General features: G+C 37.7%; 6 protein-coding genes across 6 annotated transcripts; 2 read left to right on the forward strand and 4 right to left on the reverse strand.

The window, feature by feature from the left end:
* The first annotated feature begins 14,467 nt into the window (after positions 1-14,467).
* LOC141445616 (uncharacterized) lies at positions 14,468-23,738 on the forward strand. The gene is made up of 3 exons (XM_074111466.1): positions 14,468-15,352; positions 15,465-15,658; positions 23,020-23,738. The coding sequence occupies exons 1-3, from the start codon at positions 15,258-15,260 to the stop codon at positions 23,037-23,039; spliced, it is 309 nt and encodes a 102-aa protein (XP_073967567.1). The 5' UTR covers positions 14,468-15,257; the 3' UTR covers positions 23,040-23,738.
* LOC141445613 (esterase B1-like) lies at positions 15,655-18,359 on the reverse strand. The gene is made up of 3 exons (XM_074111463.1): positions 18,135-18,359; positions 16,482-17,737; positions 15,655-16,297 (listed from the first exon to the last, which is right to left on the reverse strand). The coding sequence occupies exons 1-3, from the start codon at positions 18,345-18,347 to the stop codon at positions 16,033-16,035; spliced, it is 1,734 nt and encodes a 577-aa protein (XP_073967564.1). The 5' UTR covers positions 18,348-18,359; the 3' UTR covers positions 15,655-16,032.
* Positions 23,739-23,856: 118 nt separating the features above from the next.
* LOC141445401 (esterase B1-like) lies at positions 23,857-42,848 on the reverse strand. The gene is made up of 4 exons (XM_074111243.1): positions 42,577-42,848; positions 24,387-25,642; positions 23,989-24,199; positions 23,857-23,874 (listed from the first exon to the last, which is right to left on the reverse strand). The coding sequence occupies exons 1-4, from the start codon at positions 42,760-42,762 to the stop codon at positions 23,857-23,859; spliced, it is 1,671 nt and encodes a 556-aa protein (XP_073967344.1). The 5' UTR covers positions 42,763-42,848.
* Positions 42,849-58,783: 15,935 nt separating this feature from the next.
* On the reverse strand, positions 58,784-70,495 carry LOC141445614 (solute carrier family 22 member 1-like). The gene is made up of 8 exons (XM_074111464.1): positions 69,949-70,495; positions 69,178-69,374; positions 65,485-65,614; positions 64,484-64,584; positions 62,871-63,022; positions 61,845-62,453; positions 60,743-60,924; positions 58,784-59,084 (listed from the first exon to the last, which is right to left on the reverse strand). Exons 2-8 carry the CDS (start codon positions 69,345-69,347, stop codon positions 58,851-58,853), a joined length of 1,578 nt encoding a protein of 525 aa, XP_073967565.1. The 5' UTR covers positions 69,348-69,374; positions 69,949-70,495; the 3' UTR covers positions 58,784-58,850.
* A 99-nt stretch (positions 70,496-70,594) lies between these two features.
* Positions 70,595-84,848, reverse strand: LOC141445615 (solute carrier family 22 member 1-like). Its single transcript, XM_074111465.1, has 7 exons — positions 84,322-84,848; positions 82,722-82,848; positions 80,642-80,742; positions 74,313-74,464; positions 73,008-73,616; positions 71,865-72,046; positions 70,595-70,829 (listed from the first exon to the last, which is right to left on the reverse strand). Exons 1-7 carry the CDS (start codon positions 84,480-84,482, stop codon positions 70,635-70,637), a joined length of 1,527 nt encoding a protein of 508 aa, XP_073967566.1. The 5' UTR covers positions 84,483-84,848; the 3' UTR covers positions 70,595-70,634.
* A 25,900-nt stretch (positions 84,849-110,748) lies between these two features.
* LOC141445402 (carboxylic ester hydrolase-like) lies at positions 110,749-116,410 on the forward strand. The gene is given in 5 exon segments (XM_074111244.1): positions 110,749-110,781; positions 114,736-114,912; positions 114,914-115,438; positions 115,440-115,478; positions 116,144-116,410. Coding segments are annotated over 5 exon segments (954 nt in total). The 3' UTR covers positions 116,324-116,410.
* The last annotated feature ends 1,311 nt before the right edge of the window (positions 116,411-117,721 follow it).

The following is a 117,721-nucleotide window of genomic DNA, read 5'->3' on the forward strand; positions in this document are numbered from 1 at the left end:
GTGCGGATAATTTTATTTAATCATTATTTATTTCACTCTTCACTTAATTGTATAAATTCTGGACGCTTTAAGATTTCCCCCGTACTCCGAAAAAATACCTATATGTCCGAAAATCCGGATGTATGCAACCCTAGCTCCAACCGTGTTACTAAAGAAATTTTATCTCGATTAACTATTCACTTTAATAAATGGGCGCTGGTTATTGAACTGAAAAATTATAGACGGTTGATTGCTAGAGATTCTTTAGAAGGCTAAGTTTCTCTTTGTATATGTATCTCAACGTTTGTCATTGTGTTTGTTTTCTCTATTTTAAACCTCGTAAGTATGATCAATGCATGACAACTCTGAAACGGACGGACCGATTTTAATGCGTTTTGCACGTGAAAGCATGGTTCTTGGCTATATAATTAAAATTAGTTCACAAAATTTTCTGAACAACAACAAACAGGGCAAGTTAAATAAAAGCTTGTATAAATCCTTAAAAACTTAAAAACATTAAGGGGCTGTTTCACCATCCATTGATTAGTGTTAACTGACGGTTAAATGTCATGCCGTCTCCGTCTATTCGAACCAAGTAAATAGACGTTAACATAATCAATGGATGGTGAAACAGCCCCTAAATGGGTTTTAGTGAAATTAACCCAACCTTACATAATATTAAGATACATTACACAAGATGTTATTAACTTATTTAAAAAAAAAACTCGCAGTTTTCGTTGAAACTCCAGAAGCAAAAACGGTATATTCATTCACTAATTTCGAGTGTCATTCCCAAGCTTCTAGTTAACTTCGTCCCGCTCTAGCCGCGCGGGCGCGTGTGCTTGAGCGGACGGCCGCGTATGAACGTGCAGATTCCAACGTCATGAGTTGACGTTTGCCCGCGACAGGTAATTTTCCTCCCACCGCACACAGCGGCCAAGAGCGAGTCGTTTTCTACGCGGGTTCTGACCACGGAAGAATAAAAGTTCTGACCTTATTAAACTACGAAGTACAACATTCGAACTTCGATCTTGCCGTCTCGCTGACGCAAATGGCCAATCAACTTTTTTACCGACACTAATCTGTCCGCGACATTTTTCAAATGATTGCAGATTTTGTAACTAAACATGTTTTCTGTAATCAATAGATGGTGTACATGAAACATGCCTCCTACGTAAGTTCAACCTATTAAACCGTGAAATATCTTGTTGGAAGTACGATTTTACGCCAAGACATTTGGTAACGAGAGACGCCAAAGTGTCGTAAATAGTTGATTGCCCAAATATTATTAACACTAGATCGAGGGGATGTCGATTTTCGTAGAAGCCCCTCTGTACAAAGAAGTGTTTACTTAATTAACTTATAACACCTTGAATAGGCAATAGGGTAAATGGAGCATGCAAAATATCTGTGAAGTCCTACCAGCTAGCCCTAGAAACAGTCGTATCAGATACGAGTAATAGTATCCAATCATTTGACAAAAAACGTTTCAACAAACATTCATTTAACAAAACAACGTTTCGCAACTTTTGTTCACAAAACTAATCGTTTTATAAAACCACATTTCACAAAATGATCATGTCACAAACTCTTTGTTTGACAAACCATCATTTAGAACAAATAAATTTTTGGTTAACTATTCACTTATTATTTCCGTCATTTCACAAACAAAGTTTCGCAAACTAATTACTTCACAACCACTTCATATCACAAACTGCCTTTTTCACAAAAGGTCATTTCATAAATACCCTTTTTAAAAAAAAAAAAACTTGTCATTTATAAAGACATCATAATGATAAATCATCATTTATAAAAAAAAAACCATTATTATATATGCTTATTATATATTATTATATGCAGCCAAAGTTTAGCGTAGAATATAATTTAATTGGTGGAGCATTTATAGAGTTTTTTGAAATACCTTACGTATCTGTCTCTTTCTATTTTTTTTTTTATTTCTAAATTGGATTTGGCACTTCGCAAACATCCCACTGGTTCTAAGAGCCTTGTGCCCAGCAGCAGTGGGACGCACATAGGCCGAGATGCGAATTTGTACGCTTTTTTCTCCGTAAGTTGCATTGTAAAACATAAACTGCCAGCTATTTTCTAGGTAATTTACCAGCTATTTTCAATTTTGAATATTTTATAATCGCATTCTGGACAAAAAACATTAACTTTATTTCTTAATTTAATCTGTGTATTTTTTTAGCGGCAGTACAAAAGTTATTTATATACTATACTCAGCAGCACAATATTTGGCCCACTACATACAACATAACCTGTATAGCATAATACATAATTTGATGGCCATATCTTTTGCCGCTCAGTATATAATTCATTCACTCGAAGGTTGAATAGTAGAGGTCCCTTAAAGGGATAAGTTCGCCTTTGTACAATAACATACATACATAATAGTAGATTATTGTCGTGGCCTGCCGAGACTAATATAAAGCCTTTTTTTAAAAATGGTGACGGAAAAAAAAGACGAAATAAGAATAAACCTCTTCTCAACAAAATGTATAATGACATTTAATTTTATTCCAATACAATTTTTACCACTATTTTAGACTATCGCGGTCATTTCATTATTAATTTTATGAATTAAATTCGGGGGTTTCGGGTTTCGAGCTGCTCTAAAATCAAGGTATGCGGAACAAAACCCGAATTTAAATCATAAAATAAAATGTTTCATGCGTCCCGCCTTTTTTTCATGATAAAAAACAGTAGGTGTATTTTTCCACCGAAAACACCAAAAGCTGTTTCAGATCCAATAAAAAAGTGTGGAGTTCCTACAAAATAACTGATAGCAGCCATTTGAGTTGGCTGTATACGACTTGTGCCAACATTTCCATGGCCGTCTTCACTTTTTAAAAAGTTTGAGTCTCGACAATAATAAATTATTGTCGATCTAGCGCGCCTGCAATCTTTTTAACTTTTTAATTTCTCGCTGACCAAAAACTACGCACTTAGCCTTCTGATATGTAAGGAATAATGTTGAGTTTTACAGACATTTTTGAGAAAGGTTCTTCTCTCGTCCCTACAGAACCATAATAAGGATGAAATATAATGACATGTAGTCGGACAGGAGGAAAGGTAAAAAAATGCTATCAACATTATATTACATTGTGATGAAGTTCGCGAGTTCTTTTACTCTATAAACTCGACGGAATATTGTCCCGGAGGAAAATAAAAATATAGAAAGGGGAAGATTGCTGGAAAGAGAAACGTGGGCAGACGAAGACACTTGGGGCTGAAAAATTTACAAGACTGGTTCAACTGCAGTACCAGTTCCTTGCTTGGAGCGGCGGCCTCCAAAATCAGAAGCGCCATGATGGGACCTACGATAGGAGAGGAATGGGAAGAAGAAAACAAATAACTATTGATAACATCTCCCTAGCCAGACAGCAGCTAACTGTCACATCATGAAATAAACTCAACAAGTAAGAACAAGTTGGGACAAGAAATAATTTCCGCCACGTGTGCCTTGCCGTGACTGCCTTGACATTCTCGATATTTTGTAAAGATTACGCATGAAATTGAAGCTTTTAGTATTAAAAGGAAATTAAAGTGTCCAATTATTTTTGGACAGGCGTGTTTGATACAGGAGGCTTTTACGTAATTCGAAAATTAAACCGTCCGTCTCACTCGTTAAATAGTACCGGGTGGGCTCTGTAACAGGAGCAAAAATTGTGTATGGCAGTGGGGCGTGTATAGCCCGTGGTGATGATGAAGTACCTACCTAGTTAACCATTCAAAACGTCTGAGCGGACAAAGTTCCGTTGTAACACGAAACATAATAATATCTTCTATCTGATTGTGTGGTTAATTGACAAGATTTCATATTTCTAAGACTATAATTTGATTCGTTCTCTGTATTCTGTTTGGAAAGAGAAAAACGCTGATATTTTTAAAATTTCGCTACAACTATTAATTAATTAATAAAAAAAATTTAAGACGGTCTTATTCTAAAAGGGCATAACTCCAAAACTACGACACAATAGATCCATTACTTTTGTCTCTTAAAAAGATCACGTAAATCTGACGTAGACGTTGCATAGAGACAATATCAAAATTATGACAGCTCCTTTTTCTGGTGATAAAGCCAAAGGAAACATATCTATTCTGTGGTAGTGTTGGCAAATTCAGACATATTTTTTCAATTTTTTTGTTTTTTAATATGGAGAAATCAATTATAATAAATATTTTCCCATGTTCAGGAGGCAAAACCCTTTCGATTCCTGTAGTAATTAACAGATGTTAAAAAAATGAAATCTTGTCAATTGTTGTGTCACAACGGAAAACTTTCGCAGACACTAATAAAATTAAGCGTTAAAATGAAAAAAAAAATGAACTCCCTTAAAGCATATGAAGGGTCCACGGTAAGAACATGCCTAGTCACCTTTTTTTTTAAATTGAGATTTTAATTGAATTGTGAGACTTACCACAGAATTAAATAATCTGAAAACAATATAAAATCAATTTTTTATCTTTTAAATAAATGTTAACCATAGTAATTGTTCGTGATGACTAACTTTCAAACCGCTATAACTCAAAAAGTTGCTTATGTGACTAGACACGTTCTTTCCGTGGACCCTTCATATTGAATCACTATAAAATTCATAGAACTGTATACTCTATGCGTTAAGAGGATATTTCTTCTATGTTATCAGTGCATGTGCAATTTTTAACAGTCTGGAGGGCCGTAAATTATATTAACGCGTACGGCGATAAATGTCAGCGGCAGCAAACGGCGCCGCCGGGAGTCGGCGTCAGCTGCGCGGCTGTGACGCGGGGCAGGGCGGCAGCGACGCGGCCAGCGTATTAAAGCGCGTTTCTACAGATCTAAGAATCCGAAGACGCAATGACTCGAAGGCTGTACCAGTGTAAGTTTCGATCGCGTTCGCGTTAAAATCTCAATTTGTATGGAAACACTAACATCGCAAACGTTCCGCTAGAGGCGCTGTTCGTGCCATACAAATTGAGATTTTAACGCGAACGCGATCGAGACGTATTTTGTAACCGAAAACTTACACTAAGGGTACCTACTGGTGTGAATGGTAGCGATGTGCTCTAGTTAAATAACGTGTATGTTGTATGGACTAGTAGAGCGATATTTGTAAGCGGTAGCAAACGGTGCTGCGGGAGTCTTAGCGTCAGATGCAAGCAGGAGCGGCAGCGACGCGGTTAAAGTGTTTTTTTTCGTTTTTAATAGAGACGGGGATTTTGGAAGCGGGCGAGGAGCGGCAGTCACATTGTTTTTGTTTTAAACTGCTTTTTTTTTTGACGCGCGGGATGGACCGGCAGCGACGCGGTTAAACGTGGTTAAAAAAAAACGCGTTTCTATAGGAGACGTGGGAATTTGAAGACGCGACAAATCGATTCACATTGCAAGTGTGTCAGCTGCCGGGTGGCTATGAGGCGAGACAGGGGCGGCAGCGACGCGGTTACCGTGTTAAAACGCGTCTCTACAGACGAGATGAAATCCGAAGGCTGGGTGTGAATGGTTGTGATGTGATCAAGTTAAACAACGTGTACGTTGTATGGGCTAGTTGAGCGAATATTGCCGGGTGGCTGTGACGCAGGGCAGGAGCGGCAGCGATACGGTTATCAGTTGTCAAATGACCGTGGTATCAGGCATAAGCTGCAGCGATGTGATAATTTTGTCAGCTATGAACGTCCCCTTCGTCATATATCTACATATAACTGTACTAAGAAAAGTAAACCGCACTGATGGTTGCTTTTGTTTTGTGCTAACTGTATCTCTACTACTTACTTATTTACTGTTATCTGTCTGTATGCGGAAAAATTTAGCGACTTTGACAATTAAATAAATAATCACACTAAAAATGAGCGTTTTGTCTCATCCAACTATTTTCGATCCATTTTACTGAGTAAATGATGTAAATTAAATTAATAAACTCCTCAGTGCAAATTTAAATTCAACGAATGTAAATTTTACAGTGTTTGAACTCTATATGTATAAATAAATGTCAGCAGCAACATACTGGGCCGCCGGGAGATTGTGTCAACTGTAATGTAGGGATTGGTGCAAAATATTAGCGCCAGCGATTTAGTCGCTTCGAGCGTTTTACCAAGAAATGGTGAACGTGGTTGTGGTTTCGAGTACGTTAAGGGGCTTCTAAACGGGCTACATTTTCACTGCAATTTGTGCGGACATTATTTGCATCTTGCTTTTGCGTACGGTGTCAAAAAAGGACGGCTGTGTGTTATCGGCCACAAATTGCAGTAAAATATGGCACGTTTAGAAGCCCTTTAGACTACTTAGCCTCAGGGTTCATGTTTCAGTATGATTATGTGTGAAAGATAAGTTTGGCTGCTGCTAACTCATCTAATTCTGCGGTATTAACACAGAATTCTACTATTACGAGTATTTATCTTTATATTAAATTGTACATGTGGTTTTGATGATATCATTATATTAATATTTTATTATTCTTGTAACCGTATCAAATTAAGCTAATTGTTGAGAAATATTCCTCTACGAGTCGGTAAAACACATACAAGGTATACTTAAAGCTCTGCAACATTAATTGCAATATTCTTTTTTTTTTTTTCACATCACTGCCCTATTATCGATCTGTTAAACGCAAAGATGTGCAATGCCATGCGCTTTTCTGAATTAAAGTCAAGTTTCTTGCGGAGTTCTTCTCAAAAAAGGTTTTTCCGAACAGTTGGTACTCGTAAAAGGCTTGATATTCAATAGTGCTTGTCATAACCAGCCTAATTTTAATTGTTTCCATTCACATGACATGCTTAGAATTTTATTTTTTATAATTATTACTAATCATATGACTTTTGACGATTTCAATACAAATTCTTTAACTGACATTTATGTAAATTATAATGTAATGATGTATTGAATGAATAAATTAACTTAACTAAACTAAACATAACCTAAATAAAAAATGCTGGCTTAATGTCAAAGTTTTGACTTTGGTGTGAAGAATAAATTGAAACAGCTTTCCGCTCGTACGTTACGCCGCGTCCAAAAACGTGCACTATCGAAAATTCGGTTCATTAAAAATGTACCGAACTATCGTCGACGTATCGAAATTCCGTCCCTGGGCTGTACTGGACGCAGCATTATACAAAATGCAATATAATATTTACTATCCTAAGAATTGAGGGAACTAATTTATTTAGGGGCTGTTCACCATCCAGTGATTAGCGTTAACCGACGGTTAAATGTGATGCCGTCGCCGTCTATTCGAACAAAAACAAATAGAGACGGCATCACACCTAACCGCCAGTTAACACTAATGAATGGATGGTGAAACAGCCCCTTAGTATTCAGTATTTAATGAATTGCAACATTTCTTACAGTACAACGATCTTTACGAAGCTGGTACCTACTATAGGTGAATAGGGTAAAAAAAAATTGGACACAGTGACATTACAGATTAAGTACATAAATTAAGTTTCACACAGGAACAATTCCATCGTACCTACTTGATTTTGCAGAAAAGTAGCGGATCACTTTTTTACTTTGTCGTTTTAACACATTTGTCAAATTTTGTATGTGTTAAGTGCGTTGCTGTAAAACGACAAACTACAAAAGTATGCAGCTATTTTGGATGCTCACCGTACCAAATTTCAAGTGAATCCAACGACTGGAAGTGGGTCAAAATGCAGATAAACAGGGCAAGGTAAAAACAAGATGGTAATAAATAAATTAATTAAAAAAATAATAAACCCCACTACGGAAAAAAAGCGCTCTAAAAAGTATGAAACGAATGTTCAAGAACTATACAAAATTTGCTCCACCGCGACTAAAATGAACCTCTTCAAAGTGACGCCCGATTCAATCAAGCAAGGATATATATATTCTTAATCTAAAATTCTTATATGTACACATTGCAGACTTCGAGGAGAGCCTTGGTTGCATGCCACTATTAAATGAATTGCTAAGTAAGCAATCCTTAAGGTAAAGTTGGCTGTATATAAGAATTTCGGACAAGAATATTTTCTTGCTTGTATGAATCAGGCTTTACCTTGCGGAGGTTCATTGTGGTCGAGGCGAAGCAAATTAATTTTGTACTATATTATTATTATAGTTCTTGAAAAAACATTTTTTTTCTTCATACTCTTCATAGCTGGTTTTTTTTTCCTAGTCAGATTTATGTTTTTTAAACTCAATTTATAATGAGCTTTACGGTGAAGGAACACATCGTGAGAAAACTTAAATATTCCTGCGAAGAAATTAAAGTGTGGTGAAGTGCCAAATGGGCCCGTGTAGGAACTACACAGCTCAAGCGCTTTCAGTGTGAGAGGAGGCGTGTGCCCTGCCGTGGGATATAGGTAAATAGACCGAGATGATGATAGAGAAAGTATTTCTACATAATACATAAATAATTATTTTTAATTTAATTTTAGAGATAATTATTAATTCTTAATTTCATTATTTTCTTGGCGAACAGACTTTACTACCATCCCAATCTATATACGTCCCACTGCTGGCTACAGGCCTCCTCTCAGAACAAGAGGGCTTGGACCATAGTTCGCACGCGGGCCCAGTACGGATCGGGAACTTCACACGCACCATTGAATCTGATGTTTTCGTTCACCGTAAAACTCGTGGTAAATTTGAAATGTAATTCCGCACATGAATTTCGATAAACTCAGAGGTGCGAGCCGGGGTTTGAACCTACGACTCTCTGCTTGAGAGGCGATAGGTCAAACCAATAGGCCACCACGGCTTTACTAATTACGCAATTACTGAACTCACGCGCAGGTCGCGATAGCGCGGATGACGCTGCAGCTAAACGTCTGCTGGTGCAAATTTAGTGCACGCATCGATGCGGTTCGGCTAGAGCCACAGCTCCAGCGGAAACAAAAATAACCCTAACCAAGAAAGAGTTGGAAACCCCCGACTTTGTCACTTCAAAGTGCAATAATCTCAAAAACGGCTAAACCGATTTTGATGAAACTTATCTAAGAACAATCGCTAGAAAACCTGCTTTCAAATTAAAAAAACCGCATTCAAACCGGTCTACCCGTTAAGAGCTACAGCCACAGACAGACATACAGACACGTGCAGTCAAATTTATAAACCCCTTTTTTTTGCGTCGGGGGTTAAAAAACACTGCTATTTTACTGATGATGATATTTCTGGAAAAACGCTTGTTACCGAGTTTTAGCCCGAGCAAAGCTCGGTCGCCCAGGTACTATCTTTAAAAAGTTGTAGAACAAAAGTAATTCAGTAATGCAAGTAGTATCGAACCTTGCGTTTAAAGCCCTTTGGTCATGGCATTCTGTTATAAGTTAGTATTATTCTATCTATTATATTAAGGTAAACGCCGAGTGCTCGATACTCTAATCCAATAGACGATACCCTGCTTCATCTCTAGTATTGCTAATGACTATAGGGCCCGGAATTTTGCGTCGCGGCTATTGACGGATTGTAGGGAAGAGCATCGCTTTTTATCGATGTTATCGATAAGTATTATTTATTTATGTTATAAATTTAACACATAATGTAAAATATATTTTTCTTGGATATTATATAAAAGACTTTAGTATATTAGGTAAGAACTAGGAATACAAAATAATATTTTATCTTTTTTTATCAAAGGTAGGCAAACAAGCTACTTAATGTTAATGGTCTCAGAGGGATGTTTTCGCAATATAAAATACAAAGGTATTCGTAATTGTATGATTCAATAAAGCAATTTAAATGGATTAAACTTTCCGTTATTTTGAACTTTTTTTATCACTGACCGCTGAAAAATACGTATCATCGGAAAGTTTGAGGTTTATTCATAAAAAAAATAACTAAAAAAAGACTAGATTTATTTATTTATGTGTGAATAACACGAATATTTGTTCTCGGGTCTTGGATGTTTAATATGTATTTAAGTATGTATTTATCTATATAAGTATGTTTATCCGTTGCCTAGTATCCATAGTACAAGCTTTGCTTAGTTCGGGACTAGGTCAATTGGTGTCAAGTGTCCCATGATATTTATTATTTATTTGTTTATTGATAAAAAGCGGTGCTCTCTCCCTGCTATCTATCTATAGCATTGGGGCGGTGACGAGCTAGTACGTTTACCTTATATAAGCTCAATATTTATTGTACGAGCCTTCATCTTTAACATTACTCTCATATTTTGATTTTCTGTCCGCAACACTGCCCGCTGCCGACCTGGCGCCCGCGGGCACCACAGCACGCGCCACTATCAGTCCCCTTGCGCCCGCTTTGTTTGCATTCTTGATTAAAAACAGATAAATGGGTCGCACGCAACCCAGGCGGTGAGTTTTGATTAAAATTTGATGCCAATGTATAAAGTAAAGTCTTCTCGTCCAATATTCCGCAGTGCCTGAAGACTAGAGTCTTCGACCAGTGTGTGTTGCCAGTTGCCAGTGATGACTTATGGCGCTGAGACGTGTTCCTTGCCTGTTGGCCTTTTAGAGAGGCTCAGAGTCACGCAACAAGCTATGGAGTGGAGTTTCTTTACGCGATAGAATCCGGAATACGGAAATTCGTCGAAGAACTAAAGTCACCGACATAGCTGGAAAAATATGCAAGTTGAAGTGGCATGGGCGCCACATCGCTCGAAGAACAGGTAACCGTTGGGGAGAAAAGTCCTCGATGGCGACCACGAACCGGAAGACTAATCGTTGGCAGGCCTCCCACCAGGTGGACTGACGACATCGAGAGAGTTTCGGGAAACCGGTGGATGCAAGTGGCGAGTTGTCGTTCATTGTGGCGTTCTAAGGGGGAGGCCTTTGTTCAGCAGTGGACGTCATCCGGCTGATGATGATGATGATAATAAAGTACTTCCCTTACCCTCGGTTGTACTCGTACCAAGTGAATCCTGACCCACTGTGGATCTTCGTAGAAAAAGTCATAGTGACATCGCAGATATAAGGGAATTTATTATGATACTCACTCAAACTCAAACTCAAACTCACAACATTTATTGACAAGAAAAACACACTACAGTACTTACTGGTACTTACTTACTGTGAGAACTTTCTACGGTGGGTCATGAATCAAATGGTTCAAAAGTATATACGTAACTAATTGTCTAAAAATCGAAAATTATAAATAACCGAAAAACGTAACCTTCTGGTAGTTGGGTAAAAAGTGGAATTATGTCCTAACTAGACTTTGCCCGCGGCTTCGCCCGCGTGGAGTTCGGTTATCGCGCGCTGTTCCCTCGGGAGATGAAATCGTATTTTAATGAAATCCTACTAATATTATAATGCGAAAGTTTGTAAATCTGTTTGTTTGTTTGTTACCTCTTCACGTCCGAACCGCTGAACCGATTTAGATAAAATTCGGTATACAGATACTTTGAGTCCCAGAAAAGGGTTTAGGATAGTTTTTATCCCGGAAAATTGCATAGTTACCGCGGGATAGCGATAAACTAATTAATTCAACGCGGACGGAGTTGCGGACAACAGCTAGTTTTTTTTTAAATAGCCTATAATAGTGTCCCACTGCTGGGCAAAGGCCTCCCCTTTCTCCTTCCACTCGTCTCTGGCTTCGGCAAAATGTTGCCAGTCCGGCTGGAATCGCTCCAAATCGTCCCGCCACCTTCTTTTAGGCCTACCCCTGCGCCGGTGCCCGTCGCTTGGAACCCGGCAGACATGTCCTGCCCAGTCCCACTTGAGTTTGGCGCTTTATGTCCCCACATCAACAATTCGGGTTTTAAAACGCAGTTCAGTGTTCCTTATTCTATCGGCTCTTCGAACACCTAAGCTAACAGCTAGTACTTATTGTTATAGAAAAACCCCACCGTCTAATTGTTTCATAAGAAATTTAATTAAATCGATCACTGATTACAGAATTCAATTCGCGTCAGCTTCATCGGAAATTCATAAGTCGAGGAAAGTATGCTCTAACTCGATTGCCTTGATTGGCTTCCGGTAATTTAGCACTCGTAATAAGCCTTTGTTCTGAGAGGACGCGACGCGTCCATTTATCTTTCTGTACTCAACTCATGCATCGTTTATTTTTGTTATTGTAGTGGTCACGTAGTTTTAAGTTAGTATATAAAACATATTAGTCCAGATGTTCAGCTATCTATATACCGAATTTCATGACTGTAAGCCCAGCGGTTATTAGTTGAAGATTTTCCCTATCCCGTGGGAATATCGGGATAAAAGTAGCTTATGTGTTATTCCAGACGTCCAGTAACCTACATACCAAATTTCATGACTCTAAGCCCAGCGGTTGTTATTTCAAGATGTTATCCCTATCCCGTGGGAATATCGGGAAAAAGTATCCTATGTTTTAATCCAGGTTAAAAACTAACTTTTTGCCAAATTTCATCCAAATCCGACCAGCCGTTTCAGCGTGAAGAAGTAACACACATACTCACTCACTCACAAACTTTCACATTTATAGGATATACTAACTAAAAATTACGTCCTCACTACGTTATAACCGCGAAATTAAAGGGTAGTAAAGGCCCTGATAAATACTATAAGTAATGTTGTATTCAACAATTTCGTTTTTTTTATCTCGCTTTGTTTATTTTTTATTATTAACACACAATACGAGATATACCTACAATAAATAACAAATACAGCATTACAAAAAAACAAAGAAAAAAATAACTAAAACTAACCTATCCTAAACAAAAAAACCTATATTTACAAATACCAGGGGTATTGCAGGTGTTTATGGGCGGTAGTGATCTCTTACCATCAGGAGACCCATTTGCTCGTTTGCCAACCAGTGAAATAAAAAAAAAATATCTCCCAAATCGCTGCTATTTGGCTGGGTGCCCATAATGATAAGGCTGGCTGCGTAAATAAATAAATAAATTAGCACGTAATGTATCATATACATATATCATGGGACTATTACTTATTGAACACCCAAACAATCTCGAGTTTAGTAGTCAGGTTTTCTGCCGTTCTAGCTTTTGTTTTCAGTTTTTTTTTGTAGTGAGTTTTCTGTACCTACAGTTCCCAATAGATTTCTGGGTCCATGAAGCGAAGTAAGTAATATTGTTCAGTTCACAGTTATAAAATTTTAAACAACATTTTCACTCAATACTTACACCAAAAGGGTTATTTTTGTCAGCACGGTGTAATCTCCATCTTCTGCCCTCATTCGTCTTATGCTTCTAAAGCCAGTAAGTATTCACCACGAGGTCGGGCCCATCATCTTCTAGCTCATGAACTCTTGGAACTGCTGCAACATTGTTAAAATTAAAATGCTGAAAGTGAATGTCCAGCGAAGTAACATGTTGAATAAAATGAAGAATATAAATGACCAAATAGTTTGAATCTGGTAAAATTTTAATTTTGATGCCGTAATAATTATATTCAAGATAGATTACCTATTCTAATCACAATTGGATGTAGGTGAAGTATCGCTAGATGATTTATAACACTAATAACACTTTACCTACTTGACCTTTTTTTTGATTACTTGGCCATAAAATTTAAGTAGCTGCCATTGAAAACTTAAAATTATTATTATTATTAGTATTTTTTTTTTTATTCGACTGGATGGCAAACGAGCAAGTGGGTCTCCTGATGGTAAGAGATCACCATCGCCCATAAACATCTGCAAAGCCAGGGGTATTGCAGATGCGTTGCCAACCAAGAGGCCTAAGATGGAATACCTCAGGTGCCAGTAATTTCACCGGCTGTCTTACTCTCCACGCCGAAACACAACAGTGCAAGCACTGCTGCTTCACAGCAGGATTAGCGAGCAAGATGGTGGTAGCAATCCGGGCGGACCTTGCACAAGGTCCTACCACCTGCAAAAAAAATAAAAAAATTGTACAACGTTTATGACAAAAATATAACTTTAGAGCAGAAACGTCGAGTTTTACTGCTATGAAGTTTGCACAGGTCTTTCAAGGCTGCAAACTTGCATACCTATACACTATTGGCAATGATTTTAATAATATTGTTAAAAAATCAGAAGTATAGGTAGCCCTTACTTGCATTTTTACCGATTTCTGGTCTACTATTTGACCCGCCTATACAGTCAGATGTATGTAACATCATTGACATAAAAGAAAGAATAAGAAAGGCAATAAAATAATAAGTAAGTGACCTTTCATACATTTTTAGTTCCATTCTTATTGATAAACGCTAAATAGCGATAATAAACGAAATCGTTACGTTATCTGCGACATTAATGATAATAGGTTAAGAATAATTCTAAATTACGACACTATATTTTTTAGAGACTATAATATTTGTAGATGTTGATTGGCAAGTCATGCAAAACAAAGCATGAGAAAAAAAGAAAATGCGCGCCAAAATTACAATTCGCATCATTCGCTATCTTCTATTATTTGTTAAATACGCTTATTGTTACCAGTAAATCTCTAAGTTCATACTGCAACATAGTGAAGATTTTTTTGGCTTGATCATGGTTACAATACTAAACAAATAGTGACTTTTAATAGTAGTAAAAGTACTGTAAGGACCAGTATATTTTGAATTGAATCATCTGATCAAATCATTGTTATCGTATTGATATTTTAATTAGTCGATAATAATAATCATCGGCCACTGAAACGGCGTAGTAATCTAATCTGTATCAAAATGTTTTCGTGCAGTGTCTTGTTAATTTGAAAAGAGTTGTTGCAAAAGTAAATAGTTGGCAGGATGTAACATCGGGTCCTGTTGTGGATTCTAATGTCGGATACCTTAGAGGATTAAAGGCAGACGACGGAGACTACTCTATGTTAAAGGGCATACCGTACGCTGATGTTGATAGAAACAACGTTTTTGGTGTAAATGATTTGGTATTTAAAATTTTACATGTAGTTACAGTTGGGTAGAACACCATGATACAATAATTTCTTAAAAAAAACACTTTATTTTATGTAAAAAAAAATTAGTTGCTTTGAAATAAACAGATACTTACTTAGTTCGTTAAATGTGCTGCTAAATAAGTTAATTAGTTGAGTTTCTTGCCGGATTCTTCGCAATAGAGGTTTTCCGAACCGGTGGTAGTTTTTATTTGTCATTCATAGGTACTTGTTATAGCCTAAATTGAAAATACAAACTGAAATATAGATGCACAGAAGAACCAGAAAAATAAGACCAGCACTGGGAATCGAACCCAGGTCCTTGGTATTCCGTACCGCGTGCTATACCGCTACACCACTGCTGGTCAACGGTACAGACACGAATTTCCCCTATGCACCTCATATCTCAGCTTGTTTGTTTCTTATTTAGCCACTTAAGCAGTGACGCTAGCGACATCTATACCGTAGCCCTCATCGAGAAACTTTTGGCACTCCATTGGAACCAACCGCTCACCCGGACAGGAGATGTCGTTACTAAGCAACAAAATCTCTGAGTTTCTTGAAGATAAGCTTATTACAGATAGGATGACTGAGCTATGGACTAACTTTGTTAAATATGGGTACGTAGGAACAAATTTTTTCCACAAACTTTACCAAGTTTTCCATAATTCTCAATTCTCGTTATCTGTTACTCGTTTCTGTGTTGTTAATTATCTCTTTAATACGTTTCAGGAATCCAACACCAACGGTAACGCAACTTGTTCCAGTACATTGGCCCACTGTAACCCGGGATAGGTGGCACTATGTAGAACTCGACACGATGCTTCGAGTCTCTAGTAGACCATATTTCATGACCGCATGGCGTTTCTTAATCTCTTTTATAAGGAGAAGGAACGCTACCAAAAAGGCTACAAACTCGCAACGTCGTAAGTAGATATGTCAAGTTCATTCTTTTATTAATATTACTTGTTACTCGATATTTATTAGTGTAAGTAGTGTTACATCATTTTAAAGTATAAGTAGTGTTTTTAAGTATAGTAGTGTTTAGATAGTTTAAGTAGCTGTGTTACATAATTTAAAGATTAGCATAAATATCCACTCAAAGGTTGACTGGTAAAGATCCCTTAAAGGGATAAGTGCGCCTTTGTACATTGTACCTCGTTTGTCAAATGCATTCGTTTACTTTGTACAATAAAGTTTTTCGTTTGGTTGCGTTTCAATCAATCTAAATCTGTAAACTATACAATAAATCGTTTATAGAACTACCGATTTGCTTCTTATTATTATTTATTTAAAGTAATCACAGAAAATATTTTAAAGCAAGCAACAAAGGAAAGCTTATGTTTAAAACGACGTTTTGAGCAGAGGATGGTTCCTGTTCTGGTTCGTAGCCTCGCTGAAATTGCTCATTCTTCTTGAAAAAAAGATCAAGGAAGGCCATACGATCGCGGAAGGGCCTGGTGGATATTTCCAATTCTGTGTTTATATCTATGTAGTGCCATTTCTCCTTTGTCACTCGCGGCCACTCGATTGGGACCAGTTCTGATACTGCAGGTGTTGGGTTCCTGGAAAAATATCAAAGAAGTTCCTACATTTGAAGTCATAAACTACTTATTTGTTAGATTAAGTAACTTATCCTGTCTTTTTGCAATCTCGTATAATTTAAAATTAATAGAATTCTACTAGGGACAAAATCTATTAATAATTAAAGTGGTTGCTATAAGTAATAAAACTGAATGCTGAACTTACCCGTATTTAGCAAAATTGGCCCACAAGTAAGTCATTCTGTCGACGATGAGCTGATCGTCGGGAGTCAATGGTTTTTCCATGTACGAAATGTCAAACAAATAACCAAGTTCGTCTGCGTGTGCTGCCCCACCACCCGTCAGATTGACCCTGTGTTTGACAAAATTTCTTTCACCGGAGTATGAAAGAACGTATAGATACATGTTTTCAACATCATTATCCAAATATTTCTTGACAGCTCTTAATGTGCCGTGATTAAAGCCAAAATCAGAAGCCATATCTGTTACTTGTTGTCTCAGCTCTGCAGTAATATCTTCGTCACCGAAGTAGAAGTGTGTCACAATTTCCCTCATTTGAGTTAACCGTTCTTCATTTTCCCCAAAGTCAAATCTACCATTTATAGAGCTGAGTACAAAATCTGACGCAGCAAAAACAGCATCGGGCATAGAAGAATGAACGGCATACATTTCGTCATTATTAAAACCGATTAAAACATCAATATCTTTTACTCTTGGTACTTCCAAATTAAGCGGGTGTACGGTCACATAATTATTAGCGTTAGTGAATTCTTTTTCAATACAAGGAGAAAAAGTTACACCTGCTTCCTCGGCTGCAGCAATGACGTCATGTGGATTAACTGTACTCAAATACGATAGAGCATCTTTAACGTCATTTGGTGTGTAATTTAATTGGTCAGCTATTCTTAGAGGTGCTGTAGGATCGCCATCTCCTACTGTGATTGCTGCAATTACACCACTTTGAGGAATAATTCTTTTGAAAAGATCTTCCTTTCCGTAGTGTAAATGGAAATCCGCAGACATACCACCTGCACTGTTGCCGCTTATTGTAACTTTTGTCGCATCTCCACCAAATGCTCCAATATTTTCCTTGATCCATCTCAATGCCAAGATTTGATCTTTAAGACCTTCGTTACCGGGTACTTCAGGAATATCAAGACACATGAAGCCATATGGACCAACTCTGTAGTTAAAAGTGACAACAATGACATCATGTCTCACCAAAAAACTGGGTCCGTACAAGAATCTCCCAGCGAACCCGATTCTGAATAAGCCTCCATAAATCCAAACAAACACAGGTAATGGATTTTGAGCGGTGGCACTGTCTGGTACATATATGTTGATATGCAAGCAGTCTAAGGTACCGACTATGGTGTGGTTAAATTCTTCAGTTTGAGGGCATATTGCCGAATCATCATATGCGTCGAAAGTACTTTCAAATCTTGGATACGGCAATGCAGGCTGAAATATAAAATAGAAGTTATTTGTATTTGTTTTTCTCACCACATATTTGAGAAATGTAATCGGAGATTTTCCCTTCCACTCACGTCTTAGGAATGTTAGTTAACAGCGGGGCAGTCGATTAAATAGCATGCTACTAAAAAGTATGCTTAATACGAGAATACGAGCACGTCGTAACCACACGTACTAGTAACGATCATATGTATAAGAAATATTAATAGTTATGATTACTTACGTCCTTAATAGAATGAAAATATTACAATAGTTCGTGTTTCTACAAAAAAAAAAAGTTTAAACAAATTATTTTTCCTAAAGCTACTTTATGTCAGAAAATTTACAAGGATGACTATCCCCCAAATTATGTACCAAGACCAAAGAACAAATCACAAATACTTACCCCAAAAACATTTTCGCTGTTCACTTCTGCATATGGTATTCCCATAAACATAGAATAATCCCCATCGTCAGCTCTTAGCCCCCGTATGGGTCCAACGTTAGTATTCACTACAGGTCCTAATACATCATCAAATGAAACCACTCTTGAGATTGCTGCAGTATTCTGTACAAGCACTAAAACAACATAAGCAACTAAAACAATCTTGTTCGCCATACCTCTTTTAGATAAATGACGCATTAAAGTGTTCAAATATTTTCCAATTATCTTTTTATTATAGCATAATTAGATTAGATTATGCCCCCACTGTATGTGTATACAGTGGGGGCAATTTTTTATCTTGACGGTACTGAATTAATATTTTATTACTGCGATTTATTGCTTAAGAGATTATTGGTGGGTGATCTAAAATTATATAATATAATTTAATTCCAAAGTTAATTTCTTACGTAACGTGTTGTTTTGCTTTTAGCAACTTTTAATAATCCCACGTTTATGAGAATACTGATAATAAGTTTAAATTAATTTAACTTCTGTCTTTTACTTTTCAGACACTTTTTTAAATGGTTCTGCTCTTGTCTCGACAAGCCTCGTTGTTTTACTTGCAAAGCCATGATAGATTCTCTGATTGTCTCTGAGGAAGTAGAGTCCTAGAGTCTAGAGTTCCACAGCTCACATCTAATGTTTAAGATTTTTGTCACAAATTTCGGTTTGGATTGCCCTGTAACAAGCCTGTAACAGAAAATTGTAGTGAAAAATATTATTTCTTATGATAATTATACACAGAAATATTTGTAATAGGTATCTTTAATTTTCAAAATGTATCTACAGTAAATGTTAATAAGCTAACAGCAAAATGCACAACTATTGAAAAGCATAACGTTTAAAATACATAACTCCCATTTATCATAACTTTTGATAATAACGTTCTGAATGAATGGAATGATGAAAATGCACACTAACATTTATATAACGATAAAGGGGCACAACATCATTTTACTTAGTTATTTACAGTGGAACATGTAAAAAATAGGCTACTTTAGTATTTCATGGAGGCGTGCTTAAACTTTGTCCGATTCATTTACATTTCGTTGTCATAAAAAATGTGCAGTGTTTTTTATTTAGGTACTGAAAATATGACTTTGTATGTATGTATGTATGTAAACTCTTTATGGTACAAAATAAGTTAACTAACAATGTATGTAGAAAGGCGAACTTATCCCTTTAATGGATCTCTACCAGTCAACCTTTGAGTGGATGAGAGGAGCATTCAGTCAAATAAATAAATATTAAATTGTGCCAATTGCCCCTATTGTTCCCTATTATGACGTCACTGCCATGAGATAACGAGGTCTAATTTTGATACATGCCTTGGTTGAAGACTTCAACGACAAAAGAAATGAGATTCGAAATGGGTGCCAAGTTCAATGGTCAATCCTGAAATTTACTTATAACAACATAAAATTCTTTATAAAAACTTAAAATATATATTTTCTTATAACTTGGAATAATTATATTGAAGTCTAAGGTCTGACTTGGCTAGTTCTCATAGGGAACTATATTTTCTGTCACTTAAATTTATAGATTTGTCCCTAAGAAATATATTGGTCATCAAATTAATCAAATCTGTCTCTAATTATGAGTCATCAGATTAATGTAAACCTGTATCCTAAATTATAGTTTGACCATCAAAATTCGATCACCAAAATAATAGATCTGTCACCTAATAAATAGATCAGTTCCTTAATTCGATGCTTCTACCCATTCTATTAAGACAGGTCTGGTTAGGTACGACGACTAGCAAAGCGAGGAGGAGTGTTAGGTAGAATTGCGACCCTCAGTGCACGAGCCGAGCGAGCGAAGCGAGCATGCCGTGGCAGCGGCCGGCGAAGTGCCAGAACCGAACATTTTATGCTAATACTTGTACGATGAATATAATTAAATGTTTGTAGTAGCTACTTGGGTCTTGGATGTTTGTATGTATTTAAGTATATATGTATGTATGTCAACCCGTTGTTTAGCACCCATATAATAAACTTTGCTTAGTTTGGGTCTGGGTCAATTGGTGTTAAATAATTTATTGAATCAGGCGTTACTTTGCGGAGGTCCAATCAATGAACTAAAATAATTTCCTTGCTCACTTTTAGTTCAATTGGTGTTATTTGTGAGAAGATATTATTATTACTATTTAATTCATTGTATTATCATTATCGTCAAATTTCAGTTCAATTATTTGATGATCAATATTATTTTCCAGTGATTATAATTAATTTTTAGGAAGCCATTTCTATATTGTTTGGTGATTCAGTTTTAGTGACACATCTATTATTTTGGAACCCAATATCTTCCCAATATAATAATTATTTGATGATCAATATTATTTCCGAGTAATTTTTAAATAATATTTAGGTAACCGTTTTACGAGTAATATTATTTGGTGATTCACTTTAGGTGACAGATCTACTATTTTAGGAACAAATATTATTTATTAGGTCGCCGAAAACGCATTTATTAGGTGATCAATAAAATCATACCCGTTGTCATATACTAATTATTATTAAGTACCTAGTAAAGCAGTCGTGCGAGGGTCCTATGTTCAATGGCTATAAATTTACGAGATCTATTAATGTAAAGTACTTAGTTGCCACAAGTGTTAGTAATTTAATTGATCGTTGGACGTACGTAAATTCGTATAAAGTAATAAGTAAGTCATTCTGTTGACCATGAGCTGCTCGTCGGGATTCAGAGAGAGAGAGGTATCCCATCTTAGGCCTCTAGGTTGGCAACGCATCTGCAATCCCCCTTGTGTTGCAGGTGTCTATGGGCGGTGGTAATCTCTTACCATCAGGAGACCCACTTGCTCGTTTGCCATCCAGTCGAATAAAAAAAAAAGTTGTTTTTTCAAGAACAAAATGTCAAACGATTAATTAATTTCATCTGCGTGAGCTGCCCCACCTCCCTTCACATTGATCCTGTATTTCATAAAATTTCTTTTTCTCAAACATGCTCGGAAATGTATGCGTTAATGTCACGAAATGGAGAAGAGAAGTTTCTCATTTATGGCTCCCTACCACCTCCCTACATAACTTCTTGGCCTAGGCCATGAAGTATGTATGAAAATCCATTATTGTCCGCTGCTCTAACTTTTTAATTTTGCTTTCCAACATTAAACTGACAAAGGAAAAATTACGAACAGCCAACCACCACTACTCTGTAAGCATTCGAGATACTGCGATGCGAAGCGATGCGAAGCGATGCGAAGCGATGCGATGCGAAGCGATGCGATGCGATGCGATGCGATGGATGGATGGATGGATGCGATGGATGATGCGATGGATGCGATTTGCATGATGCGATGCACGATGCGAGCCTCGGCCGAACGATGCGATGCGATGCGATCCGCCTCGTCTACGACTCGGCGTGCGACCCCTTACTTCATGCCTCTGCAGTAATGCTATTACCGATGCGATTTGAGCTAAGCGATGTCAAGCGAATCGATGCGATTTTATATAATCAAGTACAAATCTGTCACAACAAACTCATCATCGGATGTATTACACATAACGTTATACATTTCCTCATTGTAAACCGATTAAACATTATTATCTTTTACTCTTGGTAGTAAGTCCAAGTGCACAGTCGCGTAATTATTGACGTCAGTAAATTATTTTTCGATGCAAGGAGAATAATTTACATCTGCTTTATCGGCTGCAGCGATGAGGTCATGTGGATTAACTGTACTCAAATACGATAGTGCATCTTTAAAGTCATTTTTTGTGTAATTTAATTGACTAGATAATCGTAAAGGTGCTGTAGGAACCATTTACAAACCGATCGAAACGACCGATCGATAGTATGTATGTCAATATCGTCAGCGAAATTGACATACATTTATTTTCGAAGTGACCGATCGCCGCGTTTGATCGAAGCGATTAATCTTACCTTGTACCCATGGAGCCCCCAAGTGTGGTTTACAGTGAATCTTTCGCCAGCGCGGTTGAGCTAAGCGTTTGTCGAGCTTTGAGTCTCTTGAAATTAATTTGTGGTTTCAGTGACGTCGCCAGCGCAAATCGTCACCACAAACTGATCTCTTGGAATTAACTTAACGTTTTACATTTCCTCATTGGTAAACCGATTAAAACAGCATTATCTTTTAACTCTGTGGTACAGTACGTCGCCAGCGCGGTTGGTAACGTCGCGGGTAAGCTTTGAGTCTTTGGAATTACTTAGTGTGGTTTAAGTGACGCTTTACATCTGCTTTATCGCGGCCACGAGCTTTGAGTCTCTTGGATTAACTGTACTCAAATACGATAGTGCATCTTTAACGTCACGAGTTGAGTCTCTTGGAATTAACTTAGTGTGGTTTACAGTGACGCTTTCGCCAGCGCGGTTGGTAAGCGTCGCGGGCCACGAGCTTTGAGTCTCTTGGAATTAACTTAGTGTGGACAATTTCGCCAGCGCGTAAATTGACGAGATTTGACATACTTTTGGAAGTGACCGATCGCCGCGTTTGATCGAAGCGATTAATCTTACCTTGTACCCATGGAGCCCCCAAGTGTGGTTTACAGTGACGCTTTCGCCAGCGCGGTTGGTAAGCGTCGCGGGCCACGAGCTTTGAGTCTCTTGGAGTCAAAACAAAATTATCTTAGTGTGGTTTTGCAGTGACGTTTTCACCAGCGTAGGTGGTATAAGCACGGCCCCTAAAACTATGTAAACGATCAAACGAAACGAACGTTAAACTATGACTGAGCTATGGACTAACTTTGTTAAATATGAGTACGTACAGGACATTTTTTTTCCACAAACTTTCCAAGTTTTCCATAATTCTCCATTCGCGTTATCTGTTACTCGTTTCTGTGTTTTTAATTATCTCTTTAATACGTTTCAGGAATCCAACACCAACGGTAACGCAACTTGTTCCAGTACATTGACCCACTGTAACCCGGGATAGGTGGCACTATTTAGAACTCGACACGATGCTTCGAGTCTCTCGTAGACCATATTTCATGACCGCAGGGCGTTTCTTAATCTCTTTTATAAGGAGAACGAACGCTATTAAAAAGGCTACAAACTCGCAACGTCGTAAGTAAGATATGTCAAGTTCATTCTTTTATTAATATTACTTGTTCCTCAATATTTATTAGTGTAAGTAAAGAAAAAAAATATTTAAGATTATAAACTTATAGAAAATACAATCATATACCTAAGAGCTAAATACTACTAAATAATAAATCTACTAGCTAACTTAAATAATATTTATATATTATAAAAAAAGACCGCCTCCAATCGTTCCTGGTGCAAAGGTGCCCAACACGCTTGCCGCGTTGCCGCGTTGAACGGCGATAGATCTGATAGCCTTTGCATCAAGAACGTTGGTGTAAGTAGTGTTACATTATTTTAAAGTATAAGTAGTGTTTTCAAGTATAGTAGTATTTAGCTAGTGTAAGTAGTGTTACTGTAATGCTGTGTAATTATTTCATTAAACAAATAAATATTTTAAAGATTAACATAAGTAACTTTATAACTTTTTGTCTGTCCCTGACTGAATGCTCCTCTCATCCACTCAAAGGTTGACTGGTAAAGATCCCTTAAAGGGATAAGTGCGCCTTTGTACATATATCACGTTGTTTGACAATTGTATTCGTTGACTTATTTTGTACAATAAAGAGTTTACATACATATACATAACTTGTCTACATTTAACTTCTCTTAGGTAGCGTTTCAATCAATCTAAATCTGTAAACTATACAATAAATAGTTCATAAAACTGCCGATTTACTTATTATTTCTTTATTTAAAGTAATGACAGAAAATATTTTAAAGCAAGCAACAAAGGAAAGCTTATGTTTAAAACGACGTTTTGAGCAGAGGATGGCTCCTGTTCTGGTTCGTAGCCTCGCTGGAACTGCTCATTCTTCTTGAAAAAGAGATCGAGGAAGGCCATACGATCGTGGAAGGGCCTGGTGGATACTTCCAATTCTGTGTTTATATCTATGTAGTGCCATTTCTCCTTTGTCACTCGCGGCCACTCGATTGGAACTAGTTCTGATACTGCAGGTGTTGGGTTCCTGGAAAAATATCAAAGAAGTTCCTAGAGGTGCATTTGAAGTCATAAACTACTTATTTGTTAGATTAAGTAACTTTTCCGGTCTTTTTGCAATCTCGTATGGTTTTAAATTGAAAGAAATCTAGAGAAAAAATCTATTAATAATTAAAGTCGTTGCTATAAGTAATAAAAATGAATGCTGAACTAACCCGTATTTAGCTAAATTGGCCCACAAGTAAGTCATTATGTCGACGATGAGCTGATCGTCGGGAGTCAGTGGTTTTTCCATGTACGAAATGTCAAACAAATAACCAATTTCGTCTGCGTGTGCTGCCCCACCACCCGTCAGATTGAGCCTGTGTTTGACAAAATTTCTTTCACCGGAATATGAAAGAACATATAGATACATGTTTTCAACTTCATTGTCCAAATATTTCTTGACAGTTCTTAATGTGCCATGATTAACGCCAAAATCAGAACCCATATCTGTTACTTGTTGTCTCAGCTCTGCAGTAATATCTTCGTCACCGAAGTAGAAGTGTGTCACAATTTCCCTCATTTGAGTTAACCGTTCTTCATTGTCCCCAAAATCAAATATACCATTTATAGAGCTGAGTACAAAATCTGACGCAGCAAAAACAGCATCGGGCATAGAAGAATAAACGGCAGACATTTCGTCATTATTAAAACCGATTAAAACATCAATATCTTTTACTCTTGGTACGTCCAAATTAAGCGGGTGTACGGTCACATAGTTATTGGCGTTAGTGAATTCTTTTTCAATGCAAGGAGAAAAAGTTACACCTGCTTCCTCGGCTGCAGCAATGACGTCATGTGGATTAACTGTACTCAAATACGATAGAGCATCTTTAACGTCGTTTGTTGTGTAATTTAATTGATCAGCTATTCTTAAAGGTGCTGTAGGATCGCCATCTCCTACTGTGATTGCTGCAATCACACCACTTTGAAGTATAATTCTTTTAAAAAGATCTTCCTTTCCGTAGTGTAAATGGAAATCCGCAGACATACCACCTCCACTGTTGCCGCTAATTGTAACTTTTGCCGCATCTCCACCAAATGCTCCAATATTCTCCTTGATCCATCTCAATGCCAAGATTTGATCTTTGAGACCTTCGTTACCGGGTACTTCAGGAATATCAAGACACATGAAGCCATATGGACCAACTCTGTAGTTAAAAGTGACAACAATGACATCATGTCTCACCAAAAAACTGGGTCCGTACAAGAATCTCCCAGCGAATCCGATTCTGAATGAGCCGCCATATATCCAAACAAACACAGGTAATGGATTTTGGGCGCTGGCACTGTCTGGTACATAAATGTTGATATGCAAGCAGTCTAAGGTACCAACTATGGTGTGGTTAAATTCTTCAGTTTGAGGGCATATTGCCGAATCATCATATGCGTCGAAAGTACTTTCAAATCTTGGATACGGCAATGCAGGCTGAAATAGAAAATAGAAGTTATTTGTCTTTGTTTTATCTATTTATAAAATTCCTGATCTAAATAATTCAGAGATGTATATAGTCTCTGAATGTCAAAGTAAACTAATTAAATTAATTAAATTATACAATCTTCAGAGGTGTAAAAAGCCTCCAATGTCAAAAACTAAAAATAATTATTAAAATAAAGAAATGGAGATGTATAAGGTCTCCAAATGTCAAACCAATAAATATTTTAAAATTAAATTCTGCAACGTGGACAACGGCAACAGAACCAGAAACTAGACACGAAATGCGCCGGGACACTGCCAAGTCACACTTGACAACACTTATTTATACACCGACATAAACACACACACACAAACACGAATACATCACATCACACATCAACATCCTAATTTTCATCGGCTTTCAGTTTAGGCCATGTCGCATCATCACATAAGTACTCCTCAACTTTATAGTAAGCTTTCTTCAGAAGTGCACTCTTTATGTATTCTTTAAAAGAGTTGTGTGGCAATTTCCATGCTTCTACAGGAACTTTATTGTAAAATCTCACGCAGTTTCCCACAAAAGATTTGCTTGCTTTCCGTAAACGGAATTTTGGAACGGCAAGCTTGTGCTTATTACGAGTATTGATACCATGTACGTCTGACACTTTTTTAAAGGACTCGATATTCTTGTGTGTATACAATATCACATCATGTATATACTGTGAAGCTACTGTGAGGATGTTTATCTCCTTGAAGCGTTCTCTTAGTGAATCTCGGGAGCCAAGGTTGTAGATAGACCGGACTGCCCTCTTCTGTAGAATGAAGATAGTTTCTATGTCGGCTGCCTTGCCCCAAATCAGCATACCGTAGGACATTATGCTGTGAAAATAACTGAAATAAACTAGCCGGGCAGTTTCTACGTTGGTAAATTGTCTGATTCTTTGTACAGCATAGGCGGCAGAGCTCAATCTACCAGCAAGACCAGAAATATGCGGGCTCCATTGTAAATTACGGTCCAACGTAAGACCAAGAAAAACAGTCTCATGCACAAGTTTCAGATTCTCTCCGTTTAAGGAAATAGTTGTTTGAAACTGTCTTACATTAGGCAACGAAAATTTTATACACTTAGTTTTAGCTGCATTTAGTAATAAATTGTTAGCGGTGAACCAGTTTAGCGCCTCTGCTAAGGTCTCATTGATGTGGGTTGGATCTTGTTGCCTGTTTACTTTGAATATCAAAGAAGTATATAAATTCCCATAAACATAGAATAATCTCCATCTTCAGCTCTTCGCCCCCGTATGGGTCCAACGTTAGTATTCACTACAGGTCCTAATACATCATCAAATGAAACCACTCTTGGGATTGCTGCAGTATTCTGTACAACCACTAAAACAAAAGAAGCAACTAAAACAATCTTGTTCGCCATACCTGTTTTAGATAAATGACGCATTAAAGTGTTCAAATATTTTCCAATTATCTTTTTATTATAGCATAATTTGATTAGATTATAGTATACCGGGTGTGGCTAGTAACACGAGAAAAAAATTAAAACATCAAACTGAACAACATTAGTTCAGCGACTTTTAAAATAATGGAGTCTTTGAATTTTCCTTTCTTCATACAAATTAAATACTGCTATCAATGTACGCCATCCTAGAACACAACTGACGTCGCCTGTCACGCTGTAAACATCAAGCATTTCGCTTTACATTGCTTCTTTGAATAAACTTAAGTGTAATAAAAGTTAAAAAGCTAATTATTTTTAAAAGTCGCTGAACTAATGTTGTCCAGTTTGACGAGTATGATGTATGTTTTAATTATTTGCTCATATTACAGGCCACACCAGGTATACAGTGAGGGCAATTTTTTTATCTTTAAGGTACTGAATTAATATTTTATTACCGCGATTTATTGCTTAACAGATTATTGGTGGGTGATCTAAAATTATATATTATAATTTAATTCCAAAGTTGATTTTTTACGTAACGTGTTGTTGGTGCTTTTAATAATCCCACGTCTATGAGAATACTGATAATAAGTTTGAATTTAATTTAAAATCTGTCCTTTACTTTTCAGACACTTTTTTTCGAAAGCCTCGTTGTTTTACTTGCAAAGCCATGATAGATTCTCTGATTGTCTCTGAGGAAGTAGAGTCCTAGAGTCTAGAGTTCCACAGCTCACATCTAATGTTTAAGATTTTTGACACAAATTTCGGTTTGGATTGCCCTGTAACAAGCCTGTAACAGAAAATTGTACTGAAAATGATTATTTCTTATGATATACACAGAAATATTTGTAATATCTTTAATTTTCAAAATGTATCTACAGTAAATGTTAAGCTGAGCAAAATGTACAACTATTGAAAAACATAACGTTTAAAATACATAACACCCATTTATCATAACTTTTGATAATAACGTTCTGAATGAAATGGAATGATGAAAATGCACACTAACATTTATATAACGATAAAGGGGCATAACATCATTTTACTTAGTTATTTACAGTGGAACATGTAAAAAATAGGCTACTTTAGTATTTCATGGAGGCGTGCTTAAACTTTGTCCTATTCATTTACTTTTCGTTGTCATAAAAAATGTGCAGTGTTTTTTATTTAGGTACTGAAAATATGACTTTGTATGTATGTATGTATGTAAACTCTTTATGGTACAAAATAAGTTAACAAACACAACTGACAAACAATGTATGTAGAAAGGCGAACTTATCCCTTTAATGGATCTCTACCAGTCAACCTTTGAGTGGATGAGAGGAGCATTCAGTGAAATAAATAAATATTAAATTGTGCCAATTGCCCCTATTGTTCCCTATTATGACGTCAATGCCATGAGATAACGAGGTCCAATTATGATACATGCCTTGGTTGAAGACTTCAACGACTGAGATTCTAAATGGGTGCCAAGTTTAATGGTCAGTCCTGAAATTTACTTATAACAACATAAAATTAATGAACTAAAGGCACTTGTCCCACCGCCGACGATGAGCGAGAAGCGAGCAAAGCGAGTAACTAGAAACGAGTGGGCGAGCAGTGAAAAGCGAGTGTTCGAGCACGACGGGCGATTACTCGCTCCACTCGCTCGAGCCGGGCGGCCGCCAAGCTAACAGCGCTGAGTGAGTATAGCTTACCTAGTTTTATAGCTCAGCGAGTTTTATAGCTCTTGTCGCTGCGACAAAAGATGTAAGAGCGAGTTCTCGCCGGCAGTGTGAACCGCCAGCGATCAACTATTAATATATATGTTTCTTTTACTCACACAGGATCTTATTTCTTTTGTTCGTTTCTTGAGCGAGAAAATAGTCCATAGCCAATCGTTTCCTGGCCGGCGGTGAGACAACTGCCAAAAGGATTTTCTTGCTCACCCGCGACCTTACCTTGCCTTCGCAAGGTCGCGGGTGAGCAAGAAAATCCTTTTAGTTCATTGATATGGACCTCCGCAAAGTAACGCCTGATTCAATAAATTAACATAAAATTCTTTATAACAACTTAAAATATATATTTTCTTATAACTTGGAATAATTATATTGAAGTCTAAGGTCTGACTTGGCTAGTTCTCATAGGGAACTATATTTTCTGTCACATAAATTTAGATTTGTCACTAAACTGCGATACCCTAATTATTATATCTATCCCTAAGATATATTTTGGTCATCAAATTAATCAAATCTGTCTCTGAGTATGAGCCATCAGATTAATGTAAACCTGTATCCTAAATTATAGTTTGATCATCAAAATTCGATCACCAAAATAATAGATCTGTCACCTAATAAATAGATCAGTTCCTTAATTCGATGCTTCTACCTATTCTATTAAGGCCGGTCTGGTTAGGTACGACGACTAGCGAAGCAAGGAGGAGTGTTAGGTAGAATTGCGACCATCTGTGAGCGTGCCGTGGCAGCGGCCGGCAAAGTGCCAGAACCGAACATTTTTTGCTAATACTTGTATGATGATGATGAATATAAATGTTTGTAGTAGCTATTTTGGTCTTGGATGTTTGTATGTATTTAAATATATATGTATGTATGTCTACCCATTGTTTAGCACCCATATAATAAACTTTGCTTAGTTTGGGGCTGGGTCAATTGGTGTAATTTGTGAGAAGATATTGTTATTATTATTTCATTCATTGTATATCATTATCGTCAAATTTCAGTTCAATTATTTGATGATCAATATTATTTTCCAGTGATTATAATTATTTTTTAGGAAGCCATTTCGATATTGTTTGGTGATTCAGTTTTAGTGACACATCTATTTATTTTGGAACCGAATATAATTATTTGGTGATCAATATTATTTCCGAGTAATTTTTAAATAATATTTAGGTAACCATTTTACGAGTAATATTATTTGGTGATTCACTTTAGGTGACAGACTACTATTTTAGAAACAAATATTATTTATTAGGTCGCCGAAAACGCATTTATTCGGTGATCAATAAAATCATACCCGTTCTCATATACGAATTATTATTAAGTACCTACTAAAACCGTCGTGCAAGGGTCCTATGTTCAATGGCTATAAATTTACGAGATCTATTAATGTAAAATACTTAGTTGCCACAAGTGTTAGTAATTTAATTGATCGCTGGACGTACGTAAATTCGTATAAAGTAATAAGTAAGTCATTCTGTTGACCATGAGCTCCTGTCGGGATTCAGAGAGAGAGAGGTATCCCATCTTAGGCCTCTAGGTTGGCAACGCATCTGCAATCCCCCTTGTGTTGCAGGTGTCTATGGGCGGTGGTAATCTCTTACCATCAGGAGACCCACTTGCTCGTTTGCCATCCAGTCGAATAAAAAAAAAGTTGTTTTTTTCAAGAACAAAATGTCAAACGATTAATTAATTTCATCTGCGTGAGCTGCCCCACCTCCCTTCACATTGATCCTGTATTTCATAAAATTTATTTTACCTGAATATGAATAGAAGTATAGATACATACGTGTTTTTAACTTCATTGTCGAAATATTTGATTAATGATGAAAGCAGAAGCCATATAATATGATGCTTGGTGCCTCAGCTCTGTAGTTATATATATCGTCGTCACCAAAGTAGAAGTGTGTAAGAATCTCTTTCATATGAGCTAACCGTTTGTCATCATCCCAGAAATCAAATTTGCGATTTATATAATCAAGTACAAATCTGTCACAACAAACTCATCATCGGGTGTATTACACATAACGTTATACATTTCCTCATTAGTAAAACCGATTAAAACATCATTATCTTTTACTCTTGGTAGTAAGTCCAAGTGCACAGTCGCGTAATTATTGACGTCAGTAAATTCTTTTTCGATGCAAGGAGAATAATTTACATCTGCTTTATCGGCTGCAGCGATGACCTCATGTGGATTAACTGTACTCAAATACGATAGAGCATCTTTAACGTCATTTGTTGTGTTATTTGATTGATCAGATAATCGTAAAGGTGCTGTAGGATAGCTTTCTTTTGAAACAAAAGGTTGTTTTATTCCCATATTCCCAATCCAACAAGGCTACGGGGAACAGCAACTTCAACAATAGTCGAAACGTCAACATACTGTGATATGATATACCTACAAGAATCTTCTTGTAAACCTCAAAATTCCATACAATTACAATAACTCGCGCAAACGAGCATGAGTATCAACAGCAGAGCTGTAAAGTGTTGCCGTAATTGCTGCCATAATGTAAACGGGACTGGCGTAATGTAAATGAGGCATTTGCAGATGATCACTGCCGACTTTATTAATATGCAGCTGACTGTGACACTAAATCTACGTGTTTTATGCGTTGTTTTAATACACTGAGCTTTATTAGGTAAATTGCCCTCGGGATGTTTTTTGTAGGCGTTTGCTGGAAAAATAAATCTTGATTGTGCCAGTTGCTTTATCTCACGAGCCACACTTGTAGTTGTATGTAATGCGTATAGACACGCGCTTTTGTGTACGTTAATTACGGGGGAGTTGTGTTACTTTTAAAGATACGACATTGTGGTGAAATAAAACAAATGCATTTATACATTCATTCATTAATTGCAGCCATAGGACGTCTAAAGTAAATACATATACTTGTAGTAAAATAACATTTATTTACAATTTTATTTCAAATGACACTCGTACTATTTTAGGTGGAATCATAACTAGATTCTTCTCCACTATCCTTTTGGTCATTACTTCCATCTTCTAAAACTATAATTAATGCATAAATCAGTGTCAAAGTATTTCAAATATCACTTTTTAAACGTTATTACAAAACTACTCACAAAATATTAATAATTTATAATCGTCATATAAAACTACCTTGAATTTTTATTTATTTACTGTTAAGGCGAACAATACTGTTTATATTGTTGAGACATATTAAGGTACGTAATAAAATGCGCGTAAGTCCGCACGTAACCGCGGAGCACTCGCGACTGATGGTTGCCGAGGTACCTACGCTGAGAATTCGTGACACGTAGGTATACCTTAAAACCCCTAATACACCTATACCTTTATCCTTTAATTATATATATTTCAGACATTTATTAATTTGTAATCAATTTATTTTCATTTAAACGTTGACATTTAACTGTAATTTTTACTAACAATAGATTGATAAGTTATTTGTTACTAACATTAATGGATGTAATTATCTGAAAATAAATTATATATTATTATACGGTATCGCGTTCCGGCCGTTTGTATGAAGACGGTATACTGCTCCTTTTTTGTACTGTGTCGCGGGAGAATAATTAATTGTTTTAAGTTCATTAGTCAACTTTAGTTTTATGTAAAAACAAAAAATCCTCGACAAAATTAAGTCCATTCAATACATTAGAATTTAGAATATTTTTGCAAACATATAACACAGGGTGCCCTATTTCAGCACACCCAGTTATGTGCGACTGATTACGCGTTTCTCTGTCCATTGAGTTTATTGCCAGGTAACGACAGTGAACAAACGTGTTGGCAGCGCAATGAATACAGAACACTTCGCTGGCTGCGCGTAGCCAAGACGTTAGAAATGTAAATTAGCATCGCAGGCAGACGCTAACTGACAACTGCAAAGCTTTTTGTATACCTCGAAACGGTTAAAGTTCTTGGTTACTTAATAGCCCATAACTTACACAGCAGCGAAGCGGTGGGCACTAGCGTACTAAGCCCAGTTTAGACTTGCAAGAAAAATCGTGTTGGTTGCATTGTATTGCAGGGCTTGATTGACCATATTCATTAATCATCCCAGCCTATATACGTCCCACTGCTGGGCACAGGCCTCCTCTCAGAACAAGAGGGCTTGGGCCATAGTTCCCACGCGGGCCCAGTGCGGATTGGGAACTTCACACGCACCATTGAATTGCTTCGCAGGTTTGCGCAGGTTTCCTCACGATGTTTTCCTTCACCGCATAGCTCGTGGTAAATTTCAAATGTAATTCCGCACATGAATTTGGAAAAACTCAGAGGTGCGAGCCGGGGTTTGAACCCACGACCCTCTGTTTGAGAGGCGATAGGTCAAACCACTAGGCCACCACGGCTCTTATTCATTAATATTCATATTTATTTATTTATTTAGATTCATGCTTACAACATTTAAAATGGTAGTTTACAAGATGGTATGTACTTGGCTTCCTGTTAGGGTATAGATCTCTCTCCTGGTAGAAGTTAAGTGTAGGACCGAAGTCCGAAGAGAGTCTGAATTTGTATTTGTGTCCCAGCAGGGCTACTACGAAACTCGGAACTCGAAGTTCGTGTCGTGCGGTCTCTCCGACACCTATACTATTTAATACGAGAGCGAGAGGAACGGTATGATACTAACTTCGAGTTGAGAGTTCCGTAGTAGCCTTGCAGTTCAGAAACTGCGATAGTGCGATGTATTTGTTCAGCGTTTAGACCAAAGAGAATATAACCACTACGTTTCAGAGGCGGGACTCCCATACTAGCGAATGGAATCGAGTTTGTATTGAGTTTGCATGGCAAACCATTACCATCATGTACGCCAAAGATCCGTCATACGTCAAAGAACAATATTACCAACATAACAGATTTAAATAGTGTAGCATGCTAAACGCTTGCGTTTTTTATCGATATCGATAAAATGGTGAGGTTTGAAATATAGCCTCAGGTCAACAATTTTTGTAATCGAGTCCACATTTAAGTCGTATGTTATAGTGTTGGACTTAAATGTGGACCCAATATAAAATACCAAGTTTTCTGTTGATTTCCTTCATTTTTTTTAAAGCCCTGTTTTCAAAGTGATCTTCACGTATGTATTTTAGACATGTAATTTTTCTATGAAAACATACACCTAAATCTTCTTTTCCCAGTAGTTTGAGCCCTGCACCTGAAAACATTTTATCGTTAAAACAGAGGTATATTTTTTAAATTTACTGTTAGAATCTTATGTAATCACTAAACTCAAAAAAAGTTGTCATAATTTTTACAGGCTGTGTGTGTCTTGTCTACCCATGATCATCACGAGTGAGCAAGACGGTTCGGAGCAGAAGTAACTCGAATAGGTTAGGCTCCGAAGCCTTCGATGTTAGGTTTTTTTTTATAGCAACCCGAATAATAAAGACAATAGATAGGATTAGTAATAGAAAAAAGCAATTTTAATCAATCATAATCAAAATAAACATTATTTAGTATGACGTTTGAATATTCTATTAAATAATATTATTGCACTTAATAATATGGAATACAATACGTACTTATTGTATTCGTATCATTATGGCATCTAATTTTCGGGAAAATAAGAATATATCAAATATTTTTTCTAGTAAACGAAACATTCGGGCAAATGAAGTTTCGGGCATATGAACTTCGGGCAAATGAAATTATGGCATATAACTTTCGGGCAAACAATAGATAACCACTACTATGTGACAATTTCTAGTATTGGGCTATTCTAAAAAAAATACCTAACATCGAAGGCTAAGCTTAGCCTTCTGAACCTAACCTAACTGAGTCGGTTTTGCCCTGTCCAAGCTAATTCACTCGCTAGATAAAATTATGCGAATTCATTTCATAACAGTTAAAGTTATAGTTAATAATGTTATGCATATTTCAATTATACGTATTCATTATTATGCTAAATAAGTGTTATGCTTCTTTATAATAATGCAAGTTCGCTCTTATGCTCAATTATGTTATGCCAAATCTGTACGAGTATGCGAATTCATATTAAGACAATTAATGTTATGCGAAATAAGGGGCACCCGATTGGTCAAATTGAGCCAATCGCAAGCAAGACTGTAACGTCAAACGGACTTCTCGATACTAACGGCATCTAGTGACATTTAGCCTGTCAAGAAAGCCTCATTGCGACTCGATACCGCGGTCGCAGCGATTTCGGCCATGATTAGTGCCCGGCCGATTCCCACCACGTGTCGATAATCAAGAAAGTTGGCCGACGACGCCGGCACGTGATATCCATTCTGCCAATAAGGCACGTGACAAAGAGTGGCCGTTGGAGACAGAATTTCAGAAGCGACACTGCTTAGTTTGTTATAAAAAACTTGGAGTCCTATAAAAATACCATAGCTATTTGACGACGGAGCAGCATTTTACTCTTTACGAAGCACCGGTTATCGTGAATTATAAAATTCCATTGGCCCGCAAGAAGTGGTTCGCTTCGTCTTTCTTAATTGTGAACTGCTAAGAAATGGAATTCGCTCCCATCGTCTGTATTTCCAGATAGATACAAACTGGGGCGCTCAAGGGTAAAGTGAAAAGGACTTTTTTGGGCCTTATCTGCCGTTTTCATCAAGTGAAATAGAGTCAATGACGGGTGTAAGTTTGATGTAAAAAAAACCGACCAAGAGCGTGTCGCACAAGATAGGTTTCGTAGCCATTACGAAAAAATCAAGTAGGTAATCAAGTAGGTAATATTTTTCTAAGAATTTCATATTGTGTACGGAATCTTCCAATTTTAGGTATATTTTATACCTTAAGCTGCTATTTACTCTTAAACTACTAATAACTCTCAAGCAATCTTAGTCGTTATTATTTTCCTTGCAAATTTGATATATTTACGACCATCCTGATTTTTTTTAATTTTTTCCACCTACCGGTTTTGATTTAAGAGGGGGACGCTCGATTTTAATGAAAATTTGCACTTTAAAGTTGAATATTTCGCAAACAAATCACTGAATCGAAAAATCGTCTTAGAAAACCCCTAATGGTTTAAAAGACCTATCTAAAAATACCCCACACTATAGGGTTGGATGAGAAAAAAAAACACCTCTATAATAATTTGAAAACCCGACTGCCTAAAAAGTAAAAGGAAGAAAATAAGTCTAGTGGTCTAGAACCCTGTTATGTAGCTAATTTAAAGTTCAACACTCGGGACCCAATACTAAGAATTTTTGAGCTGGTCACGATTTACCTAAATGGGTCCCAACTGTTGAACTTTAAATTGCTACTCAACAGAGTTCTAGACCACTAGACTTGTTTCTTCCTTTTAGTTTTTAAGGCGGTCGAATTTTTTGTTTTTTTAATTTTTATGTTTTATTTTATACTTTTTTGATATTTCTGTCAAAATGGTATTTTTAAAGTATTATAACCTATATATTTAGAATGAGCTTTTTATTAGCTTTCATTTGATACCCATATTGTTACAATACAAATTTAACACAATATAAGATCACGTCGTGTACAGTTGACCAAGTATCTGCAAGCTCGGTTCTCAAAACGGCTAGTACCCTTAGTAACGTAGTGTAAGTTTTCGGTTACAAAATACGTCTCGCTCGATCGCGTTCGCGTTAAAATCTGTATGGAAACACGAACATCGCAAACGTTCCGCTAGAGGTGCTGTTCGTGTTTCCATATAAATTGAGATTTTAACGCGAATCGAAAACTTACACTAAGGGCACTGTGCCTATTAGAGCCGGTAGCATGGCTGGCTCTGAATGCCTCTGATTGACTTACATTTACATGATAGTAGCCTGGGCCATTACCAAATACAACAGTTTGCAGCGCCTCAGTGGGGCACAGGTTGAATCGAACTAGCAAATCGTCTAAATACACATCTGCGTTTCTACGTAGGTACCTATACGGCAAGCCGAGTACCCGACAATATTCCAAAGCTGGCTCAAAAGTATGAAATAAAGCATGGGCTTAATTATATTAGTCATGTAAAGTAAACTAAGACTGATAAGAAGCGTAAAGTAAACTTATTCTATATAATAGTTATTATGCAACTGTATCGTAATAGGGGTCCTTAAAACACGAGTGTTTTAGGCCTAATTACGTACAGTTGCATACAATATTTTATCTCTAGGTAAGTACATCAATTTCCATATATTAAATCCTCTATCATGTGTTCCACGAACCATTGAGCCCTGCATTGCAACGAGAACTATGTCTGCTCCACGACCTGCGCCCGGTGCGCGCACGACGACCTGCGCCTGCTTGTGCGCGCCCCACCACTGCCCCGGTACTGTACTGATGTATGAAATCTCATTACTTTATAGATTTTCTGTATCGTAATGAGTAATGACCATTACGATTATATGGGTGTAATGATTTTTTAGACATTAATAAATGAATATCAATATTATAACTATTGACATAGTCTTACAAGGACAAGAATATACATAATTGAAGTGCTTCATATTTGTACGCCAGAAATGGCTGAATGGCGGTATAAATATATATTATAAGACCTTGATATTAACCCGTTTAATGCAAATAAATACATTTGAATTTGAATTTAAGCGACTGAATAAAATAATGGGTCTACGAGTATATCGGTCGAAAATTGTTAATCATGTCATAATGTAATGTTTGACATACTTAACTATTTTTTTCTCTAAATCCATTTATTTTTCAGAATTATTATAAAACAAACCTAACCTAACCTATAAATTTCTACAGGATGACCATTTAAAAACGTATGTAGGTAAATGTAAAAAAATATGACTAAAAGTAATTATGATAAACATTACATTATGTCTTATAAAATTATGGCAGTTAAAAGGATCACTCTATAATAATTTGTCCCAGTTTCATCATCCCAGTGCCATAGCTGTGCATTGGCCTCTTCTTATAAGAAAGCGCTTGGGCCGTAGTTCCCACGCCCGCCAAGTGCGGTTTGGGTTCACACACGCCATTGTATTGCTTCTCAGGTATGTGCTGGTTTTCTCCACGACGTTTTTCTTCACCGTAAAGCTTGTATAACTTTTAAACGTAAATTCGCACGTAAATTTAAAACAATCAGTGACGCGAGCCCGGGTTTGAACCCACGATACTCTATTAATGTAATAGTCAGTCAATTGTTATTGTTATTGGGCACAAAAGACGCCACAGTTCAGTATTACTGTACAAAATCTACGGTAAAAATGTGATTTGACAACTCGTAAAAATTAACTACACAAATGATGTAGGTACTCGTGAAAGTATTATTAAAACTTTCATTTTTAGACAAGTTTTTATAGCACTGGATTACCACTTGACTTATATAAATGTATCAATGTGCAATAAATGAAACAAAAAAATAATGAAATAAGTATGTAATAATGTAATAAGTAGTACGTAATGGAAATAAACTAAAATACAACAACAATGCGATCATTTGATTTGGATTAAATTGAGTTGCAAGCTCGTTGCAAGATACAAACAACAGAAACAAAAAATTAACTCCGCCGATACTGTATGGAATTCGAAATTATACCCAAAATAAACTTTGAAGCTATTCCAACAATTAGAACTGCAAAAGTCACGTTTTGAAAAATAAACCAATATAGCATAAATCATTGCAATAAGTATACATATTTTTTTTATCATTTGAACTCTACGAACTCTCGCAATCATATTTGCGACGTCCAGTTAGATATTTTGCGTACATCTTGTAGAATTTGTCCAGGAAAGCCATCCTCTTGTGGAAGGGATTTTTCTCCGCAGTCATCTTCGAGTCTATGTTCAGGTAGTTCCACTGGTATCTTGTGGCTGGCACCCACGGCACTGGCAGCAATTCCGAAGTCTCAGGAGTAGGATTTCTAAAAGTTAAGAGATGACCTTAAATGTTTTGAAAAAGGCAGTCAAGTCCTTTCGGAACGTTCTGTCCGTTTCCCAAAATACCCTTTCCCAAAACACCCGTTCCAAAATAACAGTTTCCTAAATCGACCGTATGCCAAGAGACCCGTTTCTCATCGCATCAGGATGTCAAAAGACCCGTTTGTTATAGTATCCGTACGCCAAAAGATCCGTCTCTCATGACACCCGTATTTCCAAAAGACCCGTTTCTCGCCCAATGTTACTAATTGCATAATCATTAGAGGTGTGGAAAGCCTCCAAGGTCAAAATAACAGATTTTGCTCGACTTAGCGGTAGGGTTGCCATAATTGTTGAAAACTGATACGGGATCAACAACGCTATTTTTTTTGTTAAAGGTGGTGACGGGAACGGGTGTTTTGGGAAACGGATATCTTGACTGATCTTGACAAACGTATTTTTTGGGAAATGGATTATTTAGGAAAAGGTAGCGACGGGAACGGATGTTTTGGGATTAGGTATTTTTGGGAAACGGATATCAAGCCAAACGTATGTTTTGAGAGAAGAACATTTTGGGAAACACTTATATCGGGAAACGGATTATTTGGGAAAGGGTGGTGACGGGAACGGACGTTTTGGGAACGGGTGTTTTGGGAAACGGACAGAACGTTCCGAAAGGAGAAGTTTTATTTGATTGACGATGTCAAAAAAAAAAAAGAAGAAAAATGTCTTCATAACAGAACATCCAAAAATTTTATATTGATGTGTATGTAAAATACGTACCCGTATTTAGCGAAGTTTGTCCACATGGCAGTAATTCTATCAATGATGGTTTGATCCTCTTTGGGATCGATAGTTTTCAAGAAAGACACATCCCATAAGTAGCTCAGTCCATCACCATGAGCGGCACCACCGTACGTGATGTTCTTTAAATATTTAATGTAATTTCTTTGTCCGACGTAAGAAAACATGTATGAAAATATATCTTCAGCCCCACTATCAATGTACTTTCTGAGGTTTCGTAGCGCTGGATATACATAACGGTAATCTAAACAGAAGTCCAAAACCTGACGCTTTGTTTCGTCACTTAATGCTCTACCACCAAAATAAAATTTTCTGATTTTCTGCGACATTTCAGCACTAGTTTGGTTATCGACACTGAAATCATTGTTTATATTTTCACGGAGATAATCATGTTTCGCAAAATATTCAGCGTTATACTCATTGTAAGAAATCACACATTCGTCGTTGTTGAAACCAAATAAAAGTGGTATTTTTTTCGCCCGCAAATTAATCGGATAGTCAGTCAAAAATGATTCCACGTCATCGAATTTATTTTCCACGCATGGTCCGAATTCTAATTTCAATTGCTGTGTACTCGAAATAACAAGGCTTGAGTTAACTGAAGCTAAGAATCTCAAGGCATCAAGGACATTACTTGTTGCAAAACCCAGATGTTCACTTAATTGTAACGCAGTGTCGTTACTAACTTTCTTATACCCTCTAGGATTCTGACTGGTTCCACTCAGCAAAATAGCTTGATTGAAAAGACCGTCCTGATCTAAACGAATGTGGAAATCAACAGCCACTGCGCCAGCGCTTTCGCCAAATATTGTTATTTTGCTAACATCGCCACCGAATGCCTCTATGTTGTCTCTTACCCATTCCAAAGCAATCCTTTGATCTTTTAGTCCCTGATTGCCGGGAGCTGCTGTTGTATCGAGGCATATGAAACCATACGGGCCTAGTCTATAGTTAAGCGTAACTAAGATGACATTATATCGAACCAAGAACTTAGGTCCGTAGACAATTCTTCCCGAAGTTCCAGATTTGAATTTGCCGCCATGAATCCAGACAAGCACAGGCAGGTTGCTGGATGAAGCAGCTTTTGGTACGTAAATGTTGAGGTGTAAGCAGTCGAGGCTACCGATTATTTCAGTCTCGTTAAATTCCGATATTTGAGGGCAGGCTGCTGAATCATCAAAGGCTTCAAATGTGTCTTCGAACTTGGGATAGGGATCTGATGGCTAGAAGGAAAGACATGATTTTGTAGTAGTCCACAAATAAATTAAAGTATGTGAAAACAATGCATTTTATTCATTTTAGACATAATGTTTCATGGACACATTTACTTCTTAAGACGTACACAATCGATATCTAAATAGAAATAGTGTAAGTTTTCAAAACAACCGGGTTCGATTCCCGAGCTGAGTACAGGTTTTTTTGAAATGCATGAATGCAGTTTTTCTTGTTATTAAAATCGATGTCATGGTTCCAAAGAAGAAATTTTGCGTATGTCGTATAGTTTCAGACTTTCCCATACTGACCGATATAAATGGGCCATCCTGTATAAATCAATATCTACCCAAAATATCCTTTTAACCAATCGTTTGTTTTCTCAGTAGGTTATTTTATCGTACGCCAAAAATTTTAATTTCTTTCTCAATTCGTATCATTCGTGCACGTTATTTTAGCAGTATAACCTTTTGTCTTGTTACTGATGGATGAATTATAGTCAAACAAGTGAGTCCCGGCAAAAGCAATTTAGAGTAGAGCAAACCATGTTTTGACAACCTCAAAAATGGGTCCAGTAAAAACGCAATCTCAGAATTGTTACCTACTCACTCTCTCACTCACTCGAATATGACAACCAACAAGACATGGACACAAGGACAAGGACGGCATTTCGCAAATGGTTTTACATTATTTTTTGTTTTTGCGGTTTTCCGTTCTGTGTCGGCGTTTGAACAAACTGAATCATGTACCAGGGTCGAACCTTTGTGCTACCAATAATGTCGTCGACATCCCATACTTTTGTCTAGGAAATCATAGTGAAATTGATTATTAAAAGGTTCCATCCTGGTACCATCAGCCAAATAAGTGGTCTATCAATTTTTGAACAAGTTCCTATCAAATTAATATGTCGCTAAAGTCGAACTTTCAAGTTGACAGACACGTCTATTGGCATTATTGTTTTATGACATGCAAACAATTATCAACTTCAGGGTGGTAGACCAATTATATATTTGGCTGATGGTACATGACTTATATTGTTCGACTGTGGACTGTCCAAACATTCATGTGGTATAATATATTACTTACTGTAATGTAATTAGGTTTGTGACCTTTTTCGCATATCCTTAACATGGAAAAACTTCTTACGGTTTTTTTTTGTTATGAATTTTACTTTTGATTTTGATCCTTAATAATTAGAATACTAACGTTTTGTGTAATTTTTTTTTAAACGAGTTCGTTATACTGTCTCGTTTTTCTGTTGACTGTTTTTTTCTGTTGTTTGTTTCTGTTGACATTACAACATTACCAAATGGCGTCGTAGAAATAGCAGTGACAACCAATACCTTTTTTACCTGTCGCTAATTATTAAAACGTATTGCATTGTTGACTCTCTTGGAGCCTACGACAGCTAGCGCGGATGCACTGCGCGAGCGCACGCCCGCGGGTGCGGGTGCAGGTAAAATCCGTCGCGACGCGTGCAGTTAGCGCTCTCTCCTCTGTCACTACTCTCCTCTGTCACAACTCTCCTCGGTCTCCCCTACATGCAGGCTGCTTCAAACCGAAGCAACTGAAGGTCTGTGGTGGAGGCCTATATTCAACGGTGGAACACCTATGGCTGATTATATGATGGATTAAAAAAAAGTAAAAAAAAATACTTACTGGTATGTAACCTCCTCAGCCACGAAGATATAATTGACGTAATATATGCTGTTAGGAGCGTAAAGTAGCGCTAAAAGTACCGCACACAGCACATGATAGCGTCCTGTAACACCGAAACTCGAAACTCGAAGTTCGTGTCGTGCGGTCCCTCTGGCACTTATACTATTTAATACGAGAGCGAGAGGGACGGTACGATACAAACTTCGAGTTTCGTAGTAGCCCTGCAGCTCATAGTATTTTTAAATAGGCGCCCGCCCGCCCCGTGCAAACTGCGTCAGCTAGCGGTAGCCTAATTAGTTAAAGTACTTACTCCAAACGGATAAGTCTTGTTCACTTTAGCGTACGGGATACCCAGGAACATGTTATAGTCTCCATCCGTGGCCGCCTTTCCTCGCATTATTCCCAGCTTGGTGTTTACTATGGGATTCCCACTTGACACTGCTTCGATATGCTGCTTTAGAATAACTATGGCACAAAGTAATTCAAACAAAATCATTTTATATCTAAACGCAACTTGATACCATTAACCGGTGTCCGTGTTGTAGAATGTTATATCAATGAGTGGAAGAACACTCTGTGGAGTGATATCATCGGGCAATAATCAAATAGAGTGGCTAGAAACCATTCTCAATCATTTGTGCACCAGTTTAATTACCGTACCGCTATTTTCGCGCTAGTGACACGGTGATTAGACTTCAGTGTACAGTCCAGGGCATAAATATATATACGTTCCCAAGGCATCAAAAATACCTGTACAGTTGATTAGCCAGAAATATCTGTACGGTAATCCGGCCAAAAAATATGTGATCATTTAATTAGTCGAAAAGATGTAGACATTTACATGGCCATAAATAAATTTACAATGTCAGTCAAATATGAGGCCATAAATATCTATACACGCAACTCTCAGATACATAAAAACAAAGCCCAAGCCAAACATATCTATACAGTCAAGGGCATTAATATGTACACATAATTCGAAGTATCATTCACTATAAAACTATTTTAAAAAGGTTTATATCAGCACTATAAATACTGGCCACTTAGTACGGGAACTTGGGAACGTATATATATTTATGCCCTTGACTGTACAGGTAAATGAGATCGGCCGCCATCCATTTGCCAGATCTGGCATTAACTATAATTACCATGTCGCTTTTGCGGAAAAAAAGTGAAACGGTAATTAGGCGGGCAAATGAGAATGGTCGACTGGTCTTTCGATTCTCAAAATTATTGGTAACTAGAAACCCGCCCCGGATTAGATTACGGATTGGATCAGTGCATAAAATAAAGTAAATAATTAAGTATTATATTCTGATTATAAATAGGGACTCCCCCTCTGCACTCCTTAGTTACAATAATCTTAAATAATAAAGATTACCAACTACGTACATTATGTTAATACTGTAATCCTATTTTCTTTGTAATAAATATACTGAGCGGCAAAAAACCTGGCCCTCAAATGTATGCAAAAATAGGTAATTTTGTACATAGAGTGGGCCAATTTTGTGCCGCTGAGTATAGTTAAAAAAAATAGCACAGGCTAAAAGATAAAAAAGTATAATCTAGCCTACGGCTAGGAGATGAGGTCGACCGACGACCTGGTCAAAGTGGCGGGAAGGTGCTGGATGAGCAGAGCACTAGACCGAGATGAGTGCGAGCAATGCAGGATGCTACACTCAGCATTGGGTGGCTATGGGCTGAAAAGAAGAAGAGAAGAGAAGCCTACGGCTGTAACTTTACTTTCTCCTCCGTTTCTCCCCAAAATACACCCATGTGGCGCTAGAGCACGTTCTTCGTTGTATATTATATCTTCTCATCTTCTTTTAAATAACTGTTTCTATTAAAGAAAACTTCATCAAAGCGCATTGCGTATTTTATAAGATTTAAACGTTCACACATGCATACAGAAGAACAGACGGCGGGAGCGACTTTGTTGTGTACTATACTAGAATACTCTCTTATCTATTCATGATTATGAATTGTATGAGTTGTTGTATGAGTTGAAATAAAAAATATGTATTTGCCACAAAGTAATAATAATACTGTACACGTACCAGCAGTTTTGCACAATAATTTTATTTTAACGAGTCTCTCGTATTTATATAGATACACTGCCATAGCAATAAAGTTTGGAGCCATAGTTTGTCATAATCACTATTAAATTTCGACAAACTATTTATTTCAGAAATTAATTAATACCTCGTTTTTTTTCTAGAATAGAAATCTAGCTATTTAATAATAATAACAATATAACAAAAGAATAATCGACTAAAAAAAACCATGAAAATAATTTTCTATCAGTCCGAAGTCGGTGCCTCAGCACAAGCCAGTAGGAGTGGACCTATTGTCGTTTACCTTGTAACGAGGTATGTTACAACTCGTTTCTTCCTTACTCTTTGGACTGTCTGATGGTTAACACACATTCTAAAAAAAAATACATTTAAATTCAAATCTCCTTTTTGTAAATTCTACACCTGTTCGTTTTACGTCAAGTAGCCTTTCTAATCAGAGCCTCCGAGCTGAACAGATACCTGCCTTTTATCCTAGATCCTACAAATTTCCTTAAGCTCCTTAACTAGCTCATATTTTTTACTACACCTATACGAAGGAAGGTTTATTTCCTTCTACAGTTTGAAATAGTTGTGCAGTGTGTTAGTGAAGTTCATTAACTTGTGATATTACAATGATTAGGAGTTTCGATCGTTAGTATAATAAAATATATGAAAACCAATTTTAGTATGAACAAGGTATATGAATAGTTATATATTACGAATTCCGATGACTATGAGTTTCGATCGTTAGTATTAAAAAAAAATTAACATTGACCATTATGACGTAAAACCGTATGAGAAAAAATTTCGGACTTCCGATAATAGGACTTATGTGAAGTTATGTGAAGAAATGCGCAACTACCATAGGTGTCCGTACAATACTTGAAGAGTTCCCTCGATTTCCTTAGGATTCAATCATTAGATCCTGATTTGGTGCTTATGGGACAGAATTGAAGGCATTCCTATACGAACGAATAAAAAAATTTCAAATCGGTTCATAATAAATGACGGAGTTTCAGGTAACCTCCTCCTTTTTTTGAAGTCAGTTACAAACACAACCGAATTGATAACCTCTTTTTTAAGTCAGTTAAAAAAATACAAGCGAATTGATAACCTCTTTTTTTGAAGTCGGTTAAAAATGACCACAGTCGCTAGGCTAGGAGAGCCTGACCTTTAGGCTCTGAGCTCTTAAGCAATGAGAGAGAATGAAGACTTACTCGTAGATGATGGAAGGAAGATTGTAGCGACTGGTGGAAGCTGGATGCGAGCAATAAGTGGCACAAAAGACTGGAAAAGTAGAGACGGGACTTATGCTGGAAGAAACACAATAATAGTGGACAAAATTGACTGTTATTTACTATGCTATGCAATGAATAAGTAAATATTTCTGCTGTATTTTGATCTTTAACTTAAACTTTAGTGTCATGCTTTGGCTTCTATTTACACAATTTTAGTTTCATGTTGAGCTTTGGCCGGCCAATCATAGTATAACTATCACGAAAATTGTATTTTTTTACTGGTATTTTACTTATTAAATTACATTTTACTCTATTGGTCTTATTCTCGATGAGTACTCGTAATATATACACAGGTGCCGTGACGTTTATTTATATTGATATGTAAATCTTATGTATCTAAAGTCTAATATCTTTTAACGAGAATTTTTTGTTTTTCTTATATATATATATATATTTCGGGGTCTCGGAAACGGCTCCAACGATTTCGATGAAATTTGGTATGTGGGGGTCAGGGATGAAAAATCGATCTAGCTTGGTCTTATCTCTGGGAAAACGCATATTATCGAGTTTTAGCACGAGCAAAGCTCGGTCGCCCAGGTTATAGTGATATATCAAGATGTTGCGATAGTCTTCATGTTAAAATCGTGTGATTCATAATAATAATATGTATGATAATGTAAATTGTAGAATACGAGTCTAGTAAAAAAAATGGTCAGATTCCGGTTAGACTTGCTTGCTTGTTGTTGTTGTTAAGGGAGGCCTAGGACACGTTTTTAGGGTTCCAGAGCCAAAATGGCAAAAACGGGACCCTTATAGTTTCGCCATGTCTGTCTGTCTGTCTGTCCGTCCCCGGCTTTGCTCAGGGACTATCAATGCTAGAAAGCTGTAATTTTGCACGGATATATTATAAGTAAAGTATGCCGACAAAATGGGACAATTAAATATTCAAGAATTTTTTTTTAGGGTACCTACCTCCCATAGGCGTAAAGTGGGGGTAAAGCTGAAATTAATATGAAATAAGTAATCAGGTCTGCTACTGCAGCAGTGACCCATTAAAGATATAGGTACAGTTATAAAAAAAGTTGTTTCGCATTTGGCCAGTTTTTTTACATATAATTTAACAAAGCTTAAAATGTTTGTAAATTTAGGAGGCACGAATACCTCAGTAAAATAACTAAGTATATAACACTGGCCAGTGATTCTCCGAAAACTTTTTAAAAATACAAAACACGATGACAATGGAGCGAGCGAAGAGCAGGATACATCCGGCCAGCCCGGCAGATGCGAGCCAACTTCCGTTCGGTCACCGGTCGCCATTCAACCGGTCACCCATTCACCGGGTCACTCTCGATATACTCTTCAAAATACTCAACCAAAAAGGCCGGAATCAAATTTTCATGAAGTTTTTCGCTCCGGCCGATGGAAATGAAAAGCTATTATTGAGATTGGTATATGTATGTTCCGGTTGGACGGAAGAAGGATTTCACATTTTTTACGATGTCATAATATTATTATTTAACTACGTTTTTATCCTTGCAAAGTAGGTAAGAATCAGGAAATTTATTAATGAGGATCGACCTTTAATTATACGATTTAATCATTCCATGACTCCATTAAATAATGGATGACTCGAATGAACCTCAGGTGATGATCAATCTGTGACGTTAAGGATTGTAGGACGTCCGTTTAGATTACTACCATCATCTTGTTTACTAATCTTGCCACCAAGCAGCAACAAATACATGCACAAACTATCGCTTTATTATATTATTTAGTTTTACTGTGAATTGGATGTATATCTGTAATGCCGTGTAAATGTTATGAAATAAATAAATAAATATAAATAAATAAATATTAGTCAATATCATCATCATATCAGCCATAGGAAGTCCACTGTTGGACACTTCTCCCGTTGCTTCGCTTGGAAGCGACCTGCATCCACCGTGAACCCGCGGTTTTAATCAGGTCATCCGTCCATCTCGTGGGTGGACGTCCTATGCTGCGCTTGCCGATCCGCGGTCTCCATTCGAGAACTTGTGACTATATGTAACTCCCAACTACCCTCTTCCTGTCGAATCGAATGTTCACATTGTCACAAACTTTTCGGCACAACGGTCATCTGTTTTTCATGCTATATGGGTTGGCCTTACCATTGCCACTTCAACGATTATTACATTAGTGGGATTAAGAAAACTACAAATTCCACGTGGTGTTAGTCAAATGTACGATGGTTACAATACGGTATCTATAAGGTGAAATTTTTTTTATAAGGCCTGGAGGAAAACTGCCTTAAATTCTTTAATCTCTCTATCTCTTTCTCTCTCTCTTCTTTAGCCCACAGCCATCCAATGCTGAGTGTAGGCATCCTGCTCTCCTCATCCAGCACCTTCCCGCCACTTTGTCCTCATCTCTCATCTCCTGTCTATTAACGTTTCTCCACCCGGTTCTGGGTCTCCACTCCATCACGTCCTTCCCCCATCTTCCATCACTCCTGCGGCATATGCGTCCAGCCCACTTCCACTTCCTTTGGGTGATTACCTTGGCTATATCGGTCTCCGAATCTCCGTATTTCGGAATCTGTCCCGGAGAGATATGCCCAACATCGCCCGCTCCATCGCCCTTTGCGTGACTTGCAGCTTGTGCATGACCATCTGCGTGGGAGTCCAAGTTTCGGCTCCATATACCAGCACCGGGAAGACACACTGTTCGAAGCATCTGCGATTGAGATTAAGAGGTATGTCCCCTCTGGGCATGTCGGACAATTTACCGAATGCCGCCCAGCCTAAGCGAATTTGACGCTGAATTTCCAGGTCCTGTCCTCTCTTCGATTCTTTAATAAGCTCATTTTACTTCAAGATACCACATTCCAAGATTTTCTAAAACCAATTAGTTTTTTTTCACATTGACGTGTTCTGCGTACTGCGTATTAGAATTTTATTGTTGACTAGCTTTTGCCCGCGGCTCCGCCCGCGAAGATTTGGAAACTATGAAATTTTTCGGGATTAGACCTATCCTTATCCTTCTCCGGGACTCAATCTATCTGTATAGCTACCGAATTTCATCTTTGGAAACCAAAGGTTCGAAACCAGTTTAGAAAAAAGAATTATTTTTCTTTTTTGAAAACCTGGTTACGAATGAAGAAAAATAAGTCTGTTTTCTAAACTGGTTTCCTATAAAGAATATAGAATCTTCTTTTGACACTCATTCACAAATTTCAATATGTAAGTATACAATCATAATGTTTTCACAATCGCGTTTTTCCGAATTTTAATCGACACAGAAACATATGTAGGTTTAGGTTATGTTGTTTACATCGGCCCGAAGGGCAAAAACTACACAAAAGTAGGAGAACCTGAGTGGAGCTTTGTCAACACTGTGTGTGTGTCGATTCTGATTGAAAAAAAAACGCTACTGTGAAAATAAGCTTCAGTAAAAAACCAGAAGTCGATCACTAATTCTAGTTTCGTGCAAGAACAAAGTGTTCGTTCGTAACTGGTTTCGCATAAGAACAAAATAGTTTTCGTTCGCAACCGGTTTCGAACAAGACCGCATAAGTTTTCTTCCGCAACTAGTTACGAAACTCCGGTTACGTACGCGGCCGAAGGGCTTTTATTCCGGTAGGGGGTGCCACCGCGCGATAACCTAGATCCGCGCAGACGAAGTCACGGGTATCAGCTAGTAATAAAATAAAGCTTTGACACTTGTAAAGAACCGTCGGCGCTCGAGTCCGAATTATACTTGGTCGGTTTTTTTCGAGGAATATAGTGTATTTCTTGTCCCAGTGGAATTCCGGTCACGTGCGTCGCTGAGATCAAACGCCCTGATTCCCTCTCAGCGTCATCACGCCGAATGGAATTTATTTCGCTCTAAGTCAATCATTTTTATATGCGCGCGGCAGATACGTGGTGAACTGACGATGTTTTTTACAAGCTTTTATTTAACTTACATTGCTGGCAAGAAAGAAAGAAAGTGCAAAAAAATATATCGTTGAGTTTTTTGCCGGATTCTTCTCAACAGAGGTTTTTTTTACATTCATAAGTGCTTGTTATTTATTTATATGTTTGCCTAAATTGAATAAGGATATTTTGACTTTGACCACGTTCGTGACAAATTGGAGAGAAAATTAAATAGAAATGCGCATAACACGCTTGTGTTATCATTTCTACTTTTAAAAAGCTCGTACCTTAAAATAGATAATTTTTGTGAGTACACTTGATGAACATTTTATTTAAATGGTCAATTTTGTTCACGAGGTTATAAAGTGAATTCTTAAAACTTACATCTTGGCCAGCAATAAAAAAACCGGCCAAGGGCGAGTTGAACTCACGCACGAGGGGTTCGTACCATTTGTCTATACAACATTAGACATTAGCAAAAACGGCAAAAAAATCACGTTTGTTGTATGCGATTTTTTGTTGTTATAGCGGCAACAGAAATACATAACCTGTGACGGACAGACAGACAGAAAGAGAGACAGACAGACAGACAGACGGACAGACATGACAGGACAGACCCTTGGGTAGGTACGGAAAATACGGTCCTAAAAATACTGTACAAAATATTACGGTTATTTTAGCATGAACACACACACACGCACACAATATTTAGACAATGGCGCGAGCGCACGCTCTCACACACTAACCCACACACAAAAAAATGCATTTATAATATCTGTAGGATTAAATAGTTACGTACAAACATTCTTAAAAGGCACTTTAGGTTAAGTTCAAGTAGTCAGGGTACTCATAATCAAACGAGTTCGGAAAGTCTTGCCTTTGACAGATTAAATTACTAACTGTCTGTCAAAGTGACATGCAAACTCTTGACGCGTAATCAGACGAATTGGCTTTAGTTGAAATTATGGTGTACTGCCGTTTGAACAAAATGTTTTTCCATAAATTTTACTTCCCAAAAAACTTTCATTTGGCCTAATTATCAGTTGACATTATTTTACTTTGTCAAGTTTTACTAAGAGAAACGTTTTCTTTTGCCTAAAATTATATTAAAAAAATATATTTTTCAATATAATCTCTTCTCACACTTAAACACACTTAAAGTATACAGGAATTCTAAATTAATGTATGTACGAAAATAAATAAATTGAAATGTGGGCTTATAGCGTGTGAGTGTTATCCATACTAATATTATAGTGCGAAAGTGTGTTTGTATGTTTGTCCGCCTTTCACGTCGAAACGGAGCGACGGATAGAAGTGATTATTGGCATAGCATAGAGATAGTTTGGCCAGAGAGTGACATAGGCTACTTTTTATCCCGGAAAATGCACAGTTCCCGAGGGAACAGCGCGCGATAACCGAATTCCACAAGGACGAAGCCGCGGGCAAAAGCTAATTACATTATATAACACGATCAAGCTAAGTTTGAACCTCGCACTCAACAAGAACGGTTCAACAAATAAAACGAAAATTTTAGCATTAGCAGCTAGCTTTAATTCTTTATCGCCGATACGCGTCTTACGAATTTTCGTCTCCTATTTGTTGAATTTTAAATTTTGAACTGTTTTTGTTAAGTGCGGGGTGCAAACTTAGCTTGCTTGTGTAAGTTGTTGTATTTAACCTTACCCAAGAAATACGTCCAGTGCTTTTGATAATCTAACATGCACACTAATTATGTATATTTTTTTACCCGACTGCGAAGAAGGAAGGTTATGTGTTTGACGCGTATGTATGTATGTATGTATGTATACAGTATGTATGTCTATTCCTATTTGTCCTCTCGTAACTACTCAACGGCTGAACCGATTTTGATAAATGATGCGTCATTGGATCCGTCTTGATAAAGCGAGTGACGCTGGGTACATGAAATTCTTGAAAAAAATCAAAATAGCGGATTTTTGGCGCCAAATTGTAAATTTTCAAAATGTTTTTTATTCAAATCTGTCGAGTAGGGTATCAAATGAAAGCTAATAACTAGCTCATTCCAAATGTATATGGGTTATAATAGTTTTAATCTACCATTTTCACAGAACTATTAGAAAAGTGGGAAATAAAAATAAAAAATCAAAAAACCCGACTGCCTTAAAAAAGACTAAAAAGCAGAAAACAAGTCTAGTGGGCTAGAACTTTGTTAAGTAGCTAATTCAAGTTTAACAGTCGGGTCCCATTTAAATCGTGACGCTCAAAAATTCTTAACTAATGGGTCCCGGCTGTTGAAGTTTAAGTTAGCTACTTAACAAAGTTCTAGCCCACTAGACTTGTTTTCAGCTTTTTAGTGTTTTTAAGGCAGTCGGGTTTTTGATCTTTTAAACTATATCCCGCATACTACTCAATTCGTGCACACTCCAAAATATATCCACCCTCTACTTATAACGACTTTCACTCAAAATTCACCTCGCCCGTCCTACTTTAAAAAAACAAGAACTAAAATTTCTAAATCTCCAACAGGATAACATATTCCGCGCGGTGTCCCCAAGTTGTGATCTCGAGGTGGATTATTCCAATCCAGGGATTATCTTATCCCCCGTTTATAAGGCGATCCTTATCCTATCTTTGAGATCAATAATGGACACCGTGGAGTGAATCCCCTTTAGGGATAAAAGGTGTTAAATGGTGGTTATGTTTCCGATTGTATTTGCATAACATTTATTTTTATGGCCCGCTGAGATATTCAAACTGCTGGAAGAAATTTTTTCAGCAGGTTTATCACAAGGAGTACTAAATGAAAGGACCCCGGACCTAAGGTATGGAAAATGTGGTTCTGGTGTGTTATAGATTTCAAGGTCTCTAAGTCCCTATGCTACCTCTGTTTCCGGAGTCCCTTTCAGATTTTAGTTTAGTTTTTAAGACACTTTTGTGCAGGACTTTGAAATCTATAACATATCACAATCTCAGTATATTTAACTGAAACCACATTTTCCATACTTTAGGTCCGGGGTCCTTTGCAAAATTCGGCTTTCATCATCATCATCATCATCATCGTCCCAGCTTATTATACCAGTGGGACTACTGCTGGGCACTGATCTCTCAGAATGAGAGGGCTTGGACCTTAGTTCTTTGACTACTTAATCATAATTTATTATGTTTTTTACAAGCTTTTATTTAATTTAAAAAGCCGTGGTGGCCTAGTGGTTTGACCTATCGCCTCTCAAGCAGAGGGTCGTGGGTTCAAACCCCGGTTCGCACCTCTGAGTTTAACGAAATTCATGTGCGGAATTACATTTAAAATTTACCACGAGCTTTGCGGTAAACCTGCGAAGCGATTCAATGGTCCGTGTGAAGTTCCCAATCCGCACTGGGCCCTCGTGGGAACTATGGCCCAAGCCCTCTTGTTCTGAGAGGAGGCCTGTGCCCAGCAGTGGGACGTATATAGGCTGGGATGATGATTTATTTAATTTCACCTGTCCCGTTGTCTGTCTGTGTCTGTAATCAAATCTTGCAAGTTAAATTTGATAAACTTTCAGTAGTCAGATTGACTTGAAATTTGGAACACTTATGTAAATCGCGTGACAATACAATAATCTAGTAGTGACATCCTGGTAGTTCAGCCAGGATCGTCTCCGCAGGACGGAACTCTTCAACGGTTAATAGCATCGACTTGAAATTTGGTAAGTATGCAAATGGAGTTTGGGTGACAATGCAAGTAGAGTCAACAAAAAGTACAGTCAACAAAAAAAGCTTGTATTAAAAATTATTTTTTTATGCTTAGGCTATTTTTTTTGATGGAAGGAAAAATATTGTTCATTTGTCACGTTTAAATTTCAAAAACCTTTTTTTTCGCAGGAGAAAGACAACCTTTTTGAGCTAGTGATTAACTGAAAACCAACATTGTAAGTTTTGTTATACAGATTGTTGTATTTTGTATGAACGAACCACGTATTATATTTTCAGGATTTCCCATTTCATGAGAAAAAAAATTGTATTTAGACCCGGACTCATAATTATATATATTAAATAAACGTAATAATACCTCATCATGCAATTCTACTTAATTATTTCGAGTCAGACTTGCACTAACCGCTTTTTTATATTACATTCAATATATTACAAAAAATCACCCCTGATCAAAGTTCCATGATCAAAAGGTAAAGATAAAAAAACCCTCCGTTACATGTCGGCCACTGTGATTAAACGCATTTGCGGCGTGTAATGCGATAAGGTCCCGTCGGCGGCAGCGTGAGCGCCGATTGGAACTGTGTCGGCGCGAGCAATTTTCAATTTGGCGCCACCTGCGCGATGCGGCTGCAATATTAATCCCGGGACGCCATGCGCTATGGGATAGGCTAAGAGCTGTGTTATAATAATTAACAGTTTTTTTCTCAAAAAAGTGCATAGAAGTTGTCTTTATTAACTACAAATCAGAAGACGAAGTACATTGTTGTCGAAAATCTTTCCTTCCTTACTAATATTATAAGTGTGACAGTAACATTGTGTGTTTTTCTGTCTGTTAACTCTTCAAGCTAAAATCACTGCTTGTTACCCTGGAAAGAAGTCTGTAATTGTTTTGAATAATATTTTTACTGTAAATAGTATGTGAATTAATTATACAGCGTATTTTTGATACAACCTCAAATTTTAAGGGTACTTAGTAAAGGCCCTAATAATCACATTTCATAGTTTTAGTCAAAAAAGAACTTATTATTCTTCTTATAAAATAAATTAGCACGCAATGTATCACTACATGATACTATGTTTATTTTGCTGGCGTGAAAACTGTCATGGAACGCTTCTCTCTTGAATCAAATTATTGTACGCATAATTTTGTATTGTATGAATAAAAAAAGACTACACAATATATTTCCATCTTTATCTGAATATCATAATATTAAAACGTAGAGAAATTGCTGCAATAAATAAGAAAAGAGTGAAAATTAAATGAGAGTGCGTCTTCTACGTTACTGTCACATTTTTCACTTAAATTTAATTGAACGCATTACATTGCTACTCGAAAAAAATTGAAAAATTAATTACGTTCTGGTAGTTAATTGGTTTTAATATCGGTTCACAGCACTTAAATCTACGTCTGTTTACATTTTGGGGTTAAATCAACAATACACGCTATATATTAGGTAATGTTACTTAAGCACCCTTGAGCGACATTTCAGAAATTACAAAAATTAAATTGTTTTATAAGTCAGGAACATTCCGGTTAGCTTCGATCTTTTAAAACAATGTAGACTAATAATCATGATTTTAACCATTTAATTTTTATTGCAATTTATTTTAATATTTTTTTTGTGCTCACAGCTCCTAGTGTATGTAAAGCGTGCTCGGAATCCGGGGTGAGCTGAATCACAGCCGAATCATTTTTATCTGCGCTCCATATAGCCACTATTACTACAGGCGAACAATTCAGAATAACTCTCTTCGAATCAATGGGTTACAAAGTCAAAGACGAAACAAAAATCGATTTGAACATTTTTTTAAGGCATCAAAAAGGTTACCCGAAATATTTCTTTCAGAATTTGAGCAAGTTGAAATCCCCTTGCAACAAAATTGCAAAACAAAAATCTCATGATAATGTATGAGACGTCTAGCTGTCTCATACATTACGTAGTGGTACTTATCTACCATTGTGCCGCAACACGATATTACTTATTTCTCAAAAAAAGTTCACGAGGTTTTCATAAAGAAGTCTCCAAAAAGACGCCAAAACATCCAATGCAATGTTCATATTGTTACGTTTATTTTATAACAACAACATACCCACGTGAATTTGGGATAGAGTTGAATACCCGAAGTATCATTAGACCCCTCCCAAAAGATGAAAATGTTTGAAAACTTTTCAGACAAAATTTTAAAAAGTTGAGCCCCCATTTGAGTCACAAGGAAAACATAATAATACCCGTGTTCTGTATTCGAAAACACAACATCGTGGCTACTTTACCGATACCGTGCAAAGTTCATTTAGGCAGTTGTCTCACCGCCGGCGAGGAAACGATTGGCTATCGACTATTTTCTCGCTCAAGAAACGAACAAAAGATATAAGATCCTGTGCGAGTAAAAGAGACATATATATTTATAGTTGATCGCTGGCGGTTCACACTGCCGGCGAGAACTCGCTCTTACATCTTTTGTCGCAGCGACAAGAGCTATAAAACTCTCTGAGCTATAAAACTAGCTCAGCGATACTCGCTCAGCGCTGTTAGCTTGGCGGCCACCCGGCTCGAGCGAGTGGAGCGAGTAATCGCCCGTCGTGCTCGAACACTCGCTTTTCACTGCTCGCCCACTCGTATCTAGTTACTCGCTCTGCTCGCTTCTCGCTCATCGTCGGCGGTGGGGCAAGTGCCTTAAAACCCAAACAATCCACAAGCGTTCTATCATCAAATACTTCGTTACCTCAAAGAGTTAGCATTATCTCCATGTACCCGCCCCAAAATATTTTAATATTGCGATCTCGAAAGTATGCGCCGCTTCGTACTGCGAAAACTTTATTCAACTTCTCAATAAATTTTTGGAATACCTACAACGAGATATTTCAAAGCCTGTTATGGTGTTTTAATTAATTTTGAGGTGATGAGCATTTTTTAAAGGGATTATTGGAGGAATTTCGTAATGGGAGCTTTTGTTTAGGTCTATTGAAAGGTATTTTCAATAAACCCCGGGCCTTTCAAGAGGGCTTACGTACTTGAGTGTTGGTAAATATGCTGCCTTATTTATAGTTTTATAAATAAGAAGTTGAACAGCATTTTAACAGGAGATTAAAGGAAACTAAGGTGTTTTAGGATGAGTTTTTATAGCAGCAGTTACGTGGGGCAAAGATGTGACACGTTAGTTCAACTCCACGCCTCGCTCTGCAGAATCTCACAGATTTCCACTAACACGATTGGTCCTTTTTTTTATCCGGTCTAGCAGGAGTGTCCGTCTGGTAGGGTCTCCGTTTCAGCTTGGAAAAAAAAACCCGACTTTACCACTTCAAAGTTCAATATCTCAAAAACGAAACCGATTTTGATGAAACATGTCTAAGAATCATCGCAAAAAAAATTGATTTCAAATAAACCGCACCGCATTCAAAACGGTCCACCCGTTTAACAGCTACGGTGACACAGGCAGACAGACACACATAGCGGTCAAATTTATAACACCCCTATTTTTGCGTCGGGGATTAAAAAGATCGCCAAGAGTGTGTGATGTTCAACTTTTTGGGAGCTTAGGAGTGTGCGAGTTAGTACCTACAGCTACAAACTACTGAAAGTCTTTTTCGGCACTGACGGATCAAAACGAGGAAATAGAAATTATTACAACTTTCATAATTATTTATTCAAAAGTAACTATTCTAACTTCCATCCTGGATGTTTAATCCGCCTTTGCTTTTTACCTTCCTTTGTGTTTGCTTGTTAAATTCGTTAAACTCCGATATTTATTTACACAGCAAACTAAATGTGGGAATACGAACGTATTCCCAGCACAATTTAAAATAGAATAGTTATTTATAAAAAAGCTGCTTCAATCAACTATTTTCAATACGAAATAAGAAACAAGAAACGTTTATTGTTTAAAACCGTGTACAAATTATGTTAACATTTATGCATGAGACAGTTCAACAGTTTGCCCATTTCAGACGTACAATTTATTACTTAAATATAATTATAATTTCTTAATTTTACATGAATCCTAATATTTTTTCAAAAAGTATTCATTTAGATCATAAGCACTCGCACACTAAAAATTGTTTCAGTTTATTTTTGAATTGTTCACCATCAAATGATTTTAAATATTCAGGTAAGTGATTATAAACTTTTATTCCATTTACATAAGTGCTCTTTTTGAGTATATAGCTAGAGGGTCGGACAGTGCATGTGTCATACTTATATTGAGATCGTATATTTGTGCGTGCAAAATGTAAATACATACACGAGCAGCAGAAAATCTAAGGTAATTTTGTATGTAGAGTGGGCCAAATTTTCTGCCGCTGAGTATACATTGAACAGCGATGTTTGAATTGAACTGTGCACAATTGAACGCACTGTGTGAATTCTACACAGACGTATTATAGTCGCGGGCAATAGGCTAGTATTGTAATATTTGACTGGCGGATTTGACCGTGGTGTAGACAAAAACTGAACTTTGCTGCCCATGGGCAGGCAATGTTGTTTGAAATTCCATTACTGTCCTCTAATTTGAAATTAGAACCAATTTTCAATAAGGGCTATACACGGACGACATTTCCTTCGAAGTTTGAGAAAAATATATAAAATTGGTATAGGCTGTATTGGTTACCTTGTAATTTTTCTCTCCGTGTACCTATAGTCCATTCAGGATAACATTGGACCTTAGAAGGTCACAGAATAAGTTTTTGGGAAGTCGTAATAATGATGATGAATAAAAGAGAAATTTAATAACTGTGTGTCGATGACTCATCTGCTCTCATTCCCTGTTTAAAAATATTCTACTCGTAGTTACTACTAATATGAAGTTGAAGCTTTTTTCCATTCCAAATTTCATCAAATTTGGTGCAATGCTTTAGTTGTGAAAAAGTTAACTATTCGTAAATGATTAAAGGTCATCACATTTTGATCCAAACTGGCGATTAAAAACTGTAAATAATGTACAGAATATTTCTTGAGTTAACAATATTATAAACGTTCAGTTTCTTGCAATATGTTCTTTACCTCTGCCTCTTTAGGTATTTTATAGGAAGACGTTTCTGTTTTTAACAAAATAGGGAAGGTTTTTTTATTGTTCTTAAAATGATGATATGAAAAATAGCAAAGTTAATCTCACTAATATAAATTATATTTGCGAAAGTTTGTAAGTCTGTATGTTTGTTTGTTACCTACCTCTTCACGTCTTAACCGCTGCACTGATTTAGATGAAATTCGGTATACAGATAGTACAAGTCCCGGGGAAGGACATAGAATAGTTTTTATCCCGGAAAATTGCATAGTTCCCGCGGGATAGCAATAAATGAATTCTACGTGAACGTGAACAGAGTCGCGGGCAACAGTACTGTTGCCTAGTTAATGAATAATTGACAGTAATATTGAACGTCTTCGATATTTTAATTAAAATTAAGTTTAGACCGTATACTAAAAAAAATGCAATTTATTAAATGACTTCCTAAAGCGTGCACTATAAAGAGCCTATTTTCCTTCTGTCCATTCCTGTATTGATCATACTGTACTTGTTTTCCTTGTGTTGTATAAATATTCTTGTTTTTTTTTTATTCGACTGGATGGCAAACGAACAAGTGGGTCTCCTTATGGTAAGAGATCAGCTTATTGAATGTTACGCCAAATTGACCTAAGTTTTAATAAAAATGTTACAAAAAATATCTTAAATTTATCTTTATTCATAACAAATACAAATTAATATTACCAACGTAGGCCGACACATCATTTAAAGTAAATAATAATAGCAAACATCTATGAACATAGGGGAAAGTCGCGATCTCTCCTTCTTATCTCTGGTCTTGATCTTCGGGTCTTCTAAGTGTTGGTCCAGCGTTTCAGCCTGGAGCACTGTGTCCGGGAGAGAGTTGTCCGCTGTGTCTGGTACAAGGAGCGTCAGGAGCCCTGCCGTGAGGGACACCAGGCCGAACACGGTGGCCGGCAGTCCGGACCAGTAGGCGAGCTAAAAACATAAAAAAAGAAGGAAGTGTCTGTACTAATACTATTACTTCAAAGAGGGCACGTGAAATGAATCAACTTGTCACTTGATGTTCAACAATAATAAAAAAATGATGCCGCTACTTAAAGGATCTACGTCGACCAAACGTAAGCGCGATTCAGAAAATACGTTGGTGGGTACAGCGCCATCTAGCGACAATTTGTGTAAACTTTACCGTACAGTACAGATGCAAACAGGAAGAAAGACCAACCTAACCAATTTAGAAAAACCGGTCAAGTTTGAGCCGGACGCGCGCACTAAGGGTTCCGTAACATCTATAAAACATTCATTAGACATTAGCAAAAAACGCCAAAAAATTCTGTTATATATTTTTTTATTCTGTTTATAGTATTTGTTGTTATAGCGGCCACAGTCATACATAATCTGTGAAAATTTCAACTGTCTAAATATCACGGTTCATGAGATACAGCCTGGTGACAGATAGACGGACGGACGGACAGCGAAGTCTTAGTAATAGGGTGTCCGTTTTTAACCCTTTGGGCACGGAACCCTAAAACTTGCTTCCAACACTGTCATTTCAACTTTCAATGTCTCAAAAACACTTGAACTGATTTCATTGAAACATAGCTAAGGACCACCGTCAGGAAACTCACATTCACTTAAAACACCGCATCGAAATTGGTTCATTCTTTTGAGAGGTACAATACCATAGACAGACAGACATTGGAGTCAAACATATACTCGTAACACCCCTCTTTTTGTGTCGAGGGTTAAAATACAAGAGTAGTCTTGACTCCACACAGTTGTCTTGACACTGCTACCCAGTACCCAGTCATTGAATGGATGAGTTTGCCACTTGTTAGTTGTTTACCTCAAAAGCATAAATTCCTTGTAGCGATTCACCGAATTGCATTTCACTTCGATCGTATATTTAATTATAGCGTTGTATCACAATCGTTTATTTTTTCACCCGACTGCCTAAAGGAGGGTTATGTTTTTCGAGCGTATGTATGTATGTATGTATGTATTTTATGTCGCATTTCATCTCAATTGTACAAAGTATCGCGTAGTGTCTCAATCGTGTTTTTTTAAGTCGCGATCCGTTTTAGTCGCATTTCACCTCGATAGTGACGTATTTTAGTGCAAACATCATGCATGAGTCCCAAGCAAAAATCGATGGAGGTGAAATACGACGAGGGTAAAATGCTACACGAAAAATTAGATTCTATAAATTAATTATAGGTACTAATGTAAAAAGCTACGCGAACAATTGCGTCAAGTACAAGATTCTATGGAAATTTTGTTAGCTCGAGGTGAAATGCTATTCGGGGTATCGCTACTAGGAATTTATGCTTTTGAGATAAAAAAATAACAAATGGAGGTTGCTTTAACGAAAGCGCTGATGTCACTTATTATTTCTGTTCTATATCAAAGTTTCAAAATTCGAATGCAGAAATACAATTGGCGCTTATAACAACACCCCAGCAATGATTTTCAGCCAGCGCCGTCGTTGGTGACGTTTGACAGAAATACTACTCACTAATAGCTAATTTGTAGATCATGAAACATATTTAATTGGCTTAAAAAACATTCATTAATTTCTGTTATATTCCCAGTCCATCTTTCTGTCATCTTTAAAAATCTGAAGTTCTCATGCTTACCAATAAAGGTGTCTGCGGAGCGACAATGGATCCAATCCGACCCACGGAAGAACAGAGGGCGTGCATAGAGTTCCTGATGTAAGTAGGGAACAGCTCTGATGTGAAGATGTACGTGATGGTGAAATATAATGATGACATGAACTTGCCCGCCATGTACACGGTGATTGACAGCCAGGGGAGATCTGGGAATATAAGTTTACAGTTTGAAATAATATGCACAGCAGTTTCATCAAAAGGTAACTAATAACATAAATGATGATATCCGCATTAGAACTAAGGTAACCGACATAGCCCAGAATTACGAAACTGAACCTGGTTAAGATTGCGGGATCGCGTTGGATGCGGAAAGCACAAGGCCGGTCTGAGTGGAGAGCCTTGGGGGAGGCCTATGTCCAGCAGTGGACGTCTTTCGGCTGGATGGTGATGATGAATAACATAAATGTGAATGTCGCAATGTTTGCTTGATTGTTTGTTATGTCATACATAGTACTCAAGCGATCACTATGAAATTTTGCACGGAGAAAGTTTGAGACACTGAGACAAAGGAGAGTTGCATCCCAGAAAATTGTATAGCTCCCGTGGGATAGTGAAAAACGAATTCTTTGGGAGAGAGAGAGAGAGAGAGAGAGACATTTAGACATATTTGATACACAGAAAAAACACGGTAGGAAGAAAATTTAATTAAAAAAACATCACATAGTATTAATTGGGGGGGCTCAACTCAGAATAATGTTGGGGCAAGCCGCAACGCTATTTTTCAGTGGGATCCATTTAAGACTAACACATACAAACATATACACACAAGGCTGTGGCGACACGAAAGCCAGCGGTTCGCAAATAGTAAAGTTACATTACGGCAGAGTCTATGGCAATACTTTGTAGGTAAAATCGGTATACTCCCAATTTCGCATTTCGCTTTCTAATTCCGTTTGGGCACTTGTATTCTAGCTAATTCTCTCTCTTGATTCAGAGCCGACTGACGTAATAAACAAGAAAATTTTGAGTCTTAAAGAATCAGCCAAACTAAATTAAGGTAAGAGTACACTGAAAATCAATTAAAGTGCAAGTCAAAAGCTTGGCAAAAGAAAACAAAAACTCTTACCGTCAGAAACAAACGGCTGAAAGACGCACAATACAGCACACGCGACAAAAGTCGTCACCAGAGGCATCTTCCTTTTAAACTTAATTAGGATCAGGGTCTTAATTATATTCGCAGGAACATCAATGATGGACGTCAACGCATAATTAATGTACTTATTCCCTTGTAAGGTCACTGAATTTATTGTCAATCCATGGTTTACAAAAGTCGAGGCAATCCACCATACCGAGCACACGAAAAACCTCTTTAACATCGTCTTTGATCTAAACGTATCTGATAACATTTTCCCAAAGCTAGCTCCTTCTTCTTCCTCATAATGTATATTATCCAATTCTTCAGCGTCTAGTTTTATTTTATTGATCTTAGCAGCACTCTTTAAAATGGATACTGCCGCGTCTTTTCTTCCTTTGATGAGCAACCATCTAGGACTTTCATCTACGAAGAATGAATAAAAGATGAAGAACAGTCCTGGTATATAGATGACACGTAGGAATGTCCTCCAGTAGGGAACAAGCCAGTATGTGAGGGGAAACATTATTCCACCGACGATGTAGCCGAAGTTGGTCATGTAAATAAACAGGACTCGTTTCTCGGTTGCTACCATTTCAATAGCTGAAATTAAAGTTAACACCTAATAATAATCATGGATGTACTTATTGTGTTAGAAAAAGCACAACGATAGTTTGTATAACACAGTGAAATAAGTTGGTACGAGTATACTTGCTTCTATGGTTTGAACTATGTCCTTTTAAGCAGAGAGTAATGCATTGGAGCCCGGGCCCGCACCTCTTGAGTTTTCCGGAATTTACGTGCAAAATTAAATTTTAAATTTACTGCTAGATTTAAGGCGAAGGAGAAAATATTCACTGTGATGAAATTCAATAGTGTGTGTGAAGTTACCCATCCACACTGGACTCGTATGCGGACTATGTGCCAATACCTTCTCTGAAGAAGGAGGTCTGTGCTTTTTAGTGGGACGTATACACCGTGTTTTTATCAAAATTATAAAAGAACATTAATAGAGCGTACATAACATGTAAGCCGGTGAGGTAGGGTCTCCTATGACTGCCTCCAGGAACTCCACGCTGATGTACAGCCAGTAGTTCGTGATGAAGCTCCGCGTGAGCCCACAAGACGCTCCCAGGACCGCGGTTATCACCAGCAGAGTTTTCCTCCCATACCTGAAATCAAATGGCATCAAAGAACACATCACCAAGAAGACTTTCAGTTTTCAAAATCTACAGAAGCGCAGCTGAAATCTTTTTTTCGATATTACACATAAACTGACTAAAGAGACGACGTTTATGATGATCAATATTTGATTCATCCTAAACATTTTTTTATATTTAATTTACAACTTCCAACGACTTTACCAAATTATTTGTCCACCTTACGGGCGGCCTAACACTTTGCTAGAAATAGTGCCATTTTATACTGAACGAGGGCAACAATGTATTTTTCCCACCTCTCCTTCAGAAAAGTAAATTTTCCTCCCTGACGAGAGGGAGCAAAGTGCAACTTTTCTATTCAAGGCTTTTCTAAGTATTTTATTGCAAATGCAATTTTTTGAAGTTGATAATTGTAAAGCCACGCCATTGTCTATGCTGGTTGTTCTTTAATAATATTTAGAATTTGTTTTTTTTTTCAAGTTTCTTAATGCTCGTTGTGAAAAGTTGCATAAGCCACTCGGGAGAAAAATTATTTTCATCTTGGGCGTTAACACTTAGGATTCTACTTTAGGATCCTCAGGATTCTATTGTAGAATCCTTCGCTACATTCTGGATTCAATTTACGCCCTCGCCGTAAATACACCATTTTGCTCCCTTGTGACACAAATAACTATATAACAATAATAATGACAAATCCTTCCTTCTTAATACTAGGTACCTGGATGACCGAGCGAAAAAAGTCAAGCAGTAGACGTCTTTCGGCTGACATGATGATGATGGTGAAAGCCGCAAGTACAGGCCAATACTAAAACTTATTAAGTAAAGTATTTCGTTTGAGCGTGCATACAATCAAGCTCAATTTTACGCTATATTATTGATATAACAATGTGATAATAACAGTTATGAGCAAAAATTGTTTCCATAACACACAACAATTTACAAATTTACAATTTTATTTATTTGTGGCATCAACTTGAATTTTTAACTTTGGGGTTTGAGTCTCACGGTAGTTTCATGTAAAAAAGGCCTCTTATTTCCTGCAAGTATGTTACTGAGAAAAAAATTAATGAAAAAGGTGTATGTGTGTGTGTTAGGTGTGTGTGTTTGTGTGTGTGCGTGCGTGCGTGCGTGCGTGCGTACGTGTGTGTGGTATTTACAATCTTATTTTTTTTAAGTAGCCTATATATAATAGTGTCCCACTGATGGGCAAAGGCCCCTCGTGAACTTTACTCCACAACTCCCGTTGTGACGCTGTCAAGCCAGTCCTTGGGTACAATGACATGTCCAAATCAAATAGAATCTTATTGATGAATGAAAAATTCTTATACCACCTTTGGTTAGTACCAGCAGTGGACGTATTTAGATCGGAGATGATTTTATTCTAAATTTTCATGAAGAATTTCTTGTGATACTTGATTTCAATAACGTTTCAGTCCTTCTGGCACATGCTCTAGGTGTCAATGTGTATTTTACCTGTCAGAGAGAGGTCCAACGATCAACAAGCCGAGCATGTAGCCGAAGCTGTGTACGGTACCGACCAGCGTCCTTTTCCATTCTTGGCACGCCAAGTCAAACTGAAAATAGTACAGGTTTTTCTATAGATGTTTCGTTTAAGTTGACGTCACGTAACGTCTTTATCAGCACTTTACTTGTATGACCCATCAGATATTCTTATTCTTAGATATTCTTTATTTTCCATTGACATGTACCAGAATGAATCATAGTTGTTGGAACGAAACGCAGGGTCTAAGCTCTAAGGACGTCTTGTAGGCTTTTTTAAATCTCGAACTCGAACTCGGCTTGAACTGACAGTTCTTGTATGGATCTGTCAGGACTTAAGACCACTTAAACATAGATTAAAAAGCCTGCAAGTGGACGTAAGAGTAGACTGCGGCCGCGGGACCGAACCGTAAAAATAATGTCAAAAGGAACTGCCATTACGAAGCACCTTTCTCTTTTTCCAATCGCTACCTTTATATTTTTTGGAACTACTCCAACCCCTAAACAACAGTAGATATAAATATTAGTCCTATATTATATGCATGCCATCTTGACCCCTCTTCGGGTGACGGGTCTCCTCCAGAGACTGCCATTCGTCGCGGTTTTTTGCCAGGTTAAACCAATCACTTGTTCCGATGGTCTCTATTTCGTTTTTCCACCTTGCTTTTGGTCGACTTCTGCTTCTGTACCCATGAGATCCCTTCTATATAGTCACAGTCTTCGTCCACCTATTGTTAGTGTAGCGTGCCATGTGGTCCGCCCATATTCGTGCAAAATTTCATGTTTTAGCAGTTCCTAAATAATACCATTTGTTTTAGATCTATACGTTTAAAAACAAATCTCGAGATCTACCTACATACTAATTTCATGATTCGAATCCGTCTAGCTGTTTTAGTACCTATGAAAGAGTAACAAACATTTGCAGATTCACAAACTTTCACATTTACAATAGTATTAGTAGGATCAGTACTTACTTCTGCTACAAAGCTATCGGGATAGTCGTAGATCCATTCACTGCAATGACTACGGCTGCTGCTGCAGCCCTTCCATTCCTTGCTTCTGCTAGTGTCATTGAGAATGTCATCAAGCGTATTATCTTTGCAACTGAAATAGAAATACTTTCGCTTTTTACGATTTTGTCCTAAGTTTTTTTTTAAGGTTGCATTTTTCATTTTGAGGTAAAGAAGCTAAAAGAAAAGTCCTTACTAGCGAACCTTTCTCCCCAATGCAACGTAGTCTTTCTATACTTGGTTTGGATAGGTATTTAACAAAATGTAAACTAAATTCAGCTGCCAGATTTGGTATATTCAAGTATTTTAAACATTTTACTTATCTCTCCACTCAGACCGGTCTTGTGCTTTCCGCATCCACCGCGATCCCGCGATCTTATCCAGGTCGTCGCTATCTTGTTGGAGGCCTACGGTCCGCGGAGCCTTTATGTTATGACATGATGATGATGATGATGATGACTTATCTATCATTTGTAATACAAACTAGACTAGTGTATTTCAATACAGAAATGTAAATGTTTAGATAGTTTTATGGGGGAATTTTAATATTTAAGATACCAATTGACGTTGTTTTGTTTACATTTATTTAAATACCTATCAAAACCAAGTATATCCATTGCCCTGTCTATGTACTTGTCAGATAAGGACTAGTAACTTTTTTCTTGTTTTTCTATGCACCGAATATATTTTATGTCATCATCATCATCATCCCAGCCTGAAGGTATACGTGTTACTGCTGGGCACAGGCCTTGTCTCACAATGAGAGAGCTATGGCTATGGCTATTGAATATGTGTTAATAAAAAATTATATCTCTCTTTCTAACTTCTTCCCCATGGACTATTTACTAATTCTTGTCTAGTATGATATAATCCTACGACTGTTAGCTCTTAAGATAATTATAATAGTTTAAAATATAGTGATAAAACCAATACATTTTGCCTACAACTTTGTCTACGCAGAACTAATAAGTACTGATAACAAACAAGTCAAACTCAGAGATATTTATAAACAATATTGAACTATGCTATTGTGCTATTGCTAAACAAAGTAGGTAAGGAATTGCTTGTAGATTTTGTGCGGAAAAGAAATATATAGAAAAAATAAAATGTAAAAAAAATAATTACAAAATAATCTAATGCCCATGTAATTGTCTGTGATGTTGGGGTTGTGTGATAATGTGTGTCCATTCTCCCGCTCGAGTCTCAAAGGGCTAACAATTTCAGCTCATTTAGACTCCAGTACCTGCCAAGCACCAGCAGATGTTCCTGCGCTCCGACTTCTGGCCGGAGGGTGTGGTGTTCCGTTATTTTAACGTCGCGACGAAGACGACTTTCAAAATTCCCTTATTAGTTTTTTTGTGTATTTTATATGTCTGTTTGTGTACCTATTTTTTTTTATAATTTGAATTTTACAGCGCATTGGGGTTTCAACTGTAATGCTTTTGTTGACAAATAAATGAATAATTGTGTTGTGTCATAGTAAATATTACCCTATTTGTTATTCCAGATATGCAACTATTTATACTTGACCTTTTTCATCCCCACCATCCAGCCATTTGAACGCATAAGAGGTACTTACAAACACACAAAGACAAACTCATACACTTTCGCATTCATAATATTAATAAGGTTATAAGATTATTGATGTGTTCAAGAAAAGTAATACATGCTTAGCAACTTTGTAAAACAATTTGTTTTGAGTGCACACTTAAAACAATTTTATCTATACGGCTTTGAATATCAAACGTTTGACGAAACCTTATCTTAGGATTAAGCTGTCATTAATACATTGTAATACATCTCAAGAGCACTCAGAGATGAATCTTAGTAAGTACTTAATACACTTAGAGGTCATATAAACATCAGTAAAATATTATTGTATTTTCCGGTAGCAAAAACGAAAGTGGTAAAAAAAACAAATTTTGATGTTTAGACTAGAACTGTTTATTTTTTCAAGCATTTAATGAATTCAATTGAATTAACTCATAAAATACATTCTATTTTAATTTGTATAGCGGGGACACATCTACTTGATTAATTACGTACAAAATACAAAATCTTTGCTACTACCTATTTCTTTCTACTCTTGAAATTCGTACTTTTAAGAAGAAAGTAAATAATTATAAGAAAATGGTCAGCATTCAATAAAATCAAGTCAAAGTCAAAATATTATCTTTATTCAATTTAGGCTATAACAAGCACTTATGAATGTCAAAAAAAACTACCACCGGTTCGGAAAACCTCTGTTCAGAAGAATCCGGCAAGAAACTCAACGAGTTATTATATAAATTGATATCTACTGTCTTAATAATATGGTAGGGGCGACTGAGGGGAGTTGTACAGAAGAGTAGTGACAACGTAGTTTTTTGGGAACTTGCCTATTAATTAACTGCTAGCGAGCTCGCAACAGCACGCGTTTGATAGTTCGAGACTTGAACCACAGAATATATAATAGTACTATAACGTACAGAATGGCCACGCTCCGCCCCGCACCGGTTCGAGTCACCCCACCCCTCAAGCGCAGATTGCAGGAAAACCGCAGGAAAGCAGTCGGGTGCGCGACGCGATGTATGTCGACCGCGCGGCACTAAGTTCGGGAGCAATAGTTTTGCGATATCGTAACGGTACCCTACCTACTACTTCCTTTTTCTAAATAAATAGTGATTTCTGAAATTAACGCGATGAATACATGAAATAACTACCTACCGAATGATTCTTTTAAGTTTGTAGACGTAGTTATATCTATTGTAATTGAAAATAATAATGCTTAAAATACGCAGACAGACACATTTTAAGTAGGTTTAAATAAATCGAGGATATTCTGGCAGAACCGGATAAGTGCACAATATTTATTTTTTATACGGTTTTGCTAGATAAATAAAGCAGAAAACATTGAGTATGCCTATGTAAGTCACTTTAAAAAAAATTGCACCCTCGAAATAGTTAATATTAACGATTACATTTATTTGAACATATCAAGTCATACCTACATCTGAGTACCTTTAACTGTCATTGGTAGCACTTATACTCGTAGTACCATACGGTTTTGCAATAGTCAGCCCTGTGCAGCTTACGCACACATTGACGCGTGTACAGACGTCGTCGTGCCTATGTAGATTCAAGAACGCGTATTTTGTATGGCGTGGCCGCCCTGTGCTTGAACTAAATAACGCGCGTTATTGCGAGCTCACTAGCAGTTAATAAGCTCCAAAAAATCGACATTGTCACTACTCTCCTCTGTCACAACTCTTGTACAATCCAGTTAGATTTGTACACTTGTACCGTAGTTGTAGTAGTTAGTTGATGGAGTGCAGAGAAAGAACGATGTTTTAATGTTGCTTTATTCACGTTTAAGATACACAGTAAGTTAGTTAGTTCTCCTTTCTATGTTTATCGTATGACTATGTTAAGCACTCTAATTATTATAATAAAAATAAGTATTTATAAAAGGTTATTGCTCGGCTGTATGTAGGTCGCAGCGTCAACATAAAAATGTACAGTGGTGAGACTGTACCACTCTCCTCGGTCTCCCCTACATGCAGGCTGCTTCAAACCGAAGCAACTTAAGGTCTGTGGGGGAGGCCTATATTCAACAGTGGAACTCCTATGGCTGACTATATTATGATGGATTATAAAAAAAGTAAAAAAAAAACTTACTGGTATCCAGCCTCCTCAGCCACGAAGATATAATTGACGTAATATACGCTGTTAGGAGCGTAAAGTAGCGCTAAAAGTACCGCAGTCAGCACATGATAGCGTCCTGTAACACTGAACTGGCCTAAGAAGTCGTCTAGATACACTTTGCCTTTTTCAACAGTGGCCATCATGGAGTTTGGGATCAGCTAATGTTAACACTGCTCAATCATGTTTTAAGAAAGAGATGAAAAAGGTCCTATCGTAGTTTTATTAGCTGCCCTTCGAAAACTAAATCTTTAGGAAGAAACAGGCTTTATTGTCTCATCATCCCAGGCTATATACGTCCCACTGCTGGGCACAGGCCTCCTCTCAGAACAAGAGGGCTTGGGCCATAGTTCCCACGCGGGCCCAGTGCGGATTGGGAACTTCACACGCACCATTGAATTGCTTCGCAGGTTTATGCAGGTTTCCTCACGATGTTTTCCTTCACCGCAAAGCTCGTGGTAAATTTCAAATGTAATTCCGCACATGAATTTCGAAAAACTCAGAGGTGCGAGCCGGGGTTTGAACCCACGACCCTCTGTTTGAGAGGCGATAGGTCAAACCACTAGGCCACCACGGCTCTCCCTTATTGTCTAAAACACTTGAAATTGCATTTTTAGCACTTCTTTCTCTCGCAACGGTGTAAAACGAGGATGGAAAGAGATGGTCAATTGATGCGATAGCGAACGTCAGTTCGTTAGACAATACGGACTTGACTAAAAAGAGGAAGTTTTCATTTTGCTTGTATACTTTTTACGTTTGTTTCGTCAGATAACTCTCTTCTAACACTTGTACGGTTGGTATACTTCCCGATTGGTCTATACTCTATATTAATTTAGAAGACGATAGAAGTTAAGGTTTAATTAGTCGTTTTTGTTTTGTTTAATAAGATAATTATTTTCTTTAATCAAGTTTACAGGTTTTGTAGTGTCAGTAAATTACTGAGATTAATAATCAATTCGGGATAATTGGGTTTGTTACAGCACTGATATATTTTTACGGTCACATTTTCATTATTTATTCACGAATACGATGAAACACTATTTTTGTACTGGCAGCAGTGTCTAAGCTTAATAAACTATTCGTTTTTTTCACACTTTAAAATAATTTGCCGAAGGTTTTGATTCCACACGGCCGCTAATGTCAAGCGATTTATAGTGAATGCTTGTAGGCACAGTTATACATACAAATAATAAATAGTGACATACAAAGTACGCTATATGAAATAACCGCTATCACTTACACATCACATTTACATTGTATCGGATACCATTATCTCATCCCATTAATCCCACCAGTATTATTTAGAAACGGCAAAATTTGTACTTGTGTGCGCTCGTGTGTTTACTAGGTACCTACTTTAAGAAACTTTCACTAATTTAAGAAAAAACGACACTAACTGGAAGTAAATATATAATTAAAAAATATGTCTTAAGTTAAAGTTTCGAACTCTCTTTCCTATTTCCAAGTTGGTTTTTCCCAATTTCCAAAGGTTGTTCTAAGATTTCAGCCTGGAACACAGTGTCCGGGAGAGAGTTGTCCGCTGTATCTGGTACAAGGAGCGTCAGGAGCCCTGCCGTGAGGGACACCAGGCCGAACACGGTGGCTGGCAGTCCGGACCAATAGGCGAGCTGGAAAATATACATGGTTAGCCATGGATAGCCTAGCTGCGCTAGATATTACTAAGCGCTACGATTCCGAATAATTTAGATTCAGTAAATATCAAGGGTGCTATTGTACTAACTGAATTGCGACCAACCTATGGAATCTTTTCACAGAAAAAGTCGTATTTGCAAAGGCGTCCAGCAAGATACACTGAGAGATCTGTTGGAGTTTTTGGGTTTTTATTTCGAAGCCGATTGGACCAGAGACAAACAAACTTAAACATCCTTATTTATATTGATGCACGATACTAGCGCCACCACATTTATTATTTAAATTTGGAACTAATGAGGTGCATGGTTGTCAACGGGCATCGATCATTTATCAATTAGCAAGCCATCTAGTTCAGCTAATGAACTATAGATGGCGCTGTATCGAACACTGAGGCGAAGGTTCCGGGAACCAGTTGGATGCGGGTAGCACAGGAGGGTCATTATTGGAGTGTTTCAAGGGGCTCAATTTTTGTGGTCACAGTTTTATGAAAGGGAGGTGGATTTTTTTTATTTAGAAGTCCTATATTTCTACTGGATAATGTAGAAACTGTAGCAGAATCTACCATATCAACAAAAATGTGCCCACGTAAATCAGACGAAGTTAACGCTTTTATTACCCTAGACTATTGACCCAGGACAAATAGAAAGATCTTTAAGAGATTTGCGTGTCTGATTAGGAGTGGACGGTTTTAGGTTTGATTATGCTGATCGAAAAAAAGCGTGAAAGCACAACAAACACCTAATGAAACATACTCACTTTCGTATAAATAATATAATTAAGGATAATGTTAATGAATAGTGGTCACACCAAAACATTTGTAACCTAACCAACAAAAAAATGAAAAATCCCCGACTTTGTCACTTCAAAGTTCAATATACGGTGCTACAGACAGAAAGACAAACACACATTACGGTCAAACTTATAACACCCCTTTTTGCGCCGGGGGTTAAAAATAACCTTTTTACATTCTAACCAGTTTAGCCCGAAGTAATTTTTAGTTTTAAACTTACTAATAATGGAGTCTGCGGGGCCAAAATGGATCCAATCCTTCCCACGGAAGAACAGAGGGCATGCATGGAGTTCCTGGTGTAAGTGGGGAACAGCTCCGACGTGAAGATGTACGTAATTGTAAAGAAGAATGAGGACATAAGCTTGCCTGCCATGTACACGGTTATCGACAACCAGGGGAGATCTGGAAAATTAACAATGGTTAGAATCATCAGCGTCATAATCGTCCCAATGCTGATTACAGGCATCCTGTCTGAGAGGGTTATCACGTAGTTCCCACGCGGGTCCTTTGCGGATTGGGAACTTCACACGCACCATTGATAATTCAATTCACAGTTTTGTACGGTCACGAGCGGTTATTCGGGACCCATTTCGTGAAAAAAACCATTGAATTGTCATACAATATGACAGATGTTCGATCTAAAGTGGCCCCAAATTAACGCTCTCGTGACAGGCCACGATGTCTTCCTTCACCAAAAAGCTCGTGGATTTCAAATCTAATTTTGCACATGCGAGCCTGGATTGAAAAACACGATCTTCTTGAGAGACCATATGTCAAACCACTAGGCCAACACGGTTTATCTTATAATGGTTAAGAGTATATCAATTTATTTAATTACTCGTCAATTACTAGTTTTTAATGAATCAATAATGATTGATATTGTATTCACATAGCCACTGATTTTTTCAGAATTTATGTGCGAAATTACGTTTGAAATTTACCATTAGATTTACGGTGAAGGCAACATTAAAGAGCAACCTTTACTACGATAAAATTCAAGTGTTTGGTTTCCAATTCGCATTGGACCACCGTGGGAACTACGATCCTAGCCCTCTCGTTTTGAAGGGAGACCTGTGCCCTGCAGTGGGACATATACATATGTATATAGGCCTAGATGATGATGATGATGATGAAGTTTCAAATTTAAGTAGTCTAAGTCATCCAGGTACTCTTCAATATCTGAACATGACAGCATTTCCAAATTACAAGCGCGTGTTCAGATATTTTTGACTAAGTAAAAAGCTCTCCTGTTATATGATGGCAACTCATCAAACGAAGCGCTTATCAATAAAAGTTTGCTGTCTTTAAAAAGCAAATAAAGTATGAAGCTACAATCCCTTCTTACATACAAGGCAACACTTACCACCAGAAACGTACGGCTGACAGACACACAACACAGCACATGCCACAAACGTGATCACCAAAGGCACCTTTCTTTTGAACTTGAGCAGGATCAGGGTCACAATAACATGGCCAGGCACATCAATAATAGATGTCAACGCATAATTAATATACTTATTCCCTTGTAAGGCCACTGAATTGATAGTCAATCCATGGTTCACAAAAGTTGAGGCTATCCACCACACCGAGCACACGAAAAACCTCTTCAACATCGTCTTTGACTTAAAAGTATCGACTAACACTTTCCCAAAGCTAGCTCCTTTCTCTTCCTCGTAATATATATTGTCCAATTCTTCAGCGTCTAGTTTTATTTTATTGGTGTTAGCAGCACTCTCTAAAATTGATACCGCAGCGTCTTTTCTCCCTTTAATGAGTAACCATCGTGGGCTTTCATCTATGAAGAATAAATAAAAGATAAAGAGTAGTCCTGGTCCGTAGACAACGCGTAGAAATGACCTCCAGTGTGGAACTTGCCAGAATATCAGGGGGAATAGTATTCCACCGAAGCTATAGCCGAGGCTGGTCATGATTACGAACAGGACTCGCTTCTCAGTTGCCACTATTTCAATGCCTGAAAGTAAAAAAATATAATTAGGTGTTAAGTATACTTAATTTTTATGAGAGGGAGGCAAACGAGCATGCTGCTGGTCATCTCATGGGAAACGATTACCACCATCCATGAGTACCAAGAACATAAGAAGAGTCATTGATTTGCTGAAGAAAGTATAAGCCATGTTCTCGAAAGCCCAGAAATCATAGTTGGTTAGCAACAACTTTTCTTTTCGGTCTGGACCGAAAGAAGTAAATCATCATCATCCCAGCCTTTATACTTCCCACTGCCTGCTGGGCACAGGCCTCCTCTCAAAAGGAAATATTTTGAAAGAAGTAAAATATTCTAAAGTAAAAATTTAAGGTGAACTGTGGTTGTTGTAGCTTAGTTGGTTTGACCCCTTAGGGCTGTAGCTGTTTCAATTCCTAGTTTACCTAAAGGTGATTTTGATTTATATGGAAAAACCTTTCTTAATGACTGTATTTTTTTATTGCATTAACTTAAGAGTCTGATTTTTTCGCTGCTAGCGGTACTTAGCAGACAGGAAATTTATCCTATAAGGATTCTGTTTTTGCTGACTGAGGTACATAACTCTAGTATAGTCAAATATCGCGTTAGTTGTGTATTTTCTAGCTCTGTATCTGACTCTGAATCACCAGTTACTCCAAGCAGAATTAGAAGTAATATTTACTTACCTAGTATGAGACAACTACATACCCAACATGTAAGCTGGTGAGCAAGGGTCTCCTATGAGTGCTTCCAGGAACTCCACGCTGATGTACAGCCAGTAGTTGGTAATGAAGCTCCGCGTCAGCCCACAAATCGCTCCCAGAACCGCTGTCACCACTAGCAGAGCCTTCCTGCCACACCTAATATCAAATAAAGGAGAATGAAGAAAAATATGGACCAAAACCCAGAATCTTAGGGTGTACTTTATCATGAATGGTATCCAGGGTCGAATGATGGAACATAATTAATCCGAATAACTCACGTCTTGAATCGAACTTAGTTCGACATATTTCGGACTAATTCTTAGCTCTTCCACTGGGAGAACACGCCACGGCGGCTGTTACAGATCGTGCGCGTTTTGCAGCAGCCGCTGTGGCGTGTGCTCTTAGAGGAAGGGCTACTAATTAGACCGAAACATGTCGAGCGAATTATGTATGTTGGGAGTGGCAGCAGCGGAGGAGGATGCGAAATCACGAGAGGTCCTTACTTAGAAAATAGCATAATGGTGTAAAAGGTGCAAATTACAATTAAACTCTTAAACTAAGTTGTCCTAAGACATAATATAAAATCTGCTATTTCTCTTATTTTATTTTATCATTAGTTAATCTAGCATTACATACGACTATGTTTCTTTAGTAAGTAATACATGATAACAACAAACCGTAACGAACAAGACAATAATAATAATGATATTCATCTATGGTAATGAGTTGAGACAATAACGTGACAGGTGCTAGAACTTTACAAAGCCAGCGATAAGATGAAACAAATAAAAATATACTGAAAAACAAGCAGTATTATTTATTTCATATGTATAACAACTGATTAAATACAAATTATTTATAGTTTTATTGAAGGCAAATATAGAATATGTTTTAACGGTAGTTCACAGTATGCCCGCGACCTTCAGAGGACAGTCATGACAACATTAAATGTTAATGGTTTACAGGCAACATTTAAGTTAAGTTTTGGTGACAATACAATAATCTTTTTTTTTATTATTGTACTGGATGGCAAACGAGCAAGTGGGTCTCCTGATGGTAAGAGATCACCACCGCCCATAGACACCTGCAAAACCAGGGGGATTGCAGATGCGTTGCCAACCTAGAGGCCTAAGATGGGTTACCTCAAGTGGCAGTAATTTCACCGGCTGTCTTACTATCCACGCCGAAACACAACATTGCAAGCACTGCTGTTTTACGGCAAGATTAGCGAGCAAGATGGTGGTAGCAATCCGGGCGGACCTTGCACAAGGCCCTACCACCTGCAAAATCTAATCTAATCTGGCAGTGACGCCCTGGTGGTCCAGGCAGGACCGTCTCTACAGGTCGGAACTCCTCAACGGTTCATGGAATCGACTTGAAATTTAGTACGGAAATGTAGTTTAGATGACAATGCACGTACTGACAACAAAAAGAACAGTCTTCGAAAACCTTGTATTAAAAAATTAAATTTCCAAAAAAACACTTATTAGAGCTCAGGACGTCAAAATAGAAAACAGTAGCTTTTTAGGGTCATTGATGTGTCTGTCCGTCAATCAGTCTGGTACATTGACTGTTCCCGCGACACTGTCTGTAAAGAACTGGATAATTGACAAGATTTCATATTTCTAAGACTATAATTTGATTCGTTTTCTGTATAATGCTTGGAAAGAAAAAGACGCTGATAGTTTTAAATTTTCACTAGGATTATTAATTAATTTATTACATTTTTTTAAGATGTGCTTATTCTAAAAGGGCATTCCAAAACTACTACACAATAAATCCATTACTTTAGTCTCGTCTCTATTAAAAAAAAAGTGATGACGTTGACGGTGTCAAAATTTTGTTTGCATACATAGGCGGTTTGGTTCTTTCTTGCTCTGAAACTTAAAATATAAGACTTCTACGACGATTTTGGCTATTAAAAACCGATATTGATACTGGAGTGCAGATTAATACGACACCTCGCTTTTTTACAGATACGGCGGATGATCATAGCATTGACGATTTGGAACGAAATGTTTATCCGGTGCCACGTCGGTCGTTCTTTACCGTCAAGTGTCAATGTCAAATTCAGGTATATATTTTTAATTTCTTGTATTTTTTTAAATATGGAGAAATAAATTATAATAAATATTTTTTCGTGTTCAGGAGGCAAAACTCTACAACACTCACTCTTTTTTCAATTCCTGTAGTAATTTTCAGGTGTTAAAAAAATTAAATCTCGTCAATTGATTAAAAAAACTATCCTTTGTCCTTTCCAGAATATCAAAGATCTCTTATCTGGGGCTTTACGGTAAAGAAAGCATTGTGTGAAACCTGCACAACATGTGAAGCAATTCAATGGTATGTGTGAAGTTCCCAGTCCGCAATGGACCCGCGTGGGAACTACAACACAAGCCCTCTCATTTTAAGAGGAAGCCTGTGCCCAGCAGTGGGATGTATATTATGATGATGTTGATGAATATTAGAAACGGATTACGTCTAAATCCAAGAGTCCAATACAAACTTCTATTATTCATTACACAAATGTATGTCTCTACCGGGATAAGAACCTTAAGACCTTTAACCTTAGACGTTTAACTTTAGGGTCACAAATCACTAGGCTAACTGGTCTTCGGACTAGCTAGCTATTAATCTAAGTCGTTAAATTTATGTGAAAATGAAAGAACATTTTTGTTTCTTCATCCGCGTTATGACGTTTCAAGAGGTTAGAAGGTTCGACTATACTAGTTTTTACCCGCGACTTCGTACACCTAAATCATTAGATCCCAGCAGCTGAATTGAAATTTCGTGTTTTTTTTTAAATTCCCGTGGGAATTCCCAAAAATCAAACCGTAGTTTTCATTCACGTTACATTAAAAACAATCATCGGTTTTACGGGATGACCGTAAAAGTAAAAATTTGGAATTGAAATAAAAAATACAAAAGATTCAAAAAACTAATCTTAAAAACAATCATGTCAAATTTCATTACTCTAAGCCCAGCGGTTGTTATTTCAAGATTTTGTCCCTATCCCGTGGGAATATTGGAATAAAAAGTGGCCTATGTTTTATTCCAGATGTCCAGCTATCTTTATACTAAATTTCATACAAATCCGTCCAGCCGTTTCAACGTGAAGAAGTAACAAACATACTCACTCACAAACTTTCGCATTTAAAATACTTATTAGTAAGATACCTACATACCTACATCATCAAACCCCCCTACAAAACGCCAAAATGAACGACAATACGCCACCGACATGCGTGCAATCGAGGAAATAAAATATAGTGTCAAATATCGACCTTATGGTTAGTGGTATAAAGGTAAAGATATTTTTAACGTCTTGATAACGTACATACATTTATGACGTTGCTTATACAGTAGGTCCCTAACATAACTCTATGGTGAACACGACTCTATTGTTTACGGGGCGTAGAAGCGTGTTCAGATATTTTCTTTGTAAAATTTGTATTAATTTTTGATCGAAGGATGTTTTTAATCACATTTTACTAACAAGTTTATGAACTCGAATGTACTTTTATAACACTGCTGGGCACCGGCCCCCTCTCAGGATGAGAGGGCTTGGGCTGTAGTTTTCACGTGGACTTAATGCGAATGGGGAGTTTCACACACATCGCGGAATTTCTTCGCTGGGTATCTTCACTGCCTTTCCTTCAGCTTATGGTAAAGTTATAAATGTAACTTACATAAATTTCAAAAACTCAGAGTTGCGAGCTCTGTCTCAAACCCACGATCCTTAGCTTGAGAGCCTGTGGGTCAAACCCACAGGTCAAACCACTAAGCTAGCTTACCTATTCTATTCAAACTAGTAATTTGTAATTATAAATTTTGGGTCAACAATGTGAAAGTGACGACGAAAGTAGTTGTCCTCATTTTATTTCTAGTTCTTCTTGTTGGATACTGATGTACATACGTACACATCGAAGTGTGTAGGGATAAATCGTTAGAGTTCTAGTATTACTTTCCAATTTCCATATCGGAGTTTCGGTGTAGAAGTTTTCACTATTTCTTTCAATTTTAATACCTCGGTGACTGCACTTTACTTAGAGTTCCTAAATCGTATTGTTTTGAAGATAACGTTTATAAATAAACTTTCAAATTAAAAAAAACATAATTAATATAATGTACCTATAAATGAAAAGAAAAATTAAAGATTTTTTTTAACAAAAAAGTAAAACCGACTAAAAAAAAATAACAAAAAATCGAACCGATTACAAAACCCTTGAAAATATTTTTCTAGGTACCTACTAGCTCGAAGTTGGTGCCTCAGCACGAGCCAGCAGGAATGGAACAATAGTCGTCTACTTCAAATACAGTCTTCGTAGTCTCGTTCGTTCTTTCTTTGTAGTCGGTTCCATTTTTAGGGTTCCATTCCAACGGACCTATAGGGGTATAGGTTCGCCATGTCTGTCTGTTTGTCTGTCTGTCCGTCCGCGGCTTTGCTAGAAAGCTGTAATTTTGCACGAATATACAAAAAAAAATCTAAAATATTTTTTTAGAGTAGTACTCCCATAGACGTAAAGTGGGGGTGACTTTTTTTTCTTATCAAATCTTGTGGTGTGGGATATCGTTAAATAGGTCTTTGAAAACCATTAGGGGGTTTTCGATTCAGTGATGTGTTTGCAAAATATTCAACTTCCCCTCCTCTAAAATTTAAACCGGTAGGTGGAAAAATTTGAAAAAAATCAGGATGGTAGTAAGTATATCAAAATTACAAGGAAAACTATAACGGTTAAGTTTCCTTGAGAATTATTAGTAGTTTAAGAGTAAATAGCAGCCTAAGGTATAAAATATACCTAAACTTGGAATATTCCGTATTTACTTATTTTTTCGTAATGGCTACGGAACCCTATTTCGGGCGTGTCCAACACGCTCTTGGCCGGTTTTGTTATTTTATGATTTTTTGGAGTCGGTTTTACTTTTGTTAATTTTTTTATTATTTCTAATTTTTTGTGATTCGTAGCCAAAGTACAACTCACAACGATTCCATTAAGCCCAAACACGACTTAGTTACACTTTGTTTTATATTATAACAGAGTTCCGTTGCCTACCTTCCGGCTTCAGCATCAGATCAGTTCGAAAGAATCATTTACTTAAAGCTTCTTCTTAGTCGCTTATCTAGGTATAGGTATTAATCATGATCGTTTATAGACGAGCGAGCATTACTTAGCTTTGACGAGTTCCATTGGTCATCTACGGTCTTCTTTATCAAGTCCAGTTTACCAAATGATACTTTCTGAATGTAAATGCTTATCTTAATGCTAAAAATGCCAAATTCGCCATAGGTGTGCCTATAAAATTTGAGGTCTGCCTTCGATTTCCCTAAAATCCCATCATCAGATCTTGACTTGGTGACAATGGGACTACTTCAGAAAAGTACCCGTTCGAATAAAAAAAGAATTTTGAAAATCGGCCCACAATTGACTGAGTAGGTAATCGGTGAACATACATAAAAAAAGAAAAAAAGTACAAAAATTGAAACATAGAACCTCCTCCTCTTTTGAAGTCGGTTAAAAACTGAGTCACGTCCAACCTAATCTTGTACCATATCGCTGAACCACAATGATAGTGACACAAATTACTTACCTACTTATATTGTTATGGGTGAAATTAGCACAAAAAACCAGTACCTCATATTTGAATGCACGCGTTTTCCCAGGCATAAGACAAAGCAGCAGCCTGTATGTTACGACACCGCTTACGAGCAAATATGATGAAATAGTATGTAGATTGTACAACAAGAGCATAAAACGAGCCATTTTACCCGAGGCGTTCATATAGCCACCCAAACCGGTACGGCGAGGGGAATATGGGTTTAATGCTCGAGTTTTACACTCTGCTTTTCACTTCTGATGCTCGTAAAGTTCGTGTTAATGCTGGATCTAGGCGATATAAAATGACATTTTATGCTCTAGTGCATAAAGTAAAATTTTCGTCTAAGACCAAGGCAATCAGGTGTAAACAGCCACAAACAAAAAAGTTTTTACATTTATTTTTTAAATAATTTTTAATTTATATAAAACTAAAAATCAATCAAATTAATAAAAGTACATTAATGAAACTAAAAAATTATAATTATAATAGTAGAGCGCGAACAATAATTAAAAGGTAAATAGCAAGTAAACAATTGTTTCCACTGCTGCTATTTCATTTCCTTGCCATCGAAGTGAAAAGCAGTGTAAAACTCAAGCATTAAACCCATTTTCACCTCGACGTGTCTATCCACCCGCGCCGTACCGGCTCGGGTGGCTATATGAACATCTCGGGTAAAATGGCTCGCTTTATGCTCTTGTTGTACAATCTACAATTAAAGTACCTACGTTTGTTTACCTGTCAGAGAGAGGTCCAACTATCAACAAGCCGAGCATGTAGCCGAAGCTATGCATCGTGCCCAGCAGAGTCCTCTTCCATTCTTGGCACGCCAGGTCGAACTGAAATAAACAAATTCTAGCCTTTACCTCGTCACTCGCTTAGGGCCTTATCACACTTGCGATTTGGGGGCGAGTTGAAAGCGAGGCGAGTGCGTAACGATTTCGTCGCGAGGGCGCAAGGAATCCGCTGCGTACTCGCGGGAATCAGCATGACGTCCCAGCTCCAGACGCGGCGAACTCGCTGCGCGCTCGCAGGGAAATCGTTACGCACTCGCGGCAAACTCATTGCGCGCTCGCCTCGCTTTCAACTCGCCTGCAAATCGCATGTGTGATAAGGCCCGTATGGTTAGCTGTGGGACGCCTATTGGGCACAGGAGTAAAGAAACGGAACAGAGACAAAGCTCGCTGGGCGGTGAGGTTGCAGCAGCCGCTGAGTCGCGTTGCTCCCAGAAGGGTTACGGATTAGCTCGAAACATGTCGAGCTAAACTCGATTTCAGACGCGAGATAGAAAGAGCCAAAGCTTGATACAACCGCGCGAATCGGTTGCACTACTACAAGCACTCGAGTCATGTGTGCGTGATCACTGGCCGCTTGTTGAGTACGCGGCGAGAGTGGAAAAAGCGGTTTATGCTGGCACATCCATTTGACAATCTCAGTGTCAGTGCGACGCATGTTCTTTGTTTTTAACCCCCGACGCAAAAAGAGGGGTGTTATGACTTTGACCGCTATGTGTGTCTGTGTGTCTGTCTGTCTGTCTGTGGCACCGCAGCTCTTAAACGAAATGAATACGATTTTTTTTGTTTAAAAGCAGGTTTTCTAGCGATGGTTCTTAGACATGTTTTATCAAAATCGGGGTCAAGGGCGGGAATTTCCCAACTTTTTGTTTTTGCGTCGAGGGTTAAAAACGTGGTATTTTATTAATAATTATTTATTTCATTGTAAAGTCATGTAAATATTTGTGAAAGGTGTTTTATTTATTTTACTGCATGGTTGTTTTTTTAAGAAGAAGAGGATATAGGTATGTTAGATTCAGAATTTACCAAACCATTAAAAAAAATGATAAATTTTAAACGGTTATATTTGGCTTCATCACTACGTATATTTCTTACCTACAAATTAGCTACGGAGAAGTATTTGCGCCTCTTCTGGGATGTGCGAAAAACTTTATTGTTGAATTTAAGAGTATACAAAATTTGCATTCTGATAAATGACTTCATTAGATACGTTTTTATTATATTATATTAGATGAATTTAAATATCGGTACACCGAACAATACTGTTTATATCGTTTCGACGTATTAAGGTACGTAATAAATACGGACTACGTAACCGCGGAGCACTCGCGACTGATGGTTGCCGAGGTATGCTGAGATTCGTGGCGCGTAGGTATAACACGCGTTCCGGCCGTTTGTATGAAGACGTTATACTACTACTTTTTTGTACTGTGTCAGCGTATACAACATGTCTCTACCCTCAGGACAAAGATGAACAGAACGTGTTGATTAGGGTACTACTTCTAACTTATATACAAAACCTCAAACCCTAGGTACCAAACACAGTATTAATGGAGAAATTACTGGTTTACGACTTAATACTCGTACTACGAAACATACCTCAATTCATCATCATCATCATCCCAGCCTATATACGTCCCACTGCAGGGCACAGGCCTCCCCTCAGAATGAGAGGGCTTGGGCAGTAGTTCCCACGCGGGCCCAGTGCGGATTGGGAACTTCACACATACCATTGAATTGCTTCGCAGGTTTGTGCAGGTTTCCTCACGATGTTTTCCTTCACCGTAAAGCTCGTGGTAAATTTCAAATGTAATTCCGCACATGAATTCCGAAAAACTCAGAGGTGCGAGCCGGGGTTTGAACCCACGACCCTCTGCTTGTGAGGCCATATGTCAAACCACTCGGCCACCACGGCTTCCTACCCTACCCTACCCTACCCTACCGCGATATTCTTAAGAAGCAACTCTATCCGGTTTTTGTCCCGAAGGAAAAGATTGTATAAAATACTATTATTATTTGTATACCTCTGCTACAAAACTATTGGGATTGTCGTAGATCCATTCACTGCATTGACTTCTTTCAGCACCACCACACCCCTTCCACTCCCTGCTACTGTTAGTGCCATTATCATTAGTATAACCGTCCTTGCACCTGAAAAATAAATTACACTTTGGGGCCCATGGGGTTCAAGCGCGAAGGAACTCGCAAAAGAGATTTCTTCGCGCCTCGTTAAAACGACTGGAGTCCAACACGAACAGCGCCTCTAGCGGAACGTTCGTGTTTCCATACAAATCGAGATTTTAATGCGAATGCGATCGAGAAGTATTTTGTAACTGAAAACTTACATTAAAAAAAAAATGATAGATAAGGTATCGAAAATAAAAACTGAAACATAGATGCACAGAAAAACCAGAAAACGAGACCAGCGCTTTGAATTGAACCCAGGTCCTCAGCATTCCGTGCTGCGTGCTATACCGCTACACCACCACTGGACAGGAGTACAGACACGAATTTCTCCTATGGACCACATATCTCAGCTTGTTTGCTTCTTATTTAGTCACAAGCAGCGACACTAGCGACATCTATGCTGTAGCCCTCATCGAGAAACTTTCAGCACTCCATTGGAACTACCCGCTCACCCGGACAAGAGATGTCGCTACTAAGCAATGAAATTAAAATTGTTTTTTTGGAGTCTTTTTGTATTTTTTATTTTTACTCCAAATTTTGTTACTTTTACGGTCATCCCGTAAAATCTACATCGAAAATACACACTGAAACTTAGATGCACAGAAAAACAAGAAAAATTCTCAGCATTCCGTGCTGCGTGCTATCCGCTACACCACTACTGGACAGGAGTATACCTGCTTAAGTGACTAAATAAGAAACAAAAAAGCTGAGATATGTCGTGCATAGGAGAAATTTGTGCCTGTACTCCTGTCCAGTGGTGGTGTAGTGGTATAGCACGTGGCACGGAATGCCGAGGACCTGGGTTCGATTCCTAGCGCTGGTCTTATTTTTCTGGTTTTTTCTATGCATCAATATTTCAGTTTCGATATGCATTTTAGGTATATTATGCGACTAAGAACTTGACATTAGGGTCGTATATAATATATATTTTTGTAATCAATATCTTTGTAGTTGACTGTACATCTTTGCCTTTACAATGTATTTTGGAACTATGTTACGGTACTAGGTAAGTAAATATTGTGTGACAAGTGCCGCATAGGGTTTTTAAATATAACTCTGAGTTATCAATATCAAAACAACGCAAGCTTTTGATCCTTAGAAGAGGCCTGTGCCCAGTAGTAATAACGACCGTATTATATAAATGGCTACTTTGCCCAAATTTTAGGATTTCGAAACATTAAGATATTTTATTATTTTCTTTATATTACAGGGAACATTATCAATTTTCTTTCCATTGTTGCAGTTTATAATTTCCTCTCAATCGCAATAAATAGTAAAGTTTATAATAAGTTCATAAAACTCATTTTATCCTCAACATATTTTTCAACGCCTCAGTTCGGATTGGATATAAAACGTCTCGGGTGAATTGGTGCGTTTTATGCACTCGTTGTAGGTACAATCAATATTTTAGCCAAATTAATGAAAAAGTGCACTTACTGATATCCAACTTCCTCAGCAACGAAGATATAATTGACATAATAAATATTGTTACAAATATTTATTAGCCCTATTAATAGCGCTGTTCGTACATGGTACCGCCCTATAACACTAAACTTGGCTAGAATATCGTCCAAGCTCACTTTATTTTTTTCAGTCATAGCGGACCTTTTTTTAGACCAGCATTAGAAAAAATTGCAGCATTCCATTTTTAAAAGGAAGAAATTATGACTTCCGATTGATGCCGTCCGTTGTTATTAGCTGGCCTTGTCAATTGAATGACTATTAGAACCATTCACTTTATGAAATAGTATTCTTTAAAAAAACTATAAATGTTTAGTTTTTAATAGTTACTTTTTATCACTATTTTTAACAAATGAAAATTAAACACTGTTTACACGATCCAATTCCAAAGACATATTCCCGTGAAATTAAAAAAAATGTTTTTTTTTTAGCTCGTCTCGACAATTCGCCGAAGGTTTTGGCCCCATACGGCCACTAGTGCCAAGCTGTTTCTAGTGACTGCTTCTAAGACACAAATGAACACAAATATAAAAGTCATACAAAGCGTGTCTAATGAACGTTATCGCAGCGCGGTATGTCACATTTTACAGTGTACTACATTGTAGGCACCAACATCACATTCTGCAAAATGTTAATGGGTTTCTATAGACAACCTAGCACATAAGGTTTTTTTTTAATAATCAACAAAGAAAGGACTCACCTGGAGGTACCTGTGACTATGTTCGTCAGCGAAGAATTTGGTTATTGCGCGCGCGCAGGAACTGTACAAAATATTTAAAAAATATCCTTTTTACTTCTCATACTCGTATAGTTGGTATTTATCCTGGATCAAGGCGACATAAAATGAATTTTTATGCTCTAATGCATAAAGTAAAATCTTCGTCTAAGACCAAGGTAATCAGGTGTCAACAGCCACAAACAAAAAAGTTTCTATATACTTTTTATTTTATGTAAAACTAAAAATCAATCAAATAAATCAATAAACTACAAATTAATAATTATATAGCAATGCATGAAAAATAAGAGGTTCCTAGTAAGTGAACAACTGTTTCCACTGTGGCTATTTAATTTCCTCTCGGATGGCTATATTATGTACAATCTACTATTTCACTTCTCGCAAACTTGGTCGCAAATGGTCGCAAACTTCGTATTTATGCTGGGTACTGACTTTTTATGCTCTAGTGCATAAAGTAAAATCTTCGTCTAAGACCATGGCAATCAGGTGTCGACAGCCGTAAACAAAGAAGCGAAGCGAGCGAAAAGAAAACTGTCATTCTTTTTGGGTCATTTTTTTAAACTATCGGAATCGATTGTGCTCTTGATTCTGAATAGGAAAAGTCATATTTTTCCAAAATTGAAAAAAAGAAAGGGTACATCTGTACACGAAAACGCACGAATATGTTTTCAAATAATTAAGCGCAGGCACAGTTTACGCATTAAACTACTTTAAAATATATAACATAAAATTAAACCGACTACAAAAAACCATGTAAATAATTTTCTACCAGTCTGAAGTCGGTGCCTCAGCACGAGTCAGCAGAAGTGGACCTGTAGTCGTCTACCTCACCTACATACCATACAATTGAGCTTCAATCACTCATGCTGGCTCGTGCTGAGGCATCGACTTCAGACTGGTAGAAAAATATTTTCATGGTTTTTTGTAGTCGGTTCAATTTTTTGTTATATTTTTTTTTGTCACGCTTTTTAGTGTAAAAGATCTAATACAATAGTTTAATGCGATGCGGAGACGTTCATCATCACCCGTTCCATTTCACCATATACATTACAACGAGCTTAAATTGCTTAGCAACTGTGGTAAAGTAATTGAAATTCAACCCGTGAAGTACTTGTTCTTGAGTAGTCGCTCCGTTAGTCAAACGTGGTCTTTATCATCAGTTCCACTTCACCAAATGATGGTTTTCAAGAGAAAATGCATGAGTTACTACTAAATATGTCGAAATTACCATAGGTGTCCCTACAATATTTCAAGAGTTCCCTCGATTTCCTTAGAATCCAATCATCAGATCCTGATTTGGTGCTTATGGAACCTAATTGAAAGCATTCCTAAACGAACGAAAAAAAAGTTTTTGAAACCGGTTCATATATAACGGAATTCTGAGGTAACATACATAAAAAAATACAACCGAATTTGATAACCTCCTCCTTTTTTTTGAAGTCGGTTAAAAAGGATGTGGTTTGCAGCTTAATAATTAACACCTTAACATAAAACACAACAATAGCCACTTCTATTGTGTGTTCCATTATTTTACACCAGTAACACTTCTGTAACGCATTTCAACATTACTTATAAGATTGATATTATAAGTCAGTAACTGTTTATTTTTATTCGAGTGCCTTTTGTGCTCTCGTTGTGTCATCTTCATTGTGTGGCGGACAATAGGCACTAAAACGACCAAGTTGAGTCGATCACGGTTGTTGGATCGAGCCCCGATCAAACCCGCCCATTTTTATTTTCAAAATCAAAATTAAAAACAATACAGTACTCGTATTGACTTTATATAATGAAAAATAATGTAATAAGGTTTGTGACCTTTTTTCTCGCATATCCTTAACATGGAAAAAACTTTTTACGGTATTTTTAAAGTTTGATATTGCTCCTTGATAATTATTAGAATAACTTTTTTCATTTATGACGGTGGAAGCATTCTTCTACTTTCTCACTAAACGTAGATATAGTTACGTGTTTAGTTTTAGTTTTGTCACTAAAGGACCCCATAAATCCCTGTAATATTATTATTCTTTTCTTGTAATGTTTTACTTAATTTTATACTGTAGTTTTTGAGTATTTTATTTGTAACTATTTTATTTTGAAAAAAAGAAATGATTGCCTGCCAAGTTTGATGCGGCGTATTCTTCTTGGCAATGATGGTCTATCCGAAAGCGCTGGTAGTTTAAAAAACCGGCTAAGAGCGTGTCGGACATGCCGAAAATAGGGTTCCGTAGCCATTACGAAAAATTAAGTAATATTTTTCTAAGGATTTCGTATTTTATACGGAATCTTCCAAGTTTAGGTATATTTTATACCTTAGGCTGCTATTTACTCATAAACTACTAATAATTCTCAAGCAAACTTAGCCGTTATAGTTTTCCTTGAAAGTTTGATATACTTACTACCATACTGAATTTTTTCAAATTTTTCCACCCACCGGTTTAGATTTTAGAATGAGGGGGAGGGGGACGCTCGATTTTAATGAAAATTTGCACTTTAAAGTTGAATATTTCGCAAACCAATCACTGAATCGAAAAATCGTCTTTGCAAACCCCTAATGGTTTTAAAAGACCTATCCCACACTATAGGGTTGGATGAGAAAAAAAAAATCACCCCCACTTTACGTCTATGGGAGGTACCCTAAAAAATTTTTTATTTAAATTTTGATTGTATCATTGTGTCGGCATATTTTACATATATATTCGTGCATAATTACAGCTTTTTAGCATTGATAGTCCCTGAGAAAAGCCGCGGATGGACAGTCAGACAGACATGGCGAAACTATAAGTGCCCAATGCGACCCATTTACTGAATAAATATTTGAATTTGTAAATTTATTTCATCTAGCTAATTATTTAACAGACCAGTTTATTACAGAAGAATTCGCAGAAAAATAAAAGGGAAAAGTTCTCGGTTACATTACGATAAGGGATAAGTAAAATTTTAAAGCACAATGGAGTCCCTTTTGCGAGGTTTTTAAGATAACCCTGTCGCTGCCTGTCACAGCTTCAAGCAGGCATGAAAAGGCATGTCCTGTACGTTCCTGGGGCAGACGCGGTGTTGACTCTACTTGTAAAATATTTAACACTGGATTTTATCAACTGTTTACTGCCGCACACCTGTATATCTGACAGTCTAATTGAAATCCACCAATTTTCTACGGGAATTTACAAAGGATACCACCACTCATTTGCGTTGTATGACTAACACCCGTATAATCAGTTAGACTTAGCTGTTAAGATTTTGGAATTTTAAATGGATTTCTTTTTTTGGACTTTTGATGTTGGCATTAGACGGCTTTTACAGCTAAGGTACCGGAGAGAGGACGAGCTGCCAGATGAGCCGCTCTGCAAGTGGGAATTTTATCTTAGCATGCCAAAGGGTGCTCCTATGGAGCCGACCTCGGACTTTGGACGCTAAGGGAGAGTTATGCAAGCAATCGTAATTTTATACTAGATCGTTTTGGAAAGACTATGTTAAGTACTGACTTATCTGACTGATAAGAAACGACAAGAATCAGTCAGGTTGAGGTCTGATAGGAGAAGACCTGTCCGGGATGTCGGTATGTTGAAATTGTGGGGTCGCCCACGTGTGGTATTTTGTGGGGGACGGTGTCGTCGCTTTCTCCGGAGGGGCGTTGATGTGGATTTCGTGGGAGTATTCCCGGAGCGATAGAACATAGTGATCTTTAAACTAACCTAACCTAGCCACCAAAAAGTAAGAAAACCCCCGACTTTGTCACTTCAAAGTTCAATATCTCAAAAACGGCAGAATCGATTTTGATGAAACATGTCTAAAAACCATCGCTAGAAAATCTGATTTCAAACAAAAACAATCTGCATTTAAATCAGTCTACCCTTTTAAGAGCTACGGTGCCACAAACAGACACTCAGACAGACTGGCAGACCAGACAGACTTATAACACCCCTCTTTTTGCGTCGGGAGTTAAAAAAGAGCACTATTTTCCCCAGAAAGTCATGATGAAGTTTCACTCCTATGTCGTTCCCCGGAACTCAAACTATCTGCATACCGAATTTCATCGAAATCAGTTCAGCGTTTAAGACGCGATGATGTAACAAACAAACAAACCAACCAATAAACAAACAAACAGACAAACTTTCGCATTTATAATATTAGTGAGATAGGCTAAATAAATAGCTGGAAGATAGTCTAGGTATCATGGTATAACTTGCATTTATTTGGAACAAGATGGAGTTACGTACAGTCAAGGGCAAAGATATCGACACGGCCAAAGTTAAAAAAAAGTATACACGACTATATGCACTTAACATTAAGGCCGTGTATACATATTTTTGCAACTTTGGCCGCGTCGATAACTTTGCCCTTGACTGCACCTACAAAATTCTACTTCGCAATATGTTTTTAAATATCAATTACTCCGTAGGTGTTCTTAGTAGGCGCTTGCGCAGGCATAAAACATGAAGGTGGACTTCAAAAATTTAATCTTACCCATGACCTCAATCAAGTGTTAATTTATTGCATAAGAACTTGCAACTTAGTCATTCAAAGAGCCGGCAACGCACCTGTGATACCCCTCGTGCTGACAGGTGTCCATGGGCGGCAGTGATTGCTTCCCATCAGGTGACCCGCATGCTCGTTTCCCCTTTTATATAAAAAAGAAGAGATTGAAGAAAATAACCTGTTTTTAGGGTTCCGGAGCCAAAATGGCAAAAACGGAACCCTTATAGTTTCGCCATGTCTGTCTGTCTGTCTGTCAGTCCGTCCGTCCGCGACACAGCCGTCTCAGTGCTTGCACTGTTGTGTTTCGGCGTGGAGAGTAAGACAGCCGGTGAAATTACTGGCACTTGAGGTATCCTATCTTAGGCCTCTAGGTTGGCAACGCGTCTGCAATACCAATGCAATGCAATAACCACTACCATGAGTTTACAGTGACCGTACTCGATAGCGGCGGCGTAAATTATTTGTATGGAGAATTGTACAGCGCCTCTACAAATAATTTACGCCGTCGCTATCGAGTACGGTCACTGTAAACTCATGGTATTGGTACCGATGTTGCAGATGTTTATGGGCGGTGGTGATCTCTTACCATCAGGAGACCCACTTGCTCGATTACCATCTAGATGAATAAGAAAAAGATTTTTGAATTTTGTGTGCTTGCGGAGAAAGGTCGAGTTCATTTACGATTCACTAAGGCGCTGCTTCACCATCCATTGATTAGTGTTAACTGACGGTTCAATGTGTCCCGTCTATTCAAACAAAACAAATAGAGACGGCATCACATTTAACCGTCAGTTAACACTAATCAATGGATGGTGAAACCGCCCCAAAGTCTAACCATCGTTAGAAGAGGATGTAGGGCATTCCCTTGGGCTACTGTTTCTAACTCACCTAATATCATTACACTAGTTCCAGTGACAGATCACATACCGACGCACGTCGGTATGAATCAGTTATCAACAATTCGTCCCGGCCCAAGTTCGAAATGCAATTAGTGAATTCGTGCGTCACATACTGATCGATCCGTAGGTGTGTTGGCGGTTTGCGAAGGTTTTGTGATTGTAATTTGTAGATTTGTATATTTAAGGTCTCTACCCATTACACCATGTCATAACATGACCGTAATAGGAATGTGTCAGACAAAAATATATTTTATGTACCTACTATAGTACTCGGGGTACGCCAAAAAAAGCCGCAAATGCTATTAAAAGCATGAAATAACATACCATAGTAATATGAAAGAGGATGATGAGGATGATGGAGTTCTTGAGTGGAGACCGCGAATCGGCAAGCGTGGCGTAGGACGCCCTCAGACTAGGTGGAGCGATGATCTTCGCAGGTTAGCTGGCAAGAACTGGATGAGACTGGCCGAGGATCGTGCTCAGTGGCGTGCAACTGGAGAGGCCTATGTCCAGCAGTGGACTAAGATAGGCCGATGATGATGATGATGATGATGATGAATAATATGAAAATACCGTACCTAACTGACGGGAAGGGAGGGCGTTGAGCCAATGGCCTGACTCCGGGGCTGATACCGCCAGGAGACGAGCACGTTCAGAGTCGTCCGGGCTATTTTCTAACAGGGAAGCATGGGTACTTGTAGCCGAGGGGAGTCCCAATCCTTCTGAATATGTCGTAGAACTGGGATGTTTGCACCAGGACATGAAACACACCAAGCTTCTGCCTCCTTCAGGCACGCTAACTCATCGTCGAGTAACAGTGACGTTTAAAATGGAACTGACGAGAGGTAGCGAACCATAAACAGAGGACAGGAAAGTCGGTAATGCCACACTTAGACGAGGAGCGAACACCCAGCCCCCCAAATCTTATCGGGAGAACCGCTTGGGTCCATGAGATACTGTCAAAATGAATATTTAGAATGTTGGATAATGTAGTCACATGTTTTAAATAAAAATAAAAAATATTTTTAAAACATAACAAGTTTGGGCTCCTCCGGATATGATACGGTTGAATAATTATTTGTAAAATATACCTAAAATGATATGTAATAGCCTCATATCCAACACCAAGAAAGCAATTTTGAAAATATTTACATACTTAGCTGTTACAAACGACTCCGTTCGCGTAAAGTTTGTTTACCTCTATCCCGCGGAAACTATGCAATTTTACGAAAGAAAAACTATTCTATGTCCTTTCACGAGACTCAAACTATCTGTAAACAGAATTTCATTTAAATCGGTCCAGCGGTTTGGACGTGATGAGGTAAAAAACAAACCAACAAAACTTACAAAACGAGCCATTTTACCCAAGACGTTCATATAGCCACCCGTGCCGATACGGCGAGGGTGGATAGACCCGTCGAGGGGAAAATGGGTCGAGTGGTCGATGCTCGAGTTTTACACTCTGCTTTTCACTTCGATGGCGAGGAAATGAAATAGCAACGGTAGAAACAATTATTCACTTACTATGTACCTTTTTATTGTTTAGTTTTATATAAATATTTTTTTTTTTTTTAAATATGTAGAAACTTCTTTGTTTGTGGCTGTTTACACCTGATTGCCTTAGTCTTAGACGAAGATTTTACTTTACGCACTAGAGCATAAAAAGTCGTTATATGTCGCCTAGATCCAGCATAAACACGAACTTTACGAGCATGAGAAGTGAAAAAAACATTTCACTTGTGCAATGTACTAAAAGTTTGCGCGTATGTGTATGCCCCATATTACGTATGTACAGGTTGATTCAAGAGAGCTGGCACGAATGGATTGCATTTGCATGATTGAATGAATGATTTGACGACCGGATGGCCAAGTAGTTAGAGAAGCTGACTACGAAGCTTGAGGTCCCGGGTTCGAACGGACGGGCAGATGTTTGTATGAATAATACGAATGTTTGTTCTCGGTCTTGGATGTTTAATAAGTATGTATTTATCTATATAAGTAAGTATGTTTTTCCGTTGCCTAGTATCCATAGTACAAGCTTTGCTTAGTTTGGGACTAGGTCAATTGGTGTCAATTATCCCATGATATTTATTTGTTCTGTGTGTTACCTACTTGAATACACTGCACACAAATATGAAAATGCCATTGGATCTGTCATTTTCCCACAAACATGTTCAAGTGACATTACTTTCGTTCAATCCATTCGTGTCAGCTCCTGTAGGTACCTATTTCTGATCGATGTTTTTTATCTGCGAAAGTGTTGCCAGTCTTATTTTTTTTAATTTGCCGCTATTTCATGCTGCCAGGGCGTTCGCTATTCTAAAGGCCAGTTCCAAAATTAAGTTTTACTGACCTTTAAACAACACGAGTTATTTCAATCCACCAGGGCTTTGAGAGGAAATTGTCAAGAGTTTCACTCAAGTCGCGAGAGTTGCCTTGAGTTGTAGCACATACAGCGTGATTTAATTTTTGCCGGTACAACACGGTCAAGTGAGCAAGCGAGTGGGATCGCGAAACTTTGTGCGCCTTGGCTGTGGGGTACAAGGTAAAGGTTCTTGGAGAGTTACCTATCATCATCATCATCTCACCCTATATATGTCCCACTGCTGGGCACAGGCCTCCTCTCAGAACAAGAGGGCTTGGGCCATAGTTCCCACGCGGGCCCAGTGCGGATTGGGAACTTCACGCGCACCATTGAATTGCTTCGCAGGTTTGTGCAGGCTTCCTCACGATGTTTTCCTTCACCGCAAAGCTCGTGGTAAATTTCAAATGTAATTCCGCACATGAATTTCGAAAAACTCAGAGGTGCGAGCCGGGGTTTGAACCCACGACCCTCTGCTTGAGAGGCGATAGGTCAAACCACTAGGCCACCACGGCTTTTTCAAAGGCAAAGAAGACTGGCCTATGCATATTTTTGGTAATCCTTTTAATGTTAATGGAAAATTGTTATTTTCGAGTCTTTTTTTGGTGTCTTAAATTCGATCGGTTACATTTTGTTTTATTGTGTTTTCCATGTATGATGAAAATACAATACCATACAATGACTCTTTATTGAACGTCAGCACATAGTAAGCAGTACATAAAAAACAGGTATAAAGAGATTTTCCAAGGTAAGCAATAGGCGGTCTTATCACTAACCCTGATTGTCTTAAAGAAACCTTCACAAAGTAACACAATTTAATAAACTATTCTAACTAGTTAAGTTAAAGTCAGTAAGAATAAATCACTAGCTCTTAAAAAAAAAAAAATAAAAAAAAATCATTTATTCAATTTCTTGAGGGTACATTATAACATTACCGCTGGTGCCTCTTTTTAAAAAAATACCTGTGCTAAGAGACACCTTTAGTTACTCTGTAAACAGGTATCTACTTTGTTTAGTGGAAAATTTTATGCAAAAATTACATGCAGAAGAAAAAAAAAACATGTGGAATTAATTAAAAATACATTTAAATCACTATTTGAGAAGAATTCTGTTAAACATGCAAAGGTTAACTGGACGAGATCCCTTTAAGGGATAAGTCCGCCATTGTACATCTTATTTTCCTTGATTACTGTTATTATTCATGTTTTTACTTTTTATGTACAAACTCTTGTACCTTAGGCTCCCGCATATTGGCACGCGTAAACCGGATTAGCGGAGTTAGGGCAGTATGTGCCGCTCCTTGGCGGGATTCGATTAGCTAACTCGCGGCCTGATGAGCAGCCGCGGAGACTGGCGACGTGTCAAGTCTTGAGCAATGCCGTCTCCGTCTATTCGAACAAAACAAATAGAGACGGCATCAGATTTAACCGTCAGTTAACACTAATCAATGGACGGTGAAACAGCCCCTAAGTTTAGACGGGCGACCCTACACGGTATACCTAATGTATACAAGTGGTAGGACCTTGTGCAAGGTCCACCGGGATTGCTACATCTTGCTCGCTAATCCTGCCGTGAAGCAGCAGTGCTTGCACTGTTGTGTTTCGGCGTGGAGAGTAAGACAGCCGGTGAAATTACTAGCACTTGAGGTATCCCATCTTAGGCCTCTATGTTGGCAACGCATCTGCAATACCCCTGGTGTTGTAGATGTGTATGGGCGGTGGTGATCTCTTACCATCAGGAGACTCACTTGCTCGTTTGCCATCTAGTCGAATAAAAAAAAAACTAAAAGACCAATAACGATTATAATTTATGTGTGTATACCGCCCGTATTTTAAATTTGCTTATGTGCGTAAATGCGGTGGTAGGGCGCGTCTTTTTAGATAAGATAAGCTCTACACCCAGTGTATACACTAAGTGTCTCTGTATGAGCGCGAGTGACACGTACATTCAGTGTATATGTCAGGGACCAAATGATGAATAATGGCATTATCAGTGCTTTCGCCGGTTTTTTAAGAATAAATGAAGTGCTACTTTTACCTCTAGAGTATTTTTAGCCAACTACAAAGAAGGAGGATATGTGTTTGACACGTATACCTATTCCTATGTCCACTCAACAGCTGAACCGATTTTGACGCGATGAAAATCTTGAAAAGTGAGTTTAAAAAAAACCAATCCTGTCGAGTAGGGTATCAAAATGAAAGCTAATAATTATCCATTCAAAGTCAAAGTCAAAGCAAAATATCTTTATTCAATTTAGGCTATAACAAGCACTTATGAATGTCAAAAAAATCTACCACCGGTCAGAGAAACCTCTGCTGAGAAGAATCCGGCAAGAAACTCAACGACGTATATATTCTAAATATATATGGGTTATATATAATTGATTTAATCTAGCATTTTCACTGAAATATCAAAAAGAGTGAAATAAAACAATAAATTTATAAAATCAAAAAACCCAAAGGCCCTAGAAAATACCTACTGAAAATATGAAAACAAGTCTAGTGGGCTAGAACTATGTTAAGTAGCTAACTTAAAGTTCAACAGTCGGGACCCATTCACATCATGACCAGCTCAAAAATTCTTAGTACATAATGGTCCCGACTGTTGAATTATAAGTTAGCTACACACTCACCAGCTTTGGTTACAGGGTTACGTAAAACGTCTCTAATTTTTCACTCTTCTCCTATTTATGTTTTTACTGTGTTTTTGTTGTCAATAAATGTTGTGAGTTTGAGTTTAATAAAAGTAGTAACCCTATAGCCAAAGCTAAGAATTTTGAGCCTTATGTACTAAAGAATTTTTGAGCTGGTCATGATGTGAATGGGTCCCGACTGTTGAACTTTAGGTTAGCTACTTAACATAGTTCTAGCCCACTAGGCTTGTTTTCATATTTTCAGTAGGTATTTTCTAGGGCTTTTAGGTTATTCAAGTCTAGTGACTTGTTTTCTTCTTTTTAGTATTTTTTAAGGCAGTCGGTTTTTTTTACTTTTTTGTCTTAGACCTAAGGTTTGTAGACGTGCGGTCTATGTAGACGAAATGAAAAGCAAGTGTATTAAAAAGAAAAACTATAGTAAATTTCCGCGGCAAAAAGATATTAAAACAATATGGCTTTTGGATTAAAAATCGTTATCGTTGTAATAAATATTGTTTTAAACCGATATCTTTTGCCGCAGGCCTTTTATGCAAATAGTTTGTGGGGATCAAAGGGATTGATGGAACTGTTAAAAAACCATTTTTGGAATTAACAGCATTTTACATTGAATACTGCGTTTTTTATTTGCTATGTTTCGTAAATATTTTACGTTTTTAAATATGTGAAGGTGCTAAAATACAAATGTGATATTTACAAAACCCAATAGGTGAAATTACATTATAGCAACAAATGATAAAAACTATTTTTTCACTTCTTTTGCTCGTAAAGTTCGTGTTATGCTGGATCTAGGCGACATAAAATGACGTTTCATGCTCTAGTGCATAAAGTAAAATCTTCGTCTAAGACCAAGGCAATCAGGTGTAAACAGCCACATACAAAGAAGTTTCTACCTACATATATTTTTTAATAATTGTTAATGTAATTAATACTAAAAATCAATAAAATCAATCAAAATAGAACAATAAAACAAAAAAAATATATAATTATAATAAAATAATGATGCATGAACAAAAAAAGGTACATAGTAAGTGAACAATTGTTTACACTGAATGCCATCGAAGTGAAAAGCAGAGTGTAAAACTCGAGCATTAAACCCATTTTCCCCTCGACGTGTCTATCCATCCACCCTCGCCGTACCGGCTTGGGTTGGCTACATAAACGCCTCGGGTAAAATGGCTCGTTTTATGCTTTTGTTGTAGAATTTACTTTTGAATAATGATTCTAAAAATACACATTCAAATGGTTGTATTTTTTATGCCGTTTAGGTAATGTGAAACTTAACTTTTAGAGTTCCGGACCTAAATATATATTAAAGACCTTTAACCATTGTTGAATAAACCACTGAAATAAACATAATGTGTTTTTCTTACCGCCACAATGTTAGTAAAAAAACTTCGTTGAGTTTCTTGCCGGATTCTTCTCATCAGAGCTTTTTCCGAACCGGTGTAGAGATTTTTAACCGTTGGAGCCACGACCCGGAAGAAGAGGCGTTGGAAGGCCTCCACTAGGTGGACTGTCGACATCGTGGGAGTTGCGGGCAACCGGTGTAAGTGATGAGTTGTCGTTCGTTGTGGCGTTCTAAGGGGATAGGCCTATTCAACAGTGAACTTCTTCTGGCTGATGATGATGATGATTAATTTTCAGCGAGAAAAAATTATATGTAACCCCTAAAAATTCTCTTCTCAATATTCCACCGCCCCCCCCCCCCCAACCTGAACAGGTAACACATTTCACCGTCTACATAATTACTTTTACAATTTTTACATCCATATGCAAAAATGAAAATTTGAAATTCAATATCGGCCCGGCGCTTCTTGTTTGGGCCTGGCACGGTAAATAATGTCGAATACATTAGTCTGAATATTTTTTTTATGAAACATTTCGGTTTTCGAAGTAAAACAGATGGCGGTTTTGGGCACACGACAAAACGAAAAAACCCGTCAAGTGTGTGTCAAACTTATGCACCGAGGTTCCCTGTACATTTTTTAATTATAGAAGAAAGTTTTTGTTAAAAATTTCATTTTCAATACAAGTTTTTTTTCTGTACTTGTATTGTCACCCAAACTACATTTGCAAACCAAATTTCAAGTCGATGCCATTAACCGTTGAAGAGTTCAGTCCTGTGGAGATGATCCTGGCCGTATAATTATATAAGTAAATAACAAGAGGCGGATAAGCAATTTTTAGTCATTCATTATACAGATACAATTTCTACAATACCCCTGAATATGTAAAAGTGCAACAATCAGACCGGCAATGTCAAGTACGAATCAGAATCGCGCACCGAGGCTTCCGTATATACATTTGTAGCTATCTACAGTATTAGGAGAAAGGCTTTGCACTGGCAGTATGGGATCATTTTAGATAGTTCCTGATAAACGTAAAAAATCATGATCATGATCCTTAGCTGTTTTATTAAAATTTATATAAGCGGTTTTGAGATTTAACTTTAAAATGTCAATGTCGGGAGTTTCTTAACTTTCTATGTTAGTTCCTGGAACATATTTCCGGAGCAATGGAACTGACCTTAGTGGCCATAGAATGAAATAAAGAACATCTAAAGACCTCTGTTTGTTTTTAGTCCACCTTCCAAAGTTGTTCATGGTCCTTTAATGGCCAAACTGAGAACGTAACCCACAGCCGTAGTCTTATTCACCATTAGGACATAACAAAAGACTGTAAATATATTTTCTGAGCGTTCTCAACTTTCAACTTTAATTTTGAACTCACTATCCTGTGTAAGATGCCAAGGGATAAAATACTTAGGCTACCACAGCGATTATAACTAGGTATATTGAACGGAAAATAGTCATGCTAAACCTCAAAGATGCAGTATCAAATATGTAGTAGCGAAATTGAATTCCAGCCGCGAATACTGAGCTGCAACATTACTTGGTTTCTTGTGTTACGGACGTGGCCGCATGGTCGCGATTCGTCTCACGTTGTCGATCGAAACTAACCTTTATCGAATTAATGTAGTAAATCTAGATTTGTATCATTGGTTTTTTTTCGGAGTCTCTTTTTGTATTTTTATTTAACTCCAAATTTCTTTAATTTATTGAATCAGGCGTTACTTTGCGGAGGTCCATATCAATGAACTAAAATAATTTCCTTGCTCACCCGCGACCTTACGATAGCTAAGCTTATGCAAAATATGCGTATTCATGCAGTTCCTCAACGTCCACACTGTAAGAACACACACAAATCACACAAACCCATCATATTTATATTTGCATATTTTTGCATAAGCTTAGCTATCATAAGGTCGCGGGTGAGCAAGAAATTATTTTAGCTCCAAACTTCTTACTTTTACTCGTACGGGTATCCCGTGAAACCATATCGAAAAACTAACCAACCATTTTCGATATGGTTTCTCGGGATACCCGTAAAAGTAACAAATTTGGAGTTGAAATAAATAATACAAAAAGACTCCAAAAAAAAAAACAATCATAATTTCATTGCTTAGTAGCGACATCTCTTGTCTGGGTGAGCGGTTAGTTCCGAAAGAGTGTGACGTCTCTCGACGAAACATAGATGTTGCTAGTGCTGCTGCTTAAGTAGCATAGTAGAAATAAGCAACCTGAGATATGTACGCATAGGAAAAAATCGTATCTAGATTCCTGTCGGCAGTGGTGTAGGGTTATAGCACGCAGCACGGATTGCTGAGGACCTGGGTTCGATTCCCAGTGCTGGCAGACAGCAACAACAACACACATACAACTAACAACTGGTCTAACAACTGGTAGCATGGTGTACGGTTGTGTTACTCTGAAGATGAGCTCTGGTTGAGTTCGAAACGCGTCAGTGTGGTGTGGTGGTGGTGAAGATGGGTTTCTGTGATTTTGTGTGTGTCTTACAGTGTGGAGGTGGAGGACTGCATGAACACGCATATTTTGCATAAGCTTAGCTATCTTAAGCGAGCAAGAATTCTTAGTTTATGGTAAGATTTTTGTTTAGCAAGCAGTAGAGTGAGAGAACTAAGCTTACCTTGTTAACAGTATTCAGATACAGAAACTTTCAGTAGTTTCAGTCACCAGTACCAATATCTAGGTAATATCTATTTCTAGGGCCGGTAGGCGTGGCTGAAGCCTACTCCGAAACTCGAAACTCGAAGTTCGTATCGTACCGTCCCTCTCGCTCTCGTATTTAATAGTTTAAGTGTCAGAGGGACCGCACGACACGAAAGTCGAGTTTGGGCGTCGTAGTAGCCCTGCTGAAGTTTTTGCATGCTCCGCCGTGGCAAGGTATGCAGATGAATGTAGTACACAAGCTTTGCCATACATTAATTCAAAATTAAAATTCAAATGATTTATTCAGTAAATAGGCCGCAATGGCACTTTTACACGTCAATTTTTTAAACTGCCAGCGCTTTCGGAAAGACCATCACTGCCAAGAAGAATGCGCCGCAAGAAACTTGGCACAGTCATTTTTTCATAATAATATAATTACAAATAAAATACTTAAAAACTATATTAGGTACACAACTAAAGAAAAAAAATACAAAAATTATAAAAATTAAAAATACAGGGATGTATGAGGTCCCTAGTTACAATACTAAACACTAACTACTTATATCTAAACTATATCTACGTTCAGTGGAAGTGTAGAATGCTTCCACCGTCATAAATTTTAAAATAATGATTTAAGCAACCCGGTGGAAATTGCGTTGTTACGGTACCTCGCCACCTCTTTAAACTAATCGATATCTACAGGCGCCTACTAATAACAATAATTTAGTTTTCCCTGATCTTACTTGATGTCAATTTTAAATTTTCTATATCCGGTTTTTAATACTAATACTGTGCTCCATCCATCCAGCTATATCCGTCCCACTGCTGGGCACAGGGCCTCTGAGAACAAGAGGGCTGGGCCATAGTTCCCACGCAGCCCAGTGCGGATTGGGAACTTCACACGCACCATTGAATTGCTTCGCAGGTTAGTGCAGGTTTCCTCACGATGTTTTCCTTCACCGCAAAGCTCGTGGTAAATTTCAAATGTAATTCCGCACAAGAATTTCGAAAAACTCAGAGGTGCGAGCCGGGTTTTGAACCCACAACCCTCTGCTTGAGAGGCGATAGGTCAAACCACTAGGCCACACAGCTTTTTATTTGTGCTCAATTATTGTTTTTCGTTTGTTTAATGAATATTTTTATATGTTTTGTTTTTATTTTGCTGTGATATCATTTTTAATTTTAAGGGACAGGATAAGGTAGGTGATCAAAGATCCACTCCAGCTGGTTCGTGTTTAGGTAAATAGGAGCGGCAAAAAGTCTGACCCTCAAATTGTATGAACTAAATAATTTCCTTGCTCACCCGCATAGCTAAGCTTATGCAAAATATGCGTGTTCATGCAGTTCCTCCACCTCCACACTGTAAGAACACACACAAATCACACAAACCCATCTATCACCACCACCACACTACACTGACGCGTTTCGAACTCAAACAGAGCTCATCTTCAGAGGGACACAACCGTACACCATGCTACCAGTTGTTAGACTAACGAACCACAACCACCGTTTTAACTTGTCACTGTAACTCCCAAGTACCTACATACGTTTTATGAAACAAAACAAAACTACCCACAAATTATTAATAATTTTTAACCGTCCTTCAAAACTACCTTGATTTTATTTTTTACGTCAAGGCATGTTTATTAACTACCATTGCTGAAATTAGATCCAAGCCGTAGCAAGAGATGAAACTAAATTAACCTGCTCATTAATAATAGACCCCATACTTGTTGTATCTAATTATCTCCATGCATTCTAAAACATCGAGACGAAAACTTGACTTGACAGTAAATAAATAAAAAATCAAGATAGTTTTGAAGGACGGTTAAAAAAAATTATTAATAATTTGTGGTAGTTTTGTTTGTTTCATAAAACGTATGTAGGTACTTGGGGAGTTACAGTGACAAGTTAAAACGGTGTTGTGTCGTTAGTCTAACAACTGGTAGCATGGTGTTACGGTTGTGTCACTCTGAAGATGAGCTCTGTTGAGTTCGAAACGCGTCAGTGTAGTGTGGTGGTGATAGATGGGTTTGTGTGATTTGTGTGTGTCTTACAGTGTGGAGGTGGAGGAACTGCATGAACACGCATATTTTGCATAAGCTTAGCTATCGTAAGGTCACGGTGAGCAGGAATTTATTTTGTTCATTGATATGGACCTCCGCAAAGTAACGCCTGATTCAATAAATTACTCAAATTGTATGCGTAATAGGTAATTTTGTATGCAGAGTGGACCAATTTTTGTAACTTCAATCTGGTAAAAAATATTTTCATGTTTTTTTGGATTTAGTTCAATTTTAACCACCGACGCAAAGATAGGGGTGTTATAAGTTTGACCGCTGTGTTTTGTCTGTCTGTCTGTGCACCGTAGTTCTTAAACGGGTGGACCGATTTCCATGCGGTTTTTTTGAAATCAGGTTTATGATGGTTAATGGTTCTTTGGTTCTTAGACATGTTTCATCAAAATCGGTTCAGCCGTTTTTGAGATATTATACTTCGAAGTGACAAAGTCGGGGTTTTCCAAATTTTTGTGGTAGTTAAGTAAACCGACTGCCCAAGGAGGGTTAAGTGTTATAAGTTGTGAGTCTCTCATATTAAACATAGTTAATAAATAATTTAGGTACCCGTTTACATAACAAATAAACATCTTTATTTAGCACGGGCTACAGTATAACCGCCGTGAGCCGTGAGCCGTGGTGGCCGAGTGGTTTGACCTATGGCCTCTCAAGCAGAGGATCGTGGGTTCAAACCCCGGCTCGCACCTCTGAGGTTTTCGAAATTTATGTGCGAATTACATTTGAAATTCACCACGAGCTTACGTGAAGAAAACATCGTGAGGAAACCTGCACACAAACCTGTGCAAGCATTCAACAACGTGTGTGGTCTCCCAAGCGCACTGGCCTGCGTGGAACTACTGCCCAAGCCCTCTCATTACGAGAGGCTGTTGCCCGTGCCTGCAGTGGGACGTATAATAGGTGGATGATGATGATGACAGTATAACGCGCGCAGAATTAGCAGGCGACTTCACAATTTCAATTGAGGCACTCCCAGCGTTTTTAGTACTTCAAGTCGACTCTCTCTACAACTCGGAGAGCCTTCAAACTTATCTCATAATGAACCAGCTGCTCTTGAATTAGAGCACTAATTAAATGTCTTTGCTGAAAGAATCATGAATATATCAGAAAGGTGTAGGTACTTAGCATCAACTCCTTTGAGACTTTTAATGAATGGAAATTATTCAATACGTTTTCGGGTCGAGTTTTTGAAGCTTACCTCAGTAAATGTGTCAACATGCGTGTATATAACCTACTATTATAACGGTGTGGCCTGTAATACGACCTAAAAATTGAAACATAGATTTCTCCTCGTCAAACTGAACAAGCGACCTTTAAAATAATGGAGTCTTTGAATTTTCCTTTTTATTCAAATTAAATACTGCTATCAATGTACGTCTATCCTAGAACACAACTGACGTCGCCTGTCACGGCTACAAACATCAAGCATTTCGCTTTACATTGCTTCTTCGAATAACTTAAAAAGTGTTAAAAAATGATAAAAAGCTTATATATTTTTAAGTTGCTGAACTAATGTTGTTCGGTTTAGGAGTATGATCTATGTTTAATTAATTGCTCATATTACAGGCCACACCAGGTAAACTTGAGCTTGATGATTGTGTACCTACTTGCGCATACGCACCGTATGTATCTTACCATCCGCCTATACCACGAAAGTACAAGTGCTACAATCCTACATAAATGTTAGTTTTTCATACAACAAAGTGACAAATTATATAGAACTACACACTAAATTTCATGCTCTAAGCCAGCGGTTATTATTTAAGATTTTATCCCTAGGTATCCTGTGGGAATATCGGGTCAAAAATCACCTATGTTTTATTCCAGACGTCCAACTACCTACATACCAAATTTCAAGACTCTAAGCCTAGCGGTGTTATTTCGAGATTTTATCCCTATCCCGTGGGAATATCGGGATAAAAATATCCTATGTTTAATCCAAGTTATAAACTAACTTTCCGCCAAATTTCATCCAAATCCGTCAGCCGTTTAAGCGTGAAAAAGTAACAAACATACTCACTCACTCACTCACTCACTCACAAACTTCACATTTATTAATATTAGTAGGATGTAGCACTTGTAACTTTTGTGATAATAGTGGACCAGGTCGTCGCTCCATCTTTTTGGAAGCCTACCGACAACTCGTCTCCCGGTCCGCGGATGCCATTCGAGAACCTTCTGACCCCATCGCATTCAGTCCTGCGAGCAATGTGCCCCGCCCACTGCCACTTCAGTTTCGCAATTCCTCGGCTATATCGGTAACTTCGTTTTACTGCGGATATCATCATTTCTGATTCTATCCGCATAGAAACCCCGAGCATAGCCCTGTTCATAACTCTCAGTGACTTTGAGCTTCCTCATGAGGCCCATCGTTAGCGCCCACGTCTCAGATCCGTAAGTCATCACTGGCAACACACTGGTCAAAGACTTCTGACTTCAAACACTTTTTTTTTTCGGATAAAAGTTAAATTAAAGTTAATGGGTTGTTATTGAAAAAAAAAGGCTAGTATTAAAATGCTGGCCAGTAACTAGGTTAAAAGTAATATTCACAAAAAAACACTGTGAACCAAATAAACTTCTTTCCCTAAATGAATAATATGTGACCATAATAGACATTCGAAGTAAGCAAGGTAGTAAAGCGGCCAAACACTAACCATTTACCCTATAGGTTTCAGATGCTTTAAAGTTTGGTCACATCTGATCGCCACACAAAACCACTCCGACTTAAAAGTCTCAGCAAGTTTCTTTTCACCACGTAAGCAATACCGCGTCAAAATATCAATTTATTCGCTCCAGAGTACCGAGACTTTGATATATCAGCACCAACCGCACAAACCAGGGTCTGGCTGCATTCCCGTCACGTTTGATGCGAGTCGATGCCAATATTGAATCGAGTCGAATCGAGTAGAATCGAGTCAGCCGATCCGAATGGATTGCGTCTCGCGCTTATAACTGGGATATTTTAAGCTGTGGTCGGAAATGCTGGCTGGATTTATGACACGTTGCAATTTTTATTTTTTAATTCGACTGTGTTCATTATGGCCAGTATCACTTGGTGACCGGAACAAGTCTGTCACAAAAAAATTAGCATGATAGTTATAATAATAGGAAGATTATAAGTAGGTATTAAAAGCCGTGGTGGCCTAGTGGTTTGACCTATCGCCTCTCAAACAGAAGTCGTGGTTCAAACCCCTGCTCGCACCTCTGAGTTTTTCGAAATTCATGTGCGGAATTACATTTGAAATTTACCACGAGCTTTGCGGCTGAAGGAAACATCAGTGAGAAACCTGCACTAACCTGCGAAGCAATTCAATGGTGCGTGTGAAGTTTCCCAATCCGCACTGGCCCGCCCGTGGGAACTATGGCCAAGCCCTCTTGTTCTGAGAGGAGGCCTGTGCCACCCAGCAGTGGGACGTATAGGCTGGATGAAGATGATGAAGTAGGTATTTTAAAACTTAAAGAAAGTATGCATTGCAAGATTTGCAAGTGCGGTTTAAACGTATTTTCTACCTCGCAAGTGTAAAATATAGAATGGACTCGCTGCTGGGGTTTTTCCATTCAGCTATGATTGGGTACCTTCAAAAGGCGAGTTTATCGGCTATTGCAAGGCCGGCAACGCACCCGTAGTCCTAATAATGCTGTAGGTGTCCATGGGCGGCGGCGATCACTTACCATCAGTGTCCCGCCTGCTCGTTTGCCAGCTGTTCGATAAAAAAATATGTTTTCATACATTGGTCGATGTTCAAAGTGTACAGTCGAGCTCAAAAATATCTTAACACTTTAGTACCTTGTTACTGTATGCCTTCTGACAGTTTTATTATTATATAGTTCAAACGAAAAGTGACAGTGACATGGTAAAGAAAGATATCTTTGACTTCGACGTACCGCGTCAAACAAAAAAATGCGACTAAGTTCCCGTCACTTCTGAAAGTGTGTGTTCCTTTGGTACAGTAAAACTAATCGAACGACCCTGAAAATCTGGAAGAATTTGAAGACGTCTATTTTCATGCTCCTGCTGAATTTATCTCAACATTAAAAGCGTTGTTTTATGGCATTGCTCATAAAATTCTTTAAGGCTTCTGCGTGATACATAATCTTGAATAATCAGATTTTTGATTTAAAAGTTGTGTGCCCATGTTTTAGTGATTGGAATTTAAACTTAACGAATAAAAATTTAAGGCTTATAAAACTGTGCATACTGCCCTCTTAAGGGCAAATGGTGGTAGGTATCATTTACTGAATCAGGCGTTACCTTGCCGAGTCCATAATATTAATGAACCAAAAACAAATTACTTTGCCCACCTGCAGCGTTATGCTAGTTACATTAATGCAACAAATGTGTGTTCATGCATGAACGACGGTATAGTAAAAAAAAACTTAAGACATTCTAGATATATCGGATGTTATAAATAACTCAAAAGTTTTTTAATTGAAATGCCGCTTTTAGCCTTTAGAAGACAGTATGATTCTTGTGCGGACACAACCAACACTGTAATCCAACCAAGTTATCATTACGGCCCAAGTCCTCTCATTCTAAGAGTACTCCTGTGCCCAGCAGTGGGACGTATGTAAGCTGGGACGATGATGATAGTTATATCTTAGCCGTGGCTTAGCCTTAGTATGATAGCAATTCCAGAGACCTTGTACAAGGCTCTTCGACCCGAGAAACCTACATAAAGGACAGAATTGTATTGTACTCGTCAGCAACATGACTTGTGCGGGTCGGTGGTCGCCGCGTGGCGCATAAAAGTAAACGAGGTGGCTTACTCTATTTCGGTATCGGTGCTTGAGGCCTACAATACAAGGGGAAGAGAGCAGAGGGCAGAATGGATGTGGCATTTGACGAAGAAGCAGGTCTTCGTGGATACTTAGACTGTAGACTGCCTAAAACCAAAAAAGTTGTTTCTGAGAAACTGTATACGTTTTTATAATAGAACTAGCTTTTTCCCGCGTTTATGGCGCGCTGTTCCCTTGGGAACTGTGCATTTTTCCGGCATAAAAATAATGGCCCATAAAACTATCTCTATGCCGAAAATCACGTCGATCGTCGCTCCGTTTCAACGTGAAAGACGGACAAACATAACAAACACACACACTTTCGCATTTATAATATTACTAACTTTCTGCCGCGGCTTCGCCGCGTGATTCGTTATCGTGCGCTGTTCCCTCGGAACTGTACATTTTTGTCTGTTTTCGATAAATAAAGCGTGATAAAGACCTATGTCAACTCTTGGGTCCATTAAACTATCTCTATGTCAAAAATCACGTCGATCCGCCCGCTCGTGTCCTCGTAAATACGACATAACATAACCACGTACAACATCATATAGATTAAAAGATAATATGAATTAGTACGGTATTTACAAGAAAATATTACCGATGAAACGGATACAAAATTCGACTCTATTGTCAAGAAGATATTAATATCTAGGCGTGTTATAAAATTAATGATTATAATCATGGATCCATAGGGTTATTTGTAAATAATTCTGATCCACATTGGCGATTCTGAACCCTTACTCCAAATAGCGAATCTACTAAGCTGTGTTAAAACTGTAACTGTTAAAATACTTGTGATTATACATAAATTTATAATAATATTGTAAATCTAATTCAAAAAAAAAATGTATCATACCTCGTTGAGTTCCTTGCCAGATACTTCTTTTCAACAGAGGTTTTTGCTAACCGGTGGATGAATAAATAAAAAAAATTTGACTTTGACTTTGATGAAGCCTACGTTATGCCCGCTTTCCTTCGGCCAGTCGGGTAAAAAAACACGGCCAACTGTGATTCGACTCGCGCACCGAAGGTTCCATGCAAATTTGTAAGTATCTATTGAGCGGGTGGTGGGGATTCGAAACAATCACATAGCATTCGCTACAACAAAAATAATTGTATAGTTTTGCAGTAAACATTGATTGTTTTCAAGATAAATATGGTCTTAACAAGATGTGTTGGCATGAATTGTAAAAACACTACAAGAACCAGTGACTATAAATTCTACAGATTTCTAAAGTATGGTGGAAATAAGAACAATGTAATAAGTGAATAATTGCCATTAGAAGAAATTGGTGAATGATGAAATTCGTGAAACCCTTCTGTGACAAGCTTAATTTTTAGCTGAAAATAACAATATTGATGTAATTACCAATACTCGTCTGTCGTCTAAAATTTACGATGTTTACTTGACAATATGCCCAATAATGCCCGCAGCTGCCACCGTTACGTGGGCACAGTCGTTGTGCACGGTTCCAATAAATATCCAGTGTTAGCTGGGAATCTCTCCTAAGTAAAATATGCATAGAAAATCGGCGATACTGAAAAAAGAGCTCCTTAGCACGGGAAAGCAGGAAATACGGCGAAAATTTGTAAATAAACGGTTGTGGCACCAATTAGCGGCACTTCCACAGCGACTCCACAAAGGCACTGGTGATTAGGCACAAAAACCAAGACTGATCACTGGTTATTATTTATTAAATATAGCACTTCAAGACTGCGATGTGTGTTCGCACTCAGCAACAAATGTTCAAGGAATGACTCGAAACAAAAAACGCCAAAAGAACAGCCAAAAACACACATTTAGATTTCAAAATTCAAACCAAAAATCAACTACATAGCATTAAGACGTAAACAGCCAGCACAAAACGGCCAGTGAAACGAATGGAAAACGACCAAAAAGTATGCAACACGCAACTCACATGCAGCGTTGTAATGCTGCAGGGGTCATTGTAAGATTATTATTTTTAATTGAAAACAAGCTTATCATTTATAAAACAAGCTTATTAATAATTTCGTTACCGGTCTACGGCAGACTCGAACGAAATGCACATCAAATTGAAGAGCGTAAAAAATTAGTCAATCCGAGTCGACAACTTGTAGGCGGAAAATTAGGATTATCGAGTATTTTCAATATAAACTTGAACAAATTACTAAGTATATAATGGCGTTGTGAAGTAAACATGTCAAAGTCATCACATCAAAGTGGTATTAGTGTCACGCCATCACGTGTCGTTTGCATTTTCGTTTCTCCATTGTGACCTCTTAAGGGCCCCACACACTGTACGATTCGTCGATTTTCATCAGATCGATCGTACAGACGAATCGTACCGTATATGGGACCCTTTAGGTCTAATTTCTTTGATTATGAGACAGATACATCATATTTATTGGGCAAATAAGATTTAGGAAAACTATCTACTGGTGAAATACCGATACGTAGGTTAGCTGTGAAAGTACGTTTGTGATAATATTAAGGCTGGGAATATACTTTCAGATTCGATAAGTACGACAGTCTTTTACAGTGGCAAAAAAAATTTCTCAAACATATTTTTATGAGTCTACATTTTACCCGAGCGAAGCCGGGTTTCATCTAGTGTATCCAAATTTCGAAGGCGCGTGCTCGTCACTTCGCGCTTCACGGCCGCCGTAAGCCCGCCAAGCCAATCAAGCCGAATGTTTCGAGCCGCAGTATCGCGCCCCGAGCTGCTCCTTATTCGTAGAGGCCCTACTACAGGCACTGTTGGAAAGAAAGAAAGAAAATATTCACTTGCCAACAATTAAGATAAAAATACAATATAGCTAGCACAGATTAAAAATAAGAGTAAAAAAAACTTTATAAGTAGTCTGTCCTGCGGCAAGAGGAGCAGACTCAGCTAATGCTGCGCTTACGCAGAAGCTGCCAGTGCCCTTAGAGTAAGTTTTCGGTTACAAAATACGTCTCGATCGCGTTCGAGTTAAAATCTCAATTTGTATGGAAACACGAACATCGCAAACGTTCCGCTAGAGGCACTGTTCGTGTTTCCATTATAAATTGAGATTTTAACGCGAACGCGATCGAGACGTATTTTGTAACCGAAAACTTACACTAAGGGTACTGTGCTGGTTTTCAGCCTACCCCTGTTGACATATGCTAGAATAGCGTCTATAGCGGGTTGGATAGCGGACAACTGAATTAAACTATGTTTGTTTCAGTATTCTTAATCTCAATCCACTGCGATCCGGCTGACAGGGAATAAGAAGTCAGTTGCTCCTGTCAGATTTGTTGCGCCAACTTTGTATCCATTGATTTCTTACTAATACAGGGTGATTGAGCAGCCCTACCGGATTAGTTAGTTAAGGTTACTATATCGTACCAGTGCCACGTACCAGTGTTGTAAACAAAAAGTAGCAAAAAGTAGTTAAGAAGGTCGCGGGTGAGCAAAGAAATTATTTTAGTTCATTCACCGCAAAGTAGCGTCTGATTCAATAAATTAAACAAAAAGTACTAAATTATTAACAAAGTGCATGGTCACTCTGCAATCAAATCGTGAATTGTGAACGATCTATTATCAATCACTGATGGTGTAGGGTTAGTCCTGCTCACGTCTCCCGAATCACATACACACACACACACACAGACACCATGCCCGCGTATTCCCAAATGGGGTAGGCAGAGCACACGAAACGTTACCGCTTCGGAGCCACTTTTAGCAATTTTAGAATCCCCTCCCCCTAACAGAAGAAAGAAACAGGCATATATCCACGAACACGCTCGAAAAACATAACCCTTCTTCGAAATAGTCGGGAAAAAACCGTAAAAGCAGTACCGTTAGTAGGAGAGTCGCAGGCTACCCACGTCATCCCGAAACTTGCCTGTAACAGCGGGCCCATCTCGAATAAAACGTCTATCGGGAATTGAATTGTCGATCTTCGGACAACCCTTCTTATTTGAATACGTTGGGCGAAGTGGTTAAAAACTATGGCCGCCTATGGTCTTGGGATCGTTTAGTTGATTGTGTGCTGTCTTCAAAGGTGAATAATCATCATCATCATCATATCACCCGTAGGACGTCCATTGCCGGACATAGGCTTCCCCCATAGACCTCCAGTCCAGTTGAAGCAATGGGCATTATAGCAGAACCAATGACCGTTGGGGCCGAAAAGTTCCCGTCTTTACGCCTAGATCTGAAAACTAGGCGGCGGATTTAAATACGGTGTTCATAATTAGTTAGACATTTTTTGCGCTTTATGGGGGTGTCATTTTTGCAAGTTGAAAATATGCTTGTAAAACGCCAATTTCTAGTTCCGAATTCGACTCAAGGTTCATAAAAGAATGCAGGCGGTGCAAAATGTTCATGTCGAGATGAGATCACCGATGAGATTGTAGCGACAACGGCGAGATTGCAAAATTACATAGACAAGACACCCAGTGCCATGGCAAGATATTGCAACATTCCAAACGTACCAGTATGTAAACAATACGACACCGTAGCAGTAATCTGGACAAGTATTGTCTTATTTCGTCAAATGGATTCAGTTTTGCTGTAAAATATTAAGTACGAAACTGAAATATAGATGCTCAGTAAAACCAGAAAAATAAGACCAACACTGGGAATCTGTGTTGGAATTGAAATAAAAAATACAAAAAGGTTCCAAAAAACCAATCTTAAGGTAAAAAACAAGTTTGTTGTATATGAGCCCCCTAATTAATATTATTTTAAATTACATTATTTATTTTTAAAATGATTATACAACTCAATATTCTGTGAGTAGTTCAAGCGTCTACCTATTACCCCTTAAATATTTATTTTATTCTGTTTTTAGTATTTGTTGTTATAGCGGCCACAGTAATACATAATCTGAGAAAATTTCAAGTGTCAAACTATTACGGCTCAAGAGATAGCCCTGAGACAGACGGACGGACAGACAGACAAGTCTCAGTAGTAATAGAGTTCCTTTGGCACTAGCTTACAATTATGAGCCGATGACGTTTTTATTGTGGGTCGTTGTGGCCTTGGGTTCGACCTATGGATGGGCTTTTCGAATGTTATTAAAAAAATATACCTCGTTGGGTTTCTTGCCGGATTCTTCTCAACAGAGGTTTTTCCGAACCGTCAGTAGATTTTTTTTTGACATTCATAAGTGCTTGTTTAGCCTAAATTGAATAAAAACATTTTGAATTTGACTTTGACTTTGAATTTCGCAAATGAATTTCGAACAGTCAGGGTTGCGAGCCCGGGCTATAACCCACGATCCTCTGCTTGAAAAGCCGTAGGTCAAACAGGCCACTAAGGCTTTTAACTTTATGTCATACAAGTAAATGCCCCTAAAATCTTTTGAATCCCCATAAATAAACTACTGTTAACCTTTAACCGAAAATCAAAGTGCAAAAGAACAGTTCACATGAATGTCACGAAGTCGTAAAATGCGTAATATACCATTCAAAGGGCACGGCGTTAAATATACAAAAGGTATATAAAACTGATATAGCGCTTTGGGCCTCATTGCTGGGCCATCGTAAAAACCTTACGGCAGGTACGCTTTCGGGGGGCTATTACTAAAATCGAAATCTAAGTTCGTATCATACCGTCCCTATCACTCTCGTTTTAAAAGATATCAGCGTAAGCGGGACGGCAAGATACGAAGTTAGAATTTTGCACTTTGTAGTATACGGGCAGGCTCCGGGCGACAATAAAACGACAGTAAATATGTAACGTTTATATTAGATCAGGCATATTTTGATGTCTCACAGCGAACAGTATGGATCTCGGCTCGGGTATCCTTAAACCCGCCTTAGGATGGTGCGTTCGATTTTGTGACACGGTTCTGGTTTTGTGACGTCGTTTGGTTCGCCAAGTTTTGATCGTGAATGAGTCTCCTTAAATTTGAGATAGTCAAAGTATTTTGAACATGGAATCTACCGCGAGACTCACTTATGAATTCAACTCACCTTACGAGTAAATTGATGTGCGCGACGTTTTTTAAATTATTATTACAAACTAACCCACCAGAAACATATTCTGTCTTTTTTTAGAAACAAGGAGGGTTATGTTTTCGAGCGTATGTATGTATGTATGTATGTTGTATGTATGTTATGTATGTATGTATGTACGTGGGTATGTATGTTAATTTCTTTGGTCTTCCTGCAAGCCTTTTTGCTGGTCTTGCAGCTCTGACGAATTATTGACAATATTATGACGTTATCATTGGATTCGTCATAATCGGAGTGCATAGGTACATAATTTTTTATATAAAATTCCAAAAAAATATGCGGAGGAATCAAAAAAAATTTTGTATTTGTCAACAATATGGGTATCGAATGAAATGCTATAATTAGCCATTCTTAATATATGGGTTATAATATTTTAATATAAATACGTTTTCACATAAATATTCAAAAAGTTATAAAATTAAAAAAAATATTAAATTTAAAAAATCAAAAACCCGACTGCCTTTTAAAACTAAAAGAAAATAAGTCTGGTGGTCTAGAACTCTATCAAGAAGCTCATTTTAAGTTCAACAGTCGGGACCATTCAAATCGTAACAGCTCATAAAATCTTCGTAATGGTTCCGACTGCTGAACCTAAATGAACTTCTTGATAGAGTTCTAGAACTAGACTTATTTTCTTCATTTTAGTTTTTAAGGCAGTAGTTTTTTGATTTTTGCTTTTTGTGTAATCATTTATGTACACATATTGAGAAGGCTACTAGAAACAAGGGAAGCTTAAATTATCTTATAGACTAGCTAAAATCAAAGTCGTTCTTGGGAAATTGCATTACGTTTTTTATTAATAAATTCCATAAAATATTACAAATGAAACTCATACAATTCAGTATCTATTTGTCAAGAGACATTAATTATCTAAGGCGTATTATAAGTTAATCCCATCAAAAAACATTACATGTAAAGCTGCAAGTCGGCGCAACGCAGTTCTTATTATTGCTAAAAAGTTTTGAGACGCAATTTTATACCAAGTCGGCTTATTTTTGTTCAGTACCGGGGATTCCATAGGACTTGATTTACAGCTTGCTTCTTTTAACCGTGGAAATACATTTTATTGTTCTCAAATAAAAAAGCCAATCTTTTTTTAAATACACATAACCGACTTGGCTTATATTAGTCGACATTCTGGCCATAACCTGCATGTTTGTTTTATGTATGAGCTGCTTCTTTTACACAATAAAGAAAAATAAAATGAATATTAATTTGTTCAAAACGTTTCATCGGCCAACAATCAAAGTACTTAAAATTATGACATCCATCTAGCCACACCACAGTGCTTCCTAAAATGCGATAAAGTTAAAGTGTTTGATAGATGCATTCAGAGTTTAGATAACTTCATTTATCTGAAGATAAATTACCACTCTCAAATTCACTAGAATTGTACAATGTCAAGTTGATCTGAGGAGAAAATCGATTTTATTTAGCATATAGTTTTATTTATTGCTGGGCAATCCGTTATTTTGGACCACAATTTGATCGAAAAGTGCACGGATGGAGCTACTAATTTGTATTTATAAAGTCTCAGAAAATTTTCTGGTTTATCAATTTTCTGGTTTTCAAAGGTTCATTTTTTATTAGTCGATAAATACCTAAGCATCGCGGTGTTTAAGACATTTTACATTTCAATTTGTTTTACTTTACTTAATCTTACGTCGCTCTCGGAAGAAGATATTTTTTACAATTTACACCATGCAAGTTTATATCTATGGTTAGACACAAGATGCTTTCCACTTAATCACCTCCTGTTGAACGCCCAAAAAACGTTTAGGGCCCTTGCTCAATGCGTTTTATAAACGCGCTGTGTCAACGCGGATCTGTATCGATACAAACGTGATACATACGCGAGTCATATGGCTACTTTATGGAAAGAAAAACGCGCTGTCAACGTCGTTTCTAAAAAACCGTGTGAACGTTCTTACTGGGACACTATCAAAAGCTGAATACATATACGTCCAATTACTTGATGGTGGATTGTAATGAATTATGTAATTTACATATTTTCAAAGAGATTACAATTACGTGGTATTTATTGTACACGTTTACCCGTTCATGGGTTGTACCTTGTATATTTGTGTTTGGACATATAAAAAACCTAGAAATTAGATACCACTGCACCGAAAGAAAACCGTATGTGTGATACCTTTTAATCCGTTCTCTGATGCAATAGAGTACTTCTCGCTATCATTAAAACTTTAACGTATTTCTATTGTGATTTGTGTTATATATTTCGCAGTATTACATTAGCTTTTATTACGGCTTCAAGACAAAAAAAAAAACTGTGACTAATGGACAGATTAATCGGATAGATAGACAATGGTGGCTTAGTAATCATTGTTTGGCGCTCATCTAGAACGGAACTTTACAAAGAGTGCAAATTTTAAGTTTTCTCAACTCAATATCCTTATTTACTATTTCAGCCATCGGTCCCCTATCCAGCTTTTGAAGACACGTTCTCTGCTTTTGATGACTCGGCTATTTGCCCTCAAGTAGAAGAATTCAACAACACTATAGTCGGGACCGTTGACTGTCTGCATCTCAACGTATACGTTCCTACTGCTGCTTCTTCTAGAAACGTTTTGCCTGTCCTCGTTTGGGATCTATGGAGGTGGTTTGAAATGGATTGCAGGACGATATATTTACGGTCCAAAGTTTTTGGTCAGGCATGATATCATCTTGGTTACACTTAACTATCGCCTAGGGCCGTACGGTTTCATGTGCCTCGATACACCTGCAGCACCCGGCAATCAGGGACTCAAAGATCAACAACTAGCTCTAAGATGGGTTAGAGACAACATTGAAGCATTCGGTGGTGATGCTGACAAAATAACCATATTCGGTGAAAGTGCTGGTTCGGCGTCAGTCGATTTTCACCTATATCAAGAACAAGAAAACTTGTTTCAACAAGCTATAATGCAGAGTGGGACTATTCTGAATCCCTGGGTAGTAACCAACCCTGGTAACGAAGGACCATTAAAATTGGCTGAACATCTTGGTGTTAACACAGACGATGTAAGTGAGGCATTGTCATTCTTAGCCACAGTTGAAACAAAGCTTGTTATAGCTGCTACAATAGAGCTGGGCTTGACATTCCGACCATGTCTAGAAAATAACTTTGACGATTGTAGTACCGTTTATAACAGAACATCCAATTAACTTGCCTGTACCAAAATGCTCGATTTGTCAAACTTTTCATTGGATTCAATAACGACGAAGGACTAGCTTTTTATGGAAATGCGAATGCTGAGTCTTTATCACAATTAGATATCGTTGGTGATTCTTTAAGTGAAGCTTTTGACTTCGATAGTCACACTTATGAAGAAATGTCAGAAATTCTTAGACATTTTTACTTCGGTGACAAGGATGTGAGTGAAGAAACTAAAACGTCAAGTTTTAGATTTATTCTCGGATATAGTTTTTTGGTCATCCGACGCAGAGAAGTCTTCGGAAATACTACGACAACGGGGCTAAACACCATATACATACTTATTTTCGTACGCCGGTGAAAGAAATTTTGTAAAATATAACAACAAGATAACTATTGGCGGCGCGTCTCATGCAGATGAAATAAGTTATTTATTTGACGTTTCATACATGAAACAATTATGTCAGATGAAGAACAAGTCGTAGTTGACAGGATGACACTTTGTGGGCCAATTTCGTAAAAATATGGGTATGAATATTTTTTTTAAGCAAGAATTTAATAAAAAAATTAGTCATTAATTATTTTCAAGTTCGAATAATGTTATAGTTGTAATTTAGACTGTACCTACTTATTTAACTACCCAAAAATTTCATTTCTTAACTTTCAGAGACCCAACTCCAGAGACTACGGACTTGCTTACCAGTGAAATGGTTCCGGCTACCAGAGACAGGTGGAACTACTTGAATATAGACTCGGAGTTGACTATGGAGAGCAGACCTTTTAATGACAGGATGGCTTTCTTAGACCTCTTCTACAAGATGAACGAAAACTTTCAGAAAGGCATAAACCAAAATGATGCTTAGCAATCCTTTGATACTTTTATGCTGTTTTCATAATTTTGTTATATTAGGTACTTTATTATAGTTTTCATCAATGTAATATAAACTGAACAAAAGTCGTAGTTAATAAAATTATTTTGATTTTGGAAAGAAACGATCTTACTGAGGCATGTACTCGTATCTTTAATTCTTGGTCCAAAGCCTGTAGATACTACAATCAAATATACCTACGGGGGCTTGACGTTTAATCGTCTGTACACGTAGAAATCACTATGGGTATTGACAGAAAGATCATTCTCTGAACTCATTGACACCCGAATAGCTTAGTGGTTAGACTACAAAACTTAAAGTTCCGGTTCGATTTATTTACGCAAGTATATTTTTCCGTTACAAAAATATTATTTAAGTTTAAATTCATTAATGAGATAAAATATCGCTTTTTATAAACATCTGGAAAATAATCACAGGAAACAAAAGCATACCCACAGTTTTCGCTCGCTGCACTGCTTCAATCTGGTTGGTAAAGTAACATGTGGATAGAAATGACAGTTTGCTAATTGATATTTACAATCGTCATTTTAGTCCAATATTATGTTGGAGCAGTTCCAATAGTGGTTCCCCTGGTGGACAGCAAGGCGGGATTGATCCGAGGACAGGCGGCTGCGGATGTAAACTACCTACAATATGTATACCTTACGCTAAAGTTGACGAGGCAAATCCTTTTGAGTACTTACGTCAGAAGCACTAGCCTAATAATTGGAACCATGTCCTTTAAACAGGATGTTTAGATTATTTGAAATTAATATGCGATTAACTTTGACCACTTATTTAAATCCTCTCTAAGAATCTCAAGAAGAATATCTGCCAAATTCCATTTTAGTTTCGACTGGTGACTGGGCGATGATGAATCTGGACAAACTGTTTATATGTAAGTAGGAGAAGAAGTTACATTTGTTTACCATCAGCTTTATGTTGGAAGAAAATATCATGATATCTGCACGCATCTACGAAGAATTTGAATTGTGTGTGTGTGAAGTTCTCAATCTACACTGGGCCCGCGTGGGAACTATGAATCAAGTCTACTCATTCTGAGAGAAAGGCATGTACCCTGCAGTGGGAAGTATAATCCTACTACTACTAATATTATAAATGCGAAAGTTTTATCAGTGAGAGTATGTTTGTTACTTCTTCACGCTGAAACGGCTGGGACGGATTTCGATGAAATTTTGGTATGTAGATAGCAGGACATCTGGAATAAAACATAGGCTACTTTTATTCCGATATTCCCACGGGATAGGGATAAATCTCGAAACAACAACCGCTGCGCTTAGAGTCATGAAATTTGACAATGATTGTTTTAAAGTAACGTCAATGAAAACCACGATTTAATTTTCTGGGAATTTCCACGGGAATTTTTAAAAA

Source organism: Choristoneura fumiferana, chromosome 2 (genome assembly GCF_025370935.1).
Source record: "Choristoneura fumiferana chromosome 2, NRCan_CFum_1, whole genome shotgun sequence".
Classification (NCBI taxonomy): domain Eukaryota; kingdom Metazoa; phylum Arthropoda; class Insecta; order Lepidoptera; family Tortricidae; genus Choristoneura; species Choristoneura fumiferana.

Excerpts from the sequence above, each read along its gene's own strand:
- LOC141445616 (XM_074111466.1), top strand. The coding sequence starts at position 15,258 with ATGTCGTTACTAAGCAACAAAATCTCTGAGTTTCTTGAAGATAAGCTT. Across the intron at positions 15,353-15,464 it reads ACTAACTTTGTTAAATATGG|GAATCCAACACCAACGGTAA; the intron begins GTACGTAGGAAC and ends AATACGTTTCAG. Across the intron at positions 15,659-23,019 it reads GGCTACAAACTCGCAACGTC|GAATCCAACACCAACGGTAA; the intron begins GTAAGTAGATAT and ends AATACGTTTCAG.
- LOC141445613 (XM_074111463.1), bottom strand. The coding sequence starts at position 18,347 with ATGGCGAACAAGATTGTTTTAGTTGCTTATGTTGTTTTAGTGCTTGTA. Across the intron at positions 17,738-18,134 it reads ACAGCGAAAATGTTTTTGGG|CCTGCATTGCCGTATCCAAG; the intron begins GTAAGTATTTGT and ends TTTATATTTCAG. Across the intron at positions 16,298-16,481 it reads GCCAATTTTGCTAAATACGG|GAACCCAACACCTGCAGTAT; the intron begins GTAAGTTCAGCA and ends ATATTTTTCCAG.
- LOC141445401 (XM_074111243.1), bottom strand. The coding sequence starts at position 42,762 with ATGATTTTGTTTGAATTACTTTGTGCCATAGTTATTCTAAAGCAGCAT. Across the intron at positions 25,643-42,576 it reads ACAAGACTTATCCGTTTGGA|CCTGCATTGCCGTATCCAAG; the intron begins GTAAGTACTTTA and ends TTTCTATTTCAG. Across the intron at positions 24,200-24,386 it reads GCCAATTTAGCTAAATACGG|GAACCCAACACCTGCAGTAT; the intron begins GTTAGTTCAGCA and ends ATATTTTTCCAG.
- LOC141445614 (XM_074111464.1), bottom strand. The coding sequence starts at position 69,347 with ATGATGGCCACTGTTGAAAAAGGCAAAGTGTATCTAGACGACTTCTTA. Across the intron at positions 65,615-69,177 it reads GCTGAGGAGGCTGGATACCA|TTGCAAAGATAATACGCTTG; the intron begins GTAAGTTTTTTT and ends TTTCTATTTCAG. Across the intron at positions 62,454-62,870 it reads CTCACCGGCTTACATGTTAT|CTATTGAAATGGTAGCAACC; the intron begins GTACGCTCTATT and ends CTTTAATTTCAG.
- LOC141445615 (XM_074111465.1), bottom strand. The coding sequence starts at position 84,482 with ATGACTGAAAAAAATAAAGTGAGCTTGGACGATATTCTAGCCAAGTTT. Across the intron at positions 74,465-80,641 it reads GTTGGACCTCTCTCTGACAG|GTGTGGCAGGAAGGCTCTGC; the intron begins GTAAACAAACGT and ends ATTTGATATTAG. Across the intron at positions 73,617-74,312 it reads CTCACCAGCTTACATGTTGG|GCATTGAAATAGTGGCAACT; the intron begins GTATGTAGTTGT and ends TTTTACTTTCAG.